This window comes from Oryctolagus cuniculus, chromosome 14 (genome assembly GCF_051225735.1).
Source record: "Oryctolagus cuniculus isolate XC-2025 breed Fujian yellow rabbit chromosome 14, ASM5122573v1, whole genome shotgun sequence".
NCBI classification, from domain to species: domain Eukaryota; kingdom Metazoa; phylum Chordata; class Mammalia; order Lagomorpha; family Leporidae; genus Oryctolagus; species Oryctolagus cuniculus.
The window spans coordinates 26,300,989-26,445,167 of NC_142880.1; the positions used below are offsets into that span (position 1 = coordinate 26,300,989).

General features: G+C 39.3%; 2 long non-coding RNA genes across 5 annotated transcripts; one reads left to right on the forward strand and one right to left on the reverse strand.

The window, feature by feature from the left end:
* Positions 1 to 19,755: 19,755 nt before the first annotated feature.
* Positions 19,756 to 36,079, reverse strand: LOC149122269 (uncharacterized). Of its 4 annotated transcripts, none has more exons than XR_016220574.1 (4): positions 35,783 to 36,079; positions 35,192 to 35,285; positions 28,965 to 29,024; positions 19,756 to 20,160 (listed from the first exon to the last, which is right to left on the reverse strand). It is a non-coding gene; the product is annotated as an uncharacterized LOC149122269 (long non-coding RNA). The 4 variants fall into 4 exon arrangements; XR_016220572.1 differs by having other exon boundaries at positions 19,758 to 20,160; positions 35,182 to 35,285; XR_016220573.1 differs by lacking the exon at positions 28,965 to 29,024 and having other exon boundaries at positions 19,775 to 20,160; positions 35,783 to 36,067.
* Positions 35,166 to 72,781, forward strand: LOC127492770 (uncharacterized). Its single transcript, XR_016220575.1, has 8 exons — positions 35,166 to 35,272; positions 36,110 to 36,245; positions 56,884 to 65,150; positions 65,592 to 65,704; positions 66,386 to 66,519; positions 66,881 to 66,998; positions 68,335 to 68,451; positions 69,448 to 72,781. It is a non-coding gene; the product is annotated as an uncharacterized LOC127492770 (long non-coding RNA).
* Positions 72,782 to 144,179: the final 71,398 nt, after the last annotated feature.

Below are 144,179 nucleotides of genomic sequence, written 5' to 3' on the forward strand. Positions count from 1 at the left end.
CTAGCTACCTTAACATTTATCCCCTCAAGAGCAGTAACCCATAATCTTATGGGGGTGGCATGGATAAAGGTCAATCCTCTGTATTTTCTTCTGAACTCACATATTTGTGTAGATTTGATTATGGGTATTCTCTTGCTGTCTGCCCTATGATGTTAGGAAGTGTCCTGGGAAATGATTGCTTTTCATTGTTCAGAGGCCTGATTATATCATCTGAAAGGACAGGCTGGAAGCCCTGTCTCTTGACCATCTTGGGCAATAGCTCGTATGTCTAACTGCCTGCTTATTTGTGAAACACTGGGTTTAGCAACCCTAAAGTGGGGTTGCTCTTATCATAGTAGCTTTTTATTGGATGAGGGTGTGTTTGGATTTTTACAAAGGAGGGAATTCTATTTTGGCTACTTCTTGAGGACCTAGTATAGGAGCTTCACTATTCCCTGGACCTAAGAATCCAGAAATGCCAGAGCTAGAGTAATATGTATTTTGGAAATAAGGTGGTCACCATATAACAAAAGGACTGCCTGAAAAAAATTCTAATAGATACAAATCCATTTTACAAAAGCCAAAAAGAAGCAGTCCTGGAGTTGGCAAATCCTAATGAGGGCAAAGAATGTTAGCATTCTGTTAATTGGCCCCAACTGTAAACATGAGTGAATTCTTTCTGTCCTTTCTGTCATCTCTAAGAAGAAAGAGGCAAGAGGATGGTAAACTTTAAAGAATTGGTTCGAATAATTTACATTGGAAGACTGGCCTCCAAGTGGAAGGATCAAGCTGAAAATATAGAAATATTGCTTATATTTGCTGTTACGTTTTAGAAAAACAGCTTTATTGAGATATAATCCATGTATTATACAACTCAACAATTTAGATTTTTCATTTGGGCAATTATATGATGTTCACAGACTTGAACAACCTTCCCCACAATCAGACTTAAAACATTTCCCAAAACAGTAGCATATTAGTAAGCACTCCTCATTTTCCAGCAATTATGTCCCTTTGTTCCACCCCTGGACAACCACTATCTTCTGTCTCCATAGAGTTGCTTATTTTACATACTTTGTGTAAATGGAATCACACAATATGTGATCTTTTATGACTTCTTTCACCTAGCATGTTTTCAAGGTTTGCTCAAGTTGTACCATGTGTAATATCCTTAGATTTTTTGTATGGATATACCAAATTTTGTCTTTCCGTTTATCAGTTCATAGAAATGTATTAATTTCCTCTTTTTGGCTATTATGTATAATGCCACTATAAATGTTCATGTATAACTTTTTACATTGACATATGTCTTCATCTGTCTCTGTCTAATCATGTTTTATACTAGAAATTTTGTGTCTGGTTAACTCAATGTGAATAAAATGATTGAAAATGTGACAAAGCAACAAACAGCATAAACAATGTATATTTTAAAAAATTCATTTTCCTTGAGGAAGACAATTAGTTCAAAACAAAACTTATAAAGACCTGAGACAGTTACAAATGCAACAGTTTTTCCAGTTACTCCAGTGAAAGGCAGGATATTAATTCAAGATTTTGGTATTATTTTTGTGAGGCTCTGAACTAAAAGATGATGTTGAAACTGAATTCTGTAATGACAGAGGAGAAATATAGTATAACTAACAAGTGTTTTTCCAATAAAGTCATGCTTTTACTTTTGATTTCAGAACATTTGAGTTTTAGTTCAGATTGCAGAGGTCATATTGCTACACATCTGTCATTGTGTCTTTTGGGGAATTTAGTCTCTGCAACACCAGGTGGGTTTTCAACATGTGATACATCCCTTTGGAGCAAATTAATCAGAAGTAAAAGGGTGTTGATATATATTTTCTTGGCACTAACGGATTAGTGAAAATATACATAGTACTGATGCATATAAATAAAACTTATTAAGAAAATGCACATCTATCCTCTATTTAGATGTGTTAAATACATTTGTTAGAAAAAGATAGAAGCAGCCATGGTTTATAAAGCTAAGAAAATACTTAATGAATAGGTTAATTAATTTGAACCTCTTAAAGTCAAACAAATAACCAAAATATGTATGTTAATGTAATATCCAACTTGAGTTTAATGCTAAGTGCCAAGATGCTTGCCAAGTCTCTGAAATATTTTTTGATCTTGTTTAGGAGAAAAAATAGTCACATTTTTTCACATTTTTTCTGAATCCAATCTGAGGTGGCAAATAATAACACATAATATCTATACAGCACGATGGGAAGATCTGACTGGAGATGTCTTAATAAACCTGCACATACAAGTGTACCACGAAGAGTCCAAACACAGCCCTGAAAAGAACTCTGGCGAAGTAAAAAGATAGAAATTCCTAAACATGTTTTTTTTAATTAATTAATTAATTTTTATTTTATTTTTGACAGGCAGAGTGGACAGTGAGAGAGAGACAGAGAGAAAGGTCTTCCTTTGCCGTTGGTTCACCCTGCAATGGCCGCTGCGGCCAGCGTGCTGCGGCCTGCGCATCGCACTGATCCAAAGCCAGGAGCCAGGTACTTATCCTGGTCTCCGATGGGGTGCAGGGCCCAAGGACTTGGGCCATCCTCCACTGCACTCCCGGGCCACAGCAGAGAGCTGGACTGGAAGAGGGGCAACCGGGACAGAATCCGGCGCCCCGACCGGGACTAGAACCCGGTGTGCCGGCGCCGCAAGGCGGAGGATTAGCCTATTGCGCCATGGCGCCGGCCCTAAACATGGTTTTTATAGGTAAGTATTTTTAAAAAGTTTTTTAAATTATTTGTTCAAGAGGTAGAGTTACAGACAGTGAGAGTGAGAGACAGAGAGAAAGGTTTTCCATCTGCTGGTTCACTCCCCAAACGGCTGCAATGGCCAGAGCTATGCTGAGCTGAAGCCAGGAGCTTCTTCCTGGTCTCCCATGTGGGTGCAGGGGCCCAACCACTTGGGGCATCTTCTAATGCTTCCCCAGGCCACAGTAGAGAGCTGGATTGGAAGAGGAGCAGCTGGGACTAGAACAGGTGCCCTTATGGGATGCTGGCACTGCAGGCGGAGAATTAACCTACCGTGCCACAGTAGGTAAGTATTTTTAACTTTAAAAGTGGATGTTTGTTTAGAGACACGTTATCTCAGTGTAAATCACAGCCTCCACCCATATTTTGATTGTAATATCAGATTTGATACAAGGGCATTTACAAAAAGTTCATGGAAATGCATTTTATGAAAAAAAAAAAAAACTATGCATGGATTTGAAACTTTTGTGCACCACCATAAAAGTCTTTGGATTCCATGAACTTTGTGAAGCTCTTTCCTATTTGTATTCTCCAAATGATACTGTTCTGTTTTACACTTCCAACAAAGCGTATTTTCCATGAGTTTTGGACACATTTAAATATATTTCTTAAAAAAAAAAAAAGCCAACGAATGTTTTTTAGTTCTTGCAATCCAAAGCACGAGATAGTTTAATTGTCATCAGTCTTCCCTTGTCAGCTCTACTCAGACCAATAGTATTTAGATAATATTGATTCAGCTCCTTAGGAGTTCACTTCCATTCCTGTTTTGGAGGGGGAGCTTGTTGGAAGGAAACAGCAAGGAAAGCATGAAGTGATCCAATTTGATAAATTTTAGAACATTTGTAAAAGATGAAAATTTAAAAAAAGCTATAAATTGAAGATCACATTCTGGTTTCAGTTTATTGGTTAAAGGCAGAATAAAATCATTTTTTAGTTTTTAATTCTTATTTTTCAGTTTGATTGCTTCATAAGTTTATATTCCAGCAGGGTAACTTACTTGCTCCATATGTATTAGAACAGTGAAAATCATAGCTAAAACGTCTATAGAGTATTGGCTGCAAAATAGGTAGTGTTGGAAACATTCACAAATATGAACAATTGTCATCATCAAGATGTCATCATTAAGGCTTAATCCTCTAAGTCATCATGAATATGACAGTTGTTAGTATTTGTGGATTAAAATTAAGTTTTTGTAAAAATTAAAAAAAAAGAAAATAAGGAAGGAAGGGGATTGAGGGAGGGAAAGAGAAGGGAAATATAGTTCTCTTCTTAGAATTGTACCTCTGAAATACATGAAATATTCACTTTTTATATTAATAAAAATTTTTAAAAAGATGACTTGGAGAGAGATTTTTTTTCATATTAGGAGATGAAACCATAGAAAGGCTAAATAATTTGCTAAATGCCACTGTAAAATAATGGTCAGAAATGGGATTTAAATTTAAGTACTCTGAATTCAGAAATTAATTTTTTTCACATTTAATTATGTTTTGTATGTTAATATTGTAAACAGTCTCAAATGTTTTTGTGAATGACAGTGGGTGGTGTAGAAAGTAGTAGCCCTGTGTATAGATTCACCTCTCTGCCATGTTTGCATCTGCATGTGTATGCATGCGTGTGTGTGTGTGTATAAAATAGACTTTTTACCTTAAGAGTAGTTTCCCACTTTGAACGTGAAAAAATCATTAAAATCATCTATAAACTAGATATGAGGTTTTTCAAAAGAGTAATAAGAAACTGGAATTGTAAGAGGTATATGTTTGTGCAAAAAGTTTTTGAACAGTGGGCATTTGGCCCAGTGGTTAAGCCAATTCTTGGTATTCCCGCGTCCTGTATTATGTTGCCTGGATCTGAGTCTAGCTGCGTTCTTAATTCCAATTTCCTCTGAATGTGTACTCTGGGTAGCAGCACGTGATGACTCAACTACCTGGATTCCTGTCACCACGTGGGAGACCCAGATCAAGTATCTGTCCTGGCTTCTTCCTGCCCCACCCTGGACTGTGACAGGCATCTGGGGAGTAAACAAGTAGAAGGGGGCATCTCTGGTTCTCTCTCTCTCTCTCTCTCTCTCTCTCTCTCTTTCTCTCTCAAATAAATGAAATGAAAAACAAACTAAAAATCAGAAATTCAAAACCAAAATCTGTGTATGTTTTTTCATAATATGCATTTTTTCATGACCTTTCTGAAGTACCCTCAAAGCAATCTTGATTTTTGTCCAGCAAAGAGGCAAATGCCAAAGCAGCAGACACTTTTCTTAACCCAGGCCTTGGCAGGACCCAAGCTGGATCTGAGATTTAAGGATTCACAGTCCTGTTCATCACATCACACTTTCCTTTAGGAATTAAACACAGCCTCCTTTAAATTTGTCCTACCTAAATGTAATTCTAAAGCTATGTTATCCCAATCCTCTAGAAAAAAATTCCAGCCTTCATGGGATAGAGAAAACAAGAATATATTATTTTGCTTTAAAAATAGGTATTATGGGTTTTTAAATACAGCATAAAATATGTCAACATTTTTGAAGGAATAAGGCAAAAATAAGTCAAACTAATTTGCTGAATTCTCTGTAGTGATTCGATGTCAATGTCTTTCAAGTACACGTTTTCATAACAACTCCTTGTAAAGAAAATGTCTTTCATTACTTCAGTGTGTTGTTATAGGAGCCTAAAACCAAATATCATTATTCCTAGTGAGAATTTGCTTTTAAATGAATACAGTGTGTTTGGTTTTGTTCATGTGAACTCCATAAGCAAGACTTATTGCTACAGTTTTTTATAGCTTTTCTTCACTTAAAATTCAGATTCTAATTCTTTTTTTCCTTTTATCCCATGTCAGGATGCAGTGCCTTTAGCAATGACAAGGAGAACATGGCACAGGGCTGAATTACATTGTCCACTACTGTGTTTGTCTGTCTGATTCTTAGGTTAATGAGAATCCCTTTAGGTAATCAGAAGACTCCTAACAATAAGGTTCAGCAATTATATAAATTCAACAGAATCAATGTCAAACCATGATTATAAAATAGAGCTATTTTTCCCTCCGAGGCATTTTCCTTTCTGTTTATGGAAAAAATAACTTTTGATGTGATGTGATAGACTACTGGGTATTCATGCCTTTAAAAAAATCTACTTTAAAATAGAAAGACACCCAGCTTAGACAAAAGCAACCATGAAGAGAAGATGAGAAAACGTGGTGATTTATTCACTTGCCTTTGTATCTATTTGGGGACATTTCAGGATGACTTTTAAAAATTTGGTAATTAGGAATAAATCATAACAAACCACACACACACATAATGTGATGAATGAATATTTACACTAGAACAATGAAAGCAACTCTCCCAGAAAGATCTGAATAGTTTTTCAATTGTGATGTGGGGTTTAATATTGGTGTTCAAGTAAACACACTTTTGTGGGGTTGGGGTTTACTAATCTGGGATTTCTCCAGGCATCTTGGGGAATACATGCTTAATTACCCATCAGAGGCCAAACCACCATGAGCAGAGTGTGCAGCCATTTGCTCTGTGTTAACACCTTACAATGGGTACAAATGATCAGGTTTCTCAACTATATCCATGCCATGCAAGCAGTGTGCTTTTGACCAATTTTTTAAAGGAGATGTTCAAACCACGATTATGACTTCAAACAGTGTTCTGTGTAGCTCTAGCAAAATGCGGTTAAGTGGCTACCATGGTATTCATATCTAATTCTCTCCCTCTTTTTCTTTTTGCTGTGTTTTGAATACTCTGCTCTATTATGTAGCAGGCAACTGAGATTTGTTTTTGACAGCCTCACTAGCTAGAACAGTTTGCCCTTTTAGGAGCCATAAATTGCCAATCTCAAATACAAATGAACAATGCTTGCCAAAATGAATGAATAAATAAATAATAAAAATATTTAAATTTGATTCTAATCTCATGTACACCCAATTACATGCTCCATAAGAGCTTTGAAGTTCATCTGAATAACAAGTATCAATTAAGGATTTTTAACAAATATGCATATGAATATTTAAAATATACAATTGTGGCAAGCAAGGTGCCCTATAAAGTAGTTGGCAGGTGTTCTTTCTATGCATGAAGCTACCCAAAGTTGGGCTGTTGAAAAAATTATTCTTTTGTAGCTATACCTTTGTTAGAAATGCAGGAAGTGTTTACAATGTTATTTGAACAAGTTCCCAACATGTAAGTTATGTGGCAAAGCTTAGATGTGGTAAACACATGATGGATTAGAAAAAGACTTTACATCTTTAAAAAAGAAAACGTTCAATGGCAATGTCAAAGGAACTGTCCTTACTGGAATTAACTGCTGCCGACTTTTGCCTGGGGTTTTTTCCAGATGTCAACAGAAAGGATAAGCAGAAGCCTCAGTTAACTCTCCTTATGTCTACCAAACATTAAGGCAAAGGCAGTCTAGACATGGAGAAAGGAACCCTACCATCCCTACCCGTGCTTTCCAAGAACAATGAATGCCATGTTAATTTTGAAATGGCTGCTTTTTGTTCCGAGTATTTCCTGAAAATTCAGGCGTTAGGAAATGTGCGTTGTCATGGATGGTTGAAAATGGTTTGAGAAAAATGTTTTAAATGACCTGTTGTTGATTTCTTGAAATAATAGCTGAGTACATTGCTCTCAAAGAGAAGCGCAACAAAATCCCTGGTCTGATCTTTTAAGATTTCAGAACACAGTGATGGCAAATCTTCCCTCCCATGGGCTGCTGGGTTCTTGGAAACGTTAGGATTCGAGGATCGCTCTTTTTAAACAGGACTCGAAGAACTAAATTTCAGGAGCAAGACCGTCATAGTTCTAATAATGTGGTATCTGATGGCAATAAAATAACGTAGCATTGATGAAATACCCAACTTTTATTGGCCTTGATTTCCATAGGCTCACTGGAGAGACGTCAAGTCCATTTTGACAGGCATCTTAACCACTCAGAGGGACAAATTTTCGGAAGGTTTATTTGTACCCTAAATCCAGTGATATTTATAAGTTATACAAGAAGTGTTTGGAGCAGCTCTCAGGAGTGAAAGAATAAATTTGCTTCATTTTTCCTTTGTACTACTCAGGCTGAATTTTCCTCATGCCCTCTTCTTTCTTTTTCACTTCTATTTTCTTTCTGGCTTTTTATTATTATTTTGAAAGCTTCTTAGACTCAAGAAATTCACCAAAACATCTAATTGACTTAAGATTCTTATTTGTGGGCCGGCGCCGCGGCTCACTAGGCTAATCCTCCACCTTGTGGCGCCGGCACACCGGGTTCTAGTCCCGGTCAGGGCGCCGGATTCTGTCCCGGTTGCCCCTCTTCCAGGCCAGCCCTCTGCTGTGGCCAGAGAGTGCAGTGGAGGATGGCCCAGGTGCTTGGGCCCTGCACCCCATGGGAGACCAGGAAAAGCACCTGGCTCCTGGCTCCTGCCATCGGATCAGCATGGTGCGCGCCGGCTGCAGCGGCGGCCATTGGAGGGTGAGCCAACGCCAAAGGAAGACCTTTCTCTCTGTCTCTCTCTCTCACTGTCCACTCTGCTTGTCAAAAAAAAAAAAAAAATTCTTATTTGTTTTCTGAAGTTCAGAGTTCAAAACCATGCTGGCTTCAGCTAATATTGATCACTGACCACCCTGAGTAAGTGCTTTTTTCCCATTCCTTTACCCTCACTCCTAACTCAGGTTTCCTTCCGAAGAGTACTTCTTCTGTGATCATTTTTATAGGGGATCAAGAAAACCATTTCCTCTGAAGCTTATCTTTTCTCATTGCTAAAATTGGACCTTGATCTATCCCTGAAGACATTGGTTAGCCAAGCAGATGGAATTTCTAATTTGTTTAAGCCAAGTTATTTCAGTTTGGTTTCAATACCAGCCCAACTGCATGGGCTGGAATCAAGGAAATGCGATTCACTGACAGGAATCTTGGATCCTGATGTTGCATTCACTTTTTGAGTGATCTCATGCAGTTCTGGGAATTTAAACCTAAGCAAACACCAAGACTTGTCCGTATGTAATCTCCAGTTTTGGAAAATTCTTCTCAGTCCCCCCGCCTTTTTACGCATCCAAATTATTAATTAAATTCTATGCTTTGGTGTCTAATGGTAGGGCTTTACAATATAGTATGTCTTAACACAAATCCTTGATTTCCAGTTTCTTTCTAGTATTTTCTCCCTCTGCCCACTACAATTTCCCCATTCCCCACAATTTCTCCGTCTCAGTAAAGATGTACCTAGTTCAGAGGCACAAAAATTTTGGAACCATCATCTTCTTAAATTTCAAATCTGTTTGGCTCCATATTTTTTTTTTTTTTGATAGGCAGATTTAGACAGTGAGAGAGAGAGACAGAGACAGAGAGAGAGGTCTTCCTTCCGTTGGTTCACCCCCCAAATGGCCGCTACCGATGGAGCTACGCCGATCTGAAGCCAGGATCCAGGTGCTTCCTCCTGGTCTCCCATGCAGGCGCAGGGCCCAGGCACTTGGGCCATCCTCCACTGCCTTCCCGGGCCACAGCAGAGAGTTGGACTGGAAGAGGAGCAACTGGGACAGAATCCGGCGCCCCAACCTAGACTAGAACCCGGGGTGCTGGTGCCGCAAGTGGAGGATTAGCCAAGTCAACTGCGACGCGGGCCTGGCTCCATATTTAACATGGATCTTGTCTCCTCCTGCGCTTACTACTGCCTTCATGCAGCCCCTAGCTTTTCAATTCTCTAATAGTCTCCTCACCCTTCCAGGGACTTCAACTCTTATCCCCCGTCCAGGTCTCCTTTGCTCACTGTCAACAGAGCAATGCTTTAACATATTAGTCAGATTTTATCCAAAACATCAGGGACCTCTCATCATTCTGAGACAGAAATTCCAAAGCCTTTAATCGGGCATAAACAGTCCTTCATAATCTGGCCTTGGATATCCTCTTTGCCTTCATTGCTTGCTTGCTTGTGAACCTGGCTCAGGTCATACTGCCTTTCTGGCAGCTCCTCCCCTGTGATAAATGCATGCAGGTCCCTGAGCCTTCCCACTTGCCCTTGCCTCTGCCTGAAGTGTTCTTCCCTGACGTTTTGCTCAGCTTAGTTCTTCGTTCCTTTCCATGTCTCCAGCCCAGCTTCGCCCTTGCAATCTTATCTCCACTCTCATCATGCTCCTCCATTCCCTCATTCTACTTAAGCTTTTAAAATTATTTATCAATTTTTCTTGAAAGACTTACCTCATAATATAAATGCGTGAGTTTATATGAAAAATTCATGGAAAAATTATGTGTGGATGTCAAATATTTTACAACAAAAAGAACTTATCTTTCTAAATGTCTGTGTCTTTAAGGAGGCATAGATGGGGAGAGACAGAGAGAGAGAGAGACAGAGAGAGAGAGAGAGAGATCAATTGCTCCTGCAGGTTCACTTTTCAAATCTATTGGACCTGGGGGTTGATCTGGATCTCCCAGGTGGGTGCCAGAGGCTTAAGTACTTGAACCATTACTGGCTGCCCCACCCCCACACTCCCTTCTTCCCTCAGGAAATGCATTAGCAGGAAGCTGGAATTGGGAGGAGAGCAGGGACTTGAACCAAGGTACTTTGATAAGGAATGTTGGTATCAACTGTTATCTTAACCACTGTGCCAAACATCTGCCCAGGAACTTAGCTTTTATCTCTATTTTGCACAAACATTTGGACGTACTTTCATACATCCCATATCATAGCATACCATATATCGCACTTTTCGTTAATCACACGTGCTTGTAATCTCCATGAGGGTAGGGGCTTTGTTATGTTTACTGCTGCATCCACAGTACCTAAAATGTTGGTCGGAGCATAAGTGTTCGATAAATGCATGTCAGGGCCGGCGCCACGGCTCACTAGGCTAATCCTCCGCCTTGCGGAGCCGGCACACGGGGTTCTAGTCCCGGTTGGGGCGCCGGATTCTGTCCTGGTTGCCCCTCTTCCAGGCCAGCTCTCTGCTGTGGCCAGGGAGTGCAGTGGAGGATGACCCAAGTACTTGGACCCTGCACCCCATGGGAGACCAGGAGAAGTACCTGGCTCCTGCCATCGGATCAGCGCGGTGCGCTGGCTGTAGCACGCCGGCCGCGGCGGCCATTGGAGGGTAAACCAACGGCAAAGGAAAACCTTTCTCTCTGTCCCTCTCTCTCACTGTCCACTCTGCCTGTCCAAAATATATATATATATATATGCATGTCAGATGAGAGCCTAGAATGATAGGCTTTTATCTAAAATTTAGTAATGGACTGCAATATGAAACAGTAGTACTGCAAAATTATTTCACAATGCCTGTTTGGCTGACATAAGTATTTTAGCCAAAAGGATTGTTTTCCACTATGGACACTTATTTTTCCATTGTGTGTGTGTCTATGTACGAGAGACAGAGACAGAGAGAGAGAAAGAGAGAGAGAGAGAGAGATGCTGTTTTTGCTTTATTAGGTATCTAAGAAACCTCAATAAGTGAAAGAAAATATATGGGAGATGATTTGTAATAATTATACGTATATATGGGAGATGATTTGTAATAATTATCTATTCTTCCATTAAAGACAGATTTTCCCCCTTTTGGTGAAGCAATTTTTGCTGAGTAGAAAACCGAATCTGCATAATTTAGCAGTGTAGTGGGCTAATACACTTTGTACTTCAGCTGTTTTGCCTTTCCTATATGCCATGATGTTAAACATGACAAAGTATCTATGTGACTTGTCACCTGACTTTGAGACAGGAATATATGTGTGGGAAAGAATTTTAAGGAAGTTTTCTTACATGTTATTTATCTGTGACATTAGCCTACTTTGTTGACACTTGATGGAAATCAACTCCAGGAAAAATCTAGATTTGGGAATTCCTTCCTGCTTCCCCAGAATAAAAACTTGTGTAAAAACCATCAATTGTGTAGATTCTAAAGCAGGGCTTTGAAACAAAGCAGGGCTTTGAAACAAAATGCTATCTCTTTAAAGAATTTAAATTTATTTTATGAAATTTATGTATTATGTGGAAATGTTTTTCCATCTTAACAATACAAATATATGAATTAGGACAAGAAATTTTATACCATATTTCTCTTTCTTCTTAGTGTGAGAACACTTAGTACTTTGAAATAACTACAAATTCACTTTTAAAAACCTGATATTTTCTGTTTTAAAATTGTTATAACTTTGTCCTCTTTTCAAGTAGTAAGGGTGGAGCATATTTGGATGAGGAAATAGAAATAAGGTCTTTCTGAAGTTTTCTCAAGTTTTTCTAGTTAAATATTTTTTCTACTTAAAATATTATTTTTATTTAATTGATTTAAACAGATTCAATGTGATTTGTAGATGCAAATCTAAGAACACAATGATATTCCCTTCCTCTCTCCTTCTCTCCCTCCTCCATTCTCCCTTTCTTTCTTTCTTTTTTAGTTTTTGCGATAACATATTTTAAATTTACATTACAGTGGGGGCTGGCACCATGGCTCACTTGGTTAATCCTCTGCCTACAGCATGGGCATCCCATATGGGCACCGGGTTCTAGTCCCGGTTTCTCCTCTTCCAGTCCAGCTCTCTGCTGTGGCCTGGGAGAGCAGTGGAGGACGGCCCAAGTGCTTGGGCCCTTGCACCCACATGGGAGGCCAGGAAGAAGCACCTGGCTCCTGGCTTCAGATCAGCGCAGTGCCAGCTGTAGTGGCCATTTGGGGAGTGAACCAACAGAAGGAAGACCTTTCTCTCTGTCTCTCTCTCTCATTGTCCATAATACTACCTGTCAAATAATAATTGTCGCTCCCCCTCTTCGTGGAGGAACAACACAGGACCCTGCGCTGTTCTTTCGTCTGCTCGGCCCTCCCCGGGTTTGCTGCTGGTTCCTCCCGGGTTGGCTACTATCCCTTCCACCTCCGTGGAAGGGCAGTTCCCCCTGGCCACATTCCCCACTTCCGCAGGGGAGCGGCACACCGCCGGCCGGCTCTCTGGGGGGCTGCACAGGTGTTCCTTCAGATGTTCCCCATAGATGTTCCTGGTGCATGCCGTCTCTCTCCTCCTTTATAGTCCTCTTCCACCAATCCCAACTCGGCTGCCCACACGCCGAGCATGCTGCTCTCCTCCAATCAGGAGCAGGTCCTACAGTTTCTTGGTTGAACTGGAGGCAGCTGTGTAGAAGCCTCTTTCTTCTCTCCCAGCGCCATATTGTGGGAGAGCAGATGCATAGAATAAGTCTTAATTCCAGTAACAATATAGTCCGAGTTGCTCCCCACAGTGGGAGAGCAGATGCATAGAATAAGTCTTAATTCCAGTAACAGTATAGTCCGAGTTGCTCCCCACAATAATAATAATAATAATAATAATAATAATAAAATTTTACATCATAGTAAGAGGCTTAATACTTTGCCAATAAGAAGTTTAACAAGTAAAAAGCAAAATGACCCTAGGGTAGTGGGAATATAAACAATGGCTATAGACAATAATTGAATGGAAAAATGACCATTTCACCCTTATACAGTTTTCTTTTGGTCAGTTGGTCATTCATAAGTTCTTTCAATGAAATAGAACCAATGACAATGTAACATCTAAATATTTCCTGTGTGGTTACAAGACAATAGCTAAGTTCATTTAGACTTTTAGACATTTCCTCTCCTTGAAGTTGCCTTTTGCATTTATAGCCCAATTTGTAGCAAGGAATAGATTATCGCTAAATATTTATTACAGGAATAAACCACAGATGGTTAATTGGATTTCATGATGTCATAACTATAATCTCAGAAATGTTATCCATTATGAAACTGAAAGTAACCTTATTTACTAAGTAATACATATGTAAAGTGAACTATGCTAGTCTTAAGTGCATGAATCAATTCATTTTTTTAAATAGTTACTTATTTAGTTAGTTGAATGGCAGAGCATCAGAGAGAGATGGGGAGAAATGGGAGGAGAGAGAGAGAGAGAGAGAGAGAGATCTTCTACTATTGGTACACTCCTTAAATGACTGCAACAATCAGGTTTGGGCAAGGCCTGGAACAAGGCCTGAAGCCAGCAACTAGGAGCTCCATCTGGGTGTCTCACAGGGTTGCAGGGGCCCAAACACTTGAGCCATCTTCTACTGCTTTCTCAGGTGCATAAGCAGGAGCCCTCATTGGAAGCAGGGCAGCCAGGACTCAATCCTGTGCCCCAGTAAGGGATGACAGCATTGTGCTGCTGACAGATTAACTTGCTGAGCTGCAATGCCAGCCCCTCAAGTAAACTTCTGTAACTGCCTTCCAGATCACGATACAGAACATTTCCAGAACTGTGGAAGTCTCCTCTCTGCATCTCTTCTCACTCCTGTGATGAGATAGCTATTGTTCTGATTTAAGTTACTACTGCGGGTTGAATCGGCTCCCTCCCACCCTCCACCAAACTGGTGTGATACAGTCCTAACCTCAGAATGTGGCTGTATTTGGGACAGAGCCTCCAAAGTAGTAATCAAGGTAAAATGAATGCACATGTGTGGACTCCAATACAGTGTGACTAGCATTCTAATTCGGATGTTCTTATGCAAAGAGAAGTAGGACAGGGCAAGAAACCTGAGGCCATTTGCAAGCTAAGAAGAGAGGCCCCGGAAAAAAAATAAAAAGTGATCTTGAATTTCTTGCCTCCAGTCATATAAGAAAATAAATTTGTCTTCTTTAATCCATGGTATTTAACAGTCCTCTAAAACTATTAATGGTTACTACATATATTTTTATTTCTCTATTGTAAATATCTTTGAGGAGAATACTTAGGGTAAGTGTGTGTCTAACTTTAGAATATACTGATAACACAACTTTGTAAAGTTTTACCATATTACACTCATCAGTAAAGTGTAAGAGTTGCAGTGGCTCCACAATCTTGTCGAAACTTGGCTTTCTCATTCCTCTGAATTTTAGCATATCTTATAGTAAGTATACTGCTGATGTTTAGCATCTTTTCACATTCTTGTTGCCCATTTGATATTACTTTTTTTTTTTAAAAAAAGGTTTATTTATTTATTTGAAAGGCAGAGTTATAGAGGCAGAAGCAGAGGCAGAGGGAGAGAGAGAGGTCTTCCATCCATTGGTTCACTCCCCAGAAGGCTGCAACAGCTAGAGCTATGCCAATGTGAAGCCAGGAGCCAGGGGCTTCCTCCAGGTCTCCCAGGTGGTACAGGTGCCCAGTGACTTGGACCATCTTCCACTGCTTTCCCGGGCCATAGCAGAAAGCTGGATCAGAAGTGGAGTGGCCAAGTCTTAAACTGGCTCCCATAGGGGATGCCAGCACTGCAGGAGGTGGCTTTACCTGCTATGCCACAGCACTGGCATTCATTTGACATTATTTTGTAGAAAATGTCTCTTCAAGTCTTTTGCCCATTTAAAATTGTGTTTTTTTTTTAAATTTTACATTCCTATATTTATTTGTAATGATTCTTTTCATTTCTACACAAGTCCTTTATCAGATATGTGACTTGTTTATGTCTTTATAATCTGCATATATCTTTATGGGATAAACTTCAAAAAGTAATGAAATATTTACCCTAATGGACACAAATTATAGTCATTGATAACAGAGTAACAGGAATTCTCAAATCCTGATAATAGAAATGTAAAATTTTCTAGCCGCATTGGAAAGAAATTTGTTATGAAGAACTAAATTTGGACATTTGTAAACACCACGACCCAGAATTCTAATCTCAAGTATACTTTTAATAATAATATGATTGCACATGTACCAAAAGACATGCACAAGAATGTTTATTGAAATATTACTTAAACACTGCAAACGTATCAAATGTCATGAATAGAAAGGATAAATAAATTGTGGCATATTCATGTACTGGAACATCATATAGCTATGACAATAAACTAATCACAACCCCATGTAATAATATCAACAAAACCAGCAAACATAATATAAAATAAGTTAAATACAAAAGAATAAAAATGGTGCTAGCATTCAGGAACATGGTTTCCTTTTGTATTAATTATAATGCCACAAAACAGATTGCTTAAAACCTTGCTTCAAAACAACCCTAAACATTTATTATAATACAGGATCTGTGGGTCAAGAATTTTGGAGACAGTTGGGTGGTTATGGCTCAGGGTCTCTCACGAAGTTTCATTCTAAATGTCAGCCAGAGCTTCAGTTATCTGAAGACATGGCTGGGGCAGGTGAATAGAATTCAGTATGGCTCATCGCACAGCTCTTGGCAGGAGCCCGAGTTCCTCACTGACTCTGGCAGGAGGCTCACTTCTGCTCCATATGGGCCTCAGCATAGGGAGCTTTCTCAAGGCGTAGCAAATTGGCTTCCCCTGGAGCGAATGATCCAAGTGCCCATGTAAATATAATGCACATAATCTGGTCCCTAATGTCACTCACTGCTGCTGCTGCTGCCATATTCCACTGTTGAAAGCAAGTCATTAGTTGCAGTCCATACACAAAGGGAGGAGAACTCGGGTCCGCCTATCGGAAGGAGAGCTAACAAAGAATTTTTGTACATATTTTAAAACTGCAGTACTTTTGGAAATAAGGGAGGAGGTAGTCATTGGGAAGGAACGTGGAGTGAAGGAACTGAGGTTATTGATTTCTTACATTGGAGTTTTCCTTCCATATGTATATTACATTCCAAAACAACGAGTTAAAACAAGTTGAAATGTTTAATGCTAATTTTGATCATTCTCCACTAAAAAAAATTAGACATTTGAAGAGATACTTTGAAAAAGATACACAGTATAAAATATCATTAAGTGTCAACAGACTAATTAGTTATGTAAATGTGTCATTTCTCCATGTTGGTGAATGTTGTACACTAAGTTATTTTCTAGATCTACCAGCACATCAGTCACCTTGCACAATCACATTGTTTGCCATATGTAACAGACAAGGCATAAATAGAGTTTATGAAGGGACTTGGTTATTTTTCCTTGTTTAATTCCAACTAATGATAAAAAAAGAGTTTTAAAAAATCCTGGTTATGTCTGCTCACGATTCATCAGGACAGGAAACATCATCCAGAGAATGAGTCCAGTGGTCCTGGAGCCACTGTTTAACACTGAGAAGTTGTGACATTATCTGAAATATTGGAGATACAGAACTATGATTCCTCTGCAACTTGAAGGTACAAAAGAATTGGATTTTCTGTTGCACTTGACTCTCTTACAAGCTGCTGTGAAACAAACAAAAAAAGGTGCAAACAAGGCTAGGACTCTCAGGTATAAAATATTCCAGAAGGAGCCATCTCGACTAATTTGCTGACTATTCTTAAAGTGGAATCTCCCCTGTCTTACTGAAACAGGGCTAACACACACATTTTAAAGAACTGAGACTTGAGCGCTAGATTCATCCTCTGGTTCTTTAAACTCCGGAATTTGTTTCATGATGATAAATTCTGGTTCTACTGATATATGACATTATAAAATTGGCAGGAGACACTTGAGAATTATGGCCAAGTGTGTTTTGGAGGGGTCTCATTTTCTATATGTGAAAGCCACCATGTTCATTCTTTATATAATTCTGAACTGGAATGAAAATTAATATATGGTAATCAGAGTTCACCTCATGAGGATACTTACTTTGAGAATACCACTTTTAGCTAAGTGTTCATTAGCAATGGCAATAAATCTAATATTCTCTCCCAAATAATCACGCATTAAAAGCTATTCCTGAACCAGGATACAAATGTGCGTCACCTGAATTAACTGAAGAACATTTTTTAAAGAATCTTAAAGATCAATTTTAAGCAGGTGCTAGGATTTTATTAACTATTTTTTATTTGTCAAAAAAAAAGAGCCATCTCCCTTTGTCCAGCAAGGCTCACACACTTCATTTAGAATTTTTGACATTTTCAGATATAAATAGAGCATGTGAACAAGAGCAGGACATTTAGGGAACTCTTTTAGCAGAGTTCTGAAGGAAGGAGTTATGCACACTAATAATATGATTATCAAAATTGTTTCTGATGATATGTAGTATTGAAAAATGGGTCTGATGATTTCTTAGCCTGCACTCTACCTAAGGGAAATGGAAATAGATGAAAAGATGTACAGTAGTTAAAAAGATCAGGATACTGAAAAGCAGTTATCATTATTATAGTAAATTTGGTCCGGAACATTTGAAGATGAGTCTGAGCACTTGGTTGATAACCATTGCCCTGAAGAAACCTACAAATGATTTCCCTTGGAAGTAGGCTAAAGAAGATAATTCCAAAAGGACTTTCTTGATTATAGTTAATAAGCTTTTCAGTCCATAATGATGTTCATGTGCGTGGAATGAACAAATTCCTGAAGTGGACTTTTGAATTCAATGGGTCTCATCTCAGCGATTTTCTTAGGCAAAATCAGTCTTTTGTTGTATCTTAGCTGTGGGAGTCCACTGGCGTAGGGGCAAGCTGGAATGTTAAATACATGTGTGCCCTAGTGAGACATTGCACATTTTTGCTTTCATATTTATTTGGCCATTTGATTTGATATCCATTATTAGATTTTATCCAATAGGAATGGCTTCTAATTCTCATTTCACTCAACTTTTGTGTTTTGTAGCAGATGTAGAGCAATTATGATTCAGAAACAGCTCCACTTTTAAATCTTTATTTGCATGTCTATATGCTGGTAAGCTTTTATTTTAAGGTATTCAAAGATTGATTATTTTCATTTGAAAGTTTATTTAAGTTTGGATGGGATAATTATGTTAGGGAATATTTCAGGCAAATTTCATGGTAATGAGACTTGGAGGTGGGTTTTACAAGATGGCTGGTCCTGAATGCTGGTTAGAAAAATTATTAGCTATTTGGCTTTGGTCTGTGGTTTCTTCACCCATAAAATGTGAATTATGATGATAATAGCATCTACTTCATAGGATATTTTGGGGAATAAATGCTATAAGAATGAAAAGGACTTAGCATAGTACTTGATACACATTCAATCATAAGTAGCCAGCAGACACATATTATTGAAGTGCTTTCTAGATCAGTAATTTGACAGGGATGGTGATGGGAGTGGAACTGCTTTCTATTATCTTTCCAACTCAACCAGCTGCCTCGCCATTATGCGCCACCAGCCACAAGAGCAAAGAGATTGCAGATGGCTTGGAACAAACCATTCCCTGTGACCGAGAAACTGCTCAGAAAGGATTTTGAGGTTCAGTCTTCACAATTCATCCATATTATATCATTTCCATAGACAGCATTAGAAATCCAAAAGAGGAAAGGCAAATTAAGGCTTCAAATTTGCTATTCCAGGGCAGTTTGGAAGACTCTATTCAAGATAGACATTCCAGGGTAAAAGAATGAAAATGAAATTTAGGATTATTGAATGAACATGCACTATTCCAAAAGGTATTCTGAGCAATTCATAGCACATGGTGGTCCTTTTATAAGATCTCATCGCCAATGAAGATTTCTAAGTGACTATGAGGGAGAAGACCATACCTGTCACCTAAAGTACTGAAGGATTGCTTAATTCCGTTTCATTTTGGTTCTGGAGACTTTACCATGTGTTTGTGCATGAGGGGTTGGTGGTGGTCATTGGTGAAATAAGACTTTATTTTGACCACTAAAAGACATGCCTCATGTGGTTTCAGGTGTTTGATGGAGTAACTGGCCATACCATTATCTTCAAACAAGACATAGTCATCAACATGACCATAGTTAATATATGAGGTATTCCAGTGGACTTTTTAAAAGCCTCGAAAACATTTTCTGTAATACCTTTTCTTTTATCACCAAATACTGCTCAATGTCATGATTCCGTAACAAAAACATACATGCATATACCCGTACACGTATATGCATACACACATACCATGTCAGAATAATTTAGAGAACAGATAGAATGTTAATGACTAATCCAATACCACCAAGTTGATCTCTGTCTTGTTACATAATTGATGTTAGCGAGGAAAGAACAGGTTAAGAATAGATAGTGAAGTCTCACTCACATGTTGTTCTTGGGTGATTAAAGCTAACAACTGTATCTTGTTGGGTAATTACATATTTCAAGCATTGAATGATATGCCAATGACATTAAAATTACTTTAATTTCAGGCAAAAAGTTTTGATTATTACATTGGTTATATCTATCTTTTTTATCTATCTTTTTTAAAAAAAAGATTTATTTATTTGAAAGGCAGAGTTACAGAGATGCAGAGACACAGAGAGTGAGGTCTTCCATCTGCTGGTTTACTCCCCAAATGGCCACAATGGTTAGAGCTGCACCAAGACGAAGCCAGGAGCCAGGAGCTTCTTCTGGATCTCCCACACAGGTGCAGGGGCCCAAGGACCTGGACAGTCTTCAACTGTCCTCCCAAGCAAAGCAGAGAGCTGGATTGGAAGAGGAGCAGCCGGGACTCAAACCGGAACCCATATGGGATGCTGACACATCAGGCTGCGGCTTTACCCACTACACCATAGCGCCAGCCCCGCACATCTGTCTTTAATAAAGTGTCTTCTTCTCTTTCTCCTTCTCCTCCTTTTCCTTCATCTGTAAAAGAGAAACACATCACACTGGAGCTTCTCAAGTTTGTTGGGACACTGCTAGAAAATGCATTTCTTTTAAATGTGGGTTGTAATTGATTAGGTATAGGCAAACTATTTGCAGTTTTGCATTGCCAACACGCTCAGGATTGATGCCTCTGATTGTAGTTCCTATATTACATGCTGAGTAGCAAAGTTTTACACAACACACTGTCGTGACATTTATTTAAATGGGAGCATTTTAAATGTAGAGGAAGGTATGCCCTGGGTGCTATTGCAGTCTAGCTGCCTTGTGTTCCAGACCCATGAGCAAAGACACTCTAATTACCTTCAATGAACCTGTGAGAAAATTCTCTGTTCCAGCTACTCATTGTTCTAGGTAAGAATTCCTCCAGGATGTTACAACCTATTTCACTAGTGAAGCCATATTTTTGTTGTAAACTTATGTGGATAGGTACATTAGAAGGGAAGCCTCATTTTGGAAACAAAAGCTGAACTGTTTTATTTCTATTCCTGTGCAAATTAACACAAGAGGCTGTATTTTTAATCTGGGATCTTCCAATCTGTTGTCTTATTTTAGTGCCTTAGTTCTCACGTATTGTGTTAAAATTTTGAAAGAGGATTAGATGTAGTTTGCTGTTATATGGCTCTTTTTTTCTCTGCATCCTGGAACCTTCTCACCAATAAACTGGTCTGAGAGGCTGAGGCACATTGCCCCTCTGAAGGGAGCACAAGAAATAATCTAAAGGGAACAAAGAGTAAAACTCTTGGCTTTTGAGCTCCTAGGAACACTTTTATAAACCTATTGCAAAGTCAATAGTCTGAAAGGCAAAGCTCTTTGGAGTTGAAATGGATAGAATGTATTCAGAGAGAACAGTTTTGTTTTGTTTTGTTTGAATTCCAAAGCATGGGCTTTGAATATCAAGAGCAAAACCTAGAGGACTGGGAACCCGGAGTTTATACAATGAACCATAGACTGGAGAAGCCCAGATGAATGACATGAAAGCTGCAAGCCCACTCAGATGGAGCCAGGTTTGATCAGCATTTGGAAGATCAGAGGGAATGGGACTAGAACTCAGAGGCTGCCTGGAACTATGGTCTGGGTGGAAGGCACAGGGAGTGGAGCTAAGAAATAAATAGAAATGCAGATGTGTTTGGGTGAATCTGCTACTGGTAGGGACCTGTCCCTGCTCACAGAGTGTAGAATGGGGGAGATGATTTCAAGTATCTAGGGGCAGAGCAACAAAGGCTGAGATGAATACTTCTGCCACCTGAGCCTGCTGGTGCTCTGTCAAAGCCCTCTCCCAGGAAAGGAGCCTGGGTTGGGATGAGTAGATACACATGTGACCTGGGACATGGAAGGATCAAGGTCATCACCAGAAAACATCAGCATCTTATGCAGGAGATTAGACAAGGTGAACAGCACATAAGGTGGGGAGTGGAGGTTGCTGTGCCAGATGCCCAACTATGCATAGACGGTATCCAGGAAGAAAGGAAAAGAAAACCTGCAGGGGATGGGGGAGCCAGAAGAATCCCAAGGAACCACCTGAATGGACAGAGTTGTGCTGGACAGAGCTCAGGGCTTTAAGTACAAGTGGCTTTGTTTACCTTGAGTTGAAATGAATGACTTATTGTGTCATCCCTGGATGTTGAGGAATAGAGAATGATGGACTAAATTAAGCTTCAAGGTACTAATAAAGTTACAGTTTATCAATCAGAGTTCTGTGTCTATGTCAGTTCATAATCTGCATGGTGACATGATAATCATAAAAATGCCAGCCCAGCTTACTTCAGTGTTAAATGGTAGAGGGGTAGGCGTTTGGCCTACTTCTTGAGGTGCTTCTTGGGATCTGCTCACCCCGTGTGGGAGTGCCTGGGTTAAAGTCCTGGGCCTGCTTCTGTTGCTAGCTTCCTGCTAGTGCAGACCCTGGGAGGCAGCAGTGATGGCCCAAGTATTTGAATCCCTGACTGAGTTCTGGGCTCCTGGTTTTCAACTGGCCCAACCTTGGTTCGTGTGCACTTCTGGGGAGTGAACCAGCACACAGAGAATTCCTCTGTCTCAAATAAATAAAATAAAATAAATGAAGAATGAAAAAGTAAGAAAAAAAATCTTTCTATAGAGTTGCAGAGAAAGAGTCCACCTCAGAGCTCACTGAATCATGTCACTTCCCTTCTTACAACGCTTGTGTACTTGTTCCTTATTCTCAGAATAAAGTCCCAAATATTTAATGTGGCTGAGAGGCTCACCTAACCGGGTGCCCTAGCAGCACGATGGCTCTTCCCCACCTTAGGGCTTTCACAGACATTGCTCATCCTTTCCAACAGTAAACGATGTTGATTTTCTTTGGTAAGTGCTTCTTTGGAGTATTTCATGCAACTGAGTTTGAAGTGTGTGTGTGTGTGTGTGTGTGTGCATGCGTGGTGTCAGTCTCCCCTCAGAGACTTCACTGGTTGACACACCCTGTCTTTTATGGACACTGGCTTAGTCCCAGTGTCTAGCACAGGCTTGATTCATGGCGCTCAGTTGGTTACTACATGGGGAGCAAGCAAGTGAAGGGATGAATGACAGGATCCAGTGTGCTTTTACATGGAAAGCTTAGGGTCTGATGACACTGACCTTCCCAGAGATGCTTAACTATGATCAAAAAGTGCTTTATTATACTTGAGCTGGGGGGAGAAGATGGGAAAAGGTTTTCTCCATTGCTCAAAGATACAGAAACTAAAATTCAAGAATATTTTTTACTTTGAAAACTCATAATCCTCTCTATTCTTCTCCAGCCTTCTTGGTATATGTTATGTTTATTTTTGTTTATCCAACCCTCTTTTCAAAGAATAATCGGTCATACTTTTATCACATCTCAGATAAAATGTTACGGAAAAGAGCCTCATGATTTTTATTTAATAAAAGCAAATTGGTCTCTTTGGCTGGCTCGTTAAGTTTTGTGGTTTTGTGAAAGATGACTATCCGCCAGACCACCAACTGGTCTCCGCAGGGTTTTTTTTCCCCATGTTAGCCAGAGAGCTGCATGGTGTTTTGAAAAGATGTTTGCTATACCTGCAAAAGTGAAGCAATAAAGACCAATGAGACAGCTGTAAATGTCACCATATAAATAAAGAGAGTCTCAGCTTGCTTCCCTTGTACAAGATTACACAACTTTAAATTGAACTAAATTGGTACTAATTTGGTAATCTTAGCTTTGATATGCTTCCAGTCTTAAAATTCTATGGACTAGAGATGCGAGAGGCAGTCACACTGGGTTTGAATGAAATGTATTTACAGCACAGTGGGAGAAAAGTTTTATTTTATTTCTGGTTTGTTCTTGCTTCTTTATGTAGAAGCTGTGGACCCAACCGAAGCTTATCAATATTTAGCATTGTTTCTTTTAAATGACAATCTTTAGAGAAATAATTCAATATCAAGGTAAATAACCATACCTCTAGCAGTCTGGGTGTGTTTTAAGCACGGTTGGAGAAAGGTAATATTTCTCCTAAGAACGCTATATGAATGTCAGACAACTATTTTTTTCCATATGGCCTTATAAATAATAACTAATATTGTGCTAGGACAATAGAGGATTTTCTCAATCTCCTCTGGGTGCCAGGTAGAAGACTGACTGTTAGCTCAGATTTATGACAAAGTATTATTTTTCTTCTAAAACAGATGGATTTTGAATTGACATTTTGACATCACAGGAAAATACATACTGTCCTTTCAAACACCCCTCTCCGATACCTCAGGAAAGCAACTATTAAGTGAAATGTATGACAGCAGGACTTCATTCTACTTTTCTTATTTGAGTGTTTATTTGTTTGAATTGGCAATAGATAGGTTCCTAAGGATTTGAACTGTGTCAGAAATGATTGGATTTAAGTCAAACAATGAGCACAATCACACTTTGTCACCACTCCCCAAATGACTTCTTTTGGGGAGGGCCTGTCTTCATGAACAAAATGCAGTAAGTTCAGAATAGCTTTCATAGCCATCGTCTCATCTGTAAGATAGATTTAAATACAGGAAAATGACATAGAAGTATTTACCAACTACAGATATTAACAAAATAATTTCCACTCCCACAAATGTGGATATGGAATTGTTCAGAGATATATATCTGATAACTTGAAAATAATGTTCACATATTGCAAATAGAGATATTACCAGGGTAATTTCTTTATCTGTAAGTATTTAATTAGAGATGTGTTACAGTTATGATTAAAGTAATATTTCCTATGGGGAATTTCTATAGGGCTATTGAGGGTGTGTATTTGTAAGTATGTGTATGTGTCATAAGGTAAGATTTATTGATTGTTTTATTGATTATGTAGACTTAGTTGTCTTTGGAAGAATATATAAATCAATTTTATTTTTCCAAATGAAAACTTCCTGTTGTGTTTCATGTAGAATCTTCTTACATGTGCATAGATTTGCAGAAGTTGTATGTTTCTTGAACCATTTAATAAGCTTAGTTTTTGGATTTATTTTCATTTTTACATTTAAATATGAGATTCTTTCTAACACAACCTACACTTCAAGTATTTTGACAGCCCACTGGAAGTTGTTCCTCCTGCCATACCTTCCTTACACACATTACCTTCTCCCATACAAGCCATTTAGTAAGTTGTAGACAATTGGACCTTTCTCTTCAATTCCTCAGAAATAATTTTAATTATTTTAATGAAAGCTGTCAGTCCTAATTCATTGTATCTCTCAAAAGGACTCAAAAGGTACTTCATTTTCAGTTGTATGCCTAATCCTTTCTTTCAGTATTGCGTTATTTTAATAACACATCTTGCTTCTCCAACCTGAAAATTAGGCTAATAAAGCAAGAACAATTTTGTTGAGATGATAGTTAATGATATTATAGGCAAAAATATTATTCTTTTTAATATTAATGGTGCAACCACTTAATCGAGAGATTTGTAAAGAACTTATTTTTAAAAGCCAGTTAACAATTATTTTAACATATATTAGATTTATCATTTTTAATACTTTAATGAAAGTATGTTTCCAGGACTTTCATGCCAAGCCAGTTCAGTGAGCAAAGTGAAGGTCAGAACTTTAATTCTTTTCTTAGACTCTTCCTTATTTAAATGATCCAACTTTCCTTACAATGATCACAGTGAATTGCCTAGAAATAAACAGGTCAGAGAGATTGTTCAGCAAGTTTGAGTATTTTTTAAAGATTGATTTATTTGGAGCCAGTGCTGTGGTACCGTGGGTTAAACCACCATTTGCTATGCCTGCATTCCATGTGAGCATTGTATTGGATCCCTGCTGCTCCACTTCCAATCCAGCTCTCCGCTATGTGTCTAGGAAAGCAGCAGAAGGTGGCCCACGTACATGGGCCCCTAACCCATGTTGGAGACCTGATGGAGTTCCAGGCTCCTGGCTTTGGCTTATCCCAGCCCTAACTGATGTGACTATTTGGGGAGTGAACCAGTGAAGGAAGTGGTTGCGCGCGCTCTCTCTCACTCTCTCTTTCTCTCTCTCCCCCTCTCTATTTATTATTCAAACAAGTAAATGAATCTTTAAAAAAATGTGTAAATAAGGACCGGACCGGTGTTGTGGTATAGCCAGTAAAGCCTCACCTGCAGTGCTGCATCCCACACGGGTTCTGCTTCAAGTCCTGACTGCTCCACTTCCCATTCAGCTCTCTGCTAATGGCCTCAGGAAAGCAGCAGATGATGGCCCAAGTCTTTGGGCACCTGCCACCCACATGGGAGACCCAGATGAACTTCTTGGCTCCCGGCTTTTGCCTGGCTCACAGATGGAAGATTCATTCTCAGTCTCTCTCTCTCTCTCTCTCTCTCTCTCTCTCTCTGTGTGTGTGTGTGTGTGCATGTGTGTGTATCTCTCTCTCTCTCTGATTTTCAAATACATATGTAAATCTTAAAAAATAGAAATATTTAAAGTTTATAAAAGGATTTTGTTATTTACTTGAAAAGCAGAGCATGAGAAAGGAAGAGAGATATTCCTTTCTTTTTTCTTTCTTTTTTTTTTTTTTTTTTTTGACAGTGAGAGAGAGAGAGACAGAGAGAAAGGTCTTCCTTTGCCATTGGTTCAACCTCCAATGGCTGATGTGGCCGGCGCACTGCGCTGATCAGAAGCCAGGAGCCAGGTACTTATCCTGGTTTTCCATGGGGTGCAGGGCCCAAGCACTTGGGCCATCCTCCACTGCACTCCCAGGCCACAGCAGAGAGCTGGCCTGGAAGAGGGGCAACCGGGACAGAATCCGGCACCCCGACCGGGACTAGAACCCGGTGTGCCAGCGCCGCAAGGCGGAGGATTAGCCTAGTGAGCTGCGGAGTCGGCCAGATCTTCCTTTCACTGGTCCGCTCTTCAGTTAACAACAGCCAGGCCAAGCAAGCAGACCGGAATTCCATCCTAGTCTCCTCCTGGATGTCAGGGGCTCAAGTACTTGGAACATCCCCTGCTATCTTCTCAAGGGCATTAGCAGGAAGCTGAATTAGAAGCAGGGTAGCCAGGACTTGAACATGTGCTCTGATATGGGATGCTGGCACCTCAAGTGACAGTTAAAACCACTGTGCAAAAACACAGGTCTGGGTTTGAGAATTTATAAATTGCCCATTCATATACTTTAGACCTGAAATCTGTATCATTGTTATAATTTAGTCAAAGCAAAGATGTTGTCAAGAAGTCATTTTGAATTCCTAAAGGATGTCAGGAACATCCTAAAGGATGTTACAAGCATTCAGATGAGGACTGCATACAGAAGAGGAAGCTGATGGTTACAGAGGCTGAGGAACTGGCCTATTATTGATCCTACAGAAATGACTAAAGACGGGCACACTCAGGTGTTTTGACCCCAGAGATGACAATACGATGAATTCCTGTTTCCTTCATGTTTTCTTTGCTTGCCTATAATGATGAAAGGATTTTTTTAGATACTTTGGTAGTTTAATGTGCCAAGCAGTTTTGCTGTGCCCTGGTTACCAACTTGTCTGAGACCAATAGACGGAACTCCCACATGAGTACAGTAAGTTTCATGAAGTGGATTCAATACTTCACAGAAAAACATCATGGGAGAATGGAAGCACAGGATTTTCCTTTGGCTGGTCACCCAAATGGCCACTATGGCTGGTGCCTGTGCTGATCTGAAGGCAGAATCAGGTGCCTCCTCCTGGTCTCCCATGGGAGTGCAGGGCCCAAGCACTTGGGCCATCCTCCACTGCCTTCCTGGGCCACAGCAGAGAGCTGGACTGGAAGAGGAGCAACCGGCAGGAACCCAGCACCCATATGGGATGCTGGCACCACAAGTTGGAGAATTAACCAAGTGAGCCACTGGCCCAGCAGAATCTTTTATATGAACTAGGAGTTCTTTGTACTTAGTAGTTATTCAATAACTGCTCACGGATTTGAATATTTTAATTGGAAAGAAAATGAGGAATATCATCAAGCCAACTTGGAGAATTCGTGAGTCCTATTGATACAAGTATTTAAACAAAATCCTGCCCCAAATAGGCTAAGATAATAAGCCCCTCAGGTAGGGATAAAGAAGTGCGTAGAAATGAGGACCCTGGTACTAGGAGATGTAGGGTCTGCAAAGGCAGGGGAAGTGGATTAAAGGAACATGAAAGCAGGTGTTCCTTTCAGCTGCTGATCAGAAAATGAGAGATGGATTCGCTGCGAAAGTTGAAAAGGCGCAGTAGCAGAAGAAAACAATACTATCATCTTAGATAATAGAGGCATTCTTCACACATCATTTCTGGAAAAGCCAGCCAGCAAGCTTATCCTCTCATTGAGTTCCTGAATACTTTCAATCAAAGCACCCTGTGTTCACCTAATACGTTTTCAGAAGAAAAGTTAAAAAAAGAAGACATTATAAGTGGCAAGCATTTTACCTTTGTGCACTTGGCAGTGCCATTGAGTAATTACTTTAGCTTTCTTTCTTTCTTTTTTTTTTTTTTGGTCTTACCTTTTAGGTAATTTTTTGCTAACCATATCCATTGTAGCATTATTATGTATGATACTATGCCTAAATTCCTTAACTTTAGCCAAATAGAATGGAATAAACTTTGTTCCTTGCCTAATTAAATAGTCTCTGGTAATAGTTAAAAATATAAAAACATTCAATAAAATCAACACTCCTTTAGATTGAAAAACTATAAAACTCACAAACTCTCAGCAAGCCAAATCAAGAAATAACCTGATGAAATATACTTATAAAATGTAAAATGTACTTGAAACTTGTTAGTAAACATGATAAAGCATACTTACATAGATGATAGAGATAGATAGATGATAGATAGAACCTCAAAACAAGCATTTGGTTTGCTATCATAAAATTTCAAGAGTACCTTTTGTTGCTCAGTATTCAACATTACACAAGAGGGCTTGACAAAAATAGCTAAAACAATAAACTCTAAGACATAAAGAAAGCACCTATGAAACACTATAATTGTTTGCAATTCATATTAACCTAGAGATAAATGATTTTAAGTAATAAAAACATACCATTTTCTAAATTCATATAAATATTAATAATTATTGGAAGCTGCTTTTTAAACTTTTTAATGTAAATTTTAAACAATTCTTAACAGAGTCAATATGATTTGTAGATACAATTCTAAGAACGTAATGATATTTCCTTTCTCCCTCCCTTCCTTCTACCTTCCTTCCTTCCCCTTTTCTGTCTTTTTTTAAGCTTTGAAATAACATATTTTAAATTTACATTATAGTACAAAGGCTTAACACTTCACTGAGTAAGAAGTTTAACAAATAAAAAGCAAAAAATCCCAGTTTAGTGGGAATACAGAAAATGCCTGTAAGCAATAATTGAAAGGAAAAATTACCTTAAGGTGGTTTCACAAACTGGAGACTTGCTGGTGTTCTCAGGGACCCTTTCAGGTATTCTGGGAAGTCAAATGAGTCAAACGTATTTTCTTTTTCTTTTTTTTTTTGAAACTTTTATTTAATAAAGATAAATTTCCAAAGTACAACTTTTGAATTACAGTTGCTTTTTGCCTCGATAACCTCCCTCCCACCTGCAACCATCCCATATCCCGCTCCCTCTCCCATCCCATTCACATCAAGATTCATTTTCAATTATCTTTATATACAGAAGATCAATTTAGTATATATTAAGTAAAGATTTCATCAGTTTGTGTGTGTGTGTGTGTGTGTGTGTGTGAGAGAGAGAGAGAGAGAGAGGGAGAGAGAATGCACTTCTATCCACTGGCCCACTCACTAAATCCCTGCAACACCAAGGGTGGGACAGACAAAAGCCAGGATCTAGGATCTCAATATCATGTGGGTGGCAGCAACCCAACTACTGCAGCCTCCCGGGTTCTCATTAGTATGAACCTGGAATCAGAAGATTGGAACCAGGCACTCCAATGTGGTATGTGTTTCTTTTCTTTTCTTTTTTTTTTTTTTACAGGCAGAGTGGACAGTGAGAGAGAGAGACAGAGAGAGAAAGGTCTTCCTTTGCCGTTGGTTCACCCTCCAATGGCCACCGCTGCAGCCGGCGCACCGCGCTGATCCGATGGCAGGAGCCAGGATCCAGGTGCTTTTCCTGGTCTCCCATGGGGTGCAGGGCCCAAGCACCTGGGCCATCCTCCACTGCACTCCCTGGCCATAGCAGAGAGCTGGCCTGGAAGAGGGGCAACCGGGACAGAATCCGGCGCCCCGACCGGGACTAGAACCCGGTGTGCCGGCGCCGCAAGGTGGAGGATTAGCCTATTGAGCCACGGCGCCGGCCTAATGTGTTTCAAGTAGTCTTTTAATCTCTGTGCCCTTCATCCACCCCTCATTTATTATTTTGATACTTTAATGGTAATTATAAAAAATGACAGTGGGCTCCATAAAATAAACCTAATATGAATAACAATTTATATGCAGGCTGTTAGTCTTTAGGAATATGTGACTTATGCTGTTCTTTTATTTTAGGTCTTTGGGAAACTTGGCACTCAAAAGTAACACTTATTTGCATTTGTGGAAAACAGTGACCTCCCAAGAGTTTGTTAACTCATTGAATAATAGTTATTGAATGATCACTTTGCAACATATACTCTTTTGGGGATAACACTGTGGCAAAGATGGTTTTCAATGTCACCACTGAATTTACAAATGGGAAATTGAGGAAAAGCAAAGGAAAGAATCTGCCCACCTCCTAGGGAACACATTTTAGAAAGTTTTCCAGAAAGTCTCTCCAAGGACATGTCATTGTCTACTCTTAGCTCTGAGGAATGCTGGAATTCATAGGGATTTTTGTTAGGCTCATTGTTAACCTGATGAAAATCAGTTCTCGTGAATAAAGTAGAGGAGGTAGCAGGTTCGGCTCCAACTGCCTTTGGTCCCTTTGAGGTTCTTTATTCCTCAGTTGTACCAAGAAGCTTGGTCTCTCATGCAGTGCAAGGTAAGAAGCTCTCAGTACCCACTGCCCCAGCATAGTGTGGGTTCACCTGCCACCCTGGTCCACACATCTGCTTCAGGCTCAGGGCACTCTGTATCACAGTTCCCTTTTGGGATACAGAATCTGAAAATATCCTATGGTTCCATGCACAGAGAAGTCCCGCACTTCATTTTCTTGTGGACTCAGCTGTGGGAGCCACGTCTGATTCCTCCTTACCCTGGGACCCAATGAACTCTATTTTCACCCCATTCCCTGCACCCATAACAGACTTTATTCTTTTTTTTAAAGATTTATTTATTTATTTATTTCAAAGGCAGAGTTACACAGACAGAGGAGAGGCAGAGAGAGAGAGAGCGAGAGAGAGAGAGAGAGAAAGAAGTCTTCCTCCCAATGGTTCACTCCCCAGATGGCCACAACGGCCGGAGCTGTGCTGATCTGAAGCCAGGAGCCAGGAGCTTCTTCTGGGTCTCCCACGTGGGTGCAGGGGCCTAAAGACTTGGGCCATCTTCCACTGCTTTCCCAGGCCATAGCAGAGCTGGATGGGAAGTGGAGCAGCTGGGTCTCTAACTGGCACCCACATGGGATGCTGGCGCTTCAGGCCAGGGCCTTAACCCACTGCGCCACAGCTCAGGCCCCCAGACTTTATTCTAATAGCAAGAAAAACTAAGAGATCAGGAAATGGTGTTGGGAGAGGCGTCAGTATCTTAGCTAGGAGAGCTACCTCAGGGGGTCTGGTTCTAGTCCTGTGTTTTTTGTCTAGCTGGTAGTCCTTCATGTTTTCAACCTAGTCTTCTGTCTACACCTAGAGATCCTGTATATTCTTTGAGAGCAGAAGGATCCTTGGACAATTTCTACATTCTACACTGATGCATTTCTCCCTGAAGCAACACTTTCAGGACCAATAACCTACCTGAAAAGCATCCAGAGAGAAGATATAACATCACGACACCAGAAAATAAAGAGGGAGGAGATGGTCAGGAGTTCACTATGCTTGAGAGCAGAATGTGAGATACAGAGTGACACTGATAGACAAGGAACCACAGAAGGAAATAGCTCATTTGGTTTTATCCCTGGGAAAACTTAATAGTCTTAAGGTGACATTTCTTTAAGATCTCTGTGGCTCCAGTATGAAAAATGGATTCAAGCTGTGCAAGAATAGAGCTGGGGAGACCTGTTAGAAGTCTGTTGTAATTACTTTGGCAAGAGATAATGTCAGGCTTACCTGATGTCATAGCAGTGGGGGGGGGGGTTGGATGAATTAGAATATTATTATGGATACAGAACAATAGCAATATCAGAAGTCAACCTTTCTCTTTGGATTACCAGTTGAGTGGGTGGGGTGATGCTCTCTTAGACAAAACACACAGGAGAAGGATCCCGTTTACAAGGTGGCTCTCCTATCTAAAATTTCAACCCCTTCCCATTTTCTGATCTGTTTGCTTTTAGAACTTAATAATATAACTTACATTTTATCTTTTCCTAGTTTGCTCAACCTCTCAAGAATATAAATTTTGTGGGGAGACATTTGTGCAAGTTTATATCCTATTTTTTAACTTTTATTTAATAAATAAAAATTTCCAAAGTGTAAAGTACTGTTTGAGTACTAGTTAAAGCGTTAATTCACATTGTTCAACACATTAAGGACAGAGATACTACATGGGGAGTAAGTGCACAGTGACTCCTGTTGTTGACTTAACAATTTGACACTCTTGTTTATGGTGTCAGTAATCACCCTAGGCTCTTGTCATGAGTTGCCAAGGCTATGGAAGCCTTTTGAGTTCATTGACTCCAATCTTATTTAGACAAGGCCATAGTCAAAGTGGAAGTTCTCTCCTCCCTTCAGAGAAAGGTACCTCCTTCTTTGATGGCCCGTTCTTTCCACTGGGATCTCACTCGCAGAGACCTTTCATTTAGGTAATTTTTTTTTTTCCCAGAGTGCCTTGGATATCCATGCCTGAAATACTCTCATGGGCTCTTCAGCCAGATCTGAATGCCTTAAGGGCTGATTCTGAGGCCAGAGTGCTGTTTAGGACATCTGCTATTCAACAGTAGACTGGATAAAGAAATTATGGGACATTTACTCTATAGAATACTATAGAGTAAATAAATATATAAATAAATATATAGAGTAAATAAAAATAATGAAATTCTATCATTTACAGCAAAATGCATTGAACTGGAGGGCATTGCTAAGTGCATTAAGCCAGACACAGAAAGATAGTACCACATGTTCTTTTTATGTGGAAGCTGAAAAACAAAACAAAACACCAACAAAACACAAACTCAGTGCAAACAATGAATAGGGATTACTGGAGGCTGAACAAATGGGGTTGGGTTAGAGGGAGTTTGGATAACAGGTACCAAATTAGAGGTAGATGGAAGGAATAAATTCCTAGTGTTACATAGCATAGTTTGGTGATCATAGTTCCCCATATTTTAATATATATTGAATGAACAAATAGAAGAAAGGGCTCCAAGCTTCCAATCATAAAGTAATGTCAAAAAAGGGGAAATGTTTCTTACCCTGACTTCATTAGTCCACACTACATACACATACAGAAATATACCATAGCCAGCCAAATATATAGTCATTGTTATTTTAAAAATGTAAAAAATTTAGAACTTCAGAAAAATCTGGTTTTTTTTTTCCAGTTGAGATGGAGCTAGCTTCTAGTTTATCAAAGAGCATGATAACAAGAATTTAAAAGAATACCACCAATCAGAGGCACAGCCAAATCCTGTGAATGAGTCCTAGAAGGTAGAATTCGGTGGCAGCTGTCTGTAACAGTTGTCTGGGGGATGGCATATTGTTTCCTTGTAAGTAAATTTGAGGGGAGTCCTTAGGTGAGGGAGGTTGAACACAGTTCTCAGAAAAGTGGCAGGAAACAAGGCATGCGGCTGAGGAACTGGTAGAGGTCAGCAGTCACTACAATTTTCATCCCATTAGGCAGGTGCACTGCAAAGTTTTAGGATGCTCAAGATAGAGTCATGAGGTGGGGATACTAAATTGATAGCCTTTAGTAATGCAAAAAATACCTCCAGGTCTCATGTAACAACCCAAATAATGATTTCCTTACAGCTTTAGTTAATTGATTGTATTTCTATGTAAATGCTTAAAAGAATTTCAGAATTTGGCGTGTGAAAAGAGAGTTACTTTCTTACTGTTATCTTTCTCAAGAAACTACACCACGCTACACTGAGATTCCTTAAAACAACGTTGTCTCCTTGTGGGAGGCTTCTACTTCTCTAGTATTAGCTATTATCACAACTTGATTATGAAAGTGTTTATGATTAATCTGTAAATGGCTGTGAGAACACGAATTAAACCAGTGTAAATTGGGCTCTCCCACATGTGTTTGACAGTTGTGAAGTCAGGAAGTATGCATTGCTTGAAAGTATACTGTTCATCATACAATACAGTACTTTATTCACATAAATGGGATTTATATAGTATTTGTTGGTCATCCATTTAATGATTACACAAACAATTTTAAATCATACTTTAATATATGATTTTTTTCCTCAAACTTGGAATTTGCTATATGTTTTAACTACCTATAACCTTTTTTCATTTAACTACCTAACTTAGAAATCTTTTTACAAATAAAAAAATCAAAGTACAGAGTAACTCACCCAGAAAATTATCAGTTGAGTTTTTAATGGAACCAAGGATTTTACATACTCAGTCTTTGTAGTAGATAATATAAATGATTCTAAAATGTTTATTCCTTGTGGGTAGATTAAGCTCTTTAACAAATCAATTATTCCTCAACTGTAAAATGAATGGTTTTCTTCTTTTTATCTCCATGGTAACGCTTGGAGATCAGCAGATATTCATTCAAAGAAAGCCTTGGGTGCAAGATAGGTCTCCCATTTGTGGGTCATAGCCCAGGCAGTTGGCTGAGCTCTGAGTAGGGTTCTCTATATCTCATCCCTTACCCTTATCCTTCATGCATAAGCATATGAAATTCTGATTTAGTTAAAAAGCTTTTAAAGTAACTATTTAATCTTCTTAAAAAGTTTAAGAAGGCAACGGTAAGATAATTATTGTTTATATAAATATCACTAGCTTGTCATTGAAAATCTGGTAACAAATTACAAATGGAGTCTAATAAATATCAACTCTGCTACAAATTCAAACTTCCCCATAAGTTGCCAAGGATGATTATTTTTTGCCTACCTTCCTTCCAAAAAGAATTGTTTCCATGCCTTGCTCCATAAGCTTCACGGATAACATGATTTCAGATTCAAGCCCATTTCCTACCCCAGGCTTAACAATGAAAGTCAAAATTTAATAGAATAATTCATTTTGGAGAGGTAGGCAGCCAAGCAATCATGTTAGCTACTGCTTTTTATTAATAATAAATGTAAAACACCAAGAGAAAATATACATTCTTAAGTTAATCAGACAATGTGGCTTCAGGAATTACAACACAAAATCTTTCAGCTGTTCCTTGAAAACATTGGAGCATCAAGTTCAATATCGAATGAAAAAAAATCTGTCAGCGTAGGCACAGAATACACAATGAGTCCCTTTGTATAGTTTACACAGTGAATGCATTTTATGTCAATGTATGCGCATGTACAGTGTGAGGAGTCTGTAGCTAGGAAAATGTGACTTGTGGTTAAGGACTTGCTCAAGTGAGCTAAATTACCTTCAAGTACCTGGCTTGCAGTAATGCCGTGTCATTTCGTGTTGCTCCTCCTGATCCACTCACTCCGGTGTGGCAGGGACTTCCAAGGAAGGTCAGTGGTATATCTAAGAGATTATGACAGTTGAATTATGGTTTCCAACAGGTTTGGCTTTTACACTACCCTAGAAAATGAAATAGCTTTTGATTTATAGTCATTTTGCATTAATATGCATTTCTCTCTTGTATTTCACTTGAAATTAGGCAGGCCGGTTTATACATTCCACATTACTTCTTGAGGTGCCTACTGAATTACATATTTTAAACAAATCGTTCTGACTAAGTTGACATCAGGTGCAAACAATGAGAGAGAATAAGGAACTTTTCTAGCTATTAATAGCAATGTTAAAGAAAGCGAGACCTCTGTATGGCATGCCAGTCAAGATGCATTTCTCTGTAAATGATCCTGTACCTAGCAAAATAAAAAAAGGCACTAGATCAGAACTCTACGATATCTGTCATGAGATAGTTTTTTTTTTCTAAATATGAATGATTTGGAAAATACATTTTCAGTTTTCTAGGTCTTTAATGCTAGAAAATTTAATCTCATATTCTATAAACATACCAGTAGTAGATACGAATGCGCTTTTTCTGCCTGGTAAAAGGTACTGGTTCCATTTGGTCTTGAGATTTCTTTGCTTCCCTAACTGCCGTCAGCTTACCGGGCAGGGACTTCTCTTACCTCTGCATCCTCTTCTAATTACCCTGGGTTGTTTTCAGGTGTCCTTTAACTCTGGATTCAGGAGCAGAGTGGAGCAGGACCAACAGTCCTGAGTTTTAGCCCTGCATTCACTGCACATTTTTGAACTTGAAGATACATTACTGTGAATTCTCTTAAGTCTGGGATTTTGACTAAAATAAATCATGTATATTTCATTTATTTATCTGAAAGGCAGAGTCGGAGAGCTACAGTGAGAGTGAGAGTGAGAGCAAGAGTGAGAGTGAGAGAGATCTCTCAGCTGATTCACTCCCCAAATGGCTACAACGACTACATCTGGGCCAGGCTGAAGCTAAGATCCAGGAGCCAGGTAGGTCTCCCACTTGGGTGGCAGGGGCCCAAGCATTTGGACCACTGTCTGTTGCTTTCTAAGACACAGTAGGAAGGAGCTGGATCAGAAGTGGAGTAGCAGCCAGGACTTGAACCAGCATTCCCATGTAAGATACCAGCTTACAAGAGGAGCTTAATCCATTGTACCACAACACAGACACCAAAAATAGTATATTTTTTATTTTTTGACAGGCAGAGTGGACAGAGAGAGAAAGACAGAGAGAAAGGTCTTCCTTTTGCCGTTGGTTCACCCTCCAATGGCCGCTGTGGCTGGCGCACTGCGCCGATCCGATGGCAGGAGCCAGGTGCTTCTCCTGGTCTCCCATGGGGTGCAGGGCCCAAGCACTTGGGCCATCCTCCACTGCACTCCCTGGCCACAGCAGAGAGCTGGCCTGGAAGAGGGGCAACCGGGACAGAATCCGGCGCCCCGACCGGGACTAGAACCCGGGGTGCCGGCGCCACAAGATGGAGGATTAGCCTAGTGAGCCACAGCGCCGGCCAAAAAATAGTATATTTTAAAACACAAGAACACCAGCCTACATCTGCTCTACCTTACTTTATGGAAGAGTAGATTTACTATCACTAATTCGTTGATTTATTTTCAGCAAATATTCATTGTTCTAGGAATTGAGTATACAGAGATAATGACAACAATGTTCACACTCCTTTTACTAATGAACTAATATGTTTCCAGTGTTATATATTTTAATTGGGACTGAATATTTGCATTTCTATTACCCCCTGAAAATTGATTATTTCTTAACCATAGAAGGAAGCGAATATTAGGATACAAGAGAGGTTCTACGCAGGCATAATGGGAGATGAGGGGAGGGAAAAGGTCTATAGGAAGCTGGGATGCGAAGGCACTTACTCATGCTTCCCTCATCCTGAATGGCCTGTCCTTGGAGCAGAGACACTTTCTTGTGTTTTAGTTCAAATGGTGACTAATTACTAATTACTTTGTGCATGCCTAATGCACTTTGCTGAATTATGTGGAACATAGCATTTCTTTATAGTATTCAGAACAATCAGCTTGAAGAAACTATGTTAAAGGAGGAAGAATTAACATGGTTTAACAGAGGAAAGAGACATGAGACTCCATTAAAAAATAGGTGACATAATCAAATGAGGTCTATCCGAAAAATATCCTAGAACCACTGGCATTGTGGTGCATCAGGTGAAACTGCTGCTTTTGATGCCAGCGTCCCATACCAGAACACTGGTCAAGCCCTTGTTGCTCTGTTTCCAGTCCAGCTCCCTGCTAATGTGCCTGGGAAAGCAGTGGAGGGTGGGCCAAGTAACTGGGCCCGTGCCACACAGGTGGGAGACCTGGATGGAGTTCCTGGCTGCCAGCTTCAGCTTGGGCCAATCCTGAGCTTGCTGCCCTTTATGGAATGAACCAGCAGATGGAAAATTGATCTCTCTCTTCCTCTCTCTCCCTCTCTTTCCCGCCTCTCCCCCTTCCCCTCCCTGTCCCCTCTGTCACTCTGCCTTTCAAATAAATCTGTAAGTAGATCTTTAAAAAAAAAAAGAAAGAAACGGTCCCACAGGCACCCAAAGATATTTAAATGGAACTCTGGTCTTATTAATAGGAAGTTTATTGTTAACTTTGAAGCATCAGAAGTTTTCGCTCCTAAGGGGATGGCTTAACCAGGAACCCTGATCCTCACAGGAAGGCAAAGCTCCTTTTTATTCTAGAGGTCTATGCCTGGCCACCCTACACAAAACAGGTGGCTCTTGCACCCCTGATGATCCTCCACCACAGACTTGTGTCTCCACTTGAGACCAGGTCTATGCAGACTTCCATGCATCACTAGCAGTAGCCAGCCTTCTGCTTCCAGCTCCATCCAAACCTCTCCATGTGTTCCTGCCTTCATCAGCATGTTGATTGCTATTTACCACCGTGTTGTATGCTTCCCTCAATATTGCCCTGGACCCACCATGTACTGTGTTTGGAGCAATAACACGTTTAAGTAAACAAGGAAAACTCTGACTCTGAAGAGTTCACAGTTAAGTGTAGCTACTCTTAATGATAGATGAGCATTGGATTTACCTGAGGATGCTTTACAAATGACTTTTAGCCTTCACCAATTCCGAGTGGGGAATTCTATCAGTTCTTTAAATTCTTTCTCTATGTGATTCTGTTGCACATTTGCAGTTGCATACCCCTGATACTGGAGAGATAGACTTGACAGTGAATAATTATAAGGGAATGCTACAATTAGGACGATAGAGGTGTGGTACAGAGTGAGGTTATAGACAGGAGAACACCTGGCTGAGGCTTAAAGGGCCAATGGGAATTCGATGAGGAGAGCAAGCAGGAAACGCCAAAGCACATAAAATGTGGAGAGGCATGAAACAAGTAATACTATAACAGTTTTTATATACACAGAAAAGTTCCAGGAGTAGTACAGTAAATACCTGTATAACTTGCATCTATAGTCAATGACTGTTAACATCCTAAAATTGCATTTTGAAAGCAAATAAAACAAGGAGAAAACCCTGAACCCAAACCAAACTGAAGAACAATGACGGACAGCAACACGCATTTGGTTTCCTTTTAATTAAAATGTCAAGGATCTCGGAAATGTGATACTCAAAGCAAAGTGTTCTGATACATAAATAATACAATATTAAGAAACGTAGTATTCCCCTCCCTAACAGAATCTTACAGCACTTTAATTATCTCATGACTTGTACAGTTCCTTCTGTGTTTTGCTAACAAAATAGAATGAGCATGTGATTTGCTCTGTGTAAATGTATCTCCTTTTAAGACCATACTTTATAAAAGCTCCTTTACTCCATTGCAATCCCCCATTGTGAGAATTTGCTGCCATATTTTTTGGGAAACTGTGAGAAGTGTGCCACCCCTGAGCTGTTCCGTTGCTCTCAGTGAAGACCTATAGTCATACTGAGGAAGGCAAAAGGGCACAGTTGACTCTGCTTCCAATTTCAGCTTCCTGCTAATGTGCACTTCGGGAGGCAGGAAGTGATGGCTCAAGTAGTTGGATCCCTGCCGCCCGATTGGGAGACCTGGAGTGAGTGCCAGGCTCCTGGCTTCTGCCTGTACCAGCCAGCTATTGTAAACATTACAGAAGTGAGGTGGCAGGTAGACGATCTCTCATTGTCTGTCTGTGTCTATCTTTCTGCCTTTAAAATACATGAAAATATATAGAATAAGAAAATTTAAGAAAAAGCATTTGAGATCTGATGGATAGCAGTACGTTTTCCATTAGAAACTTGAAAACTGGTGACTCTGGCACCCACACACAGAAGGAGCAAGATTTAATGTTCAAGATGACATTCTCTCTCTGGCCCTAAATTAAGTGTCAAAAGTAGACAGCATATCAGCTGTTACATCATTTCTTTGGAACCAGATATTGTGCATATCTGGGAGCATGCTAGAAATTGTCCAGATCCAATCTGTGCCCCATAATGACTTGTCTGTGATTTTAATTGTGCAATATGCCCTGTTAGAGCATCGGTAATCTCCGAAAATAGTTTGTACTAAAAAGCTTTTCAACTACCTTTTAAAAACAGATGTCTCATATTCCATGCCATGCTTTAGAATTAGTACTAAAATATAACTTCTGTTCATAAATAAGATTAATTTTGTTGAAATCATTCAACCTACTCATTGGTATCTTCGGCATAATCTCAGAATATATACAACATCCATAAAACAAAATATGCATAGATCTAAGATTTATTGGTATTAAGAAAATTATTGATTCAGGAAATGTAAAAATTGGAATCACTGAGGTGGAATTTAGATTTTTTGCTCTATGTTAAGCATTATTTTATTAGTCATCATTTTAAATGGAAATTATTTGACTCTGCTCCTGGTGGTTTATTTTTGTTCAAGACAGATAGTGCTTTATGAATGCAGATATGTGAAACTCCTGCAGTATTACATGCTGCTAGGGTTTAGTATTTATGGTTGTCAGATTGGAACTTCCAAATGCAAATTTCTTTCAGTGTGTTCATACAGTCAGGTATGCTTCTCGGGATTCTATATGCTCATTTGCAGCATATATTAAATCGCTCCCGAAGTGGTTCTTCTTTCTCCTCCTTGGGGCAGGACTAACTAACTACCATGCAAAAGGCTGTTGTAAAGCTTGATCTGGGGCTCTAGACAGAAGCAAAAAATATGTAGTCACCACGTGCACTTAACGGCTGCTGGTAGAGCAAAAGGTATTTATAAACATTGTCGCTTGAGGGGGGAGTGTGTCCCAGATTTTCAGTTAACCCTCTGCTGTCTAGATTTCTGGCATATCTTAACAATGAATGCAGTTTCCTATGTATTAGGAATATTTCCATGAAAGCACAGCATGTGAATGAATATTTTTTTTTGGTTTCCTGCAAAATCAAGAATTTGGGTTTGAAGTAGACAATTTTTATATTTTTGACTGCCCAAATAAATTTTCATTTCTTATCAGTATTCTGGTTTTCTCTTGAAAATGATCTCTTGGGGGCCAGCACTGTGGCGTAGCAGGTAAAGCTGCTGCTGCCTACGGTGCTGGCATCCCATATGGGTGCTGGTTCGAGTCTCGGCTGCTCCACTTCCAATCCAGCTCTCTGCTAGGGCTTGGGAAAGCAGTGGAAGATGGCCCACGTCGTTGGGTCCCTGCACCCGTGTGGGAGACCCAGAAGAAGCCCCTGGCTCCTGATTTCAAACTGGCGCAGCTCTAGCCATTATGGCCATCTGGGACATGAACCAGCAGATGGAAGATCTCTCTCTGCCTCTCTGTAACTCTTTCAAATCAATAAATAAATCTTAAAAAAAAAAAAAAAAAAAAAAAAAAAAAAAGGGCTGGTGCCGCGACTCAATAGGCTAATCCTCTGCCTGCGGCGCCGGCACACTGGGTTCTAGTCCGGGTCGGGGCGCCGGATTCTGTCCTGGTTGCCCCTCTTCCAGGCCAGCTCTCTGCTGTAGCTTGGGAGTGCAGTGGAGGATGGCCCAAGTGCTTGGGCCCTGCACCCCATGGGAGACCAGGATAAGTACCTGGCTCCTGGCTTTGGATCAGTGCGGTGCGCCGGTCATGGTGGGCCGGCTGCAGCGGCCATGGGGTGTGTGTGTGTGTGTGTGTGTGTGAACCAACAGAAAAGGAAGACCTTTTTCTCTGTCTTCTCTCTCACTGTCCACTCTGCCTGTCAAAAAAAAAAAAAAAAAATTGCTCTCTTGTCCATTGTGTGATGGCCTGGAAAGGGCAATAAAACTCATCATACTGTAACCAAAAGCTCCATCTCTTTCCCCAGTGCTAATAAAAATAACAAAGACAGGGTTTTGGGTGAAGGGAAGAGAACATTTAATCTGTTCTAGAGCTGGGAACATAGCAGAATTTCAAGTCTTCAGGGCTAGCACTCTGTGGGCTGAAGGTGTTTTGGGGCTTAAAAAAGAGCTACAGGAAAAGGGGTGCAGGCACTGTGAAGTCATGAAGGAGCAGCAGGTCTCTGATGCCAGCCTGTCTTTAGCTGGATGGCAACGCATGCCTCCTCCACTCTGCCATGGCTGTCCTTTAAGTCCACAGAGGGTTGCGATCAGAATTATCCTGACCAGGTTCCCTGCTCTGGGAAAGACGTTGAGCTAAGGAACAAGGTAATTTGTGTCTGATGACACAGGCAAGCAGGAAGCCAGCATGTTTCCCAGCTTTACACTTAAGTAGTAAAAATTGTCCGCTTATGTTATTTTATACCCAGTTACAATATTCTTTTTTGACTTAGGGAAGCTAATGTCAGACACTCAGGTGCTATCAAAGGGTCCATGTAAAATCTGGGTTTAGTCCAATAGATACTTCTAGGAGTATCAATCTCAGGTGGAATGAATTGGGATGGAAGAACTAACTAGAGATGATTTGTCTCCAGCAGTTTTTACCTTTCAGAAAAGCGGTTCCAGACTTGGTTCTCGTTGTTTCTCTGTAACCCTGTCCATTCAGTAATTCTTTGATATCCTTCATAAAATGTCTTTTCATCGAAAGTAGCTAGAAGGAGTTTCTGTTGTTTATCAACATAGAACTCCAATACAAGGCACGGTGATGTTTAGTAGCATTGCTAAGTTTCGCTAGCAACTTGAGCAAGGAAATTAATATGGCTTTTAAGTGTCTGCTCCAGGCCTTTGTTGGTGTCTTGAGACTATCAATTAGCTGCCACCGTTTTTGAATTTTCTTGAAACTTCGAAAAGTCCTTTTGCTCTTGACCTTCAAAAATGAACAATTCTAATAAAATATTAAAAGATATGGACCTGATTTATTTTACTAGAATGAAAATGAAAGGGGAAGGATTTTTTAGCTTGACAATATTGATGTCTACTTTCTTCTAATTTTAATGCAGAAGCTGTCAGTGTACATTAGAGACAACTCAGTAAATCTTTACAGAGAAAAGACATTGAAAAATATTCTCCAGATGATCCAGTTTCCTCTTGAGACCAGAAGCACACTACACATGATATACAGTAAGTCTTGAGCAAAATAGAAAAATGTAGTTAATTACCATTTTGGTCAAACACATTAGGGATTAAAAAATAAGGAAAGTGAATAGTATACTCCGTGTTAAGTTATCCAGAGAGAGAAACTTCTCTTTTGAATTATGTATTTCATATACTTTCTTTGTCTCCTTGTCACTCTTCTTTGCCTCCATCTCTCTGTGTATACATGTGTATGTGTACATGATACTATATATTATAAAATGCATGGACTATTTTGGTCTTTATGTTGCTCATTTGCAACAACAATAACAAAAGAGAATATGTGATAAAGATTTCTAGCTCATGGTTCTCTTGGGAGTGGGAGATGTTTCTGTCTAAATTGTGGCAATTTCAGTCAATTTTCCTGGGACAAACATTTAAATAAATAAAGCAAAGAGCTTCTGTAGTATTAATACTCCAGTGATTTTCACAGTGGCAGAAGGGTGACCCTAGATATAGGGCAGTGCTGCAGCTTCTCTCTCTCTCTCTCTCTCTCTGTGATCTTGGAAATAATCATTTTGTCTTTGTCAGGACTTGCTTTCTCTGCTCTGTAACAAAGTTCTTGGAATAAGTAGTGATCCCTAGGGACCTTTTTTTCCCTTTGCAATGAAAACAGTACATAGTGTTACAAGTGATTGTCAACAGCACATCCCTTGGATCAGTTTCTTTAGCAGAGGGAAGCCAGGTTCTGCTAAGTGATCTATTTTACTGTGGGGAAAAACCAAACCTAACAATGACAATTGTGTATAATTTATTGGGTTTCCCTGCATTCATTTTAGTGTCTGGTAGGGAGTATATTCATGCAGTGCAATCTTTACTTAAAATATCCCATGAATAGAATGACTCATCTAGTTTAAAATTAGATCTGACTGGCCAAAATATGGTATTTGAATCATATCCTCAGAGTTTTAGTTTGAAATTGAAGGCTTAGTGCTTGCTATTACTTTGGAGAGGGTTACTAGTTAGAATAAAAGACCTTTAAGCTCTGTCTATATGGGAAAGGTATTTTACACCACTGTTCTTTATCTGATTCATCTCCCAGTTCTAAAAAATCTTTTTTATATTTATTTCAGAATAAGTTTAATTTGACAAACATTTACTGAGTGCTAGTCATGGTAGTGGAAGAGGCTTTGGAAAAAAAAAAAAAGCTATATCATGCAATAGTTAGCAGCAACTCCTTATCCAACCTTCAATTCCTTTTCTTCACTATATCCATAACTGAAATTGAAGATAAATTCTAGTGAGCTGGTTTTTCTTTCTTTCTTTTTTTAAAAATTTCTTCGTTCTGGCTTTATTTTCTTCCGCATCTCATCTTGGACTCATAGAACCTCACTTCAGCTCCTCTTTCCCCAACTTCCATAATAGCTTTGTCTCCATAATTTTCTACTAGCATTTTAAGGCCCGGCTGTCTATCTAGATGATCTGTTTACTCTATCCAGGCTGCTGAACACTGCTAAAGGAAGGGAAGACTGGAGATAGCAGATTTATAGTATCTAGGTTGAGCTGGGGACTTAAATCTTCCTGGAAATCCTTTAAGCTTTTAATCAAAGTCTCTCCTTCACACATTATTATTCTAGGCTCCTACAGCTCTTCTCAAATTCCCTAACCTACTTCTAATCCTTGACTCTCAGAAGATGAGTGAGTCTTGGTATTCGCAGAGAAAATAGACTGGAAGAGGAGGACTCTCCTAGTTTCTTAACCTTTCATCTGCTACGGATCTGTTTCCACTCTACCTTGTTTCCTTCTCTTTTGAGAGGAAGCAGTCATTCTCTCTATGAATCCATCATCCTCACTTCCCCAGGGACTTCAATCCATCCAGTACCACCTCTGACTCTTAGAACTGCAGCGTTTCTGTACTGACTCCTTCCAACAAGTTTTCATTCCTTCAATATAAAACAATTCAAAACCCCAGTACTCATTTAATCTTATATATTCTTTAGGTATCACACTCTAACACCCATTCTGTTAACAATAAAGCTTCTTCTAAATATTTATGCGTATTGATTTTTTTCTTACTCATATGACTTAATATTTCTACTTGTATTGCTCACTATGGTTAGGATCCTATCATTGGAAATCTATGAAGCTACATTGGCAAAACTGGCAAAGACTTCCAATTGCAAATTTTAATGGGTACTTTATGGCTCTTGTACAATTAACTTTCAAATATCATTTGACAGTAGAGTTGATCATTTTATTGTCTTCCTATTGAAATGTTTTTATGTATTAGTGTCTTTGTTTTTCTTCTACTCTTTTGAATTGTCTTTCTTGGTCTCTTTTTATACTTCATGTTTCCGTGTTATCCATGATTTCATCTCTGGTCTCATTATCTTCACATAAACATTGTCGAAGAAAGGTGTAAACTCTGTCAGATATTCAGAAACCTTAATATTACCACCAACTGCTTCTATGGTCTCATCTGAATTATAAAGGAAAATCTAGAAATCATGTTTGTGAGTGGGGCATAGGGTGTTAACAAGCTTATATAAATGGATGACTCCATAATTCCTATCTTAAGCACAAACTGTATGTCAGAGTGTACCTCCAACAGATCTAGGGTAGTTTCTGCTGAGTTCCATGTGGCACCTGAAATTCAACTTTTACAGGGCTAAACTCTTAATTTCTATGCCATAAATCAGTTGTTTCATTTTATCCTCTAAGCAAATGACACTTGTTTCTTTTGATTTCATAACCCAAAAATGTGAAGTTATTCTTTTTTATTCCATCTCTCCCCTCCTCATTTCTACTGTTCACTAACTCCTGCTAACTCCTGCATGCCTCATCAATGAATTTTTCTCTCCTTATTTACAGACTCTGTCCTAACATCATTTATTATCATTCTCAAATTTATTATTTTTATAGTCTTTCAATTGGTGTTTCTGCCTACCATTTAGCCTCCTTTAATTCATTTCTATATTTAGTAATTTAAAGAGCTTACTTTTGTAACATCTTCAAATTGTACTTTATTCTCAAGACAGAACTTAACCTGTCTTGGGTATAAAAAGGTCATATGTTGGTCTTATCTCATCTTTCTAACGTCATTTCCTACATGCAGCTTCTGTTTGGGCTACACATTTATGTGTGGATTTAGACTTAATGTCCTCTCTCCCTAAGATGACAACTTACCTTCTTTGCTACAAGAATCACTGTGAATGTAATCTCCTAAAAACCTGCCGACACTTCCAAGTCATACATTGCTAAAGACAGTGTTGGATTCTTTCATGTCTTTCTAACTCTTTGTCCTTATCTTTCAACATACAACTAATTTTGCAGGTCATGCATATTTTAATGGTTAAGTAAGTTTATCTAGTTTTGAGAATATGAGGTCTTTGAGGACAAAAAGGTTATATTTACCACCTTGCACAGCGCCTAATGAAAGTAGCTAATGCAGATGAGTAGATTAATAAGTGAATTATTTCTATTTGTGATAATAAGTGAATTATTGCTATGGCTAGCAAAGTCGAATGACATTATACATTTATGGAAACACTTCTATATTTATAAAATGAGTGGGATTTCAAAGGTGAATGGGATTAGTCTATATGGATATGTACCTCCAATCTTTATCTTCTGGGCATTTATGATGACCCTATCTTCTCTAATCTCATGTACAATACTATATACTCTGTTAGAATGATTCGAATACATGTGTTATTGGCTAATAAGTTTGAAGAAAAAAATGTACAACGCAGTCTTGAGATGGTATAATTTCTTTGGACATGTAGTCAAGTTTCTCACAGAGGAACATTTAAATTTTTTTATAGAGGAGCTAGGAAGATATTTATACTTAGTTGCTTTATCCCACAGTTTCACCCAAGATGTCTCCTGATTCTGCTAACTATCACAAGTCATAAGAATTGTTCCATAAAACTCCTTCAGCCTGTAATATTGACTTTCCTGTCTACCAACTTCATTTTGTCTCTTGATTGATTTGATTTGCCCTTGGGCCCCATATTGTTTTCTTGCTATACACTAGCACAATTAGTATCACAATTCTAAATGCCAGTTTTATTGCCTCAAGCTTACATTTGGAATAACCATTCCTTGGTTAATGTAGGCTGGTATTTCCCAACTGGAGTTGAATAGCATTAATATCTTAAAGCTTAAAAATGCATACGAACAAATTCCAGCCCAGGCCATTAAGAGAAATCTCTGGGAGTAGGGTTAAGCATGGGCATTTTAAAAAATTCTGGGATAAATATTTTTGATGGAGGATCTATGGCCCAAGATACTGACACTTTTGTGCTCTAAAAGCTTAAAAAAAGTCACTACCCTCTGTTCTTTGGAAGAGGGAGCTGAGAAGAGTCTGTAATTCAGTGTAGAGATATAGATTGAAATTAAGTCAATGTACCAGTAAGGGAAATCACAGATAATGGAGAGGAAAACAGGTTCTTAAAATAGTATAATAAATAATTCTCCCAAATCACAGGATTATTGATTCAAGTTCACTATATTCCATGACATACCAGTTTCCTAAAATCTAACTTAAAACTTTTGTTTTGGAAACAAAGCTTTCATAGTAAATTAACTTTTTAATTTTCTCTGGATAACATCGAGTAGAGGATATTTTCAACATTTTTAGGTTCTGGATGTTAGACTGAATTTTCTTTGCAATTGAAATTTGAGGTTTCTTCCAATTGAATTTACATATATTATTATTTTAGTTTTTGGTGCTGAACTGTTAAAAAGCTGTTTGGAACATACACTTAATGGTTTCCATTAGTGGCTTTAGTACAACAAAAATTTATTTCCAACATTCTTATCTCTAGGGAGTTTTGAAAGCTGAGAAGCTGAATCTCTGAACACATTGTTTTTATGTAGAGGACAAAAATGAAATAGGTTTACTTTGAAATTAGAAATTGCTAATCCTATTTCCTAAAGTTGTCAACAGTGAGTCAGTGTTTACAATTGGATTATCCACTGAACCAAAGGCAGCATACCATGTGTGATAGAAATTGAAAAAGCCTGTATGAGTAGCTGCCATTGATTTTATGTTACCGCACACAATGGTAAATGTGCCATCTCTTTAACACTGCACCCTGTAGCTCTATTAAAGTACACTTTCAAGATTAGAAGCACATGAAAGTAAATCATTTAGTGGGGAGAAAATTAAAAATGCAATTATTTATGAGATTGACTTAACTTCTGGCTGCCTCAATAATAATTATTTTTTAAATGGAGCGTTTTATAAAAATGTGCAGGTGTTATCAAAGTCATCATGCTGTGCTGGGACATAATTGCTCTTTTTATGTTGTTTCCATTACTAAATAACATATGAAGCCTGAGCTGATGTAGTCTTCACGTTACAATAGAGAAATTCTCTTCAGTCCTCTTATGTAACAGAATTCTCCTGAGAAACCAAATCAAAAGGATTCATGCTGATACAAAAATTTTTACTATAGGAAATCAGTCCACGCAATTATGGAGGCTGTCAAGTTCCATGATGTACAGGATGACTCAGCAAGCCGGAGACCCAGGCCACACAATGATTGGGTGTTAGTCTGACCTTGAAATTCTGAGAACCAGGAAAGTCAGTGGTGAAGTTCAAGTTCAAAGGCTAACAGCTGATGATTCAGTTTAGGTCTGTCATAAAGGAAAGTGCTCTAACTCCAAAAGACTGAAAGAATTTTCTCACTTGGGAAAGTCAGCCTTTTGGTTCAACTTTTGGTTGACTGAATGAGGACCACCCACATCATGGAGAGCAACTACTTTACTCAGTCTACCTATTTAAATGTTAATCTCAACCAAAAACTGGCTCACAGATACACTTAGGATAACGTCTGGCCAATTGTCTGAGCACCCTGTGGATGTCCAAACTGTGCCCAAACTGACCCATAAGATGAACGTTCACAAACAGCAAGCGTATGGACTCCTGATGTGTGCAAATGGTAGCCATTACTGCTCAGAAAACACGGTTGGAAATGTCTGAACTCATTTCTATGTTTAAAGTAGAGCCACAAATATTCCAACAAGACCCTGTGGCTAGAAGAGTTATTTCCAAACTTCAATGATTAGCACAGAACAAATAAATGCACAAACATGCAGGAAATGATGTCTTATTTCACAGAATAAACCCTAAAGTGCTGCTGTGGCCCATCTGCCAGACACTTCCATAAAAGTTAGGGAGGGGCTGGCGCTGGGGCCCACTAGGCTAATCCTCTGCCTGCAGCGCCAGCACACTGGGTTCTAGTCCCGGTCGGGGCGCTGGATTCTGTCCTGGTTGTCCCTCTTCCAGGCCAGCTCTCTGCTGTGGCCAGGGAGTGCAGTGGAGGATGGCCCAAGTGCTTGGGCCCTGCACCCCCATGGGAGACCAGGAGAAGCACCTGGCTCCTGCCATTGGATCAGCGCGGCGCGCCGGCCGCAGTGGGCAGGCCGCGGTGGCCATTGGAGGGTGAACCAACAGCAAAGAAAGACCTTTCTCTCTGTCTCTCTCTCACTGCCCACTCTGCCCGTCAAAAAAAAAAAAAAAAAAGTCAGGGAGGGGCTGCGTTAGTGTTGTGGCTCAGCAAGTGAAGCTGCCACTTGGGCTGTCTGTATCCCATATCAGAGTGTGGGCAAGAGCCCTGGCTGTTCTGCCTCCTATCTAGTTCTTTGTTAATGTGTGCCCTTTGAGGCAGCAGATGATGGTTCAAGTTCTTGGCAACCCGTCACCCACATGGGAGAACTGAATGAAGTTCTGGATCCTGGCTTCTATTAGTCCCAACTCCAGCTGTTGCAGACGTTTGGGGAGTGAACCAGTGGTGGTGGATGGAATATTCTCTCTCTCTCTCTCTATCTCTCCCCCAACCCCCATTCTGCCTTTCAAATAAGTTTATTTTTTTAAAGCCAGGAAGTTCAGGGCCGGCGCCGCGGCTCACTAGGCTAATCCTCCGCCTAGCGGCGCCGGCACACCGGGTTCTAGTCCCGGTCGGGGCGCCGGATTCTGTCCCGGTTGCCCCTCTTCCAGGCCAGCCCTCTGCTGTGGCCAGGGAGTGCAGTGGAGGATGGCCCAGGTGCTTGGGCCCTGCACCCCATGGGAGACCAGGAAAAGCACCTGGCTCCTGGCTCCTGCCATCGGATCAGCGCGGTGTGCCGGCCACAGCGCGCCGGCCGCGGCGGCCATTGGAGGGTGAACCAACGGCAAAGGAAGACCTTTCTCTCTGTCTCTCTCTCTCACTGTCCACTCTGCCTGTCAAAAAATAAAAAATAAAAAAAAAAAAAAAAAAAAAAAAAAAAAAAAAAAAAGCCAGGAAGTTCAGCCATGAGTTGTTCTGACCTAGCAAATCCCAAAGATAGCCAGTGCTATGAAGATTGTCATGTTTATTCTCCTTAGTTTAGTTAAGCATAATCACTTCATAACTTTTGCCTTATTTGAGGGCTATTTGTCTAAGATTTTCCTCTCCTCTCTCTACATGCAAATATACTTCAAATTCATTGTTTTTTCACTGTATACTTTTAATTCAATATTATCAATAATATAATTTTATAACATTATAGAATTTATGCAACAGCATTTTTCCAACTGACATGGAAATTAATGCATAATTAATAAAATTACAAGAAAAATATATCTATGTATCATGTAAAATAAGTCAAGTTGCTATTAGCAACTGTTGTTTAAAATCAACATTTCATTTTGTAAATGATTATAAGTTAGGGGTTTTGTAGACCAGATGAAACAGTAAGAATAATTGCTAAATTTGATTATATAATATTAACATTACTATATAGGGTGTTTAGGCCCAAATACATGAACATTTAAAAATTCATAAATAAGTTTGACATAGTACATGATATGAATATAAGTTGGAAAAAATATGCCAAAGTTAAAAATATTAACAGGCAGCACACAAACATAAATAGAAATAGATGTTTAAATATGTGTTTGATGACAATAGGTCTGATCTGATTTCATCATCATTTAAAAAATCATCTATTATTTTTCACTTTATGTTTCTGTGTGGGAGCAAACTGTTGAAATCTTTACTTAATGTATACTAAACTGATCTTCTGTATATTAAGAGAATCGAAAATGAATCTTGATGTGAATGGAAGGGGAGAGGGAGTGGGAAAGGGGAGGGTTGCGGGTGGGAGGGACGGTATGGGGGGGAAGCCATTGTAATCCATAAGCCGTACTTTGGAAATTTATATTCATTAAATAAAAGTTAAAAAAATTAAAAAAAATAAATAAATATGTGTTTGGCACAATGCCGTTGATAGTCTTGAGCAATCTCTAGTGCTTGTGTTCCTTTGGGTAAAACCGTGAATCAGCATCAGAATTTGGCTGCATCGATGAATCAATTAGTCCACATTTTTAAAAGAGCCTTCATTTTCTGACTTGATCTTTGAGATGAAGCTGTTTGTTTAGTAACCAGCCTTCTACTATTTCCAATAATTCCAACACTTTTACTTTGGTTGTGGGGTGGCAATAGCAGAACAAAACAATGAAACATGAAATAAGAAAAACTGCTGAAGGACCAATGTTGATTTAATTCTTCTAATTCATGGCTTTCAAGATGTTAAACACAGATTAATTGTTCTAAAATGTTACAGCTGAAAAATAAAGTAGGTAGTTGAATTGGCAAAGAAACATCTTGAAACTGCCAACTCAGTATTATTTTCCTTCACACTTGTTTACTACAAACGTAAGGGCAAATAGATCTATTTCAGTTTTTGCTCATGGAGAAAAAGGGAAAGCCTTCTGTTGTACATAGAATGGGGCTTATAGAAACATCTTATTAGAATGACATTCTCCCTTTGGGCATATGTTTTCAAAACCAGTTCACCCAGCCTAAAATCAATGACTTCTGCCTATGGCAATGAAAGTCTGAGTTAAACATAACTCTCAGAGGTAGTTAGCATTCCATTGAAGGTTATTGTTTCCATCCAAGAAAGGAGTTACCCAATTCAATCAATTTTCTCAGTGTTAAAACTAAGCTAGTAAACAATGTAGATAATAAACAGTGCAATGAATAAGTATAACAATTGAGATACTGAGTTTCAATAGATAATTCATGGAGTATTAAGAGTTGTCAAGCGAGTGCTGGTTATTTAATACTTACTTGAACTTTAGTTCAGAAGTATACATGAAACAGTTCTGTGTATTAACTGATTTCCATGACTTTAGACTTACCCTTCTTTCAAATGTTTTGTACATTGTAGACAGAGTCTTCTTTGTAAAGGTAAAATTAGGTCACTTTCCTGCCTAAAATGTTCCCTTGCTATTCCATGAACATTTTGGTAGATCTAAAACTTTTACATGGCTGAATAGGCCATTCATCATCTGACAGCTGTTGATTTTTCCAGCCTGATTTCTCATTTCAGTAAACCTCTCCATTCCCTCTCTCTTTCTTCCACTTTTATTCTACATTCTTGACATCCTGAATTTATTTTCATTTGCTCAAACACAATACAGTCTCTTCTTGAATTTTACATAGGCTCTTGTCTCTGTCAGTGGCATTTTTGTCTTGCATTTTGCTTAATTCCTTGCATTTTTCAAGGTTTTAATACCAAGACCACTGGACATCTTTTTCTCACTTGCCAAGAACCAATTATTATTATTCAACTAGTCCCATATTGCTGTTTTATATCTACCAAAGGTCTCTCCATGCTGAACTTGCTGATTTATAAATCCTCTGTGTAACTCTCATACAATTGTATTCTTAGAGGACAGGTGCTCAACTGGTAGCAACTTTCAAAAACATTTATTGATGTGTGTGTGTGTATGTGTGTGTGTTGGGGGGTAGACAGTAAGAGAGAGGGATGGGTAGAGGGAGAGAGAGAGAGAGAAGCCTTCCATCTGTTGCATTCCCTAAATGCATGCAAAAGTCAGGGCTGGTCCAGGCCAAAACCAGGAGCCCAGAGCTCCATCCAGGTCCCCTGTGTACATTGCAGGAGCCCAAGCACTTGCACCATCATCTACTGCCTCCAAGACACATTTAACAAGGAGCTGTGGAGAAGCCAGGACTCAAGTCAGTTTGTGATGTGCACGTTGCAAATGATGCCATTACACAGTGTGTCAAAATTCCTGCTCCCTATGGAGAAATTTCACCCGGTTCCATCAGAAACCACAAGGTTTTCTTTGCAGTGGTTTTAATGTCGGATGAGAGGCACACTGAGACCTTCATTAGTATGAAGTGGATGGCTGTTGGAAGTCTACAGGTAATTGTTACTTGTTTCCCTCCTGCAATATGATTTCTGGACTGGCTCAAGTAAATTAAGAAACAGTGCTGTGAGTTCTTCCAAAATCAGCTATGGTTTTAATAAAAATTTTAAATCTTTATACCAAAAACTTGGGTAGGAATAAATAGATCATATCATTCAGATGTTACAAAAGAAAAAGGAGAAGCAGAAACAAGGAAGAGGAGGAAGAGAAAGCTGACCAGTGACCTGTGTCTTCATTTTCTCAACTTGGCCTGCATAGTATCATTTACCATCAGGCAAGTCTTTCATTTTCCCATCAGTGTGAAATCCAGCGGACTATGTTAAAGATTCCTCCAAGAATAGGACTTAATTTAAAACCAGACGTTGCTGTAGTTTATATTTAATGGGCATGTGGTATATTTGTGAGTTCAAAGACTTCATCCAAATAGAATGAATTTTAAATGATAGGTAGACCTCTTGTTTTTAAGTACCTACTGTTATTTTTCGTCCAGCTATTATCTATGAAAAGAGTTGGGCCATGTAATCTGATTAGAAGATGAAATAAGTTATGAATATTAGAATATAAGTTGTTTTAAAATAAAAACAAATAGTAGCTTTTGAAATGATCAGCTTTTAAAAATAAGAGGCAGTTTCAGAGCACTTTTTTATCATTAATATATGAAAAATAACTCTTAATTATATTAGAACTTAGTGGAGTATTTGATGAAGCATATGGGAAAATGTTTTAATGACTATATTTAAAATATTATGCCTTAATCTTAGAGAAAGAATGCCTTTATTGAGAGTAACTTCTTATTTGTGAATGAATCATTGAGGAAAATGATGGATTAGTTAGTTACTGGTATAGAAATAGGAGATGCACTTCTTAGAAAAGTAAAATTAACTTGTGTCATACTACATAAATCGATGCTTTAAATGTAAAAATATTTTATGGTAGTAGAGGAACATATAAGTATATTGTATAACTATTGACATTAGTAATATGCACTAGTTATCTATAGCTTTTTAAATAATCATTTTAATTTTTAATTAATTTTAAACTAATTTTAAATCAATTTTTAATTTATTAATTAATTTTACTTGTTATTTTAATTATTTATTTTTAATTATTTTTATATATATAGCATTTTAAAAATGTTTTTAATTTATTTATTTGAAAGGCAGAGTGGCAGGGATGAAAGGAGAGAGAGATCTTCCCTTGGCTGGTTGAATCCAGGAGCCTGGAACTTTACCTGGCTTCCCCACACGGATGTCAAATACCCAAGCGTTTGGCCATTTCCTGCTGCCTTTCTGGATTAATTAACAGGGAGCTGGATCAGACATGGAGGAGCTGGGAATTGAACAGGTGTTCCAATATGGCATGACAGTGTCGCAAGAGGCAACACCACCCTTGGTTATTTTAAAAAAATAGCAGCAAAAGCCAACATCATTCTTATAAAGATTTGTTTGGTTATTTGAAAGACAAAGTTACAGAGAGAAAGGGAGAGACAGAGAGAAAGCGATCTCTCATCTGCTGATTCATTCCAAAGGGCCTCAATGGCCCAGGCGGGCCAAGCAGCAACCAGGAGCCAGGAGCACATCCGAGTCTCCCACGTGGGTGGCAGGGGCCCAGGTACTTGGACGGTGTTGAGCTGCTTTCCAGATGCATTTGCAGAGAGCTGAATTGGAAGTAGAGTAGCCAGGACTCAACAGTCACTCATATAGGATCCCAATGTCTCAGGCAATGGCTTAACCCACTGTACCACAACCTTGGCACTACCAAAATTATTTAAACTTCTCTAGCAGAGGAAAATATATATTATAAAAATGATGTGCAAATTTATGTGCTTTTGAATAAAGGTCAAAAATTTGGGTCATCATAGCCATGTTTGTCAGAGATTTGGGGGTGGGGGAATCAATGTACTCTCTTACACAGCATGTATGTGTGTACCACACTTTTATTAACACTTTTTCTTCATTGTATTCTAAAGATACAGGTACACTTATGCTAAAAATACATGCATAATGGTATTACTATAACTGAAAAGTACTTAAGTTCCACGGAGTCAGAGAATTAGTCACTTTATTTAGTTTTGTGTGAAGTATACAGAACAGTATTGGATACGTGGTAGGTAATTAATGACTTCCTCTACATGTACCTTTATTTCAGGCAAGCTGCACCCCTAATTACAAAAATAACTCAATTTTATGTCTTTTTTAATAGTACTAAAATACTCTTTTTCTATGAAAAAAAAAAGAGAATTACTTTTATAGCTATTGGCATCCTTTCATTTATCTAAGCTGTGTCTTAATAATCCTTCAGTTTTTGAAAATGTAATTTTTAATTTTTTTCTGTTTTATCTTTGTATATCAGTCTTTTGGCAATTAACTCTTTATATATTGTGTTTTTGTTTTTCTGAATGTGTAACTTATACTCATCCAATAAGATTTTTCACAATATGAACCAGTGTCTTATTTATCAGCTTGCGCCGTAGGATGTGTAGCAAAATACCTTGACTAGAGTAGAAGATTCTTTGAATTCCCAAGCTGAGAAGATATTTTCCAAAAAGGCTCAATTACAGTCTTACTCACATGGAAACAAGAAAGGAATCAATGATAATGTTTATAAAGTGGCTGAAAATTCTGAGGGGGAAATGTCAAAATATTTTGCAAGTTAAGCTTTCATTTCACCTGCCAAATACTTTATGTAAATACTTTAAATTTTTACCCACGGAAATATGGAGTGTTGGAATTAGGGATCTTTTAACCAATGTTTTATTCATGCTAGGTTATTGTTTTATTTCATTTCACAGTAATTAGTGAATGTCAGTTCTCTTATCAGATCACACAGGCAGAAGTCACAGAAAATGTAATTTTGAAGCTAGCATGAAGAAGAGATTTGGAACAGATATATGGCCACAGAAGTTTTTTTGTGTGATTTTTCTTTAACCTACACATGTCTGAAATCTTTCTGAGCTGATCCATTTGAGAATTTAAGACTGGAAAGTTTAGATAAGCGTCTTAGGAACTATGACTCTGTTTTCTCAAATGCGGCAGGTGTGCAGCACTTCATTCTGGCTTGCTTACAGAATCTTAATCCATGCAGGAAGTATGCCACTTTGTCTGTCTCAGTCATTAGTTCTACCGACACCACTAAGTTGAGAGATCCAAATGGAATCACGGATTGCACACACCTGTTTAATACTTCACAGCTCTGGTCATGGTGGTCATTTAAAAATAGGGTGCTTCTAAATGCGGCCCTGTTTCCTGGGCATGTCGTCTTCAGGCTGGCAGACTTCTCCACTGAGACGCTTGTCTGACGTGGCTCCTGCATTAGCAAGAGGCCATTCAGCTGTGAGCCCCTTGTCTCAGCTGGGGCCCTGAATCTGAGCATTCAGTGCCCAGGTACACCAGGACTTGCTGTTTCCGCTTTTATTTTTGTCTAAGGAGGCCAAGCAGACATGTGCGAGGCTTGGGTTGACAAAAGAGTGAAAGCAAAACAGCCTGCTCCGCAGTTACACATGGGCAGTGTCGCAAGTGAGTTCTACAACTCTCAGAGCTGGGGAGTAAGGAGCCAGCTTTCTTTCTGGTTCAGATCTTAGTTCAGGGCTTGCAAGGCTGTCCTGGCTGTGCTCAGGTATGAACAGGAGAGTGAACTGCAGCCCGGTGACAGACTTGAACAAAGCTGTCCTGTGGAGATCAGGCCTTTATGTTTATGATCAACCAGACCACACCACAATGGATCCTCAAAAACAGGTATCTTCTACTGTTGGCTAAGAGCCGCAATGCGTATCTAATTGGGCTGTGCATTTGCCTACACAATTTGCCTGCCAAAATGCTCTCTCCCTGGCTTTTGCTGTTATTTGTGTTATTATCTTATAATGTGATCGATGGGAGGGTGGATATTAAAAAAAAATAGAGTTGAGTTATATGGTAACTTGCCTTTTCTCTTTGTTTTCAAAGCTCAAACCTTTTCACAGTTTAGGAAAATGTTTCATGGTTTCTTTTTCTTTTTTTTTTTTTTTTTTTCCAGATTAAGACAATATGTTCCTGTAGCATTCATCACTTAAAATAATGTTTTTCACTTTCGGATCTCAATTTCCACTCATCATTAGAGAGCTGCATTGTGAATCAGCTTGTGGAGGAGCGATGTGCAACCTGAATAAAACATTTCCAGGAGAGCCTGAATGATGCTCCTGAGTGCAGGCCCCCGAGATGTTCTCGAGCTGTAATTGGGAGAAATTCAAGTGTGTGTACTGAGGAGCACGCGCTCCAAGAGGAGGCTGGCTGTGATTAGTCTCAGTGCTGTTTAACTGGTCTGGGGCCCACTACTATTTTCAGTTCTGAATTGAACACGAGTGTTCTGAGAAATGGTCTACCATCTCAATTAGCCACATGGAGCTTCAGCCATCCTCACTCTCTGTGTGGAGGCACACCTCTGACAAACAGCCCCACAACAGGGGCGCTGCTAAGGCAGTGGGGTAATCTTTCCGCCCACAACATGCAAGAATTAATTCAGACAGATAGTCACATGGAGTTTGGAAACATCATAGAACATGCTTGTACTCTGAACTAGCTTTTCACCATGGCTATGTATTCAGCAGATAATAAATCAGCCTGTTGGACTCAACCCAGGGTACTCAGAAATTGGAGGACACAAAGGTAGGTTGAGGAAGACAATGGATTAGGCCGGCTCTGACCTTGAGGTGTTTATACTGCATGGAAAAGGAATAGTCATTTCTCCTTTGTCTCACATCAGCAATAGAGGATAAATATGACAGTTACTTTTGAGAGATTCTCTCTGATACTTAAGTCTGAACAACTGAATAAAAAATTCTTGAAGGGATGAATTTATTTAGTCTAAGGGAGAGTATACAGAAGTGAGCTCACTCCTATGATAATTTCTTAGAAGACAGAATTGAGAGAAGATGTGGGAGAGTTTTAGGGTAACGCATAGAAATGAATATATACATGGGCACTACAAAATGTTCATGGACAATGCAGTTAACAGATAAGTTTGTTCTGATATGCATTTGTTGAAAACTAGCCCTAATTTTATAGTTTTTCATAATGCATTTTTCACCAGCTTTTTAAAAATCCATTTTGTATGCCTGGCTTTAAAATTATTTTTTCATTGAAATAAACTTCTTTTTTAACTCCATTTCCATGAATTTTATGAAGTACTCTCATAGTTCCACATGTACATCTCAGAGTAAAATATGATTCCATCACCAAAGAAGAAGCTAAACTATCCACTGATAGCATTGATACGGAGACACTGAATTCTAAGCCAAGATGTATTGACTTTGTTCTCAGGGCATTGAGGAGCTGTTGAAAATTTTTGAGCAGGTGAGTGACATGTCCAGAATTGCATTTTATGAAGATTAACCTGATGGCATTTTCAGGATTGATTAGCGTGAAGCCTGTATTGTGACAGAACAGATTGTGGTAACGCAAGGCTGAAATATGGTGGTGGCAATGAGAATAGAAAGGAAGAAATTGATTTGAGAGATCCATGACAGTGGAACTACGGGACTTGATTATTAAATATGGGGCCTGAAGAAGGGAGGATGGCAGCGATGATTCCAGATGCTTCAAAGAAATCAAGTATGGAAGAGAAATGATGTCCTGACTGTGGGTGGTTTGTTATTATCTTCTGGATGCTGTGAATCAGGTAATTGATTGCATTCTAAAAGTCTTGAGTCCAAATCCACACTCCACGTCTGCCGAGAACACAATGTCATGCTGGCACTTGCTTTTGTGAGCAGTAATCCATTGTTGCCAACCATGGGTATTACATTACTGAGGAGTATTGTGTGTGTGGCAAAAATTGCAACTGATACAAACCAAAGATAGCAACATAATGATATTCAACAAATTGAAACAAAATTAAACCTCCGTAAGTAGAAATTTCAGTAAAATTCTGCTTCCAAAATAAAATAGATCAATCTGAGTAAGTGCCAGCTCTAGACTTATCTGTCCCATTGAAAGCAAAGCACCTGTTTAGCACACTGAAGACACACACACACACACAACTATTTTTTGGCATCACTTTTAGCTTTGAGGTAATTCTGCAGCTGTGTTTAAACTGCTAGCACAGATTCTCCTAGAAATTTTGTAAGAGTACTTCAAAAAGTTCATGGAAAACTTGAATGAAAAGAAAAGATGGTTTGGATGCAAGAATGATTTGAAATCCATGCATAGTTTTTCATAATATGCATTTTTCTTGAACATTCTTGAAGGGCCTTGATATTAAGCAGACTGCATTTCTTGGTAAAGTTTGCAAGCCACTGGTTACTGTCTTGAAATGTAATGCATCCTACACTCTCATTCTCCTTTGCATTTTTAGCAAGTTTCAGCCAAGTGCTTGTGCTGCTGTTTGGCATGTTCACAAATTACTAAGCTCCTAAAGGACATGTTTTTTACCCTGGTCTCCACATAGTGAGAGCATGGGGTTTAAATCGCTGCTTTATGTCTGCGGTATCCTCCAGACTTGTTTAAGTGGTCCATAGAAGATGGAAAGTAACACTTACATAGTCTTTTTCCTGAGGGGATTGGAACTATTCTATGTAAAGAGATATGTGTGCAGTTAACATTTTTTGAAGATACATAATATAACCGCTTTATATAAAAATGAAAATATGATTGTCAAAGCCACACTTGATAAAGCTTTAGTAATCAAGTTCCTGACCCCCAATGTTTTCCACCCTCATTTTCTTCTGCTTTGAATTTTTTGTCTTCATTTAAGTGCTTTTTGTCCTGTGTTTTTGTAATTCTCATATATTTCACATATCATTTAACAGAAATTCTGAAACTAGAAGTGGCACATGAAGCCAGAGGACAGATGTCACCATCTTCATGGGAAGTGTGAAAATGTTACTGCATTTTTTTTTTGAGAGGTTCGAAGCTTTCATCTTAAAATAAACATTGGCTGTTGGTGCTATTGTTCTTGTACAAATGCAACAGTCCCAGGAATTTAAGTGATAAATCTCAAAGTGCGAAAGGCACCCCAGATTTGGTGCAGGCATCTTTAGCCCCTGCCTATGTTGTTAGAGAGACCTGCACACAAAATGATGTGCAGCTCAGTGGCAAGACTCCTGCTGTTAGAGTCAATCAGACAAACCCGGTTTGGGGTTGGATTCCAGTATCAAGCTGGAAGATTAGGGAGATGTGCTTGGTTTCTCTAGACCTGGTCTTAGTCATCCATATAATGGGAGAATAAGAATTATATTAAATGTTGTTAGAAAGATAAACTAAGATATTTTACATAAAATGCTTATCAAGGACCGGCCATGTAGAGCAGATACACGGTCACCTGAACTTGTGCACATTATCTAGTTGTCATACAGACAATACCTATTTGTTAATTTCAAAATGTTCCCCGAGGAAACTTCACAATTTGGACAGTTTTCTTTCCATTCATTGCTCTGGACACATTGCGCCCCTTCCTTTATAATATTTTTGCATTATCATTGATTTAATTATTTGAGAACTGTGGACTTCCTGACTGCTTGCTGTGAAAATAGGGATGCATCTTTCAGTACACCTAAATGTTTTGTGCAAATTCAAGGCTATACCTCAAGTGAAAATATTATTTGTATAGGATTTTATTTGTTTATTTGCATGTCCATAGGCAACATGTATTAGCATGATAAAGTTATTTATGTTGAGTTTCAATCACACTTAAGCACAAGTAGGTTTTAATAAGAATAACAAGCTAGATTACACAAATGATTCTATTTCATGGCATACCATGGCTAAGCAGGGCAGTTGGTAACTTTGGAAAACAAATTGGAATGGCTTTGTCACTTATGAGCTTATATTCCCATTGTAAGTGAATTATAGACATGCAGATAGTGCAAGTAGATCATGATCCAATTAACCATTTTTTTTTTTATTATTTCACTGGATTATATCATGTGTAAAGTGCTGAAAATATCCACATTTTTAAAAAGTTTCCTGAATGGACCAAGTTTTTTGTTAGATGTAAATTTATTTTAAACAAAAATGGTGCCTTATTAGTAATGTGCTCCTCAAATGCCTGTAGATGCAGATCTTATATGCAGTGCAAAGCTAAATCCCAGAAATAGTTTTGAAAGTTTAGGGTAATTTGATTTTTCTTTATGCTTATTTTTTACTCTGTCATATAAATGAGCAACAGCCTTCTTATATACCTTCTTATATACAATTCACTTGATAACCTGTTTTCTTTTAAGGTCTACAATCAGGCACAAAGTAGAAATAACTTAGGTAAATCTAATAAATAAGTAAATAAATAAAGCATAATAAAGTTGATGGAACACAAGGTAGACTTTTAATCCAACTAGAAAATTTGTCTTGTTATGTTAATGGTCAATACTTATTAGACAAATATATGGCTAGAGATAGTTATTTTGGTCATGTGGGAATAATGTCCATTTCATAGCAGTCTGAGTTATTTTGGCAATTGAATTTTGTAGATGTAATTTTTTTTCTGAAAGTAAGGTGGTTAGTGGCCAAAGACCCCTGCTGCCTCTGCCTGTCTCCCTTGGTAGGGTGGGAACAAGATATTTAGCATTACCACATCCCTATTCTTTTTGTCAAAGATTACTGGAGGAGAGACAGTCAATGCTTGGCTCTTTAAGGTTAAAGTATTTTGCACATTTTGAGAATATCATACATGGGAAGATTTGGAGGACACATTTACTCAAAGGTGTTGATGAAATTATCTAGGACATAGTCTCTTGGGGCATGGATCCTCAACATTTTACAAAAAGACTATTGCTAGTACATGAGCTACTTTTATGTGGTAGATTGAACAAATAGCTGAGAAAATTTTTGTGTCAGAATGAGAAAGGATAATATAGCCAAAAAACCAGAGATTTCATGAAATAATTGGAATTGGTCTAAAATACGTAGATCCTGCAGCAAATACCTGCATTCGTTTCCATAATACCTTGACATAGCTTAAAAGGATCTGCCCAAAATTATAGATTTAGACAAATATATGGACTTTGAGAAATATTGCCTTTAAATGAAGGATTAGTTGGATAAATTATGTAATATTCATTCTGTTTGTAAGTCTTCCTCCAGTGATGGAAATTGAGCATTTTGTTGCTTTTTCCAACAATGAATCAAAGTTCCAAAGGAAAAACCATTAGTGACATAGTATATATTATCTTCTAACATATTCCCTTTGTTATGTTGGCTTAAAGTTATAAAATTTGGTTTTAAATTGGAAATTGCATATAAAATTAATCAATATTTTAAAAAATCATGTTTTCTCTGATTTGTGGTAGCCAATTTATAGAACATAAAAATTTAATATATATGAGTAAAATAGACATTGTGGGATTTTATTATTGTTCATAGTCCTTGTCTTTTTCCTAGTGAACAGTGGTCTTTCTGTTCCTTACTTGCTTAACTCTTTTTTAGTGAAATATTAAAAATATGTATCATAAAAATTGAAAAAAAGAGCATGGAAGGAGGAGGGAAATACTATTATATACTTAGAAATATATATGAGCTACATGAAATATGTTTATATCAATAAAACTGTAAATAAAAAGAAAATTAATAAATGTTAAGACCAGATTTCTTATCCTAGATTACACCATTTGAGTACCCAGGGTCTGCATAATGTATAAACCTATTAGCCCATTTTTTCTTTCAATTGCATATTCAACAAATATTTTTTGAATTTATATTTTCACTTTCATTTACTTATAAAGCACACATTTAAAAACAATTCTAAGGCTAGTATTTGTTGATGTCCACAATTGTTGGGTCAGTAAAATTATCTTAATTGATACTTATGTGTTTTTTAGAAAATACTTATTTTCATCTCCTTGAAAGGCAGAGAGAGAGAAAGAGAGAGAGAGAGAGAGAGTAAGAGAGATTTTTCTATCTACCGATTCACTTGGCAAATGCATGCAACAGATAGGGCTGGACCAGGCTACCGACAGATTGAAGCCAGGAGCCAGAAACCCATCTGTATTTTCTATGTGGTGACACGGATGTATCAGTAGAAGCTGTATTAGAAGTGGCGGTGCTGGAACAGGAATCAGCTTTTTGATATGGGAGGTGGGCATTTCAAAACACAGCTTGACCTGCTACACTATGACACTGGCCCCGAATTTCATGAATTTTTTGTTAGATTTATCTCAAACATTATTTTACAGGTTGTGTATCATGCACTTATGAGAGAATGTTTCCTGAGAAATCTAAAAAGCAGTTTCTCTGGAGTGGGCCCTGAAAGTTCACGATTTTAACAAGACTGACTGTAGCATGTGTGCAGGTGGATATCAAGCCTACTCCGTAAACAGTGTCTAAACACGGTTCTACAATAGGAGGAAGAGTTGATTGTTTTAGTTCCTTTTTGTTCTCAGTTCCCCTCTTGTCCTTTCCCTTTCTCTCTTGATTCACCGCCCTGTCCCAAGGCAGAGTTACACAGAGAGAGGAGAGGCAGAGAGAGGTCTTCCATCCTTTGTTCACTCCCCAATTGGCCGCAATGCCAGAGCTGCGCCGATCCGAAGCCAGGAGCCAGGAGCTTCTTCCTGGTCTCCCACGTGGGTGCAGGGGCCCAAGGACTTGGGCCATCTTCCACTGCTTTCCCAAGCCATAGCAGAGAGCTGGATCATAAGCGGAGCAGCCAGGTCTTGAACTGGCACCCATAAGGGATGCCGGTGCTTCAGGCCAGGGCGTTAACCCGCTGCACCACAGTGCCAGCCCTAGGTTCTAACTTCTTAAGACTGATTAAAAAAAAAAAAAAATCCAAAACACTGATTCCTCCACTGTTATGTCTATTTAATCCTGGAGACCACCCAAGTGCAATGTCTCATTTTCACTTCATTAAAAAAATTAATAAACACACACACACACACCCTTTAGCTAAACAAGCTGAAAAAAAAGTGTCTTACAAAATGCTGCAGATTTAGTATAGAATTTTTGTTCAAGAGTTTTTTTTTTTATTGACTTGTTTGTTTTCTTTATTGCCAAGCTGATCAAAAATTGTCAAAGAAATGGCTATTTTCAGGATAATTTTATAGCTAATTTTAGCTGTATCCTGGCAAGAAAAAAAAAAAAAAAACAAGCAAGAGAACATTAAACACATCTTGTTCTAATGCAGAGATGAATGGCACTGAAACAGTCCCAGTGTGGCATTTCTGGCACTGGTCAACAAAGCTGAAAAGCAACCTGGGACAAACAAGAGAAAACGCAGGGTAAATGTTCTCATAAATTCAAAATTAAGTTCTTCCTTCATTTCCCTGAAACAAACTCCCTACGGTGAACATCTGGCAAGCCATTAACTTTTGTTACCTTATTTTATTAAAAATTGTAAGGTGCGAGAAATTTCCCCCATTGGAGACTTGGTTTAGCATTCGGGCTAAAGCCCTGGCAATCCTGGTGTCATTTGCATAGCACCCATGATCCAGTTGGGCAAGTTTCTCTTACAACTTCCGCTCCGTTCTCCATCAAGAGTTGTATTTCCATGTCATGTAAAGAAATCAGTAATCCTGAGTTATTTTTTAAATATGTAAATTAGCTGAGCAGAGCTGAGCTGTGGCCTGTGTCTGCTGGAAGAAAAGTGACTGTGATACTCTTCATACTTTACAACTTCTTGCTTGCATTTTTTTTTTTGCATTATTTTCAATGGGAGCTTAAGTGTCAAAGCTATTTACATAGAGCTTTTTCAGTTCACATCAGAAAGATGTGAACTGTTGATTGCACCATTTTCTTTATTTGCACAGCTGCTAGAACCTTCAATCTAAATAATTTTGTGTCTTGCCTTTCTTTTCCTTCGCTTACTTTCTCTTTCCTTTGTGAGTTGTCACTTTCTAAAATAAACCTTTGCATTCCACCATCAAATCTATTCTTGCACATTACGTTCCAAGACATGAAGTTGCTTATTAGTCAGGTTACTTTTGGGGAAAATACTAGGTAAATGTTAGAGAAGCAAATGAAATCAATTCACTATTTGGGGAGTATAACTTAAGAACTTGCATCTGTGTATTCGCTTAATTGTATGAATGTATGTAGGTGTCTCATTCTCACATGTGATTTTTATTAAAAAATTACATTTATTTAAAAGGCAGAGATACAGAAAGGGAGAGACACTGAGAGAGATCCTTCTCTGCCTGGTTCATTCCCCAAATGGCTGCAACGACTGAGGCTGGGCCGGGCCAAGCCAGGAGCCAGGAATTTGTTCCTGGTCTCCCATGTGAGTGCAGGGGCCCAAGCACTTGGGTAGACTTCTGAAGCTTTCCCGGGTGCATTAGCAGGGAGCTAGACTGGAACTGATACAGGTGGTGGCTTTACCAGGTAAGCTGCAAAGCTGGTCCTAACACATGTGATGTTTAACCTGGGAAATTTTAAGTCAAAAGAGTTCAATTGTAAGAATGATAAATACATGTAATAGCTTTTCAAAGATTGTTTTTGCTTACAATTGATTGTTTCTAAGCACTCATACAATACTTTAGACAAGTTGCTAAGCCATTGTCTCATGTCTCAATCTTTTGTTAGTAAAAATATATTTATTTCCTCTTTTAATCTTGAAAGCTGTTTTTGATTACAGAAATGCAGAAAAGCTTCAGTATTGACTTCAGAAATAATCATGATGGCTTTCTTTTAGTTCACAAAATATTGTTTTGAGATATAGATGATTAAATAGTTGAATTTTGAATTTTCTTTATAGATTCTAGTCTATCCACATAGTGTTACAATAAAAAAATCAATGGATTGATTTGTATTTTTCCCAAATAGTCTCAGCTTAACTGAAGTATCTACAATCTTCAATGTACCAAATGTGTGCTGTTTACAAAATGGGTGTGACAGAATCCCTTTGAGCTTGACAAATCTCCAAAAGTTAAGTTAAGGTAGGTATGAGTATGGCAATGGGAAGTCAAGCAGGACAGATAGGAATTTGTATTGGAAAGTAGAGGAGCAGGTTTCAAGGGCTTTTTATAAGAGGTGGTATTAAAGGTAAGTGCCAAGTTCCATGATTCTGAACATGCTGCTCTTTCTAATATAGTAGGCTTTATTATGATTTTCATAATTTTGACATTCTTTGAGCTACTTTATGTGAGGTAGAATAAAAAATTAAAATAGACATTTTGTATTTAAAATTTATTTCTCATTTTTTATGTTTTTGAAAGTCAGAGTTACAGAGAGAGGGAGGGAGAGAGAAGAAGAGGGGGGAGGGGGAGAGAGAAAGAAAGAGAGAGAGAAGAGAGAGAGAGAGAGAGAGAGATCGTCAATCTGTTGGTTCACTCTCAAAAATGGCTACAATAGCCAGAGCTGGGCCATGTGAAAGCTGGGAGCCAGGAGCTTCCTCTTGGTCTCCCACAAGGGTGCAGGGGCCCAAGCATTTGGGTCATCTTCCGCTGCTTTCCCAGGTTCATTGGCAGAGAGTTGGATCAGAAGTGGGTTAGCCGGGACCTGAACCAGCAGGTTCAGGTGGGCTACTGCACTACAGCCCTGCCCCCTGAGCTTCCTCCAGGTCTCCCATGCAGGGTCAGAGGCCCCAGCACTTGGGCCATCTTGTACTGCTTTCCCAGACCATAGCAGAGAGCTGGATCAGAAGAGGAGCAGCCAGGTCTTGAACCGGTGGACATATGGGCCAGCACTGAAGGCGGCGGCTTTTCCTGCTGTACCACAGCACCAGCCCAGACTAAATTCTCTCTTTAAGAAGGTATGTGGGCACTTGTCACATTCTAATAGAAAATCATAATTTGATTCAGCTAATCAATACTGATAAAGGAGTTTGCTCAGGGTTCCTCCCCAAATATGTATCTATCTGATTTATTTAAATTGACTTTTTGCCTAGAATAACTTAATCAGATGATTGTAGATCTCACATTTATCATCTACAGATGTAGCTAGCAAATCTGGATGATTTATGCAAATTCATTTTCAAATTTAATTGCAGGACTTTTTCAGGTTACCGGTAAGTTCTGTGGAATTCTACCATTAAATGTGTTTTATTTCCCTTTATTTGAAATTTAGTTTATATTTTATGCACTGATCTGTGTGCCCATTTGCATTTCAACCAGCAGAGGGAGATGATTTGGAGAAATGGAGGAAAGTTGAAGGCAAATCTGATCAGAGGACACACTTTGTTCTTGAAGAAAGGGGTCTCACGTTGGTGTCCATGCAGACAGATTTTGACAGGTGATTTCCTTTTACTAAAGACTGTGTAAAGACTTTCCCCCACAATTTTCTCATCATTGTAATTCCCTACAATTCCTAATAATCTCCAAAGACTCTTGCATACTTTCATCACCTTGCTCTTCTAATCTTCCTTGAAGTTGCGTATACTGCTGTTGCTCTTTTATTCCAAACCTGCTTCTCACCCACTTGATCTGCTAATTGGGGTTTTACCTTCTGAGGCTCTTGGAGCTGCTTTCTCTTGGCAGCTGACTCTGTGCTCCCAACGTGCTTCTTTGCACTCACCCTCTGCCTTTTCATCTTTCAATTTATATCATCTCTCTCACTCCTCTTTCGGCAGCTGCACTGAACTTGTTTTATTTTGTGTGCATAGACAAAAAATGCCCCCATGACAAGAAATGTCGCTGCTAATCTTATTTTCCATTTCTAGTGTATATTTTATTAAATTTTTTTTTCATTTTTAACCTACATACTGACACAGTGCTAAGCTTATTTTGAGATTTTTAACTCGGTCAACACCGACTGACATGTGTTAAACCAGAAGAAAAAAAAAAAAGAAATCAAACCGAATAAGAATTACTGGAAATCAGCGATGCTTTCTGGATGAAGGGCTTTGGTAATTGAATTGTTACATAGCCACTAGGTGTAGGAAACGAATACAGAATGCCTAAGATAAAACTGAGAAGAATTATTGAGTCTGTTAAATTAGATTTGAATAATTTACCCCTGTGATAGAACCTATTCCTCTAGGAAAGCACCATATGACTGAACCTGAAAATAAAATTGCCATCAGACCTAAAGCTCATTGGAAAAGCAGTGACATTGTCAGAAATGTAAAGCACTGAGCAGTATAACCAGGTGCCTCGTTATGACTAACCATCAACATCAGGAAACAAACATGTTACAGAGGCATTCAAGTTACAGTAACTTGTTCTCTAAGAATGAGCAAATAGACAGATGTAAAACTTTCTATTTCTGACATTTTGCTGAATATATTGGGTCAGCCTGGAATTTTTAAATCTCTTGAAAATATATTTGCAACATTTCTATCACAGGCTAGCTCACAGCACATTTAGGTATAAATGTTTGAATAATTGTACATATGTGTGTGTGTGCCACAAATGAAAAAAAACAAACAAATAAAAATACAGAACAGATCAAATAGAGTCACTTTGCTCCAGAAAGAACTGTTGATTTAAATGAGGAAAATAAATATTAAAGACGGGGAAAACATTGGTTTGAATTGAACCACCATAGTCTGTTGCAATAATCTTTTCCAAAGACAGGGGTCATTCCAGAATAATTCTATTGTCTCTGAAACATTATTTGCATCTTACAGGCTATAAAGATAATTTACTCTTGTTTTGACACTTGGAGAATGCCCTTGATTCATTCAAGGCTTTAACACAATCTTTGAAGGTTGGATCCCTTGTTTCAGTACCATGCTGTGCTTCATGTGAGTAGCAATTTTGGGTTGAGTTCTTATACCTTACACCCTGGAAAGAAAAAAAGAGACAATTTTTTTTTCAGTAAAAATATGGTAATCTACAAAATGAACAATTGGAAGTGTTAGGATGAAACTGAAGTATGTTCTTTTGTGATGTGGAGACTTTATGTGATCTAAATCACAATATTAACCTTTTAAAATCCATTTTATGAAGATACATATCTTATCAAAAATATGTTGCCTTTTCCTTGGGTTTCAGTGTAATGTGACTATTTACATTTCAGAAACCACAGTTACCTAATGGGCTTTTGCTATGTAGGTCTTGTGAAAGAGGAGAATTTTTGCTAAGGTTATCCCAATCTCCTTGCATTTTTTGAGGATTAGTAATTGACTGGTAGGTAAGTAATACTCATGGAAAGCTAAGTGCACACTGAATTTATAAAGCTATTGCATTAAAAAAAAAAAAAAAAAAAAAAAAAAAACCGGGGCAGGCGTAGAATCAAAGGGCTGTTGTGTTTGCTTCCAGGGATTTGCACCTTATCAGTATTATCAAGGAAGGCACAGGACTGGAATACCAAATGACACGTCAAACCCTCAGCTCAGAGGCGGTGTTGGAAATGAAAATCCTTGCTTCCTCAGGAATCTGGGCTCCAGCTCTCCTGTCATTGCCCTGCACTTTTCCAAATGTTAAGAAAGTAAAATTGAAATAATATCCAGTGTCACTGGTGCCCAAGATAACAATGTCAATACAGAAGAATCACTATCCACATAAAGTCTGGCTCCATATATTTTATGACAAAGTCAGGAGAGCAGAGTAGCTCAGGAAATATGACATATAACTTTGATGACATACTCAATACTAAGAAAAATATATTACATATTCTTAAACTATTGCAGAGATGGGGGTTCAGAATGCTTTTGAAGTACTTATGGTTGTTGACTGTAAGGTAGTCCAAACAGATAGATGGGTTTTCCTACTAATAAATGTTTCCTTTTCCTTTTCAGTGGGCAATGATGTTGACTCTTAGATGGCTGAGGATGTCTGCTTTCTAGAATGTCAGATTATAATAATACAATACTTGTATCAGACCTTATAATTTATAACATCATCACTTCATCATCCATGTAGGATGGTCTTTATTGTGTGTGTGATGCATTTCATTCTCTGGTATGTAAGAACTAAAAGGGAAATAGATTATCTACTGTAGTATAGTAACCCATAACCCATATCCTACTGTTTTCTGTAAACCAGATTATTCATCCCATGAAAATCTCCAGTATTAGAAACAATATATAAAATAAGAGGCTAATCAATTTGAATGCATAATAAAATTTTAATTTCTGAATGGCATGACATAAAATCCATGTAGAATGTTTAGATGGCATGATATTTCTGAATGGTTAAATCTATCTGTATCTATCTATCATCTGTCTATATCTATCTATCTGTTTATCTATATATCTAACAATTTCATTCTCGTAATGGAACTTTGTTCATTTAGACAGCTAACCATTAATTTTCATGTTTCAGGGAACCATAAGACAAAATAAAGCAGAGAAAACAAAATATTTTAATCCATGAGTTTAGATATTCAGATGGTCAATTCAAAGTAATGCTGAAGGATCATGGAACAGAAAGAAATGCATCCCGAAGACTAAACAAATAAATGAGGATACTTCAAGGAGTTCGTGGAAAAGTAGAAAGGTTTATTTTCGGTGTGAAAGTGCTGAAATCCAAGCATAGGTTGTAATAATGCCCGTTTTCTACAAACTTTCTGAATAACGCTCAGAAAGATAGGGTGCTTCTTGGGGAAAGGTGTATTGGAAGCCGTCAAATAATCCCGGGTAGAGCACTGACGTTCATGGGCATTTGAGGGCCTGGATTATCCGCCTTTCCCTTTGGTTAAAGCACAGACATCATCAGGACTTGGAGAAGCACAAGCTGTGAGTGTGTCTTGCAGGGCTAAGCAGTTTTAAGTAGATCAATATGGTTCCCAAATAACAGAATTCGCCTGTACATCTTCTGGCAGCCCCATTAGTAAATGAGTCACGAACATGTTTCTAAAAAGGCTGTGAAGTTGATAAAGGGAATACTGAATTCTACCTACATTTCCTGATGTTTGTACACCTGATGGACTGGTGGAGCTAAGGAATGCTGAAGTCTCTGCTTAGATGGTCCTACTCCCTGCCCTGGCACAGAGCTTGAAACCTGATGCAGCCTTGGGGAAAGTTACAAGGCACCCTAATGTGATTGGAGTGATGCTTCTATTGCTGAGCTTAATGGGGTTGCTAGGTAGATGTTTTGGAAATATGGATTTAGGGGATTCAGGTTCTGGCCTGTTACAGGAACAAGACTGAAGATTCCCTGACAGCATGGTAAGGAAGACACAGACAACTCAAATGGAGCTCCAACAGTGGGGGGAACTGGAGAAAGAGAAAAGCATCAGGCTGCCCTTCCTGGCCCGAGCCTGGGGCACCTGGGGCAGAAGCCCCAACTACAATCAAAGTGCAAGTGCACCATAGCAATGAGCTTTTTTTAAACTCCCACTTTCAGGGGAATGGCTAGGGAGGTGACAAGCATAACTTCACAAAACAAGCTCTGAGTGGAGAAGGTTTCGTGAGAACATAAAAGAGTTTCCAGGTGCCCAGAGTATCCCAGAGAAGCATAGGATGCACACAGGTGGCAGGGTGATTTAAGGCAGAACTTTGCTCTGTGGAGTTAAGGGAAAGCATAGTAATATATTTGAAAACAAACATACTGGGCTTGACTTGATGGTTTGCAAAGAGGAATGATGTAGCCTAATTTGTGTGAGGCATATGTGAAAGCTCCAAGTGAACACATCTCAGAGGATGTTCAAGGGACAGCTAATGACCCAGGCAAGGTGAACCTACACACTTGGGCACTTAATGTTCTTGATCTATGAACACGTCCTAGAGGTAATGAATGAGAGAATGAGATGATGGTGAATTGGCTAAGATTAAGTTCTTCCACAGATAGGCGTGTGGGCTCTAAATAGAAAACTGGTTACACTTCTTGATCACCCAATGTTATAGAATGAGATTTATAATGCTTTTTTATTTTCATGTCATTTTATTATTTTCAATGTGTATTCTTTTATTTTGAATACACACGAGCAGCAGCAGGTGCAACAAAAAATAGTTTTTATTTTATCCACACTGTTGAAATGAGGTGTTTAGAATTAAGACCTACTGAAATGAGGCATTTTGAATATCTCTGAAATTAGAGTTTCTATTCTTTCTTCTGCAAAATTATAGGATATTCCAGTAGTCTGAAAACCTATGTGGACATTAATGTCGTTTAGATTTTTCTGATTTATGGTTATTTCTGGTCAAGACATTTAGGGAAATAGTACAATAATGAAACAGGTAAACAATGGAAATCAATCTTAATTCTCATTATGTGACATAGAATAAATTATTATCATTTTGTTTGAATTTTTTATGAAAAAAAAATTGTTTATTTGGAAAGCAAGGGTGGGTGAGAGAGCTACCATCTGCTAGTTCATGCCCTAAAAGGACCAGGAAAAGCCATGAGTGAGGAACTCAATCCCAGTCTTGCATGTGGGTGGCAGGGACCCAAGTTCTTGAGCTCTTACTTGCTGCCTCACAGGATGCACATTAGCCGGAAGCTAAACTTAAGAGTAGAGCTCAGCCTGGAACCCAGGGACTCTCACATGGGATGCTAGAATTCTAAACGTTGTGCTAGCCACAACGCCAAACACCTGCCGCCTCCTCCCAAGGTTTTTAAAGCTATAAACATGAATCATTTTATCATAAGGAATGCTAATTCACCATTTTGTGCTTTTAAAGCTTTTTTTCTCAAACCAAGGAGATTTTATGTAGACCTGATTAATATTAACATAATTGTCACAAAATGAAATTGATGCCTTGACATACCTGCTGTAAATTTAAAAGGCAGACAAATAAAGTCAAACAAAAATAAATATTTAACTGAAGACTTTCACCTGCAGAGGGCCAAAAAAGTTGCCAGTTATTTGTAAATAAACATTTAATGTTATTTATAAGTGATTCCTATAATGTGCCTACTAGTTTACAGCACGCAATAATGAATAATTTTCAGGAATTATTTAAGGTGTTATTCTAGTAATCATTGACGATCATGGATTATTTTAGATAATTTTTGAAAATCAATACTTTGCATATGTCTGAATTTCAACTCACTGTTCATTATATGAATTTTATTTTCATGTTCTGAGTTGTCTTTTAACAAAGTCATAAATTTTTGTACTGTTGTTCCAGTTATGCTTTCGTTGAGCTGTGTTTTAAAAATGCATGTTCAAATAAATTTCCTTCTTTTAATTGTCCCATGTAATGATGTTTCTATAAAAGATACCATTTTAAAATGGGCTGCCTATTACTTCTCTGCCTAATTTCTTTTCATTCGGCTTAGCTGACGAGAGCATAATTTTGAATTTCATGACTACTAGTTGGTTTATTTCAGTTGGAGGCTAAATTTACAAGAACGTATGGAAACTCAAGGAAATTCACATCATTCAATTACTTGATTCTCCCAACAGCAGCAAACTCCTCCTGAGAGAGGCTCTGTGCGTCTAAGTGCTAAATACCTGTGGGGAGGGGCAGGGGAACATGGGAAGTTGAGAGAGAGAGAGAGAGAGAGAGAGAGAAAGGCACAGAAGACTGGAGTGATCATGGCAAAGTGCAAATGCAATCATATCAGTTCCTTTTTAAAATACGTGAAAGGCTTTGTGGCAAAGTGGGAAATACTCATCATTACTGATAAGTCCTGGCAAGCCCTGTTCCCTGCCAACCCTAAACTTCTACTTAACCTCTCTTCCTCGACCAGCTTTTCTTAGTTCTTCCAGTGCCTCTCATGTCTTCGTGTGCACTGATTCTCAGGGCCTGAAGGCCCTTCTCACTAACCTCTTCAGCCTGTCTGACTCCTGTGAGTCTTTCAGGTCTCAGCTTAAACTCTCACATCCGTAAAAGCTCTTCTGACCCCCAGACGGAGTTAGGTCATTGTTCAGATTAGGACATCTTCGTGGCTGTTCCCTGTGGCCTGCATGCGAGCTTGGCACCTTGAGAGTGTTCGAGGAATGCTTCTTGACTAGGGGAATCTTTGGAATTCTTCAGACTCTCGGATTCTATTTCTTGAGAATTAAAACGTCCCTCTGTTGGGATTGCTGAGTTACTTGCTGTTTCGCCACCTCCTCATATTTCCTATACCAGCAACTATAAGCTTCCATTCCAAATTAGCATTTAGGTACAGTTCAAGAGCTTTTCTGAAAAATTCCAAGTTCATGGGTCCCAGGCCTTAGGCAGCAGCCATTTTTGGCCACTGGCTGTAGCTTCAACTTTCTGGCATGTTTTAGAATATGAATTGGTGAGAAAAGTTGAAGATAGACAGGAGTAGAATCATCAGACTGCAGACTTCCTAGACACTCAACAGCAAGCATTGTATCATGGTGTATTTATATTTGAGGTTGAAGAAACTGTGGTTTCAAAGATACATTTTTTTGGACTTATTTTATAATTTAAATTTCTTTCCCCCTTTTAATTCACTGTATTATGAGAGTCTCTAGTGCCCAGTCAACTAAACAGCAGTCTGTTGAAAACCATTCCTTATTTGCCTTTCAGCTTGCTGTGTAAGCCTTAACATGCTTGTTAATATCTCTGTGTTTTAACATCAGGATCTGTAAAAGAGTGGGAAGAAAGGGCTCAACTGCTTATTTGTTAGGAAAGACTAGTAAATGTGGTTGAAAAGCACTTTGCAAAGTCCTAACCAAAAAAAAAAAAAAAAAAAAAAAAAAGAAAGAAAGAAAAATTAGCCAAACCCCAGAACAACTGAGCGTGGCGCATTAGCAGGGAGCTGGATCAGAAGTGGAGCGGTCGGTGTCCATTTGTGATGCCAGTGCCTCAGGTGGCAGTTTTACCCACTGAATCACAGAGCCATTCCTCCTGAAATAGTTTTTAAAGGATTTTTAGAAGCTGCGGGGTGGCGCAGAGAACTGTTGCTGCCTGCAATGTTGGCATTCCTTTTAGAAGTGCCTGTTAGAGCCTTGGCTGCTCTAGTTTTGATCCAAGTTCCTGGTAATGCACCTAGGAAAGTAGCAGAGGATAGCCCAAGAACTTGAACCTCTGTAACCCACTTGGGAGGCCCTGATGGAACTCTAGGCTCTTGACTTTGGAATGAACCATCTCTGGCTATGTATCCACTTCGGAAGTGAACCAGCGAATGGAAAATTCTCTCTCTTTCTTTCTCTTATATATATATATATATATATATATATGTACATGTGTATATATATATCACTCTCCTCTTAAATAAATCTTTAAAAATAATTTTCAAAATTTGTTTTTTAAGTCATAATGAGTTAAGAGAAACAGTTTTTAGAAAGTTAATATGGGTCTTCTTAATATCAAACTTTATTAGACTTCCTTTTTCCTGGTTGGAACATCAGTCCCTTTCTATGGGTTCATAAATAAATTCACCCACCTTTGAAATCAAATAATGTTTTGCAATGATACCTGAGTATAATAGAGATGTTGCTAATAAGATTGAAGGTTTCAGTAAGATAAAATCCAGTATAAAATTTCTGTTGCTTTACCATTTGGTTATGAAGTTTGTCTCTTTTTTAAAAAAGATTTATTTTATTTATTTGAAAGACAGTTACAGAGAGAGGTAGAGACAAAGAGAGAGGTCTTCCATCCGCTGGTTCACTCCCCAGATGGCCACAACAGCCGGAGCTGCGCAGATCCGAAGCCAGGAGCCAGGAGCTTCTTCAGGGTCTCTCACGTGGGTGCAGGAGCCCAAGAACTTGGGTCATCTTCTACTGCTTTCCAAGGCCATTGCTGGGAGCTGGATCGGAAGTAGAGCAGCTGGGACTAGAACCGGCGCCCACATGGGATGCCGGTGCTTCAGGTCAGAGTTTTAACCCGCTGCGCCACAGCACTGGCTCTGAAGTTTGTTTCATTTTTGATGATTGTCCTAAATATGTCAGTAGAATCTGATATATATGCATATTTCCACCAGTTTATCAGAAGCAAATTTTGGGTTGCTTACATAGAAGAAGCATGTAGATTACGAGATGTCAGTTTACATACTGCATCAATATTGCAATACTCAGTAATTTAGCTCATGTTTCTGTCCCTAACTTTTCTGACCTTGATGAAGATACTTTAAGTAAGTTAATTTTTATTTGTTTTTATGTATTTGAAAAGCAGAAATGCAGAAAGAGAAAATAGAGTCAGACAGAAAGAGCTATCTTTCATGCCCTGGTTCACTCTAAATTTCCTCAAACAGCCAGGTCTAGGTCAAATTGAAGCCAGAAGTCCAGAACTTTGAGTCTCCCATTGGATTGCAGAGATCCAGTTACTTATTAGCAGTAAGCAGGAATTTGAAGCAGAGCCAGGACTGGAGCCCAGGCACTCTGATACAATATGGGCATCCTAAGTGGTATTCTGGCTGTTTGTGCCAAACATCCATGCCACTTAAAGGAATTTAGAAATACACTCAATAAATTTTCAGTTTTTCCTAATTGAAATATAAACCTAAGTTGTACTTTTGAAATTTATATTTATTAAATAGAAGTTTAAAAAAGGAAATATAAACATCTAGGCAAATAACTTTTTACTGTGACTATTGTGAAATTGAATTAAATTTGATCTAAATGTATTTCCATACTACACAGTGAATTGCAACTGAACCTAGTAAGTAAACAAAGTGTAACCTATCTTGGTAACAAATTTCTGGATCTTAACCAATCATAGACTGCCAACTGTTCAGATTATTTCCCATATAAGGCCAATGTCTCATCACACTATGTCCATATATGACAAACATCAAGCTATGATGGCTAAAAGCTATCTCTGTATGTCACTCACCTTTTATGGCTATAGGTAGTGTCTGCCATCAGGGCTGGGTGTAATTCTCTGAGCCTGTCTTGGTTCTGAGTTCTACCCCAAACATTGTTTGCACAAGTAAATCATACTAACTCTAATTTGCCAAAAAGTTTTCTTTTTAACATTTTTGGTTACATTTTATTATTAAATATATAATACAGGTCTTCCTGAATATGTGCTTATATATATATATTTTAAACACAACTTCCACCTTCTGAAATATGGCCCCAGTTCAATTGCATATTAGATTGAGGTTTCCCTCATCACCCTTAGCCTTGAAATTTCTTCTTGAATGACCCTTGTTTTTCTCAATTTCCAAATCTATCAAAAGCAATGATGACAAATTCTTCCCTTTGTGTTTTGGCATGATTCAAAAACCCCTATTATTCAGTGAAAACTACAGTGTTCATAACATTTTTGACTCTTCATGGAGTTTATGTCATTTTCCAAGATGAATACACAAATATTTCATTTAAAAAACGTAGCTTAAGATGAGAACCTTTAAAAGAGAACAGGAGAAAAAAAAACTGTGCCAAGGAAGGCAAAAGTTGCAGTTTTACATAGAAAACCAGGAATGAAATTTACAGTGCCCTATTTATATAATATGTTAGTGACCCTTGCTGTGCTATATATTTTCATATAGTTAATGTGAACTTGAGGACTCATTTAGCTTTGGACCAAGTTAGTTACCTGCATCTATATCAAGTAGAGTCCTTGCTGCTTACAGGTCAGGAAGTACAAGCAATAACTTACACACGTGTCAGTCCTTTGAGACTACTTGGGTCTTACTGACTTTGTCACAGATATTTACTTTGTGTAGGGTGTAAAACAGCATTCCATATGTCGAAGACTTTCCTGGGTGGCGTATGTTCTACTGGTCATTAATTCATAGGTTCACTAAAATCGAGATTTACCCTCTGTTATAATGGAAAGTGAGGACCTGGTAAGCATTTCCTGAAATATCAGATGACTTCACATATTTACAGAAAATACATATTATGAAAATGAGGCTGCTAAAGATTTTTTAAAAATTTGAGCATCAAAGTAAACTTACCTTTTATTTCCATTTTCCACAAAAAATTTTGACTTCTTTCTTATGAGAATAGATAGCTAAATAAATATCTTGTTTTCAAATGTAATCTATCATGAAATTCTTTCCTTTAGGCCTGTTTTACACATACCTTTCCACCCATCACGATGCATTTTCTTTTTTCTTTGTTGGTAAGAATTGACTAGTTGTTGTTTACAAAGTATTTTTGAAGGTATAAAGCTCTGTGCAAGTGCTAAGCCCAATAAAAAGTATTTTATACAGAATTTGAGAGCTGGCTTCTACAGCATCCTGCTTTGTGAGTGAATAGAGCAAAGATGATTAAAATCAACATCATTTGTAATTTAAAGTACTGTGCACAACAAAGAAGATCCAATGACGGCTTTCATTTTGGCAGACTGCGAATATAGATTGCTGAACAGCGGTCGTCTGTCAATATAAAGCATTTAGCACTTCACTAAGCACCTTGAGAGTTTCCTACTTTAGGAGGAAGAAAATGAAATCAGATTTGGTGTAACATTATTTTGATGAATTAACTATGTCATTATTAAAACGAAAACTATAATTTAGCAAAATTTAGGAAGGGTTTTCGCTATGGAATTTACCAATATGATGGTGGATGTTGAGAAAGACGAGCCCTGTCCCTGTACCTTCCCTCGCCTCTCTTCATGAGCAGAGAGATGAAGACAGACTGACCTGAACAGCAAAAAAGAAAGGAATGGACTCTTTTTTTGTTGTTGTTTTAATTTTTGACAGGCAGAGTGGACAGTGAGAGAGAGAGAGACAGAGAGAAAGGTCTTCCTTTACAATTGGCTCACCCTCCAAAGACCGCCACGGCCAGCGCGCTGCGGCCGTTGCACCGGGAGCCAGGTACTTCTCCTGGTCTCCCATGGGGTGCAGGGCCCAAGCACTTGGGCCATCCTCCACTGCACTCCCTGGCCACAGCAGAGAGCTGGCCTGGAAGAGGGGCAACCGGGACAGAATCCGGTGCCCCGACCAGGACGAGAACCCGGTGTGCTGGCACCGCAAGGTGGAGGATTAGCCTAGTGAGCCGTGGCACCAGCCAGGAATGGACTCTTAAGAAGAGACTGAGCATGATAAAAGATAGACATTTGGTGACAGTAATCCACTCATGTGAGAAGGAAATTTGAGATGCATGTCTCCATAATCCTAGTTTCACAAAAGCTCCCATATTTTATATTAAGGTCATCAATGTTGATTGAGTACAAAAAATATTTTCAGAACTTTGGAGAATACATTTACATATTATATTTTTATTTTTATCATTTTTAAGATGAATTTTATTTATTTGAAAGGCATAGTTAGGGAGAGAGAGAGAATAAGAGTGTGTGAGAGAGATCTTCCATCTGCTGGTTCACTTCCCAAATGGCTACAGAGGTCAGGGCTGGGCCAGACTGAAGCCAAGAGTTAGGAGCTTCTTCTGGGTCTCCCCTCTGGGTGCAGAGGCCCAAGCATTTGCGCCATCTTTCACTGTTTTCCCAGGAGCATTAGCAGGGATTTGGATCGGAAGTAGAGCAGCCTGAAGAGAGACTGGCTCCTACATGGGATGCTGGTGTCACAGGAGATGGCTTTACCTGCTATGCCACAATGCCAGGCCCAAATATTGTATTTTTATGATTCTAGTTTTTGAATTCATTTAACTCTGCTCTTAAGGAACACACAGATGAATCAGATAATGAACTCACAGATCTAACAATAGGGAAACATAATAAACTGTGTAAGTATGAGGAAGTTATAGAATTAAGATATCAATTTGACATTTTGAGAATTCAGAGAAGGAAATTTTACCTCCATCAGGGAAAATCAAAGACTGCTTTTAATTAAAGTGATACAGTACTGCCAATTTATCTATCAATCTATCAACTATCTTGTTGTTTCTTACAAAAGGATTTAAGGCAACCACAGCAGTAAAATCATAATTTGGGTCATTAATCCTGTAAATGATAGTCCTGCCTCATGTGTGGGAGTTTCAAGTTATTTGTGGAAAATATGTATATCTTTTAATTTAATTTTTCTGGAACTTTTTGAACACCCTAATATTTATAAATAATCGTCCCGGTTTTAGGAAGTGCAGTACTTGTTGATAAATCATACAAATGTGTGATTAAGAGATTAATTAATTAATGCTTATGATGTAATGCACTTGAATATTGTGCTTGAGGAAAATCTGCATTTCAAAAATTTGCGACAAGGTGCATTTCTGTATTTTTGGCTAAGTTCAAAGTAGTTAGGACAAAGGCACTATGCTTAGGATATTCTATTAGTAAATTGGCTTTCATAACAACAAAACTGAAGATATAACTTGTGACAAGTGCAAAGGCAACTAGAAACTGTAAGTAGAATAAAACTATGCTTTATGGTCAGTGCAATCCCTGCTACTGTGTTAATCTTATATTTTGATGTGATCCTTAATCACCTAGGTTACTCATGCTACTTAATTCAGCTCCTATTATCCATATTCATGGGTTCTCATAACTCACCAGTTTACTTTCTTTCCTCCTAGATTTTATCAAAACTCTATTCTAATATACACATTCAGTTACAAATATAAAAATGTGAAAGTGTGAAAACATTAATAAAAATGTTTTGCAATTTCACAATCCACAAATAATGAATTTTAGGCACTTTGCTGCATATTCTTCAATCTATCTTTTGCATTCCTCTGTCTTTTTTTTTTTTTTTTGACAGGCTGAGTGGACAGTGAGAGAGAGAGACAGAGAGAAAGGTCTTCCTTTGCCGTTGGTTTACCCTCCAATGGCCGCCGCGACTGGCGCGCTGTGGCCGGCGCACCACGCTGATCCGATGGCAGAAGCCAGGTGCTTCTCCTGGTCTCCCATGGGGTGCAGGGCCCAAGCACTTGGGCCATCCTCCACTGCACTCCCTGGCCACAGCAGAGAGCTGGCCTGGAAGAGGGGCAACCGGGACAGAATCCGGCACCCTGACCGGGACTAGAACCCAGTGTGCCGGCGCCGCAAGGCGGAGGATTAGCCTAGTGAACTGCGGTGCCGGCACATTCCTCTGTCTTTAAGAAGTTGGTAGAACATGACATAAATACATATTTATCTGACCCCACATTATCAGCTCCCTAAACATTTATTCTGGGAGGTATTGGGGGTAGTGTCTTTTCATCATCTCTTATGTTCCATGAAGCAGGAAATATCAAATGTATGTAAATCTACTCCAAGATTAAGTGAAGTTAATTCATAAACCCCAAAACTAAAATATTGTATTTGAACAATGTCAACATTACTATTTGCCTAAAATATTTGAGCAATGGAACCTGTATCTTTTCATGAATATTTATCTAATGCTCATTAAATGCTGCTTGAAGCACGGTGAGGAGCGCTGGATTGTGGAATGAGATGGGAAGGATGGGATGGCAGGAGACTTGCCCTGCCACACCTTCTGCATGTGTTCAAGGAGCAGCCTTTTCTACTCTTGCCAGCTTCTTCACTAGACCTTGGGTTTCTTGCTTTAGGATACTTAGCTCAGTTTTGAATTCTAGATCCAAGATAAAACATAATACATACTGGATGATTACTGAATTCGTTGATAACTTTGAAGTCACTTAAAGTCAAATTCTGATGAATGATTCCTATGCTAGAAGTGAATTACCCATGCCTAAAAGGACGACTACTAATGCTGGTCTTTCACATATATCGAGTCCTTACACGACGATTATTAATGTACGGGCTGACATCATTTGCACAAACCTAAAGGGAGAAAGACTGTTCTTTTCATGATTTTACAATGAGATAGCTAAGGCTCAAGATATTCATTCTTCTCAAGTTCATGTAGTTAGTGTATGGAGGAAACAGAGAGGACAATAAGCAAGATCTAATATCCACTACCCCAGCCTTACAGATGGAACCCTAAAGGAAGACACCAAAGATATGACAACGAGAGCCTCCATAACTTAAATTCATCACCAGTTTAAAAGTGTAACTTTTTTTCTTTTTTCTTTCTGGGCAAGAATAGTGGCATGCCACTCTAGCTGAAACAAGTAAGGTTTATTAAGCAGGGGTAAGACATTTGTTAAGTAGGGCTACTATAGTACTGACATATCTTGTGCTGTTTGAATTCCTCAATATTGCATTTTCAGAAGGATATTTGCCAATTGGTACTTAAAAGAGTGAAAAAACTGAAAAGAAATTCTTTTTAAACATTAAGGCAATGGGATTTTGGAATCCAGGAGAAGAAAGATAATAATATCATATGCAGTTGAATGAAGGTATTTTGAAGGTCAGAAGGGGTGCAGTGGAGATTGGGGATGTTGACAGAAATATAATCTTGCTTCAAAATATTCCAGGTTGGAGGGTGAGTCTTTGGGTGTCTCAGTAGAACTTATTCCATGTGACTGTAGTTTAGAGGAAAAACAGAATTAAAAGACAATGCACATTTCCACAATCATTTAAAGCTCCCTTGTACATTTCAGGCTTAAGAACAATGGATAGAAATTCCTAGGACAACAACCCTAACTCGTAATAAAGAACGTCATTTTAACAATTGCAGCTGTCTCTCCCACTAGAGGAAGGTGCCTTGGATCGTCTTGTTCCCACTGTCTGGCATCAAGCCTGCCTTTCCATGTTGGTTGTGAAATACATGAACAGGTGCAGGTACACATAGTATCAAGGGCTACTTGATGAGGGTGTGGGTTTCTGTTAATGAAAAGTTGCTTCACAGTCTTGATGAGGACTCTCAGCTTGCTGTGGACACTGAAAAGGGTGGTCTGAGAGAAACCCAGCATCAGCATCAGCAGAGGTTCTGCTCCCAAGAGCTGGTGGCCATATCAGAGGCAGCTTCAGGTTGGACGGTAGGCAGCGATTCCTGGTAGGAGGCTCTCTGGGCCCCTGATCTCTGTGGGAGGACAGGGCTGAGGTTGCAGCTCAGCACTAAGAGGTTCCAGCTGTCAGGAACAGGCAGGCCATTTACATGAGTGAGTCTTAGATGACTGTGATGTAAAAGATTTTAGCATTTTGATGAGTTAAGATTACTTGAACACTTGGAAAAATAAAATTGCAGATCTTTTCATAAACTGTTAGTAATTACTAAAAAGAAATCATTTCCAGAAATAGTATGTTCAAATCAGTGGTTCTCAAGTATGACAGCCTAACTCCCAACTGAGAGTATTAATTCTGATTTAAGAGTGGGATGAAATTATTTCTAAGTTAACTTTTCTTTTTAAAAAATTAATCAGCCCCCTCCTTTCTTCCTCCTCCTAATAAAATATAATCATACAGTTTTAAGAGTTCTGAATGTTCTCTGTATACAGAACTATTTCTTCACTCATCTTTGTGAATATAAGCAAAATATTCAGTTCAGAAGTGAGAATTGAATTAACTCGTGTGTTTGCATTATAGTAAATCGGTCTGTTTTCATTTTAATTATTTAGTAGTTTTGGTTTCCAGGAGGCTTTAATGTCTTTTAAAGTGAAAAGAATACTTTATTCTTTAAATACTAATTCTCTTTCCTCTTTCTAAGAACAATAATCTCAAATTTTATCTGAGGTGAAAGACTGCTGTTTTTCTCCCAAGGATGATAGCCATGGGTACCAATTGTGGCCAATAGGAATCAGTATTGTGTGAGCCTTTCAGGAGGTATCCCCAAAGGGAATGACATTTCTATTTCTATTCCCTTTTCCTTTTTTTTTTTTTTTTTTTTTTTTACAGGCAGAGTTAGACAGTGAGAGAGAGACACAGAGAGAAAGGTCTTCCTTTTTCTGTTGGTTCACCCCCCAAGTGGCCACTACAGCTGGCGTGTTGTGGCCAGTGGGCTGTGCCAATCCGAAGCCAGGAGCCAGGTGCTTCCTCCTGGTCTCCCTTCGGGTGCAGGGCCCAAGCATATGGGCCATCCTCCACTGCACTCCCGGGCCACAGCAGAGAGCTGGACTGGAAGGGAGCAACCGGGACAGAATCAGGTGTCCTGACTGGGACTAGAACCCGGTGTGCCGGCACCGCAGGCAGAGGATTAGCCTATTGAGCCATGGTGCCAGCCCCCTTTCCTTTCTTCTAAGATATGGATGTAATGACTGCTGCCCACATAGTTATCCTATGAACCGAGAGAGCACACTAAGGGCGGTAAAGTACCAGGAAGCTGCAATACAGATCTGGGCTAAGTCTAGACATCGTTACCGAGAGAGAATGCATGGGCAGCTTATTTGGCACGTTTTGCTGTGGAAGTTACTGTTATTGCCATTGTTACTGTTATAGTTAATTGAACTTACTGCTGACGTACCAGAAGACTGGCTCTCAAGAACCAACATACCCACACACAGATTGCACTCACGTTAGTGTGACACTGCTGTCATTGATTGGCACTGGAGCTGTTCAGTAACCTTTACAGTCCTGACAGCAAATAAAGTTGACCACATGCCTCTGGTAATTTGAACTGTCACAAACTGATACCAGTGACTAGTGCATTTCCAGATCTTACCTTCTGCTTAAGAAGAAAGCTGCTCCTAAATTCCTCTCCAAACAGCACTTTCTAAGTTGTTTGTGTTTGGAAAAGAAATCATAGCCAGACAACTTTAAAAAATAACATCATCGAGTTTCTGACTTTAAGTAAAATGAGATCATGGTTTTTGACATATGTGATAATAATTTTGATGAATATTGCTGCACTTTAAAAACACTGACATTTGAGCTGATAATTCAACTGATGTGGAGTGAGGCGAAGTGGATTGAGTCTTAATTTTGGCTTCTGCTTTGTGGTCTGATGCCTCTTATCTCACAGATTTGCTTTTCAACTGAAATATTGCTGAGTATCTTTCATGGAACCTGGAGCCAAGGGTTCCCTCCTCTCCTTTGGCGGCTAAGGGCATTGTGTTCAGAATTTCGTTTGAGGTCATGTTTATTCCTTTTTTCATGCTGGTCACAATGTGGCTGCTAAATGTACACCTGTATTAAGAATTCCTGCTGTTAGAGTCAGTGTTCCAAATAAAACCCAAATCATGCATAAATGCTCCATAGGGAGATTGGGCAAAGTCTGTGAAACTTTTTTGTTAAGTGTTAGGAATGTCTTGAGAACATCCTTAATAGAAGCATCTAAATTACTTTTCTATTTAAGCCCTGTTTTAAGGAATAGTTCATCTGAGGAAAGAGGAATGTGTAAAATTTTTGTTACTCTAAGAAGATCTATGACAGAAAAGAAAAGCCACTTTACAAGGAAAGTAATTCTAGCTAATTGTCCTCAAAAGCCATGTGTTAAAAATAACCCATGAAACAGTTGCGTTGTAGGGAAAATTTGCAATCACCCTTGTGCAACGGTTACTAATAAATACAGGATTACCATGTACATGGACCTAAGTCTGTACTTAGAAACAGTCATCCATGCATAAGGATGCATTGCATAAGGGAGTGGGGTGGCTTTTGCAGACTCTTTTTAAGAATCATTTTTCATTTACCCCAATTTTTATTTATTTTACTTATTTGAAAGGCAGAAAGACAAAGAGAGGGAGAAAGAGGGAGATTCCCATAGGCTGGTTGACTACCCAAATGCTGCCCATCTCCTTCCGGGCTGGACCAGACCAAAGCAGGGAACCGAGAACTCAACCTGGGTCTACTCTGTGGGAGACCAGGAAACAGTTCTTGAGTCATCAGGTGTTGCACCCCAGGGTGTGCATTAGCAGGAATCTGGAATTGGAGTGGAGCTGGGACTCACACTCAGGCACTCTTACAAGGCACATGGCGTCCCAGCCAGAATCTCCATGGTTATGCCAAATGCCTGCCCCAGAATTTGCTGATTCTAATGTGATATTAGGGACTTAGTTTGAATAAATCAATTTGTTTTGTTATCACAAATAGATTTATGCCTTTTATACACACACACACACACACACACAGACATACTTCTATGCTTGGTATTTACTCATTCTCAATCTTTTATGTTTTCATTATAACAAACTTATATGCCTGTACCTGTTTCATGAGTATATGGATTTTGGTAAACTGAAAATACTCAAACAGGATTTAGAGTAAATGAAAAAAAAAATGGAGTGAGCATCTGACCTCGTTGCTGACTAAGATGCCTATACCCCAGATCTGAGTGCCTGAGTTCAATTCCAGCTCCACTTCCAATTCCAGCTTCCTGCTAATGCACACTCCCCAGCGGCAGCGGCTGTTGGCTCAAGTAGTTGAGTCCCTGCCCCGCACAGATGGGAGTCCTGGGTTGAATTTTGAGTTCCTTGCTTTAACGTAGACCAGGCCCAGTACTTGTGGGCATTTGTGGAGTGAATCAGTAGATGAGAGTTCTTTGTTTTTCTGTATGCCTGTCCATCTCTCTCATTGTCTGGTTCTTGCCAATAAATGAAAAATCTAAAAAAAATACCAACATTCCAGATGTCCCCTATTGTTCTCTTCCCACACAACAGAGGTAACCACCATCCTGATTTCTAAGAGCATAGAGAGTTTTGCTTTTTCTGTACTTCTTTCATTTAAAAACATTGAGAACTAAAATATTTTTAGTGAAGTGAAAAGGGCGCAACAATTTTCAGAGTTCAGCTCAATACATTTTCACACATGTAACCACTTGTGTAACTACCATTCGTATCAAGATATAGATCTATCATGCCAGAAGTTTTCCTATTCTTCCTCCTAGTCAATACTCATGCCCGCCCCAGAGACAACCACTCTTAATTATTTTTCAGTAAGGCATTATTGTAGGGGCAGTGTGAGCAGCAAAGGCAACAAGTGAACGAGATCGAGTCTGTCCTAGCCCTCAAGGGATTTATAGTGGAGAATGCAGATCTATAAGCTGGGAAATGGCAACACTTGGTGCCAAAGGCTCTGAGCAAGGTAAGAATGGTACTCAGGACCTCTTAGGAAGAACAGCTTGGTCCGTCTTTACACACGAGGCAATGTATCTCAGTGTAAGAGACTACTAGGTCAGGAACCAAAAAAGATGGGAAGAAACTAGCCAGGTAGAGGGGCTACATCAATAGAAGCCCAGAGACCCAGCATCAGATGACCTGGGCTTCAGGAAGACAAGACCTGAAAACAGTGGTGGAGGATGTTAGATGAGTGAGGAAAACACAGACTGGGCCACACAGAACTAGCATTTTGTCCTGTGGTTGTGGCAAATCAGATTTGAGCTTTCCTAAGGTTGCTGGCTGTAGTTTAGAAACATAACAGAGAGGAGCAAGGCTGAACTGAGAGACAAAAGAGGACTGCCTCAATATTCTGAATGCCATGAGCAAGAGTCAAGGATAATCAGAACTGAAGATCAGAGCCAGCATTAACCAAGCCGGATACTGCCAAGGGCTTTCACGATTTCTGGGGTTTCTCTCCACAGTGACATGAAGAAGAATCCATCGGCTCCATTTTACTGATCGAGAAACTAACATGCAAAACTGAAAAGTGTGTATAAAATCACACAGTACGCGACAGAACCAACAAGCAAACTCAGTGAGTGTTAACTTGGAGACTGCCCTTCTAGGCTGCTCTGAACAGAGCTCTAGTTATTAACACACTCGTCGCATTATTAGCAAAACTTTTCACTTTATATGCATTCTGTAGGGATTTTCTCTATGGGAGGGAATTGTTGATATTTCTCTCATCTAATCTACATCCGCATCATCACGCTCACTCCCAAACATGCAACGTTTTCTACTTTCAACAGAAGTGTTACACTAATGAAACACCAGTAACTTTGTAATTGTTGTCATATTAATTTGCTGGATGAATTTAGCAGTTAATTAAACCTTTCTGGACCTCATTGCCTTTATAACCAACCAACAAAAAAAGACAAGTCATACCTCAATTTTTACTTCTGTTCTTCTAACCGCCGTCAAAGTTGAGCGCACAATCCTTAAGAAAGTACTCAAGACCTTTGAAATCCCTGTGTAGTCTATGCCTATGCTCATTTTTCATACTCCAAATCTCCACAAATGCATTTCCACTTGACGATCTTGTTTACCTTGGACATACCCTGGTCCTCCATACTTATCTGTGTTCCTGTTTTTTTTTTTTTTTTTTTTTTTTTTGACAGGCAGAGTGGACAGTGAGAGAGAGAGACAGAGAAAAAGGTCTTCCTTTGCCGTTGGTTCACCCTCCAATGGCCGCCGCGGCCAGCGCGTTGCAGCCGGCGCACCGCGCTGATCCGATGGCAGGAGCCAGGAGCCAGGTGCTTTTCTTGGTCTCCCATGGGGTGCAGGGCCCAAGCACCTGGGCCATCCTCCACTGCACTCCCTGGCCACAGCAGAGAGCTGGCCTGGAAGAGGGGCAACCGGGACAGAATCCGGCGCCCCGACCGGGACTAGAACCCGGTGTGCCGGCGCCGCTAGGCGGAGGATTAGCCTAGTGAGCCGCGGCGCCGGCCTGTGTTCCTGTTTTAAATGTTGTCAGCTTCACTGTTGAAGTCCAGGACCATATTCAATGCCCAGGCCTGGGAGACACTCTCCACCCCTCACACACACTTAAGTCTTCCTCTTCTGCTAATCCATTGTGCCTTCCTGGTATTGTTCTCTGCTTATCATTGTCTAATGTGCATGGAGAATCATGGTTGGTGCACGCTGTGGTTGAATGTTTCCCCCCAAAAGCATGTGTTAGAAACTGAATGCCAGCGCCGGCATTGTGGCATAGTGGGTAGAGCCGCCGCCTGTGGTGCTGGCATCCCATATGGGTGCTTGTTGGAGTCTCAGCTGCTCCACTTCCCATCCAGCTCTCTGCTGTGGCCTGGGAAAGCAGCAGAGGATGCTCAAGTGCTTGGGCCCCTGCACCCATGTTGGGGACCCTTAAGAAGCTCCTGGCTTCTGATCAGCACAGCTCCGGCCTCTGCGGCCAACTGGGGAGTGAACCAGTGGATGGAAGACCTCTCTCTCTCTCTCTCTCTCTCTCTCTTTGTCTCTCTTTGCCTCTCCTCTCTCTGTGTGAAACTCTGACAAAGGAAGGAAGGAAGGAAGGAAGGAAGGAAGGAAGGAAGGAAGGAAGGAAGGAAGGAAGGAAGGAAAGAAAGAAAGAAAAGAAAGAAAGAAAGAAAGAAAGAAAGAAAGAAAGAAAGAAAGAAAGAAAGAAAGAAAGAAAGAAAGAAAGAAAGGGAGAGGAAGAAAGAAAAAAGAAAGTTACTGAAAGCTCGGTGTGACATTGTTGAAAGGAGAGGCCTAATGACTGATGAGGAAGCAGTGAGGACCTTGCCCTTCCTGATGGGTTCATGCCTCCATCACAAGAGGGAGCTCTTTATAACAGGACACTTCCGGCCTCCCTTTGTCCCCCTCTTGTGCCCTCTGTCCTTCTGTCCTGGGATGCCACAGCAGCATGCCCCTCGCCAGATACTGGCACCTTAATCTTGGACTTCCTGGCCTCCAGAACAGTGAAGATTAAAGCTCTTTTCACTGTAAATTGCTGTGTTAGAGCAGCACAAAGTGGACTAAGAACATAGAAGAACCATCCATCAGTGAAAGTGATTCCATCACTTGGCTCCTTCTGCTTAAAGCTGAACAATCAGAAGCAGTAGCGGCTGTGCCATGTAGCTAAGAGGCAGCCTTGGCACCCTCATCTGAGCATGGGGGCTATGAGTTGCAGGCTGTTCCAGGTGGCTGACAAGGACAGGTTGCTGGCAGGGAGCAGGCCTATGCATTCATGTTTGTACATTCCCCAATAAAGATATAAAAAGTACCTGTGTTCTCTTTCTCTGTCTCTCCCTCTCTCTGTGTCACTCTGCCTTTCAAATAAATAAATCAATCTTGTATTTGAAGTTCAGAGCTAGAGAGAGAGAGAGAGGGATATCTTCTCTTTGCTGGTTCACTCCTCAAGTGGTTACAATGGCCAAGGCTGGACGAGGCTGAAGCCAGGAACCAGGAACTCCATCCTGGTGTCCTACATGAGTGGTAGGGGCCCAAGGACTTGGGCCGTCTTCTACTGTTTTCCTAGGTGCATTAGCAGGGAGGTGAATTGGAAGTACAGCATCAGGTATTTGTACCAGTGCTCTGATATGCACAGTAGATAGCAGTGGTTAAACCCTCAGCAGCACAACTTAGCCCAATAAATCTTTTTTAATTTTTAAAGAAGATGGTGACTTTAATACTTATTTTTTTACTTTTAATTTTGTGTTTGTTTTTTTTTTTTTTCTTAGAGGGCCTCACAAATCTTATCAACTTCAACCTTTACAAAAATTGGATCTGTCCCTAATTATCACATTATTCACTTAAGTCGTGCAGACCAATGCCTTGCCTGGGTTCCTCTTCCACGTTCTTTCTTTTTTATAGCTGAGGTTAGTAAGGCAGTTCTCAGCCTGGTTAGAAACCAGTTATGTCCTCAGCCAGAGCTTGGAAGTGGAGCTCAGTCTGAAAAAGTCAGTAGTATTGTAGATCCTTACCTGATCAAGAAGCCAAGTTCCAGGAATTTGCTGCATTTCAGTTGCTACTAATTGCCTGCCCTATCCCAATAACCAAGTCTCTATTTTGTTTATCCCTGATTAGGTCCAAGCCTCAATCATCTTTTTATTATTTATTTATTTGAAAGTTACACAGAGTTTATTTGAGAGTTACACAGAGAGAAAAGGAGAGGGAGAGAGAGAGAGAGAGGGAGAGAGAGAGAGGGCTTCCATCTGCTGGTTCACTCCCCAGTTGGCCTCAATGGCTGGAGCTCCACCAATCCGAAGGCAGAAGCCAGGAGCCTCTTCCAGGTCTCCCATGCAGGTACAGGGGCCCCAAGACATGGGCCATTTTCCACTGCTTTCCTAGGACATTTCAGGGAGCTGGATTGGAAGTGGAACTGCCAGGACTCTGACGGTGCCCATATGGCACGCTACACCACAGTGCCGGCCCCGCCTCAGTCATCTTTTAAGGAACACATACTATTTAGGAAAACTTTGACTCAAGCCTCTTGTAAAAGTAGACCCTGGATTAGCTAAACACACACAGACATACACCAATACACACACAGACATACAGATGTTCACCCATATACAGAGACATACACACCTATACACACATACACACACAGATGTACACCCATACACACACAGAAATATGCACACATAAACACATGCGCACACAGACATATACACACATACACACACAGATGTACACCCATACACAGACATACACAGATGTATACCCATTTGCAGAGACATACACACCTATACACACAGACATTCACACAAATACACAAATGACAAATACCATGGGCAATGACTACAGTAACAGCGACACCAGCAGTATTCCAACAAGGGGGATGAATGTAAGGGGCCTGCAACGTGGGCATAAGGAACGGTAAAGGCACTGACTTGCTAAGATATGGGTGCCAGGGGAGGGTCAGAAATACTGTGTGTGAAAGGTAGCCGGCGCCGCGGCTCACTAGGCTAATCCTCCGCCTAGCGGCACCCCGGGTTCTAGTCCCAGTCTGGGCGCCGGATTCTGTCCCAGTTGCCCCTCTTCCAGGCCAGCTCTCTGCTGTGGCCAGGGAGTGCAGTGGAGGATGGCCCAGGTGCTTGGGCCCTGCACCCCATGGGAGACCAGGAAAAGCACCTGGCTCCTGGCTCCTGCCATCGGATCAGCGCGGTGCGCTGGCCGCAGCGCGCCGGCCGTGGCGGCCATTGGAGGGTGAACCAATGGCAAAAGGAAGACCTTTTTCTCTGTCTCTCTCTCTCACTGTCCACTCTGCCTGTCAAAAAAAAAAAAAAAAAAAAAAAAAAGGCACAGGGAAGGTAGAGACTTGAAAGCCAAAGGGATGCTCACCATTCAGCATGATTCTCCCTGTTGCTGTTGGGGACCTCTTCCCAGTATTCTGAATTGCTCTCTAAAAGCTTTGCTGTTTATGGATGGTGAGATCCTACAAGATTAAAAGTGTATTGAAAATCCATGGATAAAATTATCATTGTGTTTATGTTGGTGAACTTGTAGATGGTTTCTTTACATCATCTTTATTCTCCATCCACCAATCTGGTGCATTTAGCATTTAGTCATTTCTTAATTAGAGGAAAGAAAAACATTGAAGTCAAAAATCTTTGGAGAGCAGATATAAATATAAACAATATAAGAATACATTCAAAGAAGTCTCTTTTTATTTAGAAATATTATCTTTAGATGGTTGAAATATGAAGGCTTTAAATTTTTATTTATTATTTTACTTTGTTTCTATTAATACATCCATGTTTTCATCTACTGGTATTTATTATATTTGAATTAGAGAAAATGAATAACCACATATGTGAAATAGGAGAAGAAATATTTTGAAATAATAATGATTACCTTTAGGTAGTGCAATTTTAGGGAATTTTCCTCTCCTGATGTTTTCCTTTTAACTGTCTTTATAATGGAAGCTTAGAAGTTAAACTTCTAAAATAGGTCAGCAAATTAATATCTATATGCTGCACAATAAAGATTTTTATATAAATTCTTATGGAAAAACAGCTTTATTTTTAGAAAAGTATATCACATTTATACTTACCACATGTTCTAAAAAGATATTTCTACATATCTTCTTTAACAATAATTTAAAACCCCTGATAAAATTTTTAAATACCAGATAAATTAATTGCTTCATTCAGTAAGCATCAAGTTAAGATAGGATAAGAATTTAATGTTTATTCATTTCTTTGCAATAGTACTTCAAAGTTCTTTCATTTTAATGCTGGCAATGTGATAATAAATGAAAATATTTTCAAGACTGATTTTATTGATAGTCACTCTAACTCAAGTGATTAAAGAGAATACCATAGTCTGTAGTTACTAAATGCTAGTTTTATTCCCCTTAAAGTAGTTATTCATCTTGGTTGGCTGCTTTGGTGGGATTTTTTTAAGACACTAAGTCTTCATATTAGAAGACAGCTGGAACTTGGTCTTGCTTTAAATTCTTATTAATATAGTACACAAAGAAAGGACAACTAGTCAAAGGACCAAAATGTCTCCATCTAAGTCCTAAAAGTGCTATCACTTCAAAGTGAATTACAGCACTATATGGAAAAAGACTTGCGTTGTGATTTAGGTTCATCCATTCATTTCAACAGGATTAAAATAAATGATGCACTTACCTTGCACAGCATTGAAATGCGTGGTGATGAAAGGAAAGGGTGAACTTCAAAGGTGCAATGTGCAAGATCTCAGATTTGATGGAGGGATTTACTCCTCAAATTGTCATTGCCATTGATTGGATTTACTAATCAATGAGCAAGAATTGACCGAAATGAGAAGCTGGGCCTAAAACTGGTAAATCTATATTTCATATTTTACTTTTGCTTTTTGAAAGACAGGCCAATTTTGATCAGTGACTGAGAAAACATCACACATGAGCTCTAAGCTTATTTTCTGGGTCTTTACCTGAAGCCATTTAAAAACTATATTTAAATTTGCTTTGCAATCTACTACTCATTTGGAAACTTTTCTAAAATAATGTCTTACGTGTTGATGATTGTTCCTTGATTCTTCTGGCTTTGTGAATTCATCTTTGTAATTTTACAGTCTTACCCTTTTCTTTTTTGTTTTACATTGTTTCAGCTTTTTTTTTTCAAATATTAGAATAATTTTCTAGCACAAAGATCTTAACCACAAAAATCCTGACTAATTAAGTTAAATTATTTAAAACTGCATATGGATCCTTTCATATTTAGTGAGCACTTGTCAGTAGTTCTATACTTTTCCAATGATTATTTTAAGCTAATTTGTCACTTCCTTTTTAAAAATACAGATGTGAGTGCTAACCAACATGTATGGATCATAACCTTTGACATTCTTAATAACAAAAAACAGCCTCCAGTAATTAGGTTTTTTTTATACAGATATTCTGATTGGGGTGATGACACTTTTGAAAATAGTGTAATAGTGTAATAGTGTAATGGCTGCATACTATTGTAAATGTAATTAATGCCACCAAATTGGACATTTCAAAACGGTTAAAGTGGAAAATCGTATTCTACCTGTGTTTTAGTACAATCAAAGATCTTTGGGGAAAAAAAGCAAAGGAAATTATGTTTGTTTTTTAAGCACAGTTCACATTCTGGAAGCATGAGTTTTCAGCCCAAGGACTGCGTCATCACAGTGCAGAGATTCAAGTTGGTCGCTGGGAATCTGAGAGAAGAATTAGCCGTTAGGTGCACCCATCAGGAAGTTTGTGCCAGTTCTCGGCTGAACGCGAAGTGGGCTTTCGGAGCCTGCAGAGTGAGAACCGTGGCCTTTTCACTGGGCAGCGTTCTGAAGTTTTCCGTCTGATGCAGCCAGCCAGGGCTCTGGGAGTGTCCCTTTGCAATACTGAAGGCGAGGCGAGGCGGTGGGCAACTTGATCCTTTTATTGCTGCGGGGTCCCTCCCTCAACTCCCCGCAGTGCCGCTCCACTCCGTGGCAAGTGCGGAACGGAGCCCTGTGAATCGCACATCCTCTTAGAATTCCGCCTTTGTTTGGACTAGGCATCCCAATTCTCAAAACCCATCCCCGAGAACTGGAAAGGGGAAAGCTCGGGGTGAGAGAAGTGGGATATTTCACAATCTTGCCAAAAACAGCAAGGCCAGAAAACCCTTGGCACAACAGAAGAGCTGGCTACTTTAACACCTCTCTCATTCCTGGGATCCCGGGAGACTGAGTCTGGCCTCCTGTTAACTACGGTGCTACTGTCCCCCAAGGTTCTGTTTTTGCAGGTGGGGAAGGCAGTTGCAGCAGCACCTTCTCTCCAATGCAAACATTCTTTCCCAGGCCCTGTGCGGAGCCGCCCGCGCCAGTGAGCACAGCGCTCAGCTACCAAATCCCCGTGGGCCCATTAGACCTTAACCGAATGACAGCCTGTAAAGTTCCTCGGCGCGAAGAATTGGGTTGAGCTGTTAACCTTCCCCGTGCAAAGGACAACAAAGAAATTTTAGTAAGAGGTAAAAGGACAGACACTCAATTTACTGTTTTACTATTAAATTCTCATCCTCCGCTCCACGGAAAAAAAATGTGTTCGCCTTTCACGGCCCCTTTCCTCCGGCAGCTGGCGGAGGAAGCTACCTGCTGCACTCGCCTCTGCTTCTCTGCCATTTATTATCCCACTCCTGCTTGCTGCCTACTCCACACGAGCACCTTGTATAAAGCGATACGGTTTAAGCTGAAGTGCGCCAGTCTGCCCGCCATAAATGGGATATGGAAGTGTGGGAATATTAGCCCTTAAACAGTAGGCTAGAATTTCTTTCATCAATCCATCCCTAAGGCAAACAGGGTTTAAAGCCAAAATCACAGGTTGCCTTTTGCTTTGTAAATCAGCAGTTGGATGTGTAATTGGGATTTTTTTTTTTTAATGTCAAAATGACTCCTGGGTGCCGAGCTGGCAAGTTGGACGTCGCATAGAAGGCCTGTATAAGTAGTTTTAGAATGGCAGTTAAAATCTCATAATCTGACTTTAACAATTGATTTGGCTCCAAATTTCCATATTGGTATTATTCAGCTGTTGGTAAAGGATCTGGAAATGGAATCTTTCCCAGTGCAACTCAGAGTCTGCCTAATATTGGGCTTACCGTGTTCACAGTTTGGGTAGGTAAATTTTATACATCTAATTTGCAGACCAGCTTACCGAAAAGGGAGACGAAAAGACCATTTCATTTATTCCCCTTGTTAGATGGAACATTTTCTTCCAATATGTTTTCCAATTTACTTCTGAAATTTATGGAGCTTAAGAAAAGTACCATTCCATTATCTAATAGTTCCTGCTAATAGGCAGTTTCCTTAAATACCCAGCCTAAATTTTCCATTGCTCATCTGACTTCAAATCTAACCCATTTTCCAATCATATGGATTTTATAGCTTAATGTTTGCCAAATCCTTAGTTAATAGACATTCTCAAGATTGTGATTTTCCAAATGCTGTTAAGTGATCTATTCCCTTAGAAATTCTGTAAACTTCTGATTGAGTACACGCAGCATTTATGCCTTATCTCTTAAAGAGTGAAAACTTCATGATCTATTGCTCAGGAAAGCAAAAGATGAACCTTTTTGTTCCTCCTGATTGAGAAAATTGCTTTGGTTCACTTGATGCTATAAAAGCATCTTTAAGAAGAAAATGTAAACTGAGCAGGCTTGTGGTTGTTTGCTGAGCTTGGGCCAAGACGGTATATATGGAAAGACAGCGTGCAGTGTACAGAGCTGGTTAGCAGCACTTTCTTTCAATCTCCAGGCACCTGCGGGTGCTCAGTCACTGACTTATCAGCAAAAGACTGCATCTTTCATTCTGGGTTCCCTGGTGTGTTAGAAACTGTCTACTCACCTTGTAATCTTTTATATTAAGTATTGAAAAGCCAAACTTACTGGACTTGTCAACTTAGCTGCTCCTATATGGATGAAAATCATCGCAAATCTTTTCTGCATAATACACCTTATAATTTATTTCAGCTGTTTGATAATAATCACTAATATCTATTGAGTACTTACTCTATGTGAAGCAGTAGTGAAATACTTTCTCTGAATTGAATCTTAACAAAAATCTTATTTGTTAGGTATGCCTAGGGTCCCTACTTTCTAGCAGATTGCTTCATTTGCCCAAGACCATGGGTTTAACTCTACCTCCATAGAGGTCAAAATGTGAATACTTTTGTTACCAAGACCCCTTCAGAGAGCAAGTGTATGGCACAGTGGTTAGGATGATTCTTGGGATGTCCACATTCCATATCAGAGTAACTGGGTTAAAGGCCTGGGTCCATACCCCATGTCAGCTTCCTGCTAATGCACACTACGAGGCAGCAGGCGATGGTTCAAACACTTGCCCCCCCCCCCCCCCCCCATGTAGAAGACCTGAACTGAGTTCCTAGATCCTGGCTTCCACCTGGCTCACCCTTGACTGTTGACCCCAACTGGGGAGTGAGCCAGCGAATGAAAAATCAATCTCTCTCTCTCATTCCTCCCCACTTTTCAAATCAATGAAATAATAAATAAATAAATAAATAAAAATGTAAGAATACTTCACAACAGCATCTTTAGAGTATGTTAAACAAATATATTAAACTTGAATGTGACGGAGCTTCTAGATCCAATTTGCATTTTGCAAGAAATATAGAGGAGGCATGAATGTATTAAGGAACCAAAGGGACAGTTAGCAAAATTAAGACTATGCCAGTCTGGACCCATAGGAAATTGGTTGCTTCAACAAATTGTGGGGGTCAGGGCAGGGGATGTGTATGAAAGGAATGAAAACTTAATTAAAAGAGACTTAGGAAACACATAGCATCAAGCAGCAATGGATCTTATTTATATCGTTATTCTAAAAAAGATTTTTTTAAATTTAAAACATTTATGAGACAATGAAGACTTTTGAACACTGAAGATGTGCCCATATTAATAAATCATTGTAAGCATTTTTAAAGTAATTTTTGTGGTTATGTTAAAAAACTCTATCCACAAATACCTAGGAAAAGAATTGAGTCCGGGATTTCCTTCAAAATAATTTGGGGCATGTGGGTGTGATTGTAGAAGATCTACAATTTATTATTGGTGGCAAATAATTGACATTATGTATTAGATATGCAGGATTATACTCTTTCTGGTCTATTTTTGTAGTTTGAAGTTCTAAAAGCATTACAACAGAAAAATAATAGTTAATGGCAATTAATGGCTACCATTTGAGAAAATTGTGATTTAAACCAACATATGAAATTTTTTACAACATAGAAGGGAGCCAAAATGTTTCAAAGACTTGTTTTATGTTAGAAACTGCCAGTCCTCATATTGGAATTAGCTTATGTTTCTTCCGCCAAGAACCCTGCAAAGCATCATTGTGACTTGAAGGGTTAGTCTATAGTGGGAAAATTTATTTTCAAAAGGGGTCTGACAACAAATAAAAAGATTGTCGAAATCCTTCAGAGCGGAGTGTGATCAGATTTACTGTAAGTGCTACTCATTTACCAAAAGTGATTAAATTACAGTCAGGATGTACCGTGAAGCACCCACTTCAGGAGACAGGCTGGAATATATTTAGGAAACGTGGAACACTGCGCTGCCTCCGTGCTCCGTCTTCCACAAACTACTCGTGTGTTTTCATTAGAGTGAAACGCACTACCTGTGATTTCACTAAATATTTCATTGGCTCTCAGACCATGGAGCCTGTTACAAAGACCATGTTTCCCTTAAATATTATTGCTGACACTTAGAGGGTAAATATGCCGTGTGGAGTTTTTCCTACAGATATTGAAAAACAAATTTCCTATGGAAAAAAGATTGTCGGCTTTATAAAAAGACAGCATAGTTACAAAAGTTAAAAAATACCACAAGTGGGAAGCACGTGGGCTTCCACAGGACTGTTGGCTGTTGTGGGTGATGCCTGGCTGACTTTCTTCAAGCAGGCGTGACTATATGCTTTAGGGAAACCAATGCCCTCACAGTTATTAGATGCATTTTTCCTTCATAAATGGCAGGAATGCCTGTTCTTAAAATGAACCAAAGTAAGGATTCCTAAATATATAATTTATCAAAGGCCATATTCTGGTCTTGATACCCAGAAGGAAATTATTATGCATTTATGGGTTGTAGCCATCAATGCATACAGAATCTGCAGTATATGATGCTTATGGGAACCACTAGGTTTGCTAGTTCAAGGTGACAGTTGTAAAACCTTGTTTCACTCCAGCTTCACTTCTCCACCATAAGTGATCAGCTCTAGTGACAGAGGACAGTTTGAGAGGCATGCAACTTTGATTCCTCTGTTGATCTCTGTATTCTGTGAAGGAAATAGTGAGTATGCATTTTTGTTTAACAGCTGCAGAGGAAAACTCTCAGATGCTGGAGAATGCGTGTCGCAGACACAAGTCTCTGTGACTTGGCACAGTCTTGCTGCCACCAGTGGTAGTAGCAGTGAGGTGTGAGGTTGTACCACTGCGTTTCTTCATGCCAGCTATTTCATTGTTTTTTTTTTTTTTTTGTGAAGTAACACATGTTGTATGGTTTTTTTTTTTTTTTTCAATAATGCACCAAGATTTCAGTGAAATCTTTTTGGTAAATACTGAATATGTCTGATTGCCTGTGATAACTTACATATTGTATTTATTTAAGACATATACATGAAGAGATAGAAACAGAAATCTTTTGATAAAAGATATTTGAATTTCTAGGACATTCAGTGCATGCTTAAATGTTCTTGACATGCACAGGATATGTTTTGTGTGTACCCTTTAAAACAATGGAATTTTGGCCGGCGCCGCAGCTCACTAGGCTAATCCTCCACCTAGCGGTGCCGGCACACCGGGTTCTAGTCCCCGTCAGGGCGTCGGATTCTTTTCCGGTTGCCCCTCTTCCAGGCCAGCTCTCTGCTGTGGCCCGGGAGTGCAGTGGAGGATGGCCCAAGTGCTTGGGCCCTGCACCCCATGGGAGACCAGGAGAAGCACCTGGCTCCTGCCTTTGGATCAGCGCGGTGCACCGGCCGCAGCACAACAGCCGTGGCGGCCATTGGAGGGTGAACCAATGGCAAAAGGAAGACCTTTCTCTCTGTCTCTCTCTCACTGTCCACTCTGCCTGTCAAAAAAAAAAAAAAAAAAAAAAAAAAAAAAAAGGATTTTTTTTCATCATGTCCTAGGCACCATTTTGTGTGGTCTTTCTATGTTAAAGACATATAGTAGGCTGGTGCTGTGGCTTACTTGGCTAATCCTCTGCCTGTGGCACTGGCACCCTGGGTTCTAATCCCGGTTGGGGTGCCGGATTCTGTCCCAGTTGCTCCTCTTCCAGTCCAGCTCTCTGTTGTGGCCCGGGAAGGCAGTGGAGGATGGCCCAAGTGCTTGGGCCCTGCACCCACATGGGAAACCAGGAGGAAGCACCTGGCTCCTGGTTTTGGATGCGCAGCGCACCAGCCTTAACAGCCATTTGGGGGATGAACCAATGGAAAAGGAAGACCTTTCTCTCTGTCTCTCTCTCACTGTCTAACTTTGCCTGTTCAAAAATAAATAAAAAGACTATATATATTTAACTTAATATTTTATTTATTTTTTGAGATTACATTTTTTTTTTTTTTTATTTTTTGACAGGCAGAGTGGACAGTGAGAGAGAGAGACAGAGAGAAAGGTCTTCCTTTGCCGTTGGTTCACCCTCCAATGGCCGCCGCGGCCGGCGCGCTGCGGCCAGCGCACCGCGCTGATCCGATGGCAGGAGCCAGGAGCCAGGTGCTTTTCCTGGTCTCCCATGGGGTGCAGGGCCCAAGCACCTGGGCCATCCTCCACTGCACTCCCTGGCCACAGCAGAGAGCTGGCCTGGAAGAGGGGCAACCGGGACAGAATCCGGCGCCCCAGCCGGGACTAGAACCCGGTGTGCTGGCGCCACTAGGCGGAGGATTAGCCTAGTGAGCCGAGGCGCTGGCCAAGATTACATATTTTTAATTTACATTATAGTCAAAGGCTTAATGGTGCTACTAAATAAATAGTTCAATAATTAAAAAGTCAAAAGACCATAGTCCAACAAGAAAATAGGCAAGGGCGATAGACAATAAACACATAAAAAAATTCCACTTTACTTGTATTAAGTAAACTTTAAAATAGTCAAAAAATCACTACAACTATGGTAGTGTGTGTGTGTGTATATATATATATATATAATCAACAACAAATATTTAAACCTAGTTGGATAAGATACAGTGTTTGCAGCAAAATGGATATAGGATATTATTATGAACTCTTGCTTTAGGTACAAAGATACTTTTCTATTAATTGTGACAAATTAATTTCCTCAAGCAAAGAACAACTTAAAGCTTAAGGAATCAATCCTCTATATTACGAAAATTGTTATTTTCAAGAAAATAATTTCCTTCTATCCACACAAAAGAGTGATTATATTGATCAACATGTTGATGCCTATTTAATTTCTCTCGGTGTCACTTAAAATGAAAGGATTAAACAATTGGCTGGATTGCCTACCTTAAGCTAGTTTAAAAATGAGACTGTATTATCAACAGACTGAATGTTGAGGGATGGTTTCATTGACTATATAATTTACACAATGCCATGATTTTGTCCTAAACCCTAAAAGCTGGGAAAAGCAGTGCTCAGCCGCATATTTGCCTTCCTTCACACTTTCTTGAAAACCTGATTCTGCTCTCGATGTTTGCCACACTCCAGACAACTATTTTGCTTTACAATCATGCATTCATTCCAGAATGACCCTATCTCCATCCTAGTTGACAACATTTTTAAAGAGACAACTGATTTTTATTTAGTTAGCTTTGTTTTATTTGAAAGGCTGGGAGACATGAGCAGAATGAGATGCCCCGTGCACTTGTTCACTCCTCAAATGCCCTGAACAGCCAGGATTGGGTCCAGGAACTTTGAGGCTCCCAAGTGGCTGACAGCGACACAACTACTTGAGCTGCTGCCTCCAAGGTAGTGCATTAGCAGGAAGCCAGATTGCAAATGGAGAAGCTGGGACTGGACTCAGGAACTCCAATGCAGGATGCACCCATCCCAAGTTGGGGATCTACACACTGTATCAAAAGCTGGCTCCCGGTTTACAACTTTTATAGCCGTGTAATACTATTAGTATCTATTTTCACTCTAAAATATTATGGGTTATCCAGTGAATTACACGGTCAACCAAAACCCTATGTATATGCATAATTGGTTTCACAATTCTTGTTGACTTTAGAATTCTCCCTGGGGACCTGTGTTGTGGCATAGTAGGCTGAGCCTCTGCCTGCGGCACTGGTATGCCATGTGGGTGTCAGTTTGTGTGTCGGCTGCCCCTCTTCCCAGCCAGTTCTCTGCTATGGCCTGGGAGAGCAATGGAAGATAGCCCAAGTGTTTGGGCTCCTACACTTGCATGGGAGTCCAGGAAGAAGCTCCTGGCTCTTGGCTTCAGATCTGCGCGGTTCTGGCTACTACGGCCATTTGGGGAGTGAACCAGTGGATGGAAGACCTTTCTCTATGTCTTTCCCTCTCTCTGTAACTCTACTTCTCAAATCAATAAATAAAATCTTTTTTTAAAAAAAAAGAAAGAATTTTTTTTAAAAAAAGAAAGAATTCTATTCTGTATGAAATGAGTCTTAGGTAAAATCTGAGTTTTGGTTTTTCAGGTGTTGTCGGTGAATGTCAAAAATTAAATAACAAATGTTGAAAGTTTCAAAAGGTTTTGAAACAACTTAAATGTTAAATATGATTCAGAAATTCTTATATTGAGCATTTGTATTTTATTATATTTTTGATAAAAGGTAGCCCATAGTGAGTTGTGAAAAGTACACTGCGGCAGTTATGCACTGTAGCATAATTATATGGGCAGAGTTTTCTCAGAAATCGAAGAAGGAGCGTACTTCAAATATGTATGGGAAAATGAAATTAAAAGATTTGTTTTGATGCAAACCTTTTGAAATTTCTTCAGAGTTATTTCATAATACACATTTTCCATAAACTTTTTGAATATCCCTCCATAGTAATGTGATAAGTAATTCTACAAAATAGTTCCTCTGAACTAGTCTGTTCAGCTGTAGTGTTGAGGGTAGATGTTAAGGGTAGATAGAATGCAAAGTATTATAGTGTATTTATTATGTAAATCGAATTGGAAAGTTAACCTTATGCATATATGTTTTAACAGTGGGTCAAGTACAAGCACATTAATTGATCAGTGGGGAAATCAGTTTATGACATTTAGATTCACCCATGACCTCATATGAAAAAGGAATTATTTCCTGTGTGACATTGGATTGGCATCAATTATCTCCAGGGAAATGGAAAACTCCGGATGCTTTCAAGGATAAAAGGTGTTTCAGGAGCCTCTACTTTGTGTTTTCATTAACCATGCAGATTGATGCAATAGTATCCTCAATGTAACTTTCAGAATGAACTATGGACAAAACTTAGGTGAAATGTTATTTTCAGATTTTACTCCCAAATGGTTCATTGCTTTCATATTCTGAATTCCACCACCGTTGCAGGTCCAATTGAGATGCTTAATTGATGAACTCCAAGCAAGCCTACTACTCTGGAACCAGGGGGAATTTGCCTGGTGATGGTAGCGCTGAACTGGACAGAAAGAATACTCACAAAAGTTACCAGAGGAACACATGGCTCAAAGTGTGACTTTACACCAGCCCTCATTTCTATCTCCACCTCCTCTGCCATTCCTTCATTTCTTAAGTGATGGGTGAAAAGCCACAAACGGTAGCAAATTTCCATGTATCACCATTATTTTTCTGTTACTATCTGTGGCTTAGTTCATTTGAAATACAGAATGAGACATGACCAGCAGGCATTCCTTCAGGTGTAGAACAATTAGAACAATGGCACCTGACGTTTATCTATGGGTGCTAGAGAGGGAACTGCTGATACACGTCTAGTTTACTATGCACATTAGCACCAACACACAGGGCCTTCTGCTTCACCTACACATTGTCATGGTGCACTTGAACTTGTTCACACGGGGACTTCTGGGCACACAGCTTTTGTCAATTGCACTGGGTGGCTGCTATTTTTGAACGGGGCGTGAATACCACGCAAAACACAGCAGAGAATGAATTATTTGTGTCATATTTACGTTTTGTCTGATAAATTGTATGGCAATAATTGTGTTATTAACATTTCTGCTACAAATTTTATTGACATCTTACTTGTGGGTCATTTCAAGAACAGGAAAAAAGCATAACCGCTAACAAAGTCTTGCTGATCTTAATTTAAGAAGTTTAGAATTTTTCCTTTGATGTAGAATGTTTGAAACAGTGGGTCACAGGGCCCAAAGGCACTTTAGTTCTTTTTAAAGACACAGTAAACTGTGGGTTTTGTCAAAGCATATAATAAGAAACATAGTATTTCTCTGTCATTGCAACAAATGACAAACTAAAATTGGATATAGAAGTCTTCTTTCTATTTCCATCTAAAAGTGATTTCTTAGGAAGATTGTACTTTGAATATCTGATTTTGTGAATAGCAAATAATCGTGAATAATTATTTCCTGTTCCCACTGTCTTGCTCATTGTTTTTGAAGCTATCTCAATCTTTGAAGGTCATTCTTTTTTTCGCCCTTCCATTGGCATTCTAAGCCAGTACTTACATGACTCAGACTAACTTCTCTAATTTCCATACATTAATTTTCTCAGGAAGTGGTACCAACAGTGCTAGCAACCTTCTCACTGACCCAGCAAGTGCTAGTTATATTTCAGAAACAGTCTCTGACATGAATTTTGTGTAATGAAATTAGTTCCCTAACTAGTGGTTAAGACACCTATGATCCACATTGAATACCTGGGTTCATGTCTCTGCTCTGGCTCCCCAATCCAGCTATCTGCCAAGGCAGACGGTGGGAAATAGTGGTTATGGCCAAAGTAGCTGGGTTCCTGTCATCACGTGGGAGATTTGGATTGAGTTCCTGCGTCCTGTGCTCGGCCAGGCTCAGCCCCAGCCATTGGAGACCTTTGAGGAGTGAACCAGTGGATAGGGCACTCTTTTCTCTTTCAAATGAATACATAAAAACTAATTAATAAATAAAATTAGTGCCAGAGTTCATCAGACAGTGGCAACACTAACAGTAAATTGATATTGTTATAGAATTGCCTATAGGTAAAATCTTCTGATTACTGCAATTTTCCAGTCATTCATTTTCTGATTTAGCATACTTCGGTATCATACATCAGGGTTAAACAGATAGTACTTACATTTAAATATTCTATATTTTCAAGAAGTTCAAATGTAGTAGGACTGACTTGCTCCTTTAGAAGGAAAAAAAATGCACCTGTAGAAGGAAAAAAAAAAGCAATTACATGCTTTTGAAGTCAGTTCACACCGGTCCTTGTGCTATTTATATGAGGAATTAAAGCATGACCTTTTTCTAGAGCTGACATTGTGTGCCCATAAACTATATAACTTAGAGTAAATTTTAAGAATATAGCTCTGCCATATCTCAAATATTTCCTGCTACTTGTTTGACATAGATCTCGGTCTTCCATATACTCTGAGAACACCGGGACTAGCTGGAGTTTTGCCTCCAACAGGTGTGGTGCTAGACATTAACAAAAGCAATGTGTTTTTGGCAGAACACAGGTTTTTGAATTTGCTTCTGACACCCTGTACAAAGCTGCATCCCCAAGAGAAAAATCACACTACCTTTAACCTCCTGACTTTTAAATGATTGGTGTTTTGTTCACAACAGTTGTCAGGCCTTACCAAGATTGCTGTGAGCACTCTTGGTGGAACAGAAGGCAGAGAATTCTAAAAGGGCGTGTTAGTTCAGGGTATATAGCTAATAAGAACATTTCATTCTAAAGTGATTGCTCTAATTTGCAGTTTTAGGTGAATTTTCATCTTGAAAAACATGATCAGATATAAATAGGATGTCTCTATTTTCACTGAGAGTGAGGAATGCTTATTAGACATGAACTCTTGCATAACCATGTGTCATTAACTCCCTTAATTCAGAGACAGAAAATTTTAACACATTTTAGCATATCCACTGAAATTTTTTTTGTCATGTGACAGGAGGTAGAAAACCTTCCAGGTCCTACTTTCTCAGGAGGGTATTTTTTGGTTTCAAATCACTTTACTTTTTCCAAAGTTAAGACAAGAGTACAGATATCTGGGTGAAATATATACTGCTCAAGTTGAAATATTCTGAATCCATCAGGCAGTTAAATTAAATTTGAATTGAATTGGTCCTTACTCATGACCACCGTGACACAAAAGTTCATTGTTTAAATAATGACAAACATGAATGTGTGTGTGAGCACATGTGTGTGAATCTGTGTGTGTGGTTTGATGACAAGTAAATGACTGCCTCTTTATAGGAGACCTCAATTGATATGATCACTGGAAATGTTTTTGTGTGTTTTTTTTAGTATTCAACAGGCATTTATATCTAAATTTCACATTGTAAATGATTTTGTGTTTAAACATAAATTAGGTAGATAATAAGTAAATTTCCACTTAAAACAAGTTCTCTTTACTTAATATAGAGTTAATTTTATGTATATAAAGTTAACTGAAAATATATCTTAGTAAAAAAATAAGAATGGGAATAGGAGAGGGAGGAGGAAGAAGGTTGGGAGGGTGGGGGGAAGGCAAGTACAGTGGGAAGAATCGCTGTTTCTAAAGTTGTATTTATGAAACACATGAAATATGTATACCTTAAATAAAAGATTTCTGGGAAAAATAAATAAATAAAACAAACTGTCACATTTTCTTCTAGACACAGTGTTGTTTTAAGCATTACCTTTAACTCAAAGGAGTAATATTAGCAAATAAATTCATAGAATTACAATCAAATTTCTATACCAAATTCAACATTTTTGTATTGAGAATAAAAGAAAGAAAACACCAAATAATAACCTCACATAATGTACAGATCAATTGCATAGGTTTTGTTTTAAGAAAGTGCTAAGGCTCTGGCTCTTTGAAATATTTTTATTAAAAATGTGTGTTATCTTCATTCAAAGAGCTACAAGTAAAACAAACAGCTTGACCTTAGCAACTGTAACTCCGCTATTAGCTTTGTACATTCTTGAGACTTACAGGCACAGCTGATAAATCACAGGAAGAACAATTAGAAAAACAAGGACAACAGGTGACGATTTAGTGAGGCTGCCAAAATCCTAGATTATTAATTTCTTATTGATCTATCCTCTCTGTTTACACTTTTCCTCTTGATATTGGATACAGTGCTCATTCCCTATTGCTCATTTTAATGAATACCTAACCATAAGAAATATTTGTTCATTTCAAGAGAATTCCCTCTGGTTTCCAAAAAGAATGCATAAGCCATTTCAGAGCTTAATTACGGAGGTTTGGAACCTCTATGCTTGTTCAATCAATTTTATCACACGTAAAAGCATTTTAACTATTCCCTTTGTCTACACAATCACTTGCAGCCCAGCAAAAGAATTCCATTCCCTCCACAGTGAGCTTAACCTAGCAGGACAGTCCGTTGGAGTGAAGTCACACTGGAAAATGTTTTTAAAGGGGTTTTCTAAACCCTTTAAAAATTTCAGTGAAGTTTTAACGAGCATTGCAGAAGAGTTAGATCCCCAGGGGGCAAATCAATTTTGAGTGTTGCACTGCTTGCTCCTCTTAGCCTCCCAAGTACCACCTTTGCTGACTTTCCCCTGGTTAGGTTGAGCCAGATAGTCAGGATGAAAGAATGCAAATACACAGCCTGCGAATTTCTCCCTCACCCAGGGGTCACAGAATCCGTCAGCCATTTTATTTTTGCAAGTGGTGAGAGGGATGAAGTGGGTGGAGCAAAAGAGCTGACTGCTCAGGCCCGCAAGAGGTGTGAGTTCAAGGTGGGCTCTGCAGGACTCCGGGAGCCTGGGATAAATGCGGAGTGACATTTTCCCTTTGGGACTAGGCCAGCTGCTGGTGCACAGTAAGCCTAGGTTCCCTGAAGGATCATGGGACAACAGAAGATGAACATAAGCTGCCTAGAGACACCCAAAGCAAGGTCAGAGAGCCTTTTACTTTTCTTTCACTTTTCTGTCAAGAAAAAAAAAATGCATGCCTTCAAAAAAACACATGGTAAGTGTGCATTATGGCAAAGCTACACATGATTCGTGATTTTTGTGCCCCCAAATAAACTTATCTTTTAATTATTTCTTTGTCTCCTCCAACTTTTTAAAGTCCCCTCATATATGTTGTTTCAGTGATTTTTAGACCCATGATGTTGGAGTTGCAGATCGTACACATGTTGTGCAATCACTTCTTCATACATAACCTGAGATAAACCAACACTGTGCACCTTCCCGAAAGGGCACTGGACTCCACAATGCATGTCCCTGGGAGTATTTACTGTGTTCTGTTCTCTCCTTGCAGTAAGGAAATTATACATTAAACATAAATGAGCACATCATTCCCTGTCTCTAGGGCTGCTGTGGAGTGAGTCTGCAGACAGTGGCTCGGTATTTTTGCAGCTTATCACTGTGAAAGAAAAGTTTTGAGGCTGCATGAGTATGTGTTCGTCCACCATATATGAGCAAGTATGTATCTGCTGATTAGTACAGAAAATGCACTGCACTGAGCCCTTGCTCTAAAACACATTCTCTTACTGTATTTCCTTGGTTTCATTTCAAATCATTGTCCAAGGACCACCTTCTCAATAAGGCCCCGTGACAATGATATTTAAGTGTGCAGCAAGTGCCACACTCTGCACTTGATTTCTCTGACACTGCTTGGGTTTTTTTTCTCATGGTCTTATCATCAAACACATTCTGAGCTTCTCTCATTAGTTCTCTTTTTTCCCACCAATAATGCGTGCTGCTCATGGACAGTCTGGTCTGGAGAGGGAGCCAAGCAAATGTTACATTCTCTAATTTTATTTAGTAATTATATTAACAAAAAACATTTTAGAGACATAAAATGAGCTCATACAATGTTTTATTCATTTTTTCATACCCATTTGTCATACTTAATTGAATGCTTCCAAACATTCATTGAAAATGGAATTAAATGGTAGTTTATTTTATTTCAGAAAATTTTTGAAATTCATACATAGTTTTTTCATGATCACCTCATACATATGTAATTAACTCCGGTGTACATATTCTTTATACTTTTCACACTGCTTTATGTTAGATGAGTCTAAGAGAAGGCCTTGGAAAAATACATGTAATCATATTCTTGTGGGTAAATCTTGAGTTCCAAACAGATTCTTACTGAATTGAAACTTGTTTTTCCTCTCTGAATTTACTTGGGGCATTTCAATTCATCTATAGTAGGTAAATAATCCCCAACTTTGGAGAGCTCAGTTCTTCCCAGAAATAAAGTCTAATCACTGGCCAAAATTCAAAGCTGAATTTAAATCTCTTGGCTTCTTAGCATTTATTTGACTTTGACCTTTATATAATCCTTAGACTTCTGGTGCTAAGTGACACTAAGTATGACTGGCATCTTATTCTCATACTTAGCTATTTTGTAAGCGTTTTGTAGCTGCTTCAGAAGAAATTGCTTGCAAGTATAAGGAGCTCGCACAACAAAAACCATAGCCAATTTAATGTAATTTTCCCTGGGTGAATTATTTTAAATGTCTTCAGAGTGAGGGTGTAATTTCTTTTAGACTTTTTGATTGGTTGCATCCCCAAGTTTTGAAGCACAATAAAGAACACAAGCTATTTAAAATCTTATCTTTAGCCAAAAAATAATTTAAAGCTTTTTTTTTTTTAATGTATCACTACATTTGACAGGTGAAGTCAGATGATGCGGAAGTAATGAATAACCTGACAATCTGAGTGCTTTGCCATGACACAGCTTACTGCTTTCTGTCCGTTCCTGATCACTTATTCTCCATGCTGTTCTCCAGGATTCAAGCTGGTGGGTCAGCTTTACCCAGAACATCACTGTAGGTTGTTCCAGTGAGAAGAAAGAGACCTGATACCTCACACAGCAGCTCATAAAACATTTGCTCAGAAGTGACTATTCACAGGACTAAACACATTACAAATCTGCTCCTGAATTCAATAAGCAAGGTCCCTATAGGTTGTGTGCCCCAACCTGATAGCAATGGGGGTTGGGGGGATTTGGCATAGCTGTTAAGATGTCACCTGCTTCCCAAGTCTTTCCAAGCCTTTTATTCAAGTGCTGCCTCCACTTCGGATGCAGGTTCCTGCTAATGTGTACCATGGGAAGCAGAAATGATGGCTCAAGTACTGGGGTGTCTTCCACCACTTGGGAGAACCCATTTGAGCTCTGGGCTCGTGGCTTATGCCTGGCTTTGTCCTGGCTATTGTGAGCATTTGGCGAGTGAACTAGCAGATGTGAAACTTCTATTTGTCTCTTTCAAGTAAAATTGAATAAATATATAAAATGTTAATTATTAATATGATCTACTTCAGTTATTTTTAAAATTTGACTTTGGGCCTTTCTAAAAGCTATTTACGTTTCTGAGTTCCATGAGAGTTTTCTCCTTGATTTTTGCTGCATCCTAAATGTTGTTAGGTAGATGGTGTTGTGCTATACACATACTTATATAACTCTTCAAGATCCCCAGTGATTTTCATTGACTATTAAATTTGGCAAAAACAACTTTCTCTACAGCATCTTTGTGGAAGTAGTGTGAGTACAATGACAAGTGGCTCTGAACTGAGACTGCACGTTTGAATACTCACCCTAGGTCTGCTCTCCCAGTCGTCCATTTCACCTCCCATGTTCACACATACACGCTTGTTGGCATACCTCTGCTAAACTGCAATAATCTCTGTCAACCAAGCTGTCCAAACTGCGGTGCACTGCACATAATGAGCACACAGCTGGCCCAGTGGGCTGATTCTAGATCCTCTGAACATATGGCTGAGAGGAGGCCAAAGGAGTTCTGGTCAGGTGACTTGATTCCAATTAGAGGAGATGTATTAGGGTTCACACTTTTGCAAAGAAAAATATTGCTTTATAAATATAGGCTTCATTAAGCACCTGTCTGCACAGTTTACAGAGGTTATTCAAGTTTAGATTTAGAATAGCAATGAGAGATTTTACTTCCATTAGGATATCAAAATCTGCTTTGGCTATGGTCAGAACTATAATGAGAAACAAAATATAAGCTTTTTTGTGCACTCCTTATTACTGATCATCTAAAAGTTGACTCCAGTACCTATTTGGATTTGCAAGTCATCAACAGGCAAATGTTTTTTGTCCATAAGACATAGGGGCAGCTTTTGTCCTCTTATCAAAGATACTCAAACAGTAAAGACTCTTTTTTTCTACATTATTGTGGAAAATCCAAGGGATAGGAGGGATATGGATATGAATAATGCCCTTTAAGTTTAAGAACGCTCACAGGCTCAGTGCAGAGTCAAATGGCTCCTTGTGTTGTATCTTTAATTTTAGGCCTTATTGGTTCCCTGAGGCCTTTGGATGGCTTTTAGACAAGCTTTCCTATTGTCAGAGCTAGATATTCTAGTTCTGTCAGCTGTCAGGTGCATCCATAAGCTTTTTCTTATTAGTCTTGAACTCCCAACATCCTTAGCTGAAATCTATTCCAGGAGGCCACCAATCAATAATTATGTGTTCCCTTTGAGAAGTAGCAAGCAGTAATCCTGGGGATAGAGCCTGCCCCTCCCTTCCCAATCAGTTACTTTATCCCTCAGTATTGCTGTCTCGAGTGCCTCCTGGGACACGACATAGCTGAACATTATTCCTCCATGCAGCAGTGCCTTCAGCAAGCACTTTTTGATCTAAGAACGCCTGGAGGAGTTGAGTTTAAAAAACCAGCATGAGATCCTTGTATTCCTTCTACGGGCCATCAGCCTGAAGGTGGTTCCTAACATTGCATTTGTGTATATTGAATATGGAGTTGACTGTTGCCTCTGTTCAGTCACTCCCCTTAGAGACGTGATATCTGGGAGGATAAGATTCTGTGTACAGAATGCGGTGAGTGTCCAGGAGGAGCTCTGAGTTTCCTCCTTGGGAAGAGCCAGCACAATCTTCCAGGGCTTTGCAACTATTCTTCACATACCAACAGATCCCATATGCTTTGCCTGTTCTGTCCTTGGAGATTATTATTTTGAGCTACATCCATGGGTACACCTGCTCTCTGGCTTCTGGTTTGGCCAAATAAAGCACTGCTGGAAGATTCGAAGGTGAAGGAGATTCTGGTAGGGACGTGTATTGTCTGTTCCTACCCTACTGTTCTACAGGGGCCATTCCTTCAGTCCCCATGTGGGAAGCCCTGGTGTTCTGAATCTTTGCTTCTCGAGTTCCCTGAACACTACCCACATGTTTGCAATCCTTTAGGTAAATTCACAATTACCACTTTTTCGTATGATCACTCTTTCCTTCCCTGACTTTGTTTGATTGAATTTTGTAATTATCAAATGATGACAATTGTGAATGACTGATCCAAACAATTACACATCTCCACTGTGGGTGATTTATTCCTAAAATGTTGTTTCCTACAACCAGTGGGTACAATTGGTGCTGTTTATTTGCATCTCACCAACTTTTCTTCTACGCTTGCATTTTTTATTTCCTGAGTAACAATTTATCACTGCCTTACTGGCATAGTCTTCCAGTTGTGGTAATGTAAGGTCCTGAATTTGGAATCCAGAAGTACATACGTGGTAAATTTGGTGCATTTTGAATAGATACAACTCTTAAGAGAACTGGAGAAAAAAATGATTAGAGTGTGAGAAGGGTCAGTTGGTTGTGTGACTGACGTTGGAACTCTGAGCAAGATTTTAACAACTCTAGATTTTAATTTCCACTTTTGTGAAGTGAAGGAACTGGCCCAAGTAAGTGTTTATTTCCATGACTATAATTTTATGCTTTCATGAAGTCTCATCTACATTCCAGGTACATAGATTGCTTATGGTGTGAAAATCTAGAGCAATTTAGTGGAGGTGGTGATAAGAGTTTTATTCTTGCTTCTAAATTATTTTCTTTGATTCTATCATTCCCTATGCTGGGGTCCATCCTTCTTCAAAAGGTTCAAAGACAGTCTTTAAGCAGGGTGTGCAATTCCTTGAAATTTTATGTTAGATAGCTTTGTTTCTACAAGTTTCCCTAAGGTGACTGTCCAGAGCCTTTTATAAATTGTTGATGGAGCCGTGACTCTTTTCCCCACAAGAGATTAAGGGCTATAGTTCTCTTTTAAGGGTTTTACATATTTTTATTTGAAGGACATAGAGACAGAGGCAGACAAAGAGAGAGAGAAAGCAACCATCTGGTGGGTCATTCTCCAAATGCCCCCATTGGTGGGGACTGAAGCTGGGAGCCAGACATTCAATCCATGTATCCCATTTGGGTGGCAGAAACTAAATTACTTGAGCGATCATCTTTGCCTTCCAGGATTTGCATCAGCAGGAAGCTGGAGTCAGGAACCAGAGCTGTGCATTGAATCTACAAACTCCACTGTGGGAAGTGGGTGTTTTAGCTGCTGACCAAATATTCATTTCTTTCTTTTCCTCACTCTTACCCATTGAAGATATAGGGGTGTTAGGGTTCCAGGCTACCAGCTATGTAATTAAACATATTTAGATATGTTCATAAATGCACTTACAGTTATCATGAGCCATCTTTTTTCACAAGTTATCACATATCTTTTTTTAAGGATTTATTTAGTTAGTTAGTTATTTTTAATACACAGAGTGGACAGTGAGAGAGAGAGACAGAGAGAAAGGTCTTCCTTTGCCTTTCATTCACCCTCCAATGGCCGCCGCGGCTGGTGCACTGCGGCCGGCGCAATGCGCTGATCTGAAGCCAGGAGCCAGGTGCTTCTCCTGGTCTCCCATGGGGTGCAGGGCCCAAGCACTTGGGCCATCCTCCACTGCACTCCCTGGCCATAGCAGAGAGCTGGCCTGGAAGAGGGGCAACCGGGACAGAATCCGGCGCCCCGACCGGGACTAGAACCCGGTATGCCGGCACCGCCAGGCGGAGGATTAGCCTGTTGAGCCGCGGCGCCGGCCCATTTATTTATTTTTGAAAGGTAGAGTTATAGAGAGGCAAAGGCAGAGAGAAAGAGCCAGAGAGAGACAGAAATAAAGACAGAGAGAGAAGTCTTCTATCCGTTGGTTCACTGCCCAGATGGCCACCATGGCCGGAGCTGAGCCGTTCTGAAACCAGGAGCCAGGAGCTTCTTCCAGGTCTCCCAAGTAGGTCCAGGGGCCCAAGAACTCGGGGAATCTTCTACTGCTTTCCCAGGCCATAGCAGAGAGCTGGATCAGAAGTGGAGCAGCCGGGACTAGAACAGGTGCACATATGGTATACCAGCACTTTAGATGGTGGCTTTACCTGCTACCCCACAACGCCAGCCCATTCATATATCATTCGAATCTTCTGATGCATTTTCAGATGTAAAGAAGATCAACCCTTCACTCATGGATATGAGGAAGCGGTCTTCTGCTTATATGACTTGCTTTATGGTTATAAACAGCAGGCACATTCAAGGACTCTGCCAGGATAAACAGAAGAAAGTGATTTCTCTCACAGACAGAATAAGATGAGAAGATTTATTTTAAAATGAGATGTCTGTGTTCTCTTCCTCAGAGTGCTTTCCCTTTTGGGAAGCACTGACTTATCCCGTGGAGTTCTCTTTGAAGCGTGTGTCTCCATCACCCTGCCTAATCAAACCTCTGCTTTTTCTTTCATTGATTTTTCCCTCCCATTTTCTCTTTACAAAAAACATCAGGACTTCATAGCAAAAAGAATAACATGTCAGTGTTTTCACAGAGGATCTGGCACTAGAGGAGCTACAGAGAATTACATTGCCAATGTGATATTTATGTTTCCAAATATTCTCTTCTCTCTTCCAGTATCAGTCTGGGTTACCATCCTCAACTGTCCCCCAAACACTTGAGCTAGCTTGGCTGAGAACTATATCTCTAACTCTCTCTCTACCTATCTACTTACTTTCCTGTCTGTTTGTCTATTATCCATCTATTTATCTATCTGCATTTATTAACATACATAACATATAATTTTAAAGAAGGTTCTAGCTATTTTACAATAATTCGCTTTTGCTTTGGAAGAATTAACATCTTATTCTTAAATCCTGTGGATTCTCAAGACTTTTAACCATGCAAATGCTTTATATTAAGAAAATTATTAAAGACTTTTATTTGGCCGGCGCCGCGGCTCACTAGGCTAATCCTCCGCCTTGCGGCACAGGCACACCGGATTCTAGTCCCGGTCGGGGCGCCGGATTCTGTCCCGGTTGCCCCTCTTCCAGGCCAGCTCTCTGCTGTGGCCCAGGAGTGCAGTGGAGGATGGCCCAAGTACTTGGACCCTGCACCCCATGGGAGACCAGGAGAAGCACCTGGCTCCTGCCTTCGGATCAGCGTGGTGCGCCGGCTGCAGCGCGCCAGCCGCGGCGGCCATTGGAGGGTGAACGAAAGGCAAAGGAAGACCTTTCTCTCTGTCTCTCTCTCTCACTGTGCACTCTGCCTGTCAAAAATAAATAAAAATAAAATAAAATAAAATAAAATAAAATAAAATAAAGGCTTTTATTTATGTAGACATAAATTTAATTTATGTAGACATAAAAACTTTTATTTATGTCGACATTTTGGTTATTGTTAATTTTTTAAGTGTTTGTTTGAAAGGTGGAGAGAGAGAGTGAGTCAGAGACAACGAGAACAACCATCTGCTGGTTCACTCCCCAAATGTCACAACAGTTAGGGCAGGACCAGGCTGAAGGCAGGGTCCAGGAGCTTAATCTGGATCTCCCACAAGGGTTGTGAGGACCCAGTTGGAACCATCACCTGCTGCCTCCCAGGACGTGCATTAACAGGAAGGCGGAACAGAGAGCAGCGCTGGGAATCAAACCCAGTGCCCTAATATGGGATGTGGGTGTTTTAAGTGACTGCTTAACTCACTATACCAATTATTTTTTTGTTTCATATTCAAAAAAAATTAATAATATTAAAATATTAATTTACTAATTAATTTTAAAATAAACGTGATACAGCCACTATATGTTAATATAGCTGATATTTTATTGAAAAAATAAAAATATTTTCAAAGACAAAAAACAATTCAGTGGAAAGAGTGGTATATTTAATATTTTTCAAAAGTTTTTAATGCTTGTTTTAGTAGAAGACAGCTAGATTTTTCCCTATCTCCTTTTGTATTTAATCTGTTAGGATATGATGCTTCCCAGGAAGCATTTGAAGGGATTGCGGTCTCATTTAGGTATCTAGTTAGAAAATGGAGGACTATTTTGATAACCTAAATGTAGTTTCCAATTGTGGGCCTAAATTGCTATCAATAACTTTTTCAAAGTCATTGGAAATTTTTGCACATTGAGTGAGTATTTTTCCCCCGCGTACCATGATCATCTGCAAAATGTTGCTTCATTGGGATAGTTTGGTCTTGACAGGATTTACACTTTTAATTATTTAATGTGAAGGATTAAGACAAAATAAAACTAAGATATTTCTAAGTTATTATCAATTTTCAAGAAGTATCCTTAATGGAAATTAGCCTTTTAAAACTGCAAATTTAAAAAGAACTTTTAGTCTAATATGGTGAAGAATGCAATGATGATAGACGTTGTAGCACGATCACCCTGGTTGTGCTCACACACTCTGTGAAGAATCCAAGAACGTCCTAACGACGCTTGTTGTGAAAGAAGTTTGGACCTCACAAACCCTGTGAGAGGGTCTCTGGGTCACCACAAATCTACAGAGCACACTTTGACAAAGGACTGCTCATTTAAATAATCCTGTGAATAAAATAATATCCGTATCCCCTTTTTACAAAAAAAAAAAAAAAAAAGCGGCAAAGAGTGTTTATGTCCTTGATGTGGGATACACAGCTAGCCAATGTGGGAGTAGGGTTCTAACCCCAGTAATCCATTAGCCACCATTCTGATAAACAACATTTTTCAACTCTCACCTTCCTTGCCCTGCTCATCTTCCCTGGACGTTGTACAATGTGTTTCCATAGCATCGCCCTCTGCTCGTTTCCCTGAACCTCACAGGCAACGCTTTTCAGCCTCTTGCAGTTTCTTTCTGCTAAATCCACTCATCTAATGTTGAGAGTACCTTACAGCCTCCTCATTTCTTCTCTTCTTCTTCCACTTAAACCCTTTCTAAGCAATATCCAATTGCCATTGATATGCAAATAACTCACAGATTTCTATCTCCAGCTCTGATTCCTCTTCTGTGAAACACTTCTTATTTTTAACTCATTTTACATGATTTTGTCTCTCAAAGGCATCCTTCAACTCCATAGGCTCATAATTGGAACTAGGCATCTTCCTCCCACCTCTGACCCCTGGCCTAGAATGCTGTTTGCTTTCTGTCTCCTGTTTGATATCTGACACTATCATCTGTCTAGTTATAAGACAGGAAGATAAGAACTATCCTTGTTACATTTTTTTCTCTCAGCTTCACTGCTCCCTCCACAGCCTTATTTTTTTTTAAAGATTTATTGATTGGGGCTGGCGCTGTGGCTCACTTGGTCAATCCTCCACCTGCGGCACTGGCATCCCATATGGGCGCCGGGTTCTAGTCCCAGTTGCTCCTCTTCCAGTCCAGCTCTCTGCTGTGGACTGGGAGAGCAGTGGAGGATGGCCCAGGTGCTTGGGTCCCTGCACCCGCATGGGAGACTGGGAGGAAGCACCTGGCTCCTGGCTTCAGTTCTGTGCAGCGCTGGCAGTAGCGGCCATTTTGGGGGTGAACCAATGGAAGGAAGACCTTTCTCTCTGTCTCTATCTCTCTCACTGTCTAACTCTGCCTGTCAAATAAAGCAAACAAGAAGATTTATTTATTTATTCGAAAGTCAGAGTTACAGAGAGAGGAGAGGTCTTCCATCCGATGGTTCACTCCCCTATTGGCTGCAATGGCTGGAACTGTGCTGACCCAAAGCCAGGAGCCAGGAGCTTCTTCCAGGTTTCCCACATGGGTGCAGGAGCCCAAGGAGTTGGGCCATCTTCTAGTGCTTTCCCAGGCCACAGCGGCTCCTATATGGGATGCTGGTGCTTCAGGCCAGGGCGTTAACCCTCTGCACCATGGCACCAGCCCCCCTCCACAGCCTTTTAAAACAAGCTCTATTCTTCTGCATATGGTTACTAAGAGTCCTTCTCCTATCTATTATCCACAGTGTAGCCAGAGTTTCACACAAACTCAGAACTCTTTTTTTCATTTTTCCTGCTGAAAGCTTGCAGGGATTCTCCGTTGTCATTAGGATGTTTAGTACTTCAAGCTGTTCTGCGATGAGGACGAGCAATCATCTCCAGTTACTGGTACATTCCTCAACTAGGCCTGTTGTTATTGGTAAGACCCTGTTTCCCTTTGCCAAGGGTCCCCATAGACACCCTAGCTCTGGGGCTGCTCAATGATCTGGCTTCTGATCTCATCATTTTTTCCTCTAATCTTTGTGAAAAAAAGATTAATGCTTAATTAATTTGGGCATTCTTTTAAAATGCAAATATGAATAACCTTAAATAATTGTAAACTCCTTTCTGAGTAGGTTCATCAGAGAATTTTTTCTTCTCCATGGCAAGAGCCCAGAGGATATAAAAGAAACTGGATCAAGAGCAGAGGGGCTGGTGCTGTGGCACAGTGGGTAAAGCCGCCGCCTGCAGAACTGGCATCCCATATGGGTGCTCGTTCGAGTCTCAGCTGCTCCACTTCTGATCCAGCTCTCTGCTGTGGCCTGGGAAAAGCAGGGAAGATGGCCCAAGTCCTTGGACTCCCGCACCCACGTGGGAGATTCAGAAGAAGATGATGGTTCCTGGCTTCAGATTGGCTCAGCTCCTGCTGTTGCAACCATTTGGGGAGTGAATCAGCTGATGGAAGACTCACTCTCTCTGGCTCTACCTCTCTCTCTCTCTCTGTAATTCTGCCTTTCAAATAAACAAATAAATCTTTTTAAAAAACACTAAAATAGAAGAGCAAGGGAGAAAAGAGTAACAGCAGGAGTTGAGTGTCTGTGTGTGTGTGTGTGTGTGTGTGTGGTGGGGCATGCAGTATGCAAGTGAGAGAAAGCAGATGGGAGATTATCTTTTTCCATTTAACTCCTCTCTTATCGCCTTCTTTGCTAAGGCCTGAAGAGAAGGCAGACGCCTGTGTAATTTTGAAGTTTAACTACTGGAGAAAATTGCTTTGATAGAGGCAAACCAGTGGGCCTTGCTTTTCTATTGAGATGGTTCATTCTTGGCTCACCTGTCCCTCCTGTACACACAGCGATGGTAGCTCTGTGAAGGAGCCTTGAGGGAGAGTGGCACAGCTGTGCGCCTTGTAGAGAGGGTAGTTGCAGAGGTCACAGAAGCTTTGTTTAACGAGCACATGGAGGACACCACCTCTGCTCCCGAGTCGTCAGGATTTTCCAGTTCAGGGCTGACATAACAGCCTGAGTCATAATGACCTCCCTCCTAAATGCCTTGAGGAAAGCTTCCTTAAAAGGGGTCATTCTAGGACAATGATCAAATGATAAATATTCTCACATATTTTATACCACTGTTAGTCAGGGGATCCAACAGTGTAAACTCTGATTCTACTGTCAGGGACAGTTCTTAGCTAAAATTATGAAAACACCAAATGACCTCTGATCTGCTTGGAGAACAGAAGACACTTCACATTACTTTTCTTACCCATGAAGTGGCAAATGACTCCTGCGTACATGACCCTAGGCCTCTGCTCTCACCCAGTAGGCAGATGATGTAATAAACACATGGCAAAGCATTGAGAATATACTGAGGGTCTCAGTTTATTGAGTCCTGAGGTGTGATGTGTAATCTATTCCCTTGAAAGATACCAGGGACATTTACTATACAAGTTTTGTTTCACATTTTCTGTGGCTGAACAGTTTTTGATTAGCAGTTTGTTTTGTAATATTTTTAAATGACTAATATTTACTCATCAGTACAATGACAAGTAGTTTTAGACTTTTAAAAATAATTTTCATGATTTTCTTCAACTTTACTTTGTTGATTATGCTGTATCTTTGCATTTTTAATTTTCTCATTGGTACCAACATGTGGAGAAGGAGACCTTCCACCTCTCTGATATTGAATATGTAGCAGTGATGATTTTTCCTTTAAATTCGAGAACTAGTCAGGGAAATCAGTTTTAAGTAACACAGGCTCCTCATAAATTCATAGCTAATTGTATGATCTAAAAAATTTAAAGTCATTTTACCTTACATTTTTGTTTTATAAGCAATGCTATCAAAAGTAATCTACCTTTGAAATTAAGGACTATAAATAAAAGAAACAATCTATTCATAAAAGCTCAAAACTTGAAGATTTCAAAATTCTTGGCTCAAACATAAATGTAATAATTATTAACTTGGAATATCAATTAACTGCCACCTGGGGCAATTTTCTGAAGTAAGAGGATGACTGATTTTGAAGTTTGAATAGTATTATCTACATTGGTCCATAAATTTTTAAATAAATGTCCTGTTAATATTTGTTTGAATGGTGAATGCTTATTAAGCACCAGCAATGTTGAGAGTCATAATTAAAACAATATATTTTAACAACCATTCAAATGTTCATTTAATACACATCTTAACATTTCCTTATTATTCAGTGTGACCCACTGAATCGTCATTAGTTCTTTAAGTGTCTCTCTGCTCGTCGAATGTAAGAATATATATTGGAAAAGCATTGAGATTTATTTAAATTTTTGTCTACTGAAGAAGCATATTTTCTGGTTCACGGCCAGAATGCAATAATGACTTGCCAAATAAATAAAATTCTACTACATGGCATGATCATAATGGGTAAATTTACAGGGTAAAAACCAGTCCAGACACAAATTTAGACAGGTAACCCAAACACAGATATGTCAGTGAAGAGGCTTGCCGACATGGTATGGAATTTGTTGAACTGGAGGGCTGGGTTTTGCCCCCTGGTGCTTCCTTGTGTGTCTGTGTGTTTGTGGAGAGAGAGGGTGTGCAGGACAGGGGCCAGGGTCAGCAGAGACTGAAAGAGCCAAGAGTTGCAAGATAGGTTTAATAGAGAAACATTATCCTAAAGATTCAGTACCTCACTCAGCAAAGATTTATTATTTTTAGAATCACTGTTTTAAATTTTGAGCATTTAGTGGTGGATAAAACAGAGACCCTACTCAGAGCTTACATTCTAGTTACTAAAAGCAAAAAACGTGTGGGAAGAAACAGGGGTTTATTTGTTATGGAGACAGTAAGAAGGGTCATCTCATTGTAAAGTCTACATTTTTAAACATCTCCAAAAAACTACATACCCAGAGAAGAAGTTTCAGAATTTCCACTAAATTCTCGCAATACATCATACATCTATCCAGGGGGAAAATGTTCACATTGGCTTGTCTAACCCTAGTCCACAGTGTTTTCACACAATTACCTGAGTTGGTCCAGATTCAAAGTGAGGAGGAGATGACTGGGCAGAGGGGAGTTTTTAGCTAGAGAGAAGAGAAAGGATAAAAATAGCATGTGAAACTCTAGTCAGATTTTATTTTCAGATCAAGAGGAAATGAGCAAAGATGTTTATGAAAACAGCATTCCTATTTGGCTAGGATCTCATGTGATTAGATCTCACTAGATATTAACATTCACATGCTCAAATTTCTTTAGAGTATTTCACTCAGTATTGTGAATACATAATCTTGAACCTACCTTTCTTATGTAATTCTAGAAAGTTAATCAAATTGTCAGCCGGCGCCGCGGCTCACTAGGCTAATCCTCCGCCTTGCGGTGCCGGCACACCGGGTTCTAGTCCTGGCGGGGGAGCCGGATTCTGTCCCGGTTGCCCCTCTTCCAGGCCAGCTCTCTGCTGTGGCCAGGGAGTGCAGTGGAGGATGGCCCAAGTGCTTGGGCCCTGCACCCCATGGGAGACCAGGCTCCTGCCATCGGATCAGCGCAGTGTGCCGGCCACAGCGCACTGGCCGCGGCAGCCATTGGAGGGTGAACCAACGGCAAAAGTAAGACCTTTCTCTCTGTCTCTCTCTCTCACTGTCCACTCTGCCTGTCAAAAAAATTAAAAAAAAAAAAATAAAAAAGAAAGTTAATCAAATTGTAGCTTTCTTTACCATTTAAAGGTGAATTCCTTGTCTATGTTTTGTAATTTTGACTCATTTTTCTTCTTATATAGGATTCCAAAACCATGTCTTAGTTATAAAAATTTCAGAAAACTTGTGTTTCTTCCTCTTGGTGTATGTTGATGTAAAATTATCTTTATTTTTTAGACATTACAGGAATTCCAAAATGTGAACTTCTTTGAAACGATTGTTTTGAAATTTCTTCAAAACCTTTTTTTAATAAAGATTTACTTATTTATTTGAAAGGCAGAGATATGGAGAAAGAGAGAGCGAGATAGAGAGAGAGATCTTCCATCTGCTGGCTCACCACTCCCCAAATAGCCACAACACCCAGGGCTGGTGTGGACCAGACTAAAGCCAGGAGCCAGAAGCTTCTTCCGGGTCTCCCATGTGGGTGCAGGGGCCCAAGCACTTGGGCCACCTTCCTATGCTAATTCCAGGCCATTAGCAGGGAGCTGGAAGTGGAGCAGCCAGGACTAGAACCGGAGCCCACATGGAATGCAGGCACCACAGTTGGAAAGTTAACCTTCTACGCCACAGCACCAGCTCCTCAAAACCTTTTATAATGACATATTAGTGGAGGAAAAGACATTTGGTTACATCAAAACATAGGAACTAAATGAGGCACACCAGTGGAATGTGTGTTCAGTTGGTGCTGTTAGTACTTAACACATGTCACACTAATATAATCCCTGTTTCCATGTTATGTAATATAATGCAAAAAAACTACCCATTTTTAGTTACTACTTATGATTTTATTACTTTGATTTTTCTTTTGTTTGAAATGCATTTTAAAAGTTAACATATCTGGGAATGGTGTTGTAGCCTATGGGTTAAGGTGTTACCTGCAAAGCTGGCATCCCCTATGTGTGCTGGTTTGAAGCCAGTCTGCTTCACTTCCAATTCAGCTCTCCATTAATGTGCTTGGGAAGACAGTGGAAGATGTCTCAGTACTTGGACCCTTGCCACCCAAGTGGAAGAGCCCGATGAAACTCCTGGCTCTGGCCTGGCTCAGCCCTGATCTTTGCTGCCATCTGGGAAGTGAACCAGCAGATGGAAGATCTTTCTATTTGTCTCTCTCTCTTCCCTCTCTGTAATTCTGACTTTCAAATTAATACGTTAAATAAATACTTAAAATAAATAAATAAAACAAATAAATCATTAAAAGAAAATAACACATTATCCTGTGGCAAGTTGTGGATATAAACGTATAAATAATCACTATGACTATTTTTCTTTCCTTTTCTATTTGCAGATTCATTTCTAAGTATCTTGAGTTAAATTTAAGATTCTTGCTACTGCATACAAATCCAGTCCTCACTCTATATAGAGGAAAAATATTTTTGTAGGTAGATTCATGAATTCATTGAAAATTCTGAGGTTGAACAGTCTTTAGTCCTTCAAATATAAGTGATTAGGGGCTGGCATTGTGGCTAGCACTTTAAGCCACTGCCCACAACACTGACATCCCTTTGGGGCACCAGTTGGAGTACTTACTGCTCCAGTTCTGATCCAATTGCCTGCTAATGGCCTTGGAAAGCCTTGGCCAGTTGTTTAGGCCCCTGCCACCCACATGGAGCCCTAGATGGAGTTCCAGGCTCCTGGCTTCAGGCTGGCCTAGCACAGGCCACTGTAGCCATTTGGGTAGTAAACCAGCAGATGAAAGATCTCTCTCTCACTCTGTCAAATGAATAAATAAATCTTTAAACAAAGTATAAATGATTCAGCCTAAGGATTTGGTAGCCTGATAATAAAAATTACACATTTTCACATTAATTTCTAATGTTTCTATTATGTTGTGCTTGCATACCATTACCATTGCTGTAACATTCAATGAGTTTTAGCCATTCCTTAGTTTGATGAGAATGGAGTGGTAGTTGGGCTATGTGTACAGGATTGGGACTTAGAAAAGTAATTACATTTCTTTGGTCATGTAAATGTGTAAAAATAAAGAGGATGCATTACAGATTCCTTCTTAACCCCTGCACCCATTGGACGCCATTCTTTCACCTTAAAACTGTTGGAGATTATTGGGCTGGTCCTGTTTGCTCCATCGACCTGCATGATTTCACTTGTTGTGATCCCATTTCACTCTTCAGAAAAGTTGCTTTTCTATGTGGTCATTCTTTTCCTTTTGTAATGACAGCATACAAGAAAATCATTTAAACTGCACCCTCTAAAGCCACTTAATCAAATCTTACCTATAAAACGGAGTTTGTATCCTCACCACAGTACATTCACATTGCTGAGGAAAAACCTTAATTTTCAGAGTTATGGAGCTGAAAGGCCACCACCACAAAATGTGCCTGGTGACATTTACACAGCCTCGGTGACATGGCACTTTAGAACGAGAGCTCCACGTCTCTTGACTGAGACCCACCTGCAAGTCATTAGACACCATAATAGGGTTCTCAGGGCTTGACCACATTATTTATAGAGCTTGAGCAGACTGTCAGAGAATAATAACAGCATTTTACACTTCTGCTGTGCCCTACATCTCAGTGTTCCCTACCAACATGAATATATTCTTGTATCACTTCTGTGCAGTACTGGATAAATATTATGACATCAAATTTTACAGATGGGGAAGTGGAAAATGAATCACAGATGTTAAATAATTTTCTCCAATCCCAGGTCATTAGGTAGCACTTTTCCACAATCCATATAAATAATATCAAGGATCACACTATGCACAGGGAAGTAGAGATGGGTGGTAGGAAAAGGGGGCACATTTGAGCCAATTGAATATTGGGAAACCCCAGGGGGAGTAGGTAAGCTAAGAAGGTGATTGAAAAAAAAACAAAGAAGGATTAAGTCACTATGATTTATTTATAGCTTTTATCCTACCAACCTCCAAAAACAGTTTAAAATTGGAGAATTAGGTCGTCTATCCTCTCCTTAGGTATTTCTGCTAGAAAAAAGGGAATGAGAACAGGCACTAAGAAGAAAACCATGCATATTCCTGAGGAGGGATTACTGCTCGATTGGTCTGATTATACGCTCTGGTAAACAGTTTGTGAGATGACTATGGAAAAAGCTGGTGACAGTATATATTCATTATATTTCTTGTACTGGAATTCATCTCTTTACCCTTCTTTGGCTCCTCCTCTATTACTTATCAACAGCTGTTCCTAGTGATCACTTCCTCAATTCCCACACAATACAAACATATATTGCCTGTTTTCATATGCCTATGTTTTATATATATATGTGTATATATATAGTGCACATACAAAGAATGCTTCCAAAAGCTTGTGAAAATTGACCTAAAAGATGAATTTAGTTTGGTGAAAAAGTATTAAAATTCATGCATATGAACGATATTCAAAAAGTTCATGGAAAATATATATGTCATGACAAAATATACATGGATTTTAAATTTATCTTGTGTCAAAGCAAGCTTAACTTTTAATTTTGTTTTTGATGAACTTTTTGAAGTTACCTTATATATTTTGTATATACATATTGCATAATGTACTATAGTATATGTTAAATGCTATGTAACTAGAGTAATTACATGTGTATATGTGAATTTTATATATATTTGTCTGTATTTAAGTTTTATCTAGACAACTTTTCCCTCCAACTACCATTATTTCTGTACTAATATTTTTATCTTCTTAGGAACTCATATTAAATCCATACTCACTACATACACTTAAGGAAATTGACTAGTTAGGTCTTTGTTGTAAATCCACAATATACTAAACTTTATGAGAGTAAGAACCCTCCTTGAAGATTCCACGTATTCTATCTCTATTCTATAGGAGATTCTGGTACATAATAGATGCTCAATAAAATTTTTGTGAATAAAATAATTCTTTGACTGTTGCTTTATTTGAATAGTTTTTCATTGAGGCCAAAGGATATTCACATGACTAGATCAAGGCTGGCTTAGAGAAAGAATTGTCCTCACCTAAAATTTCAAAAGCTTACTGAGAGATATAGCAGAAAGTTTCAGTGGGATATATATGATACTTGTTGAAAATAACTTTGGAAAAAGAGAAAAAACTAACCAATGGAGCACCATGGTTTCAAGTAAATAGCATAAACAATTCAAAGAAGTCATTTGTAAGCAAGCTCTAAAATTAAATGGATAGAGAATTTATCGTCATCTGGAGAACAGATCAAGTGGGTGAATTTATAGTTAGACATTCTCCTAGTAAATAAAATGTTAAGTGGGATCAGTTCTTGCTGTAGTCACAACAAGAAAATAAAAGTACCCTGAACTATGGAGATCTAATTGGGTTCTGTTAAAATGCTGCAGTCTCCTGATTAGCTAAAGTAACATGGATATTTTCTTGCTTATTTTGCTTTAGGCAATGGAGAGTCACTCGTGGACAAGATCCTGGATCCCATACAGGCTACATTCAACCACATGGAACTGAGCATTACAGACTTAAGTAATATAATCCAGCTTTACAACGTGGCAAGTATTGCAAAGAAAATCACAGCATTGTACTGGGAATAAGCACGGTAGAAGTGGAGGCGGGCATAATTTCTCAGTATAGTAGTCTGAGAGAGTAAACCTGAAGACACAGCATGCAACTTTAAATCAGAGGGATGCGAGTTATGAGCTGGAGAAAACCATCCTCATGGTGGTGACTAAGAGGTTGTTGACACCGAATGCACAGAAGCTAGATAAGAAGCTGGTGTGGCAAGTTTGAGGAAGAGAAAGGACATCGATGTGGCTATGAACACAGCTAAGAGTGGCATACTATAGAAGAAATATGGAGACCTATGTAGGAGCCTGAATTAGGCCACATACCTTAAAGCATGGTCCACGAAAGTCTGCCAAACAGTGAATTTGGTCTAATTTACTTTTTATAAAGGACAACTCTGGCTCTGGTGGGACGACTGAAACAGACCAGGACCATAACACAGGTAGAGAGAGAAGGGATTCTTGCAGAAGTCTGCTAAGACATGATGACTGGGACTAAGCAGGTGCTATTAGAAATAGACACAGGGGCCAACGTTGTGGCACAGGGGGTTAAGCTTCAGCCTGTGATTCCGGCATCTCATATGGGTGCCAGCTCATGTCCTGGTTGCTCTACTTCTGATCCAGCTCCCTGCTAATGTGCCTGGGAAAGCAGCAGATGACAGCTCCAGGGTCTGGACTCCTGCACCCACGTGAAAGAATTCCAATATCCTGGTCATGTGGGGAGTGAACCTGTAGATGGAAGATCTCTCTGTCTTTCTCTCTGTCTCTGCCCCTCTCTCTGTAGCTTTTCAAACAAATAAATAAATCTCTAAAAAATAGAAATACATGGAAATGGTTATACGTAGAACTGGGAAACAAAATGACCTGACTGTGTAAGAAAAGTGTTTGAAGTAGGAGATGCTTAAGCTTCTACTAATATGGGAAAATGCTAAGCAAGGAGCATACTTATGAGTTGCAGCCAAGGGTTTGAATCTGAACACACAAAAATATCAATTGTGCCTTTTGTTACATCAAAATTTCCTATTCTTTTACTGAAGTGAAAAATACATAATTTTTAAAGTTTTATTTTATTTTTAAATGAAAGGTTATTATGCTTTCTTATAGAGTAAAATGTGATTTTTACTTAAACGTATAAAGTGTATAATGATCAAATCAAAATAACTAGTGTATCTATCATCTCAAACACTTACCATCATTTCTTTATGGTGAGAAAATTCAAAATCATCTCTTCTTACAATTTCAAAATGTACATTATTATCCACCATAGTCACCCTACTGGGCAATGAAACATCAGAACTCACTTCTTCTACCTTACTGCACCTGTTGATTTAAGTCTTCCCTTTCTCCTTCTATCTCTCTCTAGCCTCTGGTAACCTCTCCTTCCATGTGTTCAACTTTTCAGAGTCCATTTAAAACATAATATTCATCTTATTGTGCCTAAATGGCACTTAACCTAATGTTCTCGAGGTCCGTCTATGTCATTGTAAAAGACAATATTTCATTTTTCTAAGACTGGGAATAGTTTTCTTTTCCATATATGTGTATGTTTTTCAATCCATTCATTCCTTGATGAACACTTACATTGCGTCCATATCTTGACCATTGTGAATGATGCTGCATTGAACATGGGAACGAACACGTCTCTTCATTACAACTATTTACATTTCTTCAGGTATGTGTGATTGCAGGGTCATATGATAATAATATTTTATTTTGGGGAGGAACAGCTATACTGTTTCCCCAAACTGAAATTGCACTGTTTTATTTTCAGTACCAACAACAGTGTACAAAATTGCCCTGTCCTCCAAGGTCTCAGCAGCACTTAACTGTCATCCCTTTGATAATAGCCAGTCTAACAGGTGTGAGCTGATATCATAGTTTTCATTAGCATTTATCCGATAGAGACATTACACTTCTTTTCATGTATCTGCTGGTCATTTGTTAATCTTTTCAGAAATGCCTATTTGATCTTTAGAAGATTTTTTTCATAGGGTTATTTGTTTTCTTGTTGTTGAGTAGTTTGAGCTCTTTGTATATTTTGTATATAGTATATTTTATATATTTGTCCCTTATTCCATGTATGGCTTAAAATATTTTCTCCCACTATATAGATTTTCTCTTCATGTAGTTGATTGTTTCCTTTTGCTTGCAGTCTTTTTTGTTTTCAGATTTGCTTATTTATTTGAAAGTCAGAGTTACAGAGAGGCAGAGACAAAGAGAGAGAGAGAGATCTTCCATCCACTGGTTCACTCCCCAGAAGGCTGCAACGGCTGGATCTGGGTTGATCCTAAGCCAGGAGCCACATGGGTGCAAGGTTCCAAGCATCTCGGCCATCTTCCACTGCTTTCCCAGGCCATAGCAGAGAGCTGGATCGGAAGAGGACCAGCTAGGACTATAACCGGTGCTCATTTGGGATGCCGGTGCTTCGGCCCCCATAATTCAGATCTTAAACTTAAATCTCTGATCCATTTCGAGTTGATATTTGAATATGGTTTGAGGTAAGTGTTTAAACTCATTCTTCTACATGTGCATATTCAGTTTTACTAACACCATTTCTTGGAGAGAGTCTTCTCCATATTCTTGGCATTTTTGTGAAAAATTGGTTACTTTTCTAAAAATAAATAAGACCATATCACCTGGAAATGAGGATAATCGAACTTCTTCTTTTCCAATTTGGATGTCTTTCTTTCTTTTGTTTAATTGCTCTGACTAGGACTTCCCATTCTATGTTTAATAAAAGTGGTGATCAAGTAATATTCATATCAAGGATGCAAGGATGGTTCAACATACACAAATCTGACATATTACATTAACAGAATGAGTGAAAAAAATGATATGGTTATTTCAATATAGAAAATAATTTGACAAAAGTTTAACATGGCTTTATGATAAAAATTATCAGCAAATTAGGATTAGAAAGAATATAATTAAAGCATAATGAAGACCACATATGACAAACCCACAGCTAATACACTGAGAAAATAAATAAATCTTATTTGAAGTCTCAAGCTTGGGTGAAAACATAGAGGGTTAAATATTTGACCCTGACATATCTTAGCATGTAGAAATTCTACAGATCTTAAACTTCTTAGAGTGGTCTATAGGCCAGCAGCATAAGCATCCCTTGGGATCTTAATGGAATTGCAAAATTGCCAGATTTATCTGAAAATTAATGAGATGGTCTTACTACATAGCATTCTGTCATACTACATAGCATTCTGTCATAATCAATAAAGAAGTCTAAAACAGTATAACTATCAAAGTAGAGGAACCAAATTTGAAAAGGAAATTTCAGAAATATCAAATGAAAAAGATGATTTACGCATGAAGAACTCATCAAGCTTATGTAATGTACTTGGTGGGTCAGATAAGGTAAAGAAAGAAAATTTCATTTCAGCCCACTTACATTCTGGGGAGGTAGAGAGATTGAAAGAGAGGACTTCCATTTGCTAATTCTCCCCTTAATGCCTGCAACAGTGGGGGCTGGAGCCAGGAGAGAGGAACACAAACCAGGTCTCTCTATTGGGTGGCAGGAATCAGAGCCATCATGACTGTCTCCCAGTGTCTTCCTTAGTGTGAAGCTGAGTCAGGAGCCAGAGTTAGGAATTGAACCCAGGCGCTCTACTGTGGGACATGGGTGTTTCAACTGCTAGGCTAAAGGCCTGCTCCTTTACGTCTATTGCATCAATTACAAAGGCAAGAGTTATTTTGCTGTTGAATTATGACTGTGAAGTTCATTGTTTTTCTCTGGGAATTCCAAGATTTTTTGTTTGAGTATGAATAATATATTTTGGAATATTTTATTTAAAGAAGTATCCCCAAGTCAGCCAATTTTATGTTCATTTTGATACAGTTTCCATTTCTAAATACCAATCATACCTGGGATTGAATAGTGCATCTTTATAGAGAAACGGCATTAAAAGTTGAAATAATCACCTCCATGCTAAAGTGGATAAATTAATACCGCACCAAGGGATCTGTCAGGATAAATAGAAAGGAGAAATTGAAGATGCTGACAGCTATATCTATCTGGGTCATGTGTTGATGGTGAATTTAGCAGCAGAAGAAAGCAAGAGTGTGTGAAAAATAGTTTTCCTCATTAGGCACAGAGCTGCTGAAAACAAGACAAAAGGGAAGAGAAGAAAAGAGTTGTATGATTCTTCTATTCTGTCTCCAGCTGTGCAAGTGCCATATGTCTGAGGGGGGCCTCTAAGTGCTGGTTGATAACTTCAGCAAAATGATCCACTCTTTAAGTAAATCGGGGTGCAATTGAACACAAAAGACACCTAGCATTGCTGGCATTATACATGGACTAAGTTGCCATCATAATGTGGCAGTTAAAGTTGCAGGGCAGAGAATGAATAATTCAATTAAACTGAATTCATATTCTCAAGTGACAGGGATGGGCATGGTTCTGGAGATCAAGATTTGCAAGTCGATGGCATCAAATTTTATAGCATAGAAAAGATGTGTTTGCCAAAACAGGACTAGAGGGAGTAGCAAGTGTAAACTCCCAAAGGAAAACACTTATAAAGTCAGTGTTTGGGGGAGCAATGTGGTTAAGGCAGGGTTGAAAATTTTGAGTTTGGGGAATAAGCAGTTTCATGAATGAGAAATGTGCATTATTTTGTATCATTTACATGGTCACTCATATAGGTACACACAAAATACAGGTTGAGGTGCTGGCGCTGTGGTGCAGTGGGTTAACGCCCTGGCCTGAAGCGCTGGCATCCCGTGTGGGTGCCAGTTCGAGTGCAAGCAGCACTCTTCCAATCCAGCTCTCTTCTATGGCCTGGGAAAGCAGTGGAAGATGGCCCAAGTCGTTGGGCCCCTACACCCACGTGGGAGACCCGAAGAAACTCCTGGATCCTGCCTTCGGATCGGCACAGCTCCGGCCATTGTGGCCATCTCAGGAGTGAACCAGCAGATGGAAGATCTCTCTCTCTCTCTCTCTCTCTCTCACTCTCTCTCTCTCTCTGTAACTCTTTCAAATAAATAAAATAAATCTTAAAAACAAACAAACAAACAATCAAAAAAACCAGCCCGCGCTGTGGCTCAATAGGCTAATCCTCCACCTGCAGCGCTGGCACACCGGGTTCTAGTCCCGGTTGGGGTTCCGGATTCTGTCCCGGCTGCTCATCTTCCTGTCCAGCTCTCTTCTGTGGCCCAGGAGTGCAGTGGAGGATGGCCCAAGTGCTTGGGCCCTGCACCCACATGGGAGACCAAGAGAAGCACCTGGCTCCTGGCTTCCGATTGGCGTGGTGCGCCAGCTGCAACACGCTGGCCGCAGTGGCCACTGGAGGGTGAACCAATGGCAAAAAGGAAGACCTTTCTCTCTGTCTCTCTCTCACTGTTCACTCTGCCTGTCAAATATATATATATATATATATATATATATATATAGGTTGAATGCCTAACTGAATGAGAAGTTGAGGAAAATTTAAGAAAGCATCCAAATGCATAAATGGGTAGAAAAATCATGAATCAAGACTCCTGTGCTGGGAACTGTGATCCGCAGGTGGGAGCTTCTAGACTAGCCTCGTGCCCTGGTATGCTGGTGTGTCCATCTGGAGGAAGGGACCCTGTCTTCTCACAAAGGCAGCCACGTGTGCTAGCCCAGGACAGTGTCTTCAGTGTTTTGTCTGTCCAGAACTGGCAGTCACCCCTTTTGTATTTTTTTTTGACCACAGTGATCTGTAGGCTAATGGCAGCTTTGTGTTAGAAGTTTAGAAGTTACTGGGAATTAACCCAGAAAGACAAGGTGAAACCAGGTAGCAGAAGGTCTTGAACATTCCTGGAAGGGAGTTACCAATGCAGGAGGCAATGAGCAACTCATCGGTGGGTACTTTTTAGCACAGGAGGGCCAAGCGTGGATGAATAGGAAGAGATGAGAGTGGTGAGACAAAAGAGCAGCTCACAGAATATTCAGCTTGTACGAAAACAGTGCATTTTAGGTCCCAGAAATCACTTTATGATGAGAGAGTCTGGTCAATTGTAAAAGCGTATTTGGGCCGGTGCCGCGGCTCACAAGGCTAATCCTCCGCCTTGCGGCGCCGGCACACCAGGTTCTAGTCCTGGTCGGGGCGCCGGATTCTGTCCTGGTTGCCCCTCTTCCAGGCCAGCTCTCTGCTGTGGCCAGGGAGTGCAGTGGAGGATGGCCCAAGTGCTTGGGCCCTGCACCCCATGGGAGACCAGGAGAAGCACCTGGCTCCTGCCATCGGATCAGCGCGGTGCACCGGCCAGAGCACGCCGGCGGCGGCCATTGGAGGGTGAACCAAAGGCAAAGGAAAACCTTTCTCTCTGTCTCTCTCTCTCTCTCACTGTCCCCTCTGCCTGTAAAAAAATTTAAAAAAAGCATATTTGCATTAGTAGACATATAAAATAATATGTGTGACTAAAATGACAAATAGAAAAATCATTTCTATATATGTACACTTCACATAAGTAAGACAAAAGTTACGTAAGTAACATGTTTGTACAACATTTTCTCCATTCCTGGTACTGGTCTGTTTGGTTTATTAGGAGCAGAAGGATGAATGAAACACAGTTCCTTATGTAGAGAATGGCAATGATTCACATACTGACAAATATTTTCTCTCAATGTTTCTGGAAACTGATTTTAAACTAAATGTTTTCAGGTTGGCAGGTAAGGTGAGAGTATTTTTTTTCTTATTTAATTATTTCTAGTTTCACTATTCTTTCATTTGCACATGAGAAAAATCTCTATTTAAAATATAACAAGAATTCTTAGGAGACGTAAAATTACATATAAGTGAAGCAATTAAACATTAAATATTATGAGTAAATGAAGGAAAATTATAGATGTTATATACCCTTTTAAAAATGTTCATTTTTTCATCTACTTAATGATCAGAGAAAGAGAAACAGAGTGGGAGACAGAAAGAAATCGTCTATCTGTTGGCTCACTCCCCAAATGCCCACGGCAGCCAGGGTTGTGTCAGGCTGATGCCAGGAACCAGGAACTCCATCTGGAACTCCCACATGGGTAGCTGGGGCACAAGCACCTGTGGAATCATTTACGGCCCCCTGGATGCATTGGCAGGAGTCTGATTTGGAAGCATGCAGTAGCTGACTCTACCTAGCACTCTAATACAGGATGTGGGTGTCCCAAGCTGCACTTAGCCCTCTGCTCCAGAACACACATCCCGAAACTGTTTCTCCTGCTCTGTAGGCTGGTTGCTTTCAGTCTTCACCTTACCAAGTTGGTAGGAAGACCAAATTAAAGGAGCCATATCTTAAGTTACAGCTGCTAATATATTTTATGTTGAACACATATCACAGTTGTTTTTGTTGTACAATTTTGTTTGCAATTAATTTATTTGCATTATATCTGCATACTTCCTGTTGATATCAGAAGCAAAATCAGAGTTTGATTCAGCACAAGGAGTTGATGAAGAATGCTCATGTGAGGATGAGGTAGAATTCACTGTGGGAGTAGGGGGAAGAGAATGTTAGATCCTGACCATTTGTCCTTCCTGGTGTAACCTCTTTCCCACCCTACTCTCGGAGCTGAGAATCTCATCTGTGTGGCTCACAACAATGGACTTCCTGGCTTCCAGAAGAGTTTAGTTAACAGGAAGGGTTTGAACCCTTTGCAGGGTCAGCTTGGGTTGGCTCTGTGCCGCCCTGAAATTCACTGCTCCTCCACAGTGACCTTCTTCATGCATTTTCGCCTTGTGAATTCTGGTAACCATTTTCTCGTTTTGTTCCTAGGGGCCTTACCAGGGTTTCTGAACACTTCTGCTTTCCTAGTCCTGGGTTATCTCACAGTCTCTTGTCATGTTCTGAGACTTGCAATAATCTCTTTATGAAGTCCTCTTCCAGTGATCCATGTGCCAGAGGCATCTGTTTCCTTCTGGGACCCCTGTGTGATTCAGAGGACAAGCGGAACCGCAGATTCTAAGCCTATGCGCAGTCTTAAGTGGAGGGTAATCCAGGTACTGTCTAGAGAGCAATATTCAGATGTTATGTTTGAGATCATTTCGCCAGACTGAGGAACAAACCCATGGAGAACAAAAATTGGAGATTAGAAAAAAATAGGCAGGTATTAAGTTCTGGGAAACTGCCAAAAAATAAGAACGAAAACACCGAGGCCAAACACACAGTGAAACAGCCATGAGACATCAGTGAGGAGGAGGCCTTGACATCAAAAGCAATGACTTTATGCCCCATTTATCCTTGTAACACAGTGATGCAGCCCATCCTGGGGACCAAGGGCTGGTGGCACATGCCTAGTATAATGAGAATATTGAAGATACAACAATAATTTTGGACAACTGAACAATGAGGTTTTGTGTCTTTCAAAATGATTATCTTTTTTTTTTTTTTGACAGGCAGAGTGGACAGTGAGAGAGACAGAGAGAAAGGTCCTCCTTTACCGTTGGTTCACCCTTCAATGGCTGCTGTGGCCAGCGTGCTGCAGCTGGCGCACCACGCCAATCGGAAGCCAGGAGCCAGGTGCTTCTCCTGGTCTCCCATGTGGGTGCAGGGCCCAAGCACTTGGGCCATCCTCCACTGCACTCCCGGGCCACAGCAGAGAGCTGTCCCAGAAGAGAGGCAACCGGGACAGAATCCGGCGCCCCGACCGGGACTAGAACCTGGTGTGCCTGCGCCGCAGGTGGAGGATTAGCCTAGTGAGACCCGGTGCCGGCTGATAATCTTTTTTAATAGAAAACTTTGATTTAATAAATACAAATTTCAAAAGTAGAACTTTTCGATTATAGTGGTTCTTCCCCCCATAACTGCCCTCCCATCCTCAAACTGTCTCATATCCTACTTCCTCTCCCATCCCGTTCTTCAATAAGATTCATTTTTAATTATCTTTATATACAGAAGATCAACTCTAAAAAATGAGTAAAGATTTCAACAGTTTGCACCCACACAGACACATAAAGTATAAAGTACTGTTTGAAGATTAGTTTTACTGTTAATTCTCATAGTACAACATGTTAAGGATAGAGGCCCTACATGGGGAACAAGTGCACAGTGACTCCTGTTGTTGATTTAACAACTGACACTCTTATTTATGATATCAGTAATCATCCGAGGCTCTTGTCATGAGCTGCCAAGGATGACCCAGCCATCCTACTCCTCGGAATTTACCCATTACAGGTGCCACTTCAATGCTGGGAAAGGATAGGAAGCAGACTCTGCCCTAGAACCAAGAGAACAATGCAGCCCTGACCATACCTTGATTTTATCCTGGTGAGAGCCTGGTTGATTTTGTGATTCCTACATGATATATGTGTGCTGCTTTATGTTAGTAAATTTGTAGAAATCTGTTGCATCCTTGATAGAATACTCAAATCAAGGTGGGTTTAACAGTGTACGGGGCTTGTCATAGTTCGGACAGAGAAATAAAATATAGCCAAATTTCCAGTCGTCTGGGGACAAGCTTCATAAGGTAATTGCCTGTCAAGAAAGATCCTTTATTTGTGAAAAAAAAAAAAAGAGTTGATAAAATGAGACAATTGGTTAATGGTCAGTTTTTACAATTGTCTACATAAAAGGTCAACACTTGGTGCACAGAAACTGAAGCACATCCATGTTTTTGCATATGTGTGACATGATGGTGATGGCTTCAGGGGGAAAAGATACTTATGAGTTTATAATGAAGCAAGCTTCACTGTGGCTCATGGCACTCGCCTGAAAAACAATGTGCCCATTTGCTCACTTCTGTCTGCTCTTAACTATTGCATGCCAGACATATTCACTTCTTTTAAAGATTTATTTATTTATTTGAAAGTCAGAGTTACACACAGAGAGAAGGAGAGGCAGAGAGAGAGAGAGAGAGAGAGAGGAGGGAGAGAGGTCTTCAATCCACTGGTTCACTCCCCAAATGGCCGAATGGCTGGAGCTGTGCCGATCCGAAGCCGGGTGCTTCTTTCATGTCTCCTACGTGGGTGCAGGGACCCATGGACTCGGGCCCTCTTCCACTGCTTTCCCCAGGCCATAGCAGAGAGCTGGATTGAAGTGGAGCAGCTAGTACTCGAACCGGCTCCTGTATGGGATGCGGGCAATGCAGGTGGTGGCTTTACCCACTACTCCATAATGCCACCTCCGACATATTCACTTTTTAGAATTGCCATTACCAGGGTCTGAGAAAGTCCATTTGCTATACTACGAAGCTGAGGTCAACACTGGCCATGATTATAAAGATAACAGATTGCAAGTACATCATTTTAATATGGATTTCTCAAAAATGGCATGAATGCAACATTGTTTTGCCGGTGTTAAGAAGAGTGGCTAGAGAAATCTCAATGGAATCATTTTCAAATAAAGACATACAGGTTCTCCAGAGCCGATCAATTTTAGGAGAGAACACAGAGCTGCAGAACACGATTCTTCCCTCCCTTAGGAAGAGCTGGAAAACAAGAAAGTCTTCACATTTGAAGGAAAGGCTAATATGTGTTAATAAAATAAGTCCCAGGCACACAATTCATTTCCACAGGATATAACCCGATTTCAAAAGAGAAATCAGTTTAAAGCACTTTCTGAAAACATTCAATATTTAAAAAGAAATGATGCTTTAGATTTTATGATGAGTACGCATTAAAAAAAAGAAGTCAGCTGGATAATTCAATGAATGTAGAGATGTTTCCCACATTGTGGTGTTTCAATACAATTCACAGCTGTATAAATAATGTCATTCATAAACAGAACTCTGCCAATTCAATTCTGTTTCTATTAATGCAGAATGTACTAAAATTTTCCACTTTTGTTTGCCTAAAGAACATGTATGTCTTGGCACACAAAAGCTCTCTTGTGTTCCTATAATTTAAAGAAAAAAAAAAGAAAGGAAAAAAAAAAGTTAACCACCACCTTGGAATCTTTAGGGCACCAAGCAATCATCTTTCCAAAGAAGTCTATATTTTCAGACATGACGTGTGTTACTGATTGTGGAACAAAATCCACTGTATAATTTCTGCGGTTGTCTAAAACTGACAAAGCAGCTGGGAGAAAAAATGTACTGGTTGCTGTTTCCCCGGGTTTTCTTTCATCCAGCTCTGAGGAATTCTTTTTCGGAGCCTACACAACATCATACAAAAAAGGCAGCCTTTTTTGAATGAAGCATTTTCTGTCTTAAGCAAATTCTAAAGTGGCCTAAATGTGAAGCTTTCCAATCTGATGATACCTAGTCCGTGGAGGCCTGACAGTAAGTCATGTAATACATCGATGATTTTATGGGCTTCTTGGTTAGTAATTCCAGATGGTGTGTCTGTGCTCTCGCTTTGCACTTGATGTAAATCATCTCACTCACAATCAACAAATATCCAGAAGCACTTTAATTGGAAACATTTATTTTTTCCAGTTATTTATAACTCTTAATAGAATCTCATTTAGAAACATGGAGCCTCTTGTTCTTCAATATGACGGAGTTTTTTTTTTTTTTTTTCTGGAGATCAGGTTTTGGCTGGATATGGGCTGCCAGAATCCATGCTTTTCCTGAGACTTTTGTATGCTCTATATCTTTATGGTTTCATGTTAAGAAATACAGCTATGGCCTCTTCTGCACCTCTAAACACTGCCTTCTTGCCAATTCTCTTTTGAACTCCAAAGTGATTCAATGGCAAAGCATGTTTGCCACAGTTGAAAAATGATTGCTGTTAATGCCAGGGTCTTAGTATCAGCTCTTCAAACTACCATCATTAATCTTAATTAGAAAACTAAAGAAAAGGTTTTTACCATTTGCAATTAATATGGGACCTAATTTGGATTCAGATTTGTAACTGAACTCACTGTCTGCCTGTGTTGGAAAACGTGTTTTATACTTGCCAGTACCAATATTGTTTTAGTAACCAAGGAAGGAGCAGCGCCTTGACTGGCATCAGAATAATCTGTGTCGACCATACGCATTAATCTTATTTAGAAAGTCAAGCTGAACTTTGTCAAAGAAGAAAGGTCTAGAAAAAAAAAAAAAAGGGTTTACTTCAAGGCTATACACAGTATCAGAAACACAGAGCTTTAGCTGAGAAGTTCTCCCACTGGAGAGGCAATGCTTGGCATTGGCAATGAAGGTCTTGTCGTTCACTCTTTCTTATGCTCACTCCACATTCTTTGGAAGATACACCTGACTTGTCAGCTCTTCATGGCAAAATCAAGAGGTCTACTTGCACCAGCCCTGTGCTGAAATGGTGAAGACAACTCATAAAAAAAAATCACAGAGAAGGTATCTAAATTCTTAGAAAAAGTATCTCTAAAGTCTTAGAGACATTACCCATAATTTGTAAACATTTCAAGTTGAATTTATTTTAGTTGAATTTATCTGAATTGCTAAACAAAGATACTTATAAGGAGACATTTGCCTAGACTATTGATTGTATTAGAACCCCCATCTCTTAACACTTAGGGTTTGCTTTCCTCCAGGTCTGTATCTAAGAGTTTTAGGACTTCTTAACAGCATAGTGACTGGTAGAAGCATAAGCTTTGGTGCTTGGGCCTTAAATGAAAATTGTCTCATGTTAAAAATAATTTATTTTCATAATTTTTCAAATTATATGGTAAACATATTTATATACATGTAAATAAACATCAAGGTGTATATACTATCTATTTATGTTAATTGATGCCTATTTATTAATACATATGTAAGAACTGACACATATATGTACTCATATTGATATGCAAATACATTTGTGTTACTTGAGCTTATACATTTTCCAAATATGCAAAAAGGAGGATAAGAAATATTATACAATAGCAATCAAATCAAGACCAGAGCTCTGAGGATTTACACTTTGTGAAATTTGCTTGTAGAAAGTAATATCAAAGAAGGCGAAATGTTGATTACTCTGGTTTAATCAGTACACATTTTATACATGGATTGAAATATTACATTGCCTTTCACAAATACAAAGGATTAATAATAAAAACATTTAAAAAAATAAACAGTCCTCTTTTTAAAAAAGGATCTTGTTTTATGTTTATTTGTTGGAAAGGCAGAGTTACAGAGATAAGAGAGGATAGGCAGACAGAGAGAGATCTTCCATCTGCTGGTTCACTCCCCAAATGGCTGCAATGGCCAGGGCAGATACAGACCAAAGCCAGGATCCTGGAACTTCCTCCAGGTCTCCCACATGGGTGCAGGGGCCCAAGCCCTTGAGCCATCATCTGCTGTTTTCCAAGGCACATTAGCAGGAAGCTGAGTTGGAAGTGGAGTGGCTGGGACTTGAACCAGAGTCCATATGGGATACCTGTATTGCAGGCGGCATCTTAACCTTATACACCACAACATTGGCCCTGATAGAGTCCTCTTAAAGACACAAAAGTTTCAGTACACTTATAACTAATCTACATACATTCTGAAGTTTTTTTAAAAAGATTTTTATTTCTTTATTTGGAAGACAAAGTGATAGAGAAAGAGTGATTCAAAGAGTAATCCTCCATCTTCTGGTTCACTCCAAGATGGCCACAACAGCTAGGGCTGGGCCAGGCCTAAACCAGGAGGCAGGAGCCCATCTAGGTCTTCTACGTGGATGGCAGTGACTCAGACACTTGAGCCATTGTGTGCTGCACAGCAGTAGGAAACTGGACTGGAAATGGAGTTGCCTGAACTGGCACTCTGATATGAGATACAGCATCTTAGCACCTTGTGCCACAACGGACAGCATCCCATGTTTTCAGTTTTATTATCCCCAAATAAACAATGATAATGACCCATGCTTGAGTGCTCGATCTACTTTTATTTGTCTGGAGTGGAGAAGCATGACTGCAGAGCATTTTTGTAAACAGGCATAGAAATTGCTGATTCTCTTCTCTTACTGTCTCTATTTAACCAAATGTTTAGCATTTCAGCCTAATAAATAACAAAAAAATTCACATGGTTGAAGCTAGATGTTGTATATCTGGGCATTTATGACTCTAATCTCTGTGTTTTTAAACCCATATTGAAAAATAGTGATAAGAAAGCATTTTTAAAATGTAATTCACTTGCATGATCAAGAGATTCTCATTGCCAGAGGAATAAAATTCAATAGAAACCCAAACATGACATTTGGCTCTTCCTACTGAGTTACAATACAGCTCAGATAGAAACCCTTTCCTTCATACCACTTCCAAGGGCCTCGGAAACTCCAGCAAACTGTAGCTGAATTTCCCCCACCATTAAGCACGTTGACAATTGCAGCATGAGGGTAGATGGGCAACTGTGAAGAATTTTGCACTCCGAAGGATACTCCTCCTTGTCTTATTGATTTCATCAGGGGATGATGTTTCTTGCTGAGCTTTATACTCATAATATGGTTCTAGGTGTGTGTGTAAGTGACTTGCAATGTTGAGTGTTCAATCGCCAGAATTCTACTAAAATAGTGCTATTCTGGCTCTGCAAGACCTCGGATGAAATGACATGGGAATCATCTATGTAGACACTACGCCTTATTATTATTTAGAGAGTCACATTCGCTAATGGGAAGTTTTATTTTGTTTCTGAATGCTCCCTTGGCAACCAACTCAAAAACTCATTCCCAATAACTGCCGGTATGTAGCTCACAGATTCCTGGGCGTTCTTTTCTCCAGCCACTGTGGAAATGCAAGTTTGATAAAGCTTCAGAGACATCTCCTCTTGCAAAGCGCATCTGTAGACACCTACTGTGTATTTTCTTAGCACTCCATGCTTCCTATTAAATAAAACATTGTTTTTATCTTCTAATCTCTAGCTGTAAACTACTTCATTAAAACCCAAGGGGAATTTTGCAAGTAAACATGATGAATGAGAAATGGCTTTGAAACCTGTATTCTACTGAAAATCCAGCAGCAGGCAAATTCTTTGTAATAAATTGGAAAATTCTTTAACTGTGGAACATATTACCTTTTGCTTCTTTTTTTTTTAGGCTTGCAATCCTTACGGTTTTAAAATAGAAAAAAAAAAAAAAAGAAGAATGTCATAGAAAACATCTTGGCAGTTCCAGTGGTAATCCCTGTACTGCTTTTAGTACCACATGTTGAAAGACACTAATGCCAAATTTCCCATCGTGACAAGTCAAACATTTTTCGTATTTGTTGTAGTCTGCTTAAGAATCAATACTATTTTTTCGCTGCCAGGATAGGGAATAGATCCAATTGAGTATAATATAGAATGCAGTTGAAATGGTATTATATAGTCCAATATTTCTTGAGAAACATATTAGTAAATGGTTCACAAGCTTATCTACTTCGCTACTTAAGGTCTTTCAACCTGGAGTGATGCTGGATCAGACACAAGTGTGGGTTTTTAATATTTAGTAAAATATAGTGACATTAATTTTTGACTCCTATGAGCTTATTAATTCTTCCAGATCTAGTGTTATAGCTTCTAAGTATTTCAGCAATTGGGACTGAAAATAAGCTAATCTAAAAATATACGTTTTAAATTACATTTTAATTTTGGATTAAAGCAAAAATGCCTTGAATACTCCTAAGCAAAATTTAACAGTTTGATTATACTCTTAAAAAGTAATTGCTATTAGTTTGAGGAAACTGTTTTCTTAGAAAATCTAAATATTGAATTGAAATCTGAGAAAATAAAAAAGATTAAGAAAAAAATATTTCATGTAATTTTCCTATAAATGCATAAATAAGGACAGCAGTTACTTTAAACCAGGTGGGATACCAAAATCTAAAGCTAACAAATAAACATTCTACTAAATCATAGTAATGCAAATCTGATTATTTTAAGTTTAAATAATACCCAGCATTTTTAGAGTTCTCGCTCTTGGGAAATAGACATATTACAGCTCCTAATATTTTCATTGTATGATTTTCCACATACCACTAGAGGCTATACGACTCCAAAAATGAATAAATGATTTTGTGGACTGCTAATCAAAGCATAAAAGAAAACAGAACGCTAAATAGAAGCAGTTTGGTTGTCTCCGGAGCACGACTTGCTATTCAGAGATTTCCCTGGAAGTACGGACACGGCCTTGTGAAGCCACTCAGGCTTAATAACTTTCCGCTCCCACTTCTGGCTGCAACACTTTCTTGCTCCAAACCCAGAATATATGAGATGTGTGAGTGCACACGGCACAATGACTTCTGAAAGAAATATGCCCCTGAACCTCCTGAATTCTCCATTAGGAAATAAAATTACACCAAAATGTGTTATTATGTACAGTGATAAATATTTGCTTTTTTAATATTAAGCTAGAGAGAATTTCTAGATAATAGGGTGTAGAGCTGGACCAAAAATCTGACTATTCTCTGGTTATTCCATGTGCGGAGAGGAGGTATCTCCTCCCGCCCCCAGCACCTCTCCTCCCTCATGATCTGGGAGTCGGAGTGGGAATACAGACTTCTCTGCCAGTAAACACATCAGTCTTCTGGATCTCTTCTTACATCCTCAGTAAAATTAGATGTAGCATTTCCAGCCTGGTTTCTGAATGTTTTGTCTGCCAGCCGGCAGCTTGTCACCTTGAGCAGACTTAACCAATTAGTTCACTTCTCTGGTTCCTGGCTAGACTTGAATCATGTGACGCTATAATACCATCCCAGCAGAAGTTTAAACTGTGACCTTTGTGGTGAATAAGTAGTGTCTAGGCTCTGGGAATTTATTTTGTGAAAAAATGGTAGCACCTGTGCTAATTTCTGTGGAAGACATAATAATGTGAACAAGCATTTTTCTAAATGTCTTAACGTGGAGCACCCTCTGATTGTTTTCCTGATGGGTAAAACATGATTTTCCTATTTTTTCAAGAAAAAGTAAAGAGGTTAAATGACATCATGATAAAAAAAATAGCAAAGGTGAAGGTTCCAAATTTTTAAGCTATAACCTTTCATATTGATAACATAAACTATATTATTTCAAAATTAATAGATAAAATTCCCCAAGCTTACTTTAATGTCTAGAACAATGTAGAGATATCATGGAGATATCAAAACACATGACACAGTCTTTCCTTTTAAGAAGCTAACAATCCAGATATAAACCTAAAAATATGATTTTAATAGCATCCAACTCTATGCTGTTTTCAGAAATACATTTGAAATGGCTAAAAGAAAGTGGGGAGCTAAAGATTTCTGGTCACCACAAGAAAAATAAGCAAGCAATGATTTTTTTTCTTGAAGAAAAGTTCAAAGTAGAAAGTCTTAAATGAGAAATAAGATGTTTGATTTGTATCAGTACAAGTTCTTAAACTTTGAATGAAGTTCAAAGGTTTTTTTTTTTTTCAAAACAAGATAGCTTTCTGATGCATAAAGATGTGATAAGCAGGCAAAGAAGTAAAAAGAATAATGATGGATACTTTAAAATTTCATCATTAGTAGCTGAAGAGTCAAATTAATTAAAGCTAAAGATTTTTTGGTTATTCTCATAATATGAATAATTTTGTATCGTAGGTAATCCATATATGTGTATAACTAAGAGAAAACACCTCTATCATCCAAAATAGGGGAAATCAAAAAGGCAAAATTTAGATATTGTATGTCTTTGTTACCATCACACTAGAAAAACTATAAATTTTAAAACATTACATTATTATTACACAGTATTCATAAAAATTACAATATAAAGTAACTCTTATATGAAGACTTTATAATTGAGGAGATATTTAATGTTCACACAGAAGAAAACTTAGTATTTTAAATCTGTCAAGCTCTCAAAATATGGTTTCTAGGTAGCTCAAACAAGCTTCTTAAATTATTGAATTTTTCCTAAAATTTACACAGAATTGCAATAATCAAAGTCATCCCAGAAAAACAGAAACAAAAATAAAAGTAAGCAAAAGTTAAAAATCAGATTTGAAACCTTTCAAAAAATGAAAATATTCAGATGGTAGAGAAGGTGAGTAGAAATTTTGCATGACAATTAAGATGCTTCTTGGGAGGACCCTAATGTGTATCAGGGTGCCTGGGTTCAAGCCCCAGATCTTTTAATTTCAGCTTCCTGAGAATACACACCCTGGAAGGCAGCAGGTGATGGCTCAGGTAGGTGGGTTCCTGCTATACACGTGGGAGACACTTTATTTTTTATTTTTTTTTTTTTTATTTTTTGACAGGCAGAGTGGACAGTGAGAGAGAGAGACAGAGAGAAAGGTCTTCCTTTGCCGTTGGTTCACCCTCCAATGGCCGCCGCAGTCGGCACCCTGTGGCCGGCGCACCGTGCTGATCCGATGGCAGGAGCCAGGTACTTCTCCTGGTCTCCCATGGGGTGCAGGGCCCAAGCACCTGGGCCATCCTCCACTGCACTCCTGGGCCACAGCAGAGAGCTGGCCTGGAAGAGGGGCAACCGGGACAGAATCCGGCGCCCCGACCGGGACTAGAACCCGGTGTGCCGGCGCCGCAAGGCGGAGCATTAGCCTAGTGAGCCGCGGCGCCGGCTGTGGGAGACACTTTATAAAACCCACCCATCAGACTTAATCTCTGACTACTGAGCTCACAAATCTCTTGAATTATACTTCCGTGATTTCTCATGAAGCTCAGCACAAGCTTGCATTTTTTTGAGATTCGTATGACTCATCTTGCTATATACCTGTTCATGTCTGAAAATGTTTTCATTTTGTTTGTTTATTAGTTGCTTTGTAGGAGTTCTCATGTATTTGGGAATGAATATTTTGTTGTCCACATATGTTGCAATATTTATGTTAGTTTTTATTCTTTTTACTTTATCTGAAATGCGTTTTTATGAGCCAAAGTTTTTAATTTTTAGTCACACTTTTGGATCTTTGTTTGTGGTGTCGGCATTTCCTTGTTTGCTATTTAAGAAATCCAAAATTTCCAAATTGTTTAATGTTGTGGCCACTTGTTTGTTCAATTCCCTTCCATGCCATCTCTTTCATAAGCAAGTTCTCTCACAAAGAGTGGTCTATTTATTCAGAGGACAGAGAAACAGAGACAGATGGAGAGAGCTCTTATCTGCTGGTTTACTCCCCAGATGCTGGCCACAGCTGAGACTAGACCAGGTCAAAGCCAGGAGCTGGGAATAAGGAGGGTAGTTGCGGTCAACTTTAATGGCAGGAACATAGATGGGAACAACCAGTATGGAAAGTAATGTGGCTTTTTGTCTGTCTGGTAAAAATGTGTTTTGCTTCTCCTACAACTCTATAGTTCAA